Source organism: Pelophylax lessonae, assembly GCF_965119305.1.
Source record: "Pelophylax lessonae genome assembly, chromosome: 4".
NCBI classification, from domain to species: domain Eukaryota; kingdom Metazoa; phylum Chordata; class Amphibia; order Anura; family Ranidae; genus Pelophylax; species Pelophylax lessonae.
Window position 1 is genome coordinate 143454693 of NC_138771.1, and position 144179 is coordinate 143598871.

Genomic DNA, 144179 nt, shown 5'->3' on the forward strand with positions numbered 1-144179 from the left:
GCAGTGCTGGAAAATAATGGTGGCCACACAAAATATTGACACTTTGGTCCCAATTTGGACATTTTCACTTAGGGTTTTACTCACTTTTGTTGCCAGTGGTTTAGACATTAATGGCTGTGTGTTGAGGTATTTTGAGGGGACAGCAAATTTACACTGTTATACAAGCTGTACATTCACTACTTTACATTGTAGCAAAGTGTAATTTCTTCAGTGCTGTCACATGAAAAGATATAATAAAATATTTACAAAAATGTAAGGGGTGTACTCACTTTTGTGAGATACTGTATATTGAAATTTTTATTATTTTGTATATACTACTAATGGCAATGATCAGCAACTTATAATGGGACTGCGATAGTTCGGCGGTAAATCTGACACTAATTGACGCTGGGTGGGAACTGACTGACACTGCCATCACCAGTGACACAAATACAGTGATAAGTGCTAATAATATGCACTGTCACTGTACTAATGACACTGGCAGAGAAGGGGTAACGTCTAGGGCAATCAAGGAGTTAAATGTGTGCCTAATAATGTTCACTGTGTGTGCTGTTTTTTCTAAGCGGTGAGCCGGTTTTTACTTCCTGCTTTGCAGGGAGAAAAAAATGGCACATTACTGACACAAGGCTCTTTTCTGTCGTTTGCTCAGCCGATCGATGGCTTCCAGCCATAAATCATTGGCTGGGACCCGCTGATCTGTTAGTGTTGTAGCAAATGGCAGCACAGCTAGGGCGGTGGGTGCTCGCTCACGCCCACTATTCGGGGAATACAAAATCATGTACATGTACTTGATCTAGTACAGCAGTGCCACCCTGTCACAGACAGAACCTGGAAGACAGATTGAGATTGGGGAGGGGGGGGGGGGTTTACTAAAATGGTGCACACAGAATCTGGTACAGCTCTGCATACTAACCAATCAGCTTCCAGGTTTTATTGCCAAAGCTTAATTGAACAAGCTGAAGTTAGAAGCTGATTGGTTAGTATGCACAGCTGCACCAGTCTTAGTAAATCTACCCCTTGGTGTCAATGTCCCTCATCCCTGTTCAATGATGGTTGTTCTTTCAAACCCCTTGTGAACAAATCTTGAGTCCTGACCTATAGATTTCCCCTCCTATGTTGGGACATTTGTTTTTTGAGAAGTTGCCTCATTTCCCCAATGTACAGGTCTGTACACTGCATATACCAAGTTACATCGCTAGCCACCATGACATCAAGCATCGAATTGTGTAACTTGTACAGAGCAGCTATGGAGGTTGTGACATGGTATTTCAATGTAAAATCCTGCTTGTGATAAAAAATAGGCGTTCAGTAGACGGAAGTATAACCTCCTGTCTGCCTGTGGTCTGGCTCTAAACTTCAATCTAAAGAAATCCACTGTGGATTGCTTTTCACAGAAACAGAAGAGCAGGAAGTGGTCTCCTAGAATGCAAAATATTATGGTATTAGTACAAATATATTCTGATCAGCCATAACATTATGACCTCCCACCTAATATTGAGTAAGTCCCAAATTTTACAACACAGCCTTGACCCGTCTAGGCATGGACTCCATTAGAAATCCAAAATTTGAGACCGCACTCAAGGTGTATGTTGAAATCAAAAGATATCCTTTATTCTTCATAAATGAAAATAGACAGACAGTGTGCAGACAGACGTGCCAGGTTGACGCGTTTCACGACGCTGTAGGTCGCTTACTCATAACCATTATGATTTCTACAGTTCTTGGATTACGGATCTGACCTGCACCAGGTTTTGGAACACACACCTAAGCGGCTTCTTCCCCCCATTGCTTCGCTTCATTCATAGACTCCATTAGACCACTGAAGGTATGCTGTGGTATCTGGCACCAGGCCCAAGCTGTTATTAGTAGACCACTGCCTTCTCCAGCTTGCCTTCTTCCCATACTACATCCTGGTTCCATCTTTGCCCAGGTAAGTGATGCACACACACCTGGCCATCCACATGATGTAAAAGATGGTTCATCAGACCAGGCCACCTTCTTCCATTGCTTCATGGTCCAGTTATGATGCTCATGTGCCCATTGTAGGCACTTTTGGCTATCGACATGGGCTAGCATAAGCACCCTGACTGGTCTGTTGCTATGCAGCCCCACACGCAATAAACTGTGATGTGCTCTGTATTCTGAAACCTTTCCATCGGAACCAGGATCAATGAACCTTGGCTGACCATGACCCTGTCACTGTTTCACCAATTTTCCTTCCTTGGACCACTTTTGGTAGGTCCTGACCACTTCAGACCAGGAACATCCCACAAGAGTTGAAGTTTTGGAGTTGCTCTGACCCAGTTCTTACCCCAGCCATTACAATTTGGTCCTTGTCAAAGTCACTCAAATACTTACACTTGCCCATTTCTTCTGCTTTCAACACATGAACTTCAGGGACAATGTGTTCATTTGCTGCCTAATACATCCCACTAACTTTCAGATGTTATTGTGATGAGATAATCAGCGTTATTCACTTCACCTGCCTGTGTCCATAACGTAATGGCTATTTAATTATTACAATTCTAACCCAATCACTTGCAGTTTACAACGTTCAATGCTGCTGGCTCTCTCAGTGCTGCCTCCCTAAATTTCCAGTCTTCACAGATAAGAGCTGGCAGTGGACAGCTCAGTCTGGAGTAAGTTTACTAGTTTGGAGAAGGGAAGAGCAGGGGAGTGCCTTGCCACCCTAGGCTACAAGGTGGTTTGTTTCTATTGATGCACACTGGGTAGGGAGACACAACTCTAGTCCCTGCATGCAAGAAAGAAAGGAGCCACCCTAAATCAGGAAATCCAGGATAGTGGTCATGGCACCAGCTCAAACTGGAACTGAGGGTTTAATATCACTTGAAGTTGTAATGCAAACGTAAAAAAGGCCACTATGCTTACAGATTACTTGACTGTGATGCAGGTTGGAGAGTTCCATAAGCTTGAGATTTGTACTATTTTAAAGCTTCTATTTGACAATAATGGTGGACAGAAGTTGTTACAAAACAATGCTCTCCTTCCTATTTAGTATTCGTTCACAATAACAGGTTGATGGCTCCAGGATCTAGTCAAAGTGCGCCTTCCATTATTTTGTATTGAATTTCATATTAAATCACAAAGGTGGCTTTGTCTGGGATACAAAAACACAGTGGGGGCTTCAGCTACTATGAATTATTTTCACGTTCTTTTAAGAATGTTGTGCTATGGTCCTGGGGTGTGTACTGCACAGAAGATATCTATACAGCACAAAGTGAAGTCCAGTTGTGATCACAAGCAGCCAGCAGATCCCCATTATAGGTTGAGGTAATAGGCATTTTTAATGCTGCACACGCCATGGGATCCAGGGGTCTATTCACATGCGATACAATGTCACATGACCTATTTGTATAAATTGTTGCATGAGACAATTTAGGATCCAATTCAGGAATAAAAAAATGCCAAATGTGAGATAATTATCTACAAAGCCTAATTAAAATCAATTCACTGAAAAAAAAAAAAAACATGTTATTTGTCCTATGGTACAGGCGTTCATTATTTTAGGAATGTGGAAAATAGCAATCAGGGGAACTCTGCACTGGCTGGTAAGTTTCATAGTATCAAAATTCTTAGGGCTCTTTCACACAGGCTGACCGTTCAGATCCGCCTGTCCGTTTTATTGGATCTGAATGGTCCCCCCATGCATCCCTATGGGGCATCGGATGTCAGTGGAGACATGTCCGCTGACATCTGATCCGTCAAATCTGGAGGGATGGAAACCCTATTCCTCTATCCACCCTGCTTGTGTGGATGGTTAAATCCCTTTCTTTTTTGATTATTAAGCCCACAGGCTGAATAAAAAACAATCATCATTTTATGGCCAGCCTTAAGCCGACCATAGATAGATTGAATCTCAGCCAGTTCAACAGGGGCCGACCAAGAGTCAATCCATATAAAGGCAGGCTGATTGTACCCAAGTCAATTCATAGATCGACTTGGGTACAACTAGCATGTTGGATTTTTAGCATGCGACTATAGCCACTAGCAGTAATCATTGTTCCCTGCCCCCCCCCCCCCCCCCCACCAGGAGAACACAATAGCTCAGTGGGAGGAATATTTAAGTGTTGATGGGGGAATCAAGGAATTGTATTTCCTGTAACCCGTGGTTGCAGGAAAGTTGTATGATCTATAGCCTGCCTTAGTATGTCTTTATGGATCTACCCTGATGCAGTGTTATAGCCTATGAAAACGGAAAACTGAGAAAAAAAATCAACAAAAATAATGCTGAATTAAGTGCCTAACACTGCAAAATAAAAAAATAAAAACTAATTTTTAAGTAAGACATGTTTTAATTAATTAACTGTTTTTTAAAGAAATACAGCATGAGGTACTTGAAGGAAAAAATTCATGTGGTTAAGGTGGAACTTTAGTCAGAAAATGAACCCTGCTCTGCACATGCCTAGTTGCTCTCCAGTTTTTGGCACTGCCGAAAATGTAGAGGCCGATCTGCTGACAGCCTTAAGATTTACTGCTGCTCAGAGGCCCTGGGCTTCAGCAAAATTGTAGCCTTTGGTAAGAAGAAACAGGAGCAATGCTGGAGGCAATTTATAGCACACAAGAATTTTGGTAACAATTATTAATGTGGAATGTATGTAACTTGCTAAAGAACATTATATTTTATCAAGTTGGTATGGGTAAAGTTCCGCTTTACCTCTTAGTAAATTAACCCCCCGTATGTGTCTTTAAAATGCACACAGTAGCAGATCTTTCCCAGTCCAGAGCTGAAATCACCATTCTTCTTCTAGTGCCTAGTCCGTCACATCAATATATTCTTACAGATAATGGTGGCATCCTTTATAGGGAGAACTGTATGTATTGGGTATAACCGTATCAATTCCTCTGTGGGCTTCATCCAATTCTTGATTTAGATGTCAAGTGTTCCCTTTTCACACCACTGAAGAAGCTTAATCTGTTTATGTTTCTAAAATATCCCCATAAATTAATTAAAATATTCTACTGTTTTTTTTTTGCATACAATGTTTAAAGTATATCAACATAAATTGTATAAAAATGTTATATATTGCAGATTACCAGTTCTTGGTTGTGGTGACTCCATTAGATTTATTTTTTATCAGCCTCCTTTTTTTAATTTTCAACTAGTTCAAATAGTGGGACATTTTTTATCACGATCAATATTAATTTATATTAACTCAAATTTTTCTTAAAAGAGTTTATATGCCCCCTTATTTAGGTTAACTTAGGGTATATACACACAACACATCACGTGTGTTAATACATGCACATTTTTTTTGTAAGATTCCCTGCCCTGCCTTGCTGACATTGATCAATTGATCAGAAAAGTGGACTATGCCTTTAAAAACCTGACTTAGGACTTTGTTGCACTACCAAGCCTACTTTTAAAGTGTAAGTTGTACCTTGATACTGGAAGAAGCCATGGTGGGAGTTTTAACATTATATATTAACATTATATAGCCTAACCCATGGGTCCTCGACCTGTGGCCCTTCAGCGGTTGTGAAGCTACAAGTCTCATTAGACATTGAAAGGCTGTCAAACAAGCATGACTCCCAAAGCCAGAGGCATGATGGGACTTCTGGTTCCGCAAAGCTGGAGGGCCACAGGGTTAAGCACCCGTGGCCTAAGGGCTACTCCGAAGTGGTGACATCACTGATTCTTCTAGTGAACGCCCTCCAGAATCCTCGGAGCAGGTGATCTATAGAAACTTTAAGCACAGTGCTGATTTAAAGTAGTGGGATTTCTAGCGTTTGATCCTATAACGCTGCAGTTATCACTTCAGGGTGTTTCCAACAGGCTGCGAGTCTGTGGACTAAACATGACTCTGTTGTTCAAGATCACCGTTTGAGAGAGGGACAGTGCGATCGGCTCAGCCACCTGTTGGAAAGAGAGCTATCCTGTGAATAACTGCTGTGATACTTTGAATTTTCCTGACTTCTTCGGACAATTGATCAGGGTTGTGTCTATATTTTTTTCCTTCTTTTTGTACTTGTACAAAGAACAACATTGTATTTTTTTTTTTGGTGTACCCTGCAAATGAAAAGGTTTTTATTCTAAGTCTAGAATAAAAGTTAAATTAAATCCAAAAAAAAAAAATACATGCACATTGTGTTGCAAATGGTAAATTATATACCCCAAATTGGTGTATATCCCTCGCGCCTATGGTGGTCCTATTGTGAGGAGGGAGGGGGGATTGCGGTGTGGGGGGTGGGTTGGGAGTGGTGATAGCAGCTGCTATAGAATAGGTAGTAGTTGAAAGAGGAAAAACCCCAAATAGTGGGATTTATTATAGCGCTTGCTGGTACTACTCAGGGATGGGCAATTGCTTGTCTATACCCCGGATAGTGGAATTTAGGCCATGTGGAACGCACGCTGCACACTCCGGGAGCCTGGTGGAATGCAAGCCGGTAGTTACCGCTCTCCACTCACAGGCACCATCTGTAGCAGGCGCAATCTTGAACTTTTAAACTTTTTTGTACTGTGCAATAGCAATACGTAATAAAGGCTACTTTTTAATGGTACTGCACTATCTGGAGCACTTTATTTTTCCCTAAAACGGACCCTGAGGACCGAGGATATCCAGGAGAGGGATCCCATACCGCAGAGGGACTACAAGGCCCAGCAGATATCTTTTTAGGCCCAGGAGGCCATAAAGCCCTGAAGGTCTTTTTGCCATATGGTACTTAAGATTCACTAAATCTGGTGAGTGCTTACCTCCCATTAATCCATAATAATCACGCCCAAGTACCAGCAGTTGGACTACTGAAGGACCCAGCACTAAGCACCTGCACTTTATCTACATGGCACCGAAGTTTACCATTTATGCACTAAAGTCACCTATGAACTGTCAAATTTGGACATTCCTTGGCACAATTTTATTATATTTTTTGGCACTTATATGCACTTTATGACACACTAGGTTTTATTGTGTATTTTTTATCATCATTTTACTGTGGAATATATTTCTGTGTGATCTATTTTATACAATATGAATTGTGAATAACACTGTAACACAGTCACGTGCTACACACATAATTTATTTATATTTATACCACTTTGATGGCCTAAATTTCACTATCCGGGGTATAGACAAGCAATTGCCCATCCCTGAGTAGTACCAGCAAGCGCTATAATAAATCCCACTATTTGGGGTTTTTCCTATTTCAACATTGTGCTGCAGTGCGTTGCATTTTTTTGTAACGTGTTATGACATGCTGGTATGGGTTTTGCACGCTTTATTTTATTTTTTTAAGGGTGTATACTTTATTTAAAGCAGTTTTTTGAGTAGCAGTGAATTACTTTACGTGCATTCATGAGTTTGAGTGCATTTGCATTGCGCTGAAGAATAGTAGTGTCTGCTGTATTTATTTTTAGCACTGGGCAAACGCAACATCATGGTGTGAATTCCATTCATTGGGAACCATTCTTTATTATTGCCATGTGCTGGGCATGTGTTTACAAACACTCCACAAGACTTCTCGTGTATAAACCCTATGCTGTCTAAGGATGGCTGTAGGTCTTGAAATGTAAGTGCCGGTTCACATATATACGATGCGAGAACCCTGCGAATTCACTGCGGGTTCCCGCTTCGCATTCAAATCGCAGGTAGTCCACACTGCCATATGCGAATCGCTGGGGGTGTCAATACATAGTTAACGACACCCTCAGATCAGTTCGCATATCTCAGTGCGAACTGTCAATTTGCACATGAATCGGATCGCATGGGTGTGAACACCCATGCAATCCGATTCTGCTGCGGACCCAAAAAAAGGGTCCTATGCGTGTTTTGTCCGAATCCAATGCAAATTCAACCATACAATCTGTATGACTGAATTCACATCGCACAGACATCACATGTGATTTTGAGAGCAGTGCGCTCCGAATCACATGCAATGTCTTTCATCGCTATAACGTGAACCGGGACTAAAGGTGAGAGGTCACCTGACGTCTATAAATGTTCCCTTGCCCACCTGCTTGATGTTCTGCTGACCCACTAGAGGAGTCAAGAGGGATGTAACAGCTACACTATTCTCTGCCTTATGCTTTTATGTCTAATTAGTAATAGAAAGATGGCATGATTTATCAGTATGAATTCAGGGAGGTGATAGGTCTGAAACTGAACTCAGAGGGTTTGTCACTTCTGACCCTTAGCTGAAAGGGCCTTCCTTATTCAACCTTATTAAAATCAAATAAAGTGGTAAATATAAATCTTTCATACTTAAAGTGGTTGTAAACCCACTTTGTTGACATTTACCTATAGGCAAGCCTATATTAAGGCTTACCTATAGGTGCTATAAATATCTCCTAACCATGCACCGTTTAGGAGATATTTACAGTGCATGCAGCCGATGACGTCATCGGCGCATGCGCTCTGAAGGAACGGCCACCCGTGCCGTTCCTTCAGAGGCCAGTGCCGTGAACAGCGCCTCCCGCGTGCATGCGCGGAAGTGATGTAATCGCACCTCCGGCCAATCAGATGGCCGGAGGACGCGAATAAGGAAGCAGGGCGGGCAGACATGTCGGCCGCCCAGTCGCTGAGCGGGCGGCACTGTGAGGGCTTTGTTTTAAGGTATTTCATAATGAGCTGCGATGCATACTAGCTCATTATGCCTTTGTCTTTACAGGTTTTTTTTTTTCTCCTTTTTTTTTTTTTTTTAGGGTTTACTTCCTCTTTAAAGCTGCAAAAATATAATATCTAATGTTTACATTTTCAGAATCTTGCATATACCCAATTGTGACTAAATAAATGCAGGCACTTCACGTGTTAGAATAGAGTATGCAGGGATGACCAACTATCATTGGGCATAATTTAGATTATATTATGGAAGCATTTAATAAATTAGCTTTTCCTATATTCTGCTTATGTTCAGTATGTTGCAGCAGCCACTTAGGCTTGGGGCCCACTTTTAGAACCTTTGGTAACTCTAATGGTCTGTTTGCCCCGAGGTCCTGGCATTCACCCAGTGCACAAAGCAGCAGATGTACTGATATGCTTCTGTTATATTTACAGCTTGACATCTCCCTCTGGCTGTCTTGCAGTGACATAGGTCACATATGCTCTTACATTCAAACAGTATGTTGGAATCGCAGCAGGTGACAAATTTAGTAACATCAGAAGGAAGCATGTTGTGGAAGCCAAGAAATACTTTTGGAACATTACTGTCAAATCTTAAAAGATGTCAGCCAAATGATGAATATCATGTCCCTCCAGGCACTTTACAGACATGTTATGTATGGTATTCTTTGTCTTTTTAGAGAGCCAAGCATATACAGCATGTATGCTCAGCTGCTGATGAGATCTTTTCCTGGAGATTGACTCTCGTATGTGAATATTGTGCGCTTATTTGTGTGTATTATCATGATTCCATGTAATGTGCCTTTTGTACCGTATGTGAATATTATGCGCTTATTTGTGTGTATTATCATGATTCCATGTAATGTGCCTTTTGTACCGTATGTGAATATTGTGTGCTTATTTGTGTGTATTATCATGATTCCATGTAATGTGCCTTTTGTACCGTATCTGAATATTATGTGTATATTTGTGTGCATTATCATGATTCCATGTAATGTGCCTTTTGTACCGTATCTGAATATTGTGTGCTTATTTGTGTGTATTATCATGATTCCATGTAATGTGCCTTTTGTACCGTATCTGAATATTATGTGTATATTTGTGTGTATTATCATGATTCCATGTAATGTGCCTTTTGTACCGTATGTGAATATTGTGCGCTTATTTGTGTGTATTATCATGATTCCATGTAATGTGCCTTTTGTACCGTATCTGAATATTGTGTGCTTATTTGTGTGTCTTATCATGATTCCATGTAATGTGCCTTTTGTACCGTATGTGAATATTGTGTGCTTATTTGTGTGTATTATCATGATTCCATGTAATGTGCCTTTTGTACCGTATGTGAATATTGTGCACTTATTTGTGTGTATTATCATGATTCCATGTAATGTGCCTTTTGTACCACTCACTCACAAAACATTAAACACCAGAAATGCAGCTCATTTTTTATTGAATGCTGAAAGGAAAATAAATGAGCTATGACATGAAAAAGATATATCCTATTATCAAGTGCGATTGAATGTCATGCCTTTCCCCTCTGCAGCTGACAAATTCAGTCTTTGGGTTCTAGACAGTGCAGATCCTCGGGATTTCCTAACAAGAACATAGACCTTGTTTAAAAAAAACAGTCTTCCATAAAAACTGTGTTGTCTACAGCCACCTATCCGATGTTAGCTTTCTGATTTGCAATATCAGGTAAAATCTTGGGTCCTATTTATTAAAGCGGATCTTCACTGGATCTGAGCACCACAAACCAAAAACACGAATTCATTTTTAATATTTAACGCAAACTCCCCCATTCCATCCATATCTCCATGCTTTATTTTGCTGAGAAATCACTTTGAAAAACAACCCCCTACCATTTCTGGCCAAGGCCATCTTGAGTAAAGGCAAATGATATATATAGCATTTTCTTCCTGGAATTATTCTGCCCTTATGGGCCATACACACTATAAGATTTTCTGAAGACTTTTTCCTTTAGATTTACCAAAACCAGATAATATGAGGTCAAACCTAAACACTTTCAATTTGTATGCAATCTGGCAGGCCCTTGCACTACATAGAAAAGGTAAATCTGAAGGAAAAAGTCTTCAGAAAATCTTATAGTGTGTGTGGCCCTTTAGCTCAAGCATGCATGAAGGAGAGTGTGCTTAGCTGAGAAAACCCTCCTCCCCTCCTGAAGGCTCCTGGGATCTATGACATCATGTGCCTAGGCAAGAAACCAGGAGGTAACTAAAGATATATAGAAAAAATTAAAATAAGTAATATGATATACTTTCCTATCTACTTACTAATGCTAGCAGCATGGGGATTAAAAATAATCAATGTTGATTGGGAGAGTGAAGTTCCACTTTAAGATTTCAAATTGTTAATTGCTGCTTTTTTTATATTTCCCCTTCCAGAATTGACCAGAAGGTTTTCTGATAATCATGTTTCCTACTTCCGTTCATTTGTTCGGCACTTGTGGTATACACCATTACTTCTAATACAAGCCAATCACTAGTTAGATTCTATTTTGATGCTTTTTTATAGCTTTTTCCAATATGTTCTTCGCAAACAATTAAAAGCCACTTTCTAGTAGTGTGCCAGCCTATAAAACCTGATTTAGTCCCCAACCTCTTTATGAAGAGGCTTTGAAAGATCAAGTGGTATTGGTAACTGTGCATAACAACGACAGTTCTAATTTTCAGACGCTTTTTGGAAGTGAGGCCCTCTTTATTTGATGCTATGTAGATATGTATATGTTCTGCTCTGAGCATTTCACATGAGCCAACACTGCAGATACGGACTCTCTATGCAAACACTTGACCTAGGACTTTACCTCGTCAGATAAAATGTTCCTACACAAAATATCTCAGGGAGTTCATAATTATTTTACATAAAGAAAATGCTGATTCTCCCTTAACAACAAACCTATTCCATGAATGTTTTTCCATGATTTTCATGTTATGACTTTTTAGGATCTTCCGTAGCATCCACTCGAGCATCACCTGTTGATATAGTGAGGGTATAGTGTCTACATTATCTTCATGCTGTACAGTTTGAATCGTCATGCCATTAACCCCTTCACTGCAGGCTTGGCATAGAACGGTCAGTGTCAGAACAACAGTAGGAGACGACAGGTAGGTTCTGATACACAAATGGGAGGAACAAAGCAGAAAGCTGCTGATCACTAGCATGTGAGGGAGACAAGTTATCAAATGCTACGCTGATCATAACTAACGGAAGCTGGGCTCCTCCAAAAAGCTCAATATGCCCCATCTCAAATGACAACTAAAATAATGCTTTTCTTTTCAAATACACCAGCTATCACACACAACTGTAACAGCACAGAATACACTGTAATGGCAGACGCTGTTACTCTCAGCATCATTAACAAGTTTGACAGGCATGAGCAAGAAATTGATCATTTGATAAATATTCTTCTACCCTGTCATCAAGGAGAGCTGCCTCTGTCCTCTAGATTATAAAGCCACCAGAGGGCCTTTGGAAGGTTGGTTGGCCACACAAGAATGATTTTCAAGTTACATTTACGAGACAACAAGAGTTTAGCTATGGGAAGCAGAAATGACTAGGATGTACTTGCTTTTTTGAGAAAGGGATACCCGTGGAGTAGATAAAGGAGATGAGCCTCGGCCTATTGCCAAAACCAATTATCCACGTATCAGAAAATGTAGGAGGGTTAGAGTAATGAGCTGCAGTTTTGTCCAATTGTGTATGTTTAAAAAAGGCACACCTGCACATTATCAGAGAAACTGCCAGGGTGACTGCCTAAGAAGCTCTGTAGAGGTTCATATACATGCTCTCAAGGTGTGCTCTAGAAAGGAAGCCAACATCAAACTCTCTGCTGATCTGCAGCGAGGCATTCGATAAAGTGAAGTATGCAGCAAGGAATGTGGGTCATTTCAGGTGCTCTGCTGGTCTGGAGTCCAAAAGAGTTAACTCAATGCTCCCCAGTCTCTAATATATGAGCTGTCCTGTTTGGACGCTCTGCATGATCGTTTAAGGAAATTATTAACCCAACATGCTCTACTGCCTGAAGCAAGAAAGGGATTATTTTGAGAGGCACTGCAAACTTGGTCAGGAGTTAATGCAAAGTGCTAGCAAATTTACAGCAGGTGGGAGAGTAAAGTGAGAAGAAATAGAAGGGTTACAGGAGTTTCTCTGCAGTTTGCTGTAGGAAGGGGGTTAATGTGAGATGTCCTGTACCGATGAAATGATATAATTCTGTGTCTGGGGGATGTCAGGGATCATGCAGGCTCATTGCCTCTGGTGTCCTGGCTGGGTGACAATGACATTGAGACTTGTATATATATTTATACCCCAAGAATCCCACCCTTAATATCTACAACCCCTTGGTTACTCCAAGTAAATATCTTCTGTGGGGCAACTGAACTCCACGTGTTCCTGGTAGAATTCTTGGAAAGCTCGTCTAGAAAGAGAAAAAAGGAAGAGCAGTCATCACAAACTTCTCACATTCTGGTTGTGCCAATTATCAAACATCAAATAGAAGATACAGTTTTTAGTCTGGCAACTGGTATCTCTGAGAGGTTCTATGGTTGTGTAGGACTTGTAGCGCCGCTGAAAGCCAATGGATGAAAGTTTCCCCCACTGGTGTTAGGACGAGGGAGCAGGCATCTATCCACTGATTCAGAAGTGTAAAGCGTATATAATTGACATGCCACTCAAGCCAACCTGGGGCTCTAGGAATATTTGTGATGGTATGTGGTCTATGACCAAGGCCTGGTGGGGTGGGCACAATGCATCAGAGGGTGTGACCAGAGCAGAGGCCACATACCATCAGAAATATTCCTAGAGCACCGGGTCGGCTTGACCTGCATCTCACTTCTACATGCTTTACACTGCTGAGAGGTTCTACTCATAAATGTCATGCATAAAACTGTATTTCTAAAATTTGCTTTGTAGTAAATATCATTTTTTTTAAGTGTCACCTATTTATAAAGCGGCTTCATACCGCAGCCCAGTTATTATCAATGATAATATTCAAGCAAATGTATATTGTAGAAAAAATGTAATAGTTTAGACTTTTTTTTTGTCCTAAAGCTAATGGCAAGCGAGGCGCAATACGCGGCTCACCACATGGGATTGTGGCTGCCGCGTTAGGATAATAAAGTTTTTAATAAAAAAAAAAAAAAAATGTGAATATCTCTTTAAGCCGCGCGTGGCACGCATGGGTCTTTCAGGCGGGAAAAACGTGACTTCTCGTCACATAGGCGGACACGTGACCTTCTAGAACCTTCCGTCACGTGGTCAAATAGGCCTATATAAGCGGCTGCATGAGGGCTCCGGACACAGTTGGTCTAGTACGGCGTAGCAAGCTCCCCTCCCCCCCACCCGTTGTCTGCACTTTTATGTGGCTTGTCACCCTCATTATGAGGGGGGACTTCTGATTTATTTATTTATTTATTAATTTGCTTGAGTTTTTTATGACTAAGCGATAATTTTATTTGCATATTTATTTGGAGTTTGAATTTTTCAATATTTATTAGATTTTTGAATTAATAAAGTCATTTGAGTTATTTATTTATTAAATTTATTTATTGATTCACTATTTATTTATTTATTTATTTATTTATGCCAACAAAAGTGCCGCGGCCATTTAACTACCAATGAAATTATGTTGGGTCTTATTTTTAGAATAAGTGATATTTATATAATTGGTGCAGTCTACATTCCCATGTAATTTATTTTTTTTTTTTTGCAGATAAATCATGAAGAAGGATCTTTTGCTCTTCTTTTCCTCAGTCTGTATTTTTAATTATTGTTTACACTAAATTTTAATATCACTCTAGTCAATCATTTTCAAATTCAAATTAGACTGTGGAAGAATTAGGTCCATTAAAATAAATTATTTTGTTATCCTTTATAAACGGCTTCCTTTATGTGCACTGGCAGTAGCTGAATCTAATGCCAAAATTCAGTACCATCCATCAATAGTTTACTGTGTCTGCAGCAGTGGCAAATTATAATTATCACTAATTGGCTAGTGTATCCTGTCATCTGCACAAACACATGCAATCTTGTAAGCAATGGTAATGGAAAACATGGTCATTATTGTGATCCGTCCACATATTGGTAATAATGAACAGCAGTAAATTAGTAGTAAACACTCATTCTGTATTAAACTCACCCCACACATTCGGCTACACGTCGCATTGAATCCTGGGAAACAAAGACATGGCACGCAAATCGATTGAGGACAGGATGTTTTGTGATGAAGCCAAAATAGCTGTATCAGCAAATGAAAAATAGATTAAAAATATGTAAATATCACATACAAATGAACTGCAATTATCTTCATAATATTCTGCTCACTAAAAGTTAAATAAAAAAAAAAAAAAAAAACACCAGCACCTAAAAACCAAAAATTATGAACCAAAATAAAAGTAACAAAATGAGAGAAAAACTCCCCTTGAACTGTCCTTTTGTTTTGACTGTTTGCCTTTAGTTCTTTTATTTGTAAGAAGAAAAACACTGACCATGCTTTTGCCCATAGCTAACATTTGCCCAAATCTAATCTGCTAAGAGGTGCCCAGTTCCTAAAATCATGTCATTTCTTACCAGCTGTTACGTGGATGACAACCACAAAAGGAAATATTCTTCATCTGGAAGAAATGACTGCAGCGCTCATCCTGCAGAATAACAAATCAGAACGATATTATAAGACAGAGGATCTCGACAATCAGTTGTACAGTAACTCTGTTCATAGAACTGCAAGCATTGGAAATAACATCTAGTCCCTTCATTTCTAAATATTCTCTGCAATTGTTTGCATCTCTCAACTGGTTCTAAAAGTAATAAATTAGCTACATTGGGGTCAGTGCAGTAAGCATAATGTGTGTGGGATTTATATACTGCACTTTATTTACTATTTTTCCAATTAAAATATTGTTTTGAATTCAATACCAGTTTTAATGCACAAATGAGCTGAATGTACTACAATGATTTGTAAGTATAAATTGAAGATAAAAGGACGTTTTAGGCAAAAAAATACAGATATATGTGAAATAATCTTGCATTTGTTAAATAACTATGAAATGCAAAAAATGTCAGAGTGTCATCATGTTTGTATAAAACAATATAGTACTGGGTTTACTTTAGGCACTCATATAGGGAAGTGGCTCAGTCAAAAATAGCACCCTCCCATGAGCAATACAATCTGCATCTACATCTGCATTAGATGACATTCCCAGTCACTGATAATCCTGTAGTTGAGCAGTGCTGTATCTTGGCCTAGGCCAACAAGGCCCAGGCCTAGGGCAGCACTTTGCAGGGGGGCAGCAAAAAAGCTGATGGGGCTGCACTGATATGCCGCATTGATGGGCAGTAATGAGGTTGCACTGATGAGCACTGATGGGCACTGAGGAAGCTGAACTCATGGGAACTGCTATAGACTGTGGTTTACAGATTACAGGGTGGGTCATAAACAGGAAAGGTTATGGCCTTTACAGGAAGGGGTGGGTCATATTTAAATTAGGGGTGCCCAAGTTTAGTCAGGCCTAGGGCAGCACAAAACCTAAATACACCACTGTAGTTGAGTTCTATATACCCCTTGCAAAACCTCTCATTGGTTTACCATGGATGAGGGTGATACCCTGAGTGATCATCTGCTCTAATACCCCATATAGCCAAGTGTGCAATGCATATTTACTATACAATAGTATTGTAATGTTAAAGCGGAGCAAATCCCAACAATTTGACAATTTTCCCAAAGCAGTTACATTCAAGTCAAGCCATGTATGATAACTGTTACATTTTCTTCTGCTCTCAACCTAACTGTCAATCCTTCAAATGGCTGGCGTCATAACTGATCACATGTGCAGTATGGAAACTTCAGATCAAACAGAGGCTGAAATGGCAGCTTCTGTGGCTGTAAAGGATAGGGGGGTTTATTTCCACTTTAATTATTATTCTATGAACTTGAAATTTAGGCTAAAGCCAGCCATACATGGATCACAATGCAGCTAGTTCAGCAAGGACCAGTCAAATTCAATCCATATATGGATAGGGTGATTGTACAAAAATGGATCTACTGATCGACTTCTGTACAACCGCCCTATCAGATTTTTGTACTCAATTAGTGTATTCTAAAGGAGGGGGAGTCTCCCCACTGTCAGCATATTAGGAACAGCTGGAGAATTCCCCCATCCACCTCGAATGTGTGGATAGATAAATCAAGCCTTTTTTTTCCTTCAACCTGCTGGCTGAACAAAAAAAAGGATCTGGGGGCCCTAATGGAAAACAGGCTTGGCAGCGGCATGCAATGCCAAGCCGCTGCAAGCAAAGCCAATGGAATACTGGCATTTATAAAAAAGGGGATTCACTCCAGAAATAAAGAGATTATTCTCCCTCTCTACAAGACTCTGGTCCGGCCACATCTGGAGTATGCTGTCCAGTTCTGGGCACCGGTCCTCAGGAAGGATGTGCTGGAACTGGAGAGAGTCCAGAGAAGGGCAACAAAAATGATTAGGGGAATGGAGGACATCAGCTATGAGGAAAGACTACAAGCACTGAACCTATTCTCTCTGGAGAAGAGACGATTGAGGGGGGATATGATATCAATGTACAAATACTGTACTGGCGACCCTAGCATAAGGAACAAACTATTCAGAGAAAGGGAATACAATAAGACACGTGGCCACTCAATAAAACCAGAGGAAAAACGGTTTAACCCTAAAATACATAAGGGGTTCTTCACTGTTAGAGCAGTAAGGATGTGTAATTCTCTTCCACAAGCAGTCGTATCAGCAAGGAGCATCGATAGTTTCAAAAAACTATTAGATGGGCACCTTAGAGACCACAACATACAGGGGAATACAAAGTACGGTTAACAGCAAACACACACACACATCATAGGTTAAACTGGATGGACTGATGTCTTTTTTCAGCCTCACAAACTATGTAACTATGTATTATCATTGGGCTGCTTGAGCCATTTAATGTGTACCATGGTGGCCTTCCACATAGCAGCTCTTATGAAGTGTCTTGTGCTCTGGTCCATTTTTGTACACCTCAGAAAGTATGCAAATGTCAAGGATTTGGAGCAATAAGGTAATAACGTTTCTATATTTAAATATTAAAGTTGTTTCAAATGTAAAAAAAATATTTCTTACCTCTGGCCTGTCATTTCCTCTTAGGATGAGTTTTACACCACGCAGAGAAATCTCCAGTTCACAACTGGCTGGCGGTCGCAGGTGTACTGTCAGTTTCCTTGCAGTTGCAATCTGATTGTACGATAAGAAATAGCACACAGCAGTTAATCACAGTTGCTGGTATTTTAAACCTTAATTATCACTTCATACAGTGGAAGCAGGTATTAATGGATAAGTTCACCTTTATAAAAAAAAATAACAAACGCATAGGAAAAAAGTGCATTATTTTTTTTTTCACAGGAGCCTGCAGAGCATTGCACTCATGATCAGTGGATCAGGCTCCTGCAGACACGTCCTCCAGCTTTCCTGCCTGTACGTCTGTACAGGCTTTCTGTTTGAAAGCTACAGAAAGTGTTAATGGACTATGATGGAGCTCATTAGCACCCTCTCAGTCCACTGAGAACTACAAGCCATCTGCTGCGGTGGCAGACAGCATTTGTAGTTTTCTTTTTCACTGATTTCTGTGAGTTAATGACGTGGCTGTGCAGGTAGAGCCCTGCACAGCGACAATGATTTTAAAATATGACAGTGGCTGCAGGGGGCAGGTTCCCCAGCCCACTGTCACAGGGGAAGCAGTTAGTGGAAGAGGGGAGCAGGAGCTGGTATATGTTACATGTTACACTGTAAAAATGGGTGTAACATGTTCTAAAAACTAGTAAACATATCCTTTTAATCAATATTTAGCCTCTCAGTTTACTCTGTCCTAGCACCATCATGCAGTATACTTTGCTGTCATTGTTTGTAGTCTGTCCATAGACTACATTCATGTATGAATATTCGTACATGCCACAGAAATTGAGGGTTCCATAATGAAGATTAATCTTAAAAATAATAGTTTTATCCTGTTTTACAAATGAGGAGCTCATATTCATCCTATATTTAAATAGTATGTAAACCCAAAATGTCATATTCCTGATATGAGTCCCTATACTTGTATACTGACCACACTAAGCAGGAGAACACACCATGGCATGTTCTCTAGCTGGGAACTCAGCTTGCTCTCCTCCAATGATCAGACTTGTCCTCACACACCCCCCCTCGCACAGCCTTTTACTGGGAAGATTAGTGTACTGCTGTTTCTCCTCCCCCCAGAACCTGAGTACCTGATCACTTATAAAAAGAGAAAAAAGGTATGTATGTTTTTATGTATCTATACACAAATGATTTGTCTTTCATTTCTATTTTAAACTCAGCGGCTTGTTTTACAAGGTGATAGTTTACAATCACTTCAAGATTGTCTGAAAGATGCCTTCAGTATAAAAGGGTCTTACCTTCTGCATAGCTGCACATAAGATACCATTGCCTTGATGATGTGGAACCTCTACTGAACCCAAAAACTGCACATCAAACATCTGGACCCAGGGAGAGTTTCCTTTGAGAACTGCTGGGTAATTAAAAAAAGTTTATTATATAAAATAATAAGGTAAAGTCAGCACCTTACAATAATAAGACAGCAGCTTGCAAACAATGTGAATATACAAACACCAAAATAACGTATGAAATAAGCTTGCAGCGCTAAAAACGGTGATTTAAAGTAACACATTTTTTCAAAAAATGTGTATGACAATTCAGCCCATATAAAGTCTTTTAAAATAAATCCACAAATGTGCTGATATTCAGTGCCGGTATAATTAAATAGACACTCCTCCACCAGTGATCCTTCACCAAAAAAAGGGATGCACACTCACCAGACCGATATGCTGCCTTATCAGGACAGCTACTGCGTTTTAGTGTAGTATCAGGTCTTGAGCGGAGCCAGACATATGGGGGTTCACACCAGAGGATATGTCCTCCAATACTCCAACAAGGCAGGTGTATAAATCAGCAGACATAGGAGAGAACAAATCTTGTCATAGTGTAGCATTTATTTAAAACGAAAACATGACAAGCAACCTAAAAACTTGGTAAAAACATCTGATATTGATTCATACAGTGCAAGCATCTGAAGGGCACTTACATGAAAAGCCACCAGACTCACAATAGAACTGGTAAAAATCTTATGGTGTGTTGGCGCTCAGAGGTAATACCATGGGGTGGCTGCTGCAAGTGAGGTAAGTGGTGTATCTGGGGTCTGTAAACAGGATACAAGTGGGCATTACACAATTACATCATGAATAGTAGGCACAAGGAGGGGATTAAAAGTCCATGTGCTAGTCCCTAGAAGAAGGATTATGGAGGATTATCCTGGGATCCAATGGGGAATGAAGTGGTCCAGGGGAGATTCAGGGATGGATGGATGGATGGATGAGCACTCAGGGCAGCTGACCGGTGGAGTGAAGCCAACTCTGTATAGACAATTAGGAGGAAAGGAAAGCGCCTCTTGAGTGTGGTAAAAGGATTTATTACAATAAAATTAGTAGTAACTCACATAGAGGTTTGTGGATTCGCATATGCAAACGCCATGCTCCGGGGGCAGATGTAGATGGTTGCGGTTCCTGGTGGTGTCCGACAGCTCCGGAGGACTCGAGAGGCCCGCTCCTTTGTCTTCCGGGTGGTCAGCAGCGAGGAAGCTTGTGCATCGGCCAGCGGCAGCGTCTGACGTTACGGAGGTTGGTAAGGGCAGTGTGGGCAGGCTTGGGCTCACAACGTGTTTCGGAGCATGCGTCAATGTCCGTCCGGGGATGCGCACTCCTTTGTCAAGACTTGACAAGGGAGTGCGCATGCCCGGACGGACATTGACGGATGCTCCGAAACACGTTGTGAGCCCAAGCCTGCCCACACTGCCCTTACCAACCTCCATGACGTCAGACGCTGCCGCCGCCGATGCACAAGCTTTCTCGCTGCTGACCACCCGGAAGACAAAGGAGTGGGCCTCTCGAGTCCTCCGGAGCTGTCGGACACCACCAGGAACCGCAACCATCTACATCTGCCCCCGGAGCATGGCGTTTGCATATGCGAATCCACAAACCTCTATGTGAGTTACTACTAATTTTATTGTAATAAATCCTTTTACCACACTCAAGAGGCGCTTTCCTTTCCTCCTAACAATAGAACTTGTGGCTATGAACCTCTGTCATGTAGCACCACTCTACGGCCGTTTCGCGTTAATATGCCTCCTCAGGAGTAGTTCGTTAATACGCTTTGGCTGCTCCTGAGGAGGCATATTAACGCGAAACGGCCGTAGAGCAGTGCTACATGACAGAGGTCCAAAGCTACCAGTTCTATTGTTAGTCTGGTGGCTTTTCATGTAAGTGCCCTTCAGATGCTTGCACTGCATTAATCAATATCAGATGTTTTTACCAAGTTTTTAGGTTGCTTGTCATGTTTTCGTTTTAAATAAATGCTACACTATGAGAAGATTTGTTCTCTCCTATGTCTGCTGATTTATACACCTGCCTTGTTGGAGCATTGGAGGAGATATCCTCTGGTGTGAACCCCCATATGTCTGGCTCCGCTCAAGACCTGATACTACACTAAAACGCAGCAGCTGTCCTGATAAGGCAGCATATCGGTCTGGTGAGTGTGCATCCCTACTTTTGGTGAAGGATCACTGGTGGAGGAGTTTTTATTTAATTATACCGGCACTGAATATCAGCACATTTGTGGATTTATTTTAAAAGACTTTATATGGACTGAACTGTCATACATATTTTTTGAATTATTTGTCACTTTAAATCACCGTTTTTAGCGCTGCAACCTTATTGCATACATAAAAAAAGTTTATCGTTGATAATTTTCTGGCATTAAAGAAAACCCATAAAGAAAAAAAGGTTGCCTCCCTAGGAAAATGATTTTTGCATGGCTGCGTCTGGCTTCAAAATGTTCCTGATTTGCAATTTTTTGTTCCAGGTCAGTAACTCACAAAGCTCTGAATACATTGACACAGCAATGGCAACCGCCGTATTTCTCTAAATACAGATTTCCTTTAACGGTTTTAGAAAAGTTGCAACAAAAGCAGCTATGCTTAAACATTTGCCTAATAAACTAAAAATATCAATTAAAAAAAAAAAAAGAAAAAGCAATAGTATCTTAGGCAAACTTTCTACCACTAAAAGTAAAAGTAAGTATGCACAAGATACTGGCCCAAAGACAGGCAAGAGCAGCAGAGTTTGTTGTTCCCCATTTTGTGAATACAGAAAAAGGAATCCTCACATTTCTGGTTCTCATTCTCTTTCATCTGGTATTATGAGTACTATAAGATTTATGTGTTCTATGTTTGTATGGAAAATACGATTCTTGTACTCACCGTAAAATCCTTTTCTTGGAGTCCATTGAGAGACAAGGAAGTCTTTCACTTTTGGGTTATACTGCTGCCTACATGAGGAATGGACACTAGCAAACAAAAAAAAAACCTGCAGGCCAGCGCAGCATAACCTCTCCTACTTCCAGAATATCTCAGTTTTGTAGCAAGCAATACCAGGAGCCTGATTAACCACTTCAGCTCCGGAAAGCTTTACCCCCTTCATGACCAGGCTATTTTTTGCTACGTGGCGCTGCGCTACTTTAACTGACAATTGTGTGGCCATGCAACGCTGTACCCATAGAAAATGTATATCATTTTTTTACACAAATAGAGCTTTCTTTTAACTCGATAAGACAATCTCCATTCTACAGCTGGGTTTGGCAATCAAAGTTCAGGTTTATGCTCTTACTATCTTGTTTCAGAGACCATTGGCCTCTCACTCCTTGAAAAGAACCTTTATACACGGAGTCTCCCATGTAGCGCTCCCCCTCTTCATTCCTATATAACTCCATGGTTCTCTCTGCACTTTAAAAATTGTATGGGCAAGGGAACCCCTTAATATTAAAAATAAAAGAAAAAAATGTTATTTATTTTTTACATTTTTTAAATTATTATTTACATTTTGTTTTTTTTTACACTTTTGGTAGGGGGCTTGGGTGAAATATCAGGGGTTTTGAACGTACACAGGAGTGAACAGTTTCAGCACATGGGGAGAAATCAGATTTGGGCAGCACATACAGGGGGATCGGTGCGGCAAGGCAAGGGAACAATTACAGAACTATGCACTGTGTCTGTGTCTCTCCATCCAGCTGCTAAAATCCGGTGAGAGGGAGAAGGGGAGAAACCATCTGTCAGCTACTGGAGGGAGATACACAGGCACAGTGCATTATTCTGTAGTTGCTCTCCCATCTCACTGCACTGATCCCCCCGCTGTCCAGGCCTCCCTGTGTGTCTGGCTCCCCTTCCAGAGGGTCGTGGTGCTCCTCTGTCAGTGGCCCTCCTGGCATTGGATGAGGCATCAATGTCCACCTGGTAGAATTAGAGAATGTGTGAACAGAAGACCATTTGGTAGGCTTACAAATCTGGGATACATTATCTTGATGCTGAAAAGCCCAAAAAGCACTCATTAATCTAGTAGAATTTACCTTGACAGAAAAGGGTGGACTCTGATCCTTGGGACTATAAGTTTGGATGAAGGCCTGTCTGAGCCACCAAGAAATGGTGGAAGGAGAAGACAGTGACTGAAACATAAACTATCAAAGCTCAAATCATATTCAGACAATGGAGTGAAATCTTCTTGGGGTGAACTGGAGCAGGACAAAGGGACAGAAGATGTCCTGGTTGAACTGAAAGGCAGAGACTACCTTAGGTAAGAAGGAAGTCTTTGGCCTCAACATGACCTTGTCCCTATGTAAAACCAAAAAGGTTTCCTTAAAGGATAAGGCCACCAGTTCAGACACTTCTCTGTCTACGAGAAATACTACCTTGCCAGTGAGTGTAGAGAGAAGAATGCTTCTAATAGGTTTAAAACACAGTTTTTGAAGTACAAAGAGAACCATAGAGTCACATCGGAATGAAGAGTGGGAGCGCTACATGGGAGACTCCATGTACTGTATAAAGGTTCTATTTAAAGAGTGAGAGGCCATTGGTCTCTGAAACAAGATAGTAAGAACATAAGCCTGATCTTTGATAGTACTGAGAGCCAAACACAAGTCAAGACCTAGCTTGTCAGGTCATAGTCCCACATCTGCTTGGACCAGCTTGAGCAATGAGGATCACCAGTAAGCCCTCCTCAATCCTGGGAAGCAGACAAGGAAGTGATTTTAGGGGACGGAAAAGCATAGATCAGGGTGTACTGATACCACGGAGGCACCAGAACATTCAGAAGAGGATCTCTGTGCCTAGATACAAACAGGTCTAGTCTGTGATGAACCTGAAGGCCAGGAAGTCTGCTTCTGGCATCTACCTCTACCTCTAGTGCCATGGTTCCTCCATTATGACTGATGTACCCCACTTTTGTGACGGATTGGATAACTTTAAAGCAGGAAGGTCAAACACTTCCGAGATAGAGAGGGGGAGTGGTTTGGTGTGATGTGAGCGCACTAATGGCTTACCTGTGCTCCGTCACCCTGCTTGACTCTGTGTGCTGAGAGCGCGGGAGACGGGGGAGTGAGCGGAGGAGTGGCAACCCTGGAGTGAGAGCTGGCGGGGATTGGGATCCATCCCGGCCGTGTTGGCGGTGGCAGATGAAGTGGCCCTTGGGAGTGTTGTGCTGCCTAGAGGGGGAGACTGTTGTCCTCTTCAGACCTTGTCAGCCCCTGTCTCCTGTCAAGATTTAGCTGGCTTGCCTTAGCTCTCCTCGGCTTCCCCTGATGCTCCTCAGCCTTCCTTGGTCCCCCCACTCTCTGACTAACTCTGGCCACATTTGGTTACCTCAACGATCCCTTTGCGGACTCTGTGGCTCCCTGGAGATGACACCCAAGGAATGCATCTGAACCAATAATAACCCTCTATATCAAACAGATAAGTGAAAAACTGACTTCTTCCTTTTTGTTGGTTTTCTTCTTTTTTTGCCTAAAATTCCATTGCCTATACCAGGGTTTAAAGCAGCTCGGAGAGGGGGCCATAGATCTAGAAAATAGGAGGCTTGTTAGTATAGTACTTGGGAGTAAACCCGCTATAGGCATTGACAAGGAAAAAGGAAGATACAGCAGGGCTGCATGAAGCCGCAGCCAAACTGGAATGGTTTGCACACAACCCATCTCAAAACAATGTGAAAGAGTCGCAATCTAAGATATCCGTGTCACCTTCTGCAACTCTCAAGGGGTTAAGCTCAAGTGGTAAGCCCTCTAAAATGGCTTCAGCACCCTCCACATCGACTGCAGGGAGATCATCTGACCTCTTGGTTTCAGAGGCTTCAGTGGCAGAGGAGCCGTCTTTGAAAGAGGTATTAACGGCAGTAAATGGATGTAAGTCTGCCCTATGAGAAATAATGGACCAATTAAAAGGTATAAAGGAGGAAATGACTTACAAAAGGTGCGAGTCAGTGAAGTGGTAGATGCAATAAAACCCATGAAACAAGAAATTGAATCATTAACCTCCCTGGCGGTATGATTGTTTCCGATTTTAGGTGCTGAAAGTGGTACCATTATTTTGCTAGTAATCATAAATTATAATATAATAAATGACTATAAATAAGTTAAAGTATGTATGTATGTATATATATACAGTATATATACATATATATATATATATACGTATATATATATATAATATATATATATATATATATGTGCGTGTGTATATATATATATATATATATATATATATATATATATGTGTGTATGTATATATATATATATATATATATATATATATATATATATACATAAAAAGTACAGCACTACTGGACTGGACAGCACTACTTACCACTAAGAGGCTTTCCCCTCCTTGCTGTCACCATACAAACCGAATACTCCTACTGGGTTCTGATCCCTTGCGTTTGCTGTGCTCCTTGTGAGCGTTATCCCGGTGCCATTATCTGGAGGTGAATGTTGGCGCATAAGGGCCCTGGTGTCTCCCATATTTTCCGTTTCTTCCCCCAGCCAGCTGTACTCCAATGGGGGTTTGGTTTTTCCAAAAAATACTCTTTGATAAACCGGTTTGAAACCAGGCCCATAAAAAAGCCCCTTGGACGCCTTTTTCAGTGGCTATCTGGCGTGTAATAATACACATCTTGATCTGTGATACCTACGTGGACATAGTTACTGGTACCAGAGAGGAACTGTCCAGAGTGAGGACGCCCAGGATAGAGGACAAACACCATTCAGGAGAAATTAAGATCAAGCTCTCAATTATCTATTAACCGGTAAGAGGCTTATCCTCCTATTTGAGTGATCACATCCTCCCCTGAGCACTTATTCCTCATCTGGAGTTCTCATATACGCCCTTAATATTCTACTATCTGGTAAGGGGCCAGTCCTTAACATGGTGGCGGGATCATCTGCACCTTAGAGTTGTAGTGGATACTTCACCTGGATATCTTCACATCCAACTGGAAATATTGTTTTGGACTCTATGCACCTTTGCTTTTACTTTTAACCTTCATTTGAGTGTGATTTTGATATTCACATTGCTGATTTAGTAATTACACTTCTTTGTATTTTATGTTCATCACTTTACCATTCATCACATATGCAACAGTTGTGTGAATATTTGTTTATTATATTGTTGTTTTGGCTCACTTCAACCTGATTGGTTGACACTTATCAGTTTAGCGCACCTGCTTCTTTATATACATAATTTTCCCCGATTGGTTCTAAGGTTGCAGCTGTACTTGATTTATATCCTGCGCACTTTTTTCAGATATACACAACCTGGTCCTCAATGCCAAATAAATTGGTCTATCTGGGGACTGGACTGATTTGTTCCACAATGACAAAATATTGTCATTAAATGTAGAGGTCCGGAGTGATACTGGACTGCCTCGAAGAAGGTTGTCATCAGACTTAGAACTCCTATTCAAAAACCAAGAGTCAGACAAGTACAAACCTGGGAGAATTTGAAGTTTTTCCTGAAGGAGAAACACTCTGGCCTAACCTGTATCTAGTATTACACCCAGAAGTTCATTCCAGTGACTATTTCTGAAGGTTCAGGATCTATGTGAACTGTTGTAATGTCTACATTATGAGACAGAGCCTTCCCTGACTGTTCCTTTAACAGGAGGTCATATAAGTATCCCACAATGGGGATACCAGTAGAGTGTAGTAGAATTAGTACTGGGGCCAGCGCCTTGGTGAACACCCGAGATGTAGACAAGAGGCAGAATAAACTGAAAGGGCAGGGGACCCACAGCGAAGGCTGAAGATAGCATTGGTAGATGCAACAGGCTAATCCTCTAATTTCAGAGTGATTATCACTGCATTGATAAGAGCTGAAACTGTGTCTTTTAACTTCAGAATTATAGCAGTAGACTGCGACTTCTCAGAGGCAGGCTCAGCAGTCAAAGACTGGCATGATCCAGAGTAAGAGTCTTTGTGGCAATGGCTCTGAACCTGTTAAAGCCATGGGTAAATCACAGCCAGGGAAAGGCAAATAACTGGCTTGTGGCTTTTGCAGTCAAAGGCAGTAAATAAATGGGTGATTTGAATCATAAAGTCTTGCACGACAATGGTAAAAAACGGTAGCAGAGGGCAGAGAAACCGGCAACACTCGACAGAGCAAAGGAAAACTCTTAACATGGGATAGATTCTGGTATATGAATGTAACATTATTCCAGACTGCAGATTTCAGCTGCTTTAGTGGGCGTGCTGCTGCAGTCTAAGTAAGATTCTGTAGCTTGGCCTGACTGGTCTACTTACAAAACAATTTTAAGAGATGAGGGCAAGTGTGCTGAGGCAATTCCAGAGGTTGTGGTCCCGGAAAGCACTCTGTGGCTAACTTTTACCAGAAAAGAGTCTGGAAAGTGCCCTACACGGAACACAGTGCGGAGGTCACTTCCTGGCTATCCCCGTCAAGTCCAATAGAGTCCAGACAGCACTCCAAAACTCAAGCGGAGAATAGCCACACCAGATAGCTGCAAATAAAGAGTCCAGCTCTAGCAGTGATGTAGATTAGAGTCTTAAATGAAAAAAAAAAAAGAAAACAAATGTGCTAGAAAAAATAGGCTAGTCTTTTCCACAGCAGAGCTGTGTCCCTCAATGAATGAAAAAGTAATTATTTCTAAGATTAAGCATAATATAATATTGTATTTTTTAATGAAGACAAATTGGAACTGATTTACTAAAGGAGTAGGGAATTTTCAATTTGCAAAGTGACTGTTCAGTTAGCTTAGCGAATAGGGTCCAGTTGTTTATATTATTCATGCTTGGGTATTTGAACACGAATTCACCTACTGCATATTCACTTTCATTGTTTCTATTTTTCTACCAAAGGTCTTATAAAATAGTCTAAGTTTCTCTCTACAGCCAGCAGCAGGCTCTGGAAATATTTATGAATAATGGAAGCATTTATGAAAACCCTTTATTGATCAGCTTCAGGGCCAGATCTAGCCTGTCTGATGAGGGGGTGCAGTAAAAAATATCAGGGGGGCAGAGGATGGGAGGTCAGCAGGGCAATACACAGGGGGTCATCAGGGCAGAATATAGAGTCAGCAGTTTGTAGGGCAGTGTACAGAGGCCATAAGCTTGTAGGGCAGTGTACAGGGGTCCGCAGGGCAGATGATAGGGGTCAGCAGAGCAGAGGAAGGGATCCAGCAGGCTGGAGAAATATAGTGGCAATATAGTGGCAGGTTAGGGCATTATAGCGGTGGTATAATGGCAGGTTAGGGCAGTATAGTGACTGGTTAGGGTAGTATAGTGGCAGCAAGACATAATGGCAGTACAGAGCAGGCTGGGGCAGTACAGTACAGTGCCAGGTTAGGGCAGTATAGTGGCAGGTTAGGGTAGTATAGTGGCAGCAAGACCAAGCAGGAAACAGAGCCTGTGTATGTAATGGCCAAATATGGGTGCCTCTTACACACTTGTATATATATATATATATACACACACACACACACACACACAGTATCTCACAAAAGTGAGTACACCTCTCACATTTTTGTAAACATTTTATTATATCTTTTCATGTGACAACACTGAAGAAATTACACTTTGCTACAATTTAAAGTAGTGAGTGTACAGCTTGTATAACAGTGTAAATTTGCTGTCCCCTCAAAATAACTCAACACACAGCCATTAGAGTCTAAACCACTGGCAACAAAAGTGAGTACACCCCTAAGTGAAAATGTCCAAATTTGGCCCAAAGTGTCAATAGTTTGTGTGGCCACCATTATTTTCCAACACTGCCTTAATCCTCTTAGGCACGGAGTTCACCAGAGCTACAATGGTTGCCACTAAGGTCCTCTTCCACCTCTCCATGACAACATCACAGAGCTGGTAGATGTTAGAGACCTTGCGCTCTTCTATCTTCTGTATGAGGATGCCCCACAGATGCTCAATAGGTTTTAGGTCTGGAGACATGCTTGGCCTGTCCATCACCTTTACCCTCAGATTTCTAGCATGGCAGCGGTCATCTTGGAGGTGTGTTTGGGGTCGTTATCATGTTGGAATATGGCCCTCTGGCCCAGTCTCCGAAGGTAGGGGATCATGCTCTGCTTCAATATGTCACAGCACATGTTGGCATTCATGATTCCCTCAATTAACTGTAGCTCCCCAGTGTCAGCAGTACTCATGCAGCCCCCAGACCATGACACTCCCACCACCATGCTTGACTGTAGGCAAGACACGCTTGTCTTTGTACTCCTCACCTGGTTGCCGCGACACACGCTTGACACCTTCTGAGCCAAATAAGTTTATCTTGGTCTCATCAGACCACAGGACATGGTTCCAGTAATCCATGTCCTTAGTCTGCTTTTCTTCAGCAAACTGTTTGTGGGTTCTCTTGTGCATCAACTTTGGAAGAGGCTTCCTTCTGGGACGATAGCCATGCAGACGAATTTGATGCAGTGTGCAGCATATTGTCTGAGCACTGACAGGCTGACCCCACACCCCTTCAACCTCTGCAGCAATGCTGGCAGCACTCATACGTCTATTTCCCAAAGACAACCTCTGGATATGACGCTGAGCACGTGCGCTCAACTACTTTGGTTGACCATATCAAAGCCTGTTCTGAGAGGAACCTGTCCTGTTAAACCACTGTGTGGTCTTGGCCACCATGCTGCAGCTCAGTTTCAGGGTCTTGGCAATCTTCTTATAACCTAGGCCATCTTTATGTAGAGCAACAATTCTTTTTTTCAGATCCTCAGAGAGTTCTTTGCCATGAGGTGCCATGTTGAACTTCCAGTGACCAGTTTGAGAGAGTGAGAGCGATAACACCAAATTTAACACACCTGCTCCCCATTCACACCTGAGACCTTGTAACACTAACGAGTCACATGACACCAGGGAGGGAAAATGGCTAATTGGGCCCAATTTGGACAATTTCACTTAGTCCCCGTTCACACTAAGGCGACCTGTGAGGCGACCTGGTCGCCTCACAGGTCGCCGTAGGTCGCCTCCCATAGAGAAGCTGTGGACCCGTTCTAATAGGAGCGACACAAGTCGCTCCGACTTAGAAAAAGGGTCCGGAGCTTCTTTGGGGCGACCAGGAGGCGACCGCCATAGACTTCAAAGTTATGAAGTCCATGGCGGCCGCTCCGAGGTCGCGGCGCGCTGCTTGCACCGCGACCTCGGAGGTCGCGGTGCGAAGTAGCGTCGCTTGTATGTGAACGGGGCCTTAGGGGTGTAATCATTTTTGTTTCCAGCTGTTTAGACAATAATGGCTGTTTGTTGAGTTAATTTGAAGGCACAGCAAATTTACACTGTTATACATTGTTTACATTGTAGCAAAGTGTAATTTCTTCAGTGTTGTCACATAAAAAGATATAATAAAATATTTACAACAATGTGAGGGGTGTACTCACTTTTGTGAGATACTGTATATATACACACACAAACATTTATTTAATAATAACACACATGAATAAGATTATGTAAAAAGAGGTGCCCAATGTGGTTATTCAAAAGATAGGCACGCGTCCTCTGCTTCAATAAAACATTCAATTACTTTATTTTACTGAATAAAACGCGTTTCGTGGCTTTAAATGATAACTTCCTTCTACATGTGATCCACCTACGTACATGACATCACTGCACCAAACACTACACTCCACCTAGAGGACAATAAAGAGTATGTCCCAAGTGGAGCACACCATCAGCTGGTACTAGACACCAATGTTATCACCTTGATCTGAGGAAGTGACAATTTAAAGCCACAAAACACTTTTTATTTGGTGAAATAAAGTAATTAGATGTTTTACTAAAGCAGATGACTCGTGCCTATCCTTTGAATAACTACATCAGTCGCCTCTGCCAATTGAACTACCAATGGGCTTTTTTTTTTCAATGACTCTTCTTACCTATTTGTTCACCCACCTGAGAACCCCACAGAGCACCCAGGATGGGAATGCTGGAGATCGACCACACCGATCCTGCATGGAGACATGTTTTCTCTACCTGCACACTAGAAAGACCGCATGTCCCCCCTTGCTGGGTGACCACAGCCCCAACAGGTATAAGTCCATTTTGACCTTTTGTACTTTTATTGTGGAAGCATTTTTGTTTCTGAATGAATCTACTACACTATAAGGGCTCTCCCATCTCCCTCTGTTTTCTTTTTCGGTGGAGACTCGGTGGGCTATATCAGAGACCACTGGTCAGCTCCTCAGGATGCTTCGGTCCACGAGCTACAACCACACCCTAGACCCTATGAATAAGATTATGTACACTATGCAGATTTCTTTTACTTGTTAAAAAAAATTCAAAAAAGGCTACAACTCTACGTTGCTTACCAACATTCTCTTTTACAGGACAGACCACCTCATGGGCATAAAATGAAGGAAAGATCCCTCTCTCTCCTGTTCTCATGTTATAGCCATGACACCAAGAACCATCCTCACATTCCACCAATAATGGGTCATCAACATCCAGTTCAAGCTCATCTTCATGGCGAGGAATAAACCTGAATAGCAGGGACACAAAAAGCAGAAGTTAAAACTATATGACTAGTGTAAGGGCCTCTGTCGGCTGGCTTTTGTTCACTTCAAGCGGGCTTAGCATTTTTCCATAAAAGTCTGTGGGAATGCAAAACCTGCTTGAAGCATGTCAAACCCAGATCAAAAGGAGGTTAATTGCAAGTCAAATACACAGTCAATAAATTCTGAGTAATCTCAAACATGGCTCAATTTGATACCATCAACACAACCTCTTTAAATCATTGTTTTTTACTTATAGTTACCATAATTAAAACAATTAATACTCTAAAAGTAATATGTTACAGTTACTATACCAGTACCTAAGTGAGATATTTGGCTTTGGGTCTGATCTATGGAATCAGGAGACAGAAAATATACTGTTTGTATTGCCCATGGCAACAAATCAAATGCCATCCAATGTCAAATATGTAACATGCTGCTCCAATCAAGATCAGGCTCCATACTCCACCATCACATCTCAGGCGATGGCTAGTTTAAAGGGTTAGTTCACCTTTTAAGAAAAAATGAAAAGGTGAACTATCACCATACACCTTCCCCACCGCCTCCCTGGACCCGCCCCCATACTTACCTTCGTGAGTAATGAGCTGTCAATGCCGACAGAGCTGGTGCAGTGATCCCTGCTTTTCTCCCTCTTGTTTCTGCAGTGCTTCAGGGATAGATCAGAGTGAAGTTCTGCAGGAGAAGGAGAAGAGCGGGGATTTCAAATGCGCAAACCAGTGCACTGGCTGCATGGGCACTGACAGCTCATCACCCACAGTAGGGAAGTACAACCGGGGCCAGGGGGATGGGCAGGGTGTACGGTGTAAGATTTCTGAAAGGTGAACTTTAATAAAGGAAGAATATTATTTTGCATTTCAGTGTGCGCCATTCCTGTTGTTGGTAAAATGAAATCAAACTCCAGCTTCCACTCTCCAATCTTCATTAGAAGAGTTAGCTAACTTTGGTTAGACAGATAACACAGACATATTTGTCACACTTTTCACAAAACGGTCCTCTTGTATTTAGAATTTTTTTATACAGTGGATAATTGTAATGATATTACTAATTTCAAAAAGTTCATTTATAAGCCATTCTAGTTTAAGCTCCAACAAGCTCAGATGCACTGACAATGTTTGCAGAGTTTAATGAACCATACAGGTTGTGCACCTGATGTGTACATGGACACAAGTTAATAGTTTGACTGAATAATTAATTGGCTGAATGATCAGACAGAAGATGATCTTAACTTGTGGTTTACTGAACAGTTGCACGTTAGAAGCATTAATATAAAACTGTTTCAGGATGGCAAAGAGCATGCATACAATGCTAAATAATACAAAACAGATCATAAAAGCTGCACAAGCATGGATTCTTCACAGCAATATCTCTGTGGCTAAATTAGAGTAACATGTGGCTGCATAGTACAGCCTCTATAAGATTCTAGAACAACAGATAGTCTAGCTGTGGATCACTACTTCAGTAGAATAGTTCAGAAACACAAACATCTACTTCTGATTATCCTCATAAACGGCGTTCCTCTCAGTAAAGTTCAGGATAGCTCCAGTAATACAGGTGAATAGTTGGAGGGATTCAAGGACAAAGGGCGAACACAATGGAACTGACACACTCTGGTAGCAATTGGGGAAGGGCTTTCAAAAGCAGCTGGGTCTTTCTGGAGAAGCTAGAGGCCTTCCTGGCTGCCTGCAGGCTCGTTCTGACAGTGGAGAGCTGCTCACTTGGCCGCAAATCACTTGCCAAACTACCTTTAGGTGTGGTCTTTATGAGTTGTTGAGGGCTAAGGAATTTGTCATCCCTGTGAGTGTCTCGGAACCCAAGTAGTTGTAGGACATGAAATTAAAGAGACTAGTGCCTGCATCTGAGCTTGGTAAGTAACAGTCCATTGTACTCTACCCGTTTTGAAGTTGCTGTCCCCTGGTATCTTTGCAGACCATTCAAATTCATCCTGCACAAAGTGTACAGGAGGTCTCCAGAAGTTAGGTATCTATGAGCGCCTAGGAGGTTGAGTCTTGGTTACATTCAGCAGGACAAGAGGTAACATGCCTCTGGCTTCACATGCCTCAGTGGATGGTAGTTCTACACAAGGGGAGCTTAGACCTGAGCTAGGTGACTATTGGGTTGTGTAATATCTTTTTCCAAAGGCAATTTTCCTTTCTGGTGTGCACCTATACATTGGACTCACACTCTGTTTCCAGGTTGATGGTTAAAGTCTGATGCTTTCAACTTTCCATGATCCACCCATTACCAGTCTTCAACAAATTGTTGGACTTCAGAAAGGTGTTGTTTCTACACCGAAATCCAGGAGGTTGGAGTGTGTTAAAAGTTCTTCAGTGGACACTGTGTCCCATAGGTTTGTGCGGAGTACAGCCAAACATAACATGGTAGGTTGAGTGGCCTGTCAAGGAATGTGCTGCATAGTTGTACTTCCAGATAACAATGCTAATTAACGGTCCTATTCCTTATTTCTCATGAGCTTATATGGTGAAATTGAACCTCTCACATGTCGCATTGACTTGTGGTTGGTACGGAGTAGTGTGTGGTTTCCTAATGCTTAGTGAGTGGCATCATTCTTCACTTTCAAAACAGGGTCTCTGAACAGAATGCATCTTCTGCGCACAGCCATAAGGATGACAAAAGTGCTTCTACACCATCTGGGTGGCCATCTTAGTGGTCTGGTCGGGAGTACTGCCACCACAAACTTGGCAAAGTGATCCAGCATAACTAGAATGTGAAGGTATCCGTCTTCTGACTTGTCGAGAGAAAGAATGTCAATGGTCATTACTTCCAGTGGGCCATGTGTGTGCCATGTCAGAAGTGGAATTTGGGTCTCAGTATCCTCTGACAATGAACAGATCACACAGTGTAAACAGGTTTTTTTCCCAACAACTGAAACAGACCCACACACTGTAAACATTTTGTGAATACCTCAGTGTCTGGTTTCTCGTCTAGCTGTTCGAAGATGCAACAATAGAATGCTACCCATCCACACCTCAAACTTGGCTCCTGCCATGTACTCAGCAAAGTGTTGTATGATTGCCCATGCCAAAGCTAAGAGCTCCAGCCTGAAGGAGCTGATGTTTGTAGTTTCCTTTTTATTTTTATTACATTTAGGTTTTTACTGGCATAGGTGATGATCTTCTACTGGCTGCCTTGTGCTTATGAGAGGCCCTGAATACTGTTGTCAGTTCTTAGCAAGTAGCAAGCAAGCATGGGAGCCAACATTACCTGCTGCCTAAAAAAGCCAAAGACCTCCTGTTGTATTAGGCCTTATTGCTCATTTTACTCCAACAACCTTGTTGGGAGCAGATCAACAGGGGCACAGATCTATGAGGGCAATCTAACGGGTGCAGCGTATAGACATGGGGGCAACATATCTATAGGGGCACTCTGATGGGGGCAGCTTATCTATGGGGGCACTCTCATGGGGGCAACAGATCTATGGGGGAAGCTCATCCATGGGGACACTCTGAAGGGGGCAGCTTATCCATGGGGGCACTCTGATGGGAGCAAGAGATCTATGATGGCAGCAAATCTATGAGGACACTCTGATAGGGGCAGCTTATCTATGGGGCACTCTGATTGGGGCAACAGATCTATGGTGGCACTCTGATGGGGGCTGCCTATTAATAGGGCACTCTGGTGGGGGCAGCTTTTTAATGGGGGCACTCTATATGTTAAATTATAGTATGGCATATAACCAAAATCAACAAAGTATGAATATCAAATATTAATATAATATTGATATTTATAGTGTGGTTTCCTTTGCCTGCTATATTTTCTCCGCTGTGAGTGTTTCAGGTCAGTACAACTATGAAGCTATATACCATTGTGATATTTGATGTACAAATGTAAAATTGTGATTATAATGTATCTTTTTTCATACTTCTTTAGTGCAGCATCTATCTGGTCTTTGCAGTGCCCTGATGAAGCTATAATTGCGAAACTCGTTGGCTTACCAGGGACCATCAGACTGCACATACATCGAGATCCGTTGTTGTGGTATATTGTAACCATCACAAGTGCATAGCGATTACGGATCCATGTATTTTAACATATATGTTTGTCATTGTGTTATGTTATTATTTTTGTCTTTTTAAATACTAAAATAAAGTTGTATATGTTTTTTTATATAGTGGTGTTGTGACTGCATCGTTTCAACCATACACATGCATATATAGTCCAGCTTTTTTGGACCTCCCTTGGTCTCTGATTTTTTGGCATATTGATATTTATACTTTGTTGATTTTGGTTATATGGATTTTTGATTCATAATTATTGGTTCCAATTTAGGACTTTCATGTATATATTGAATCTTCTCACATTTATTTTGGGCTGAAATATTTTTTACATTTGGGGACCTTGTTATTTAAATGCGTATTCTATATTATTATACATCTGCATTTTGTTTTTGAGGCAGGGTCAGGAGAGTGGCAAGGGGCAGGATGGGGATAAGGGCGGAGTCAAAGGGGGCCCCATTAGGTAGGCTGTACAGGGCCCGGTGATTTCTAACAGCACCTCTACCAAAACTATAGCAACCACACAGTCTCCTTCAGGTGCACGCTGCTCTATTGAATTATTGCCGATCCTCCATATTCCCAGCGGCTGTCAAACATATTCCGCTGTTGCGGTTGGCTCTCTGCTCTTCTCTCTTTCTTACAACACACAGGCACAAGGTGAGGAGTCATAGCCAAGTGGATTACATCCAGTTGTGTCCATACAGAAGCTTTGGAGGTGGATTTTCACAGAACTTGTGTGATGAGCTTGGTGTTATTCTGGGAGCATGTGAGTGCATTTATGTGTCATTTTATCTTTGATCAATAAAGAAGTCCATTGCACTGGGGCATGCGCTTCCCTGGTTTGTGGTTTTTGATGAGATGCTTATGATATCCTGCCAGCCCCAGAAAGTCATGGTCGTTGGGGGCCTCCTTACTGTATTAATATTACTTTTTCAGGATTGGGAGTACGTCTTATCTAGAGGTGATATTGTCCTAAGAACTCAATCTCACATTTAAATAGATGACTTGGGTTTAAGCTCATTCTAGTATAGCCAGGCCAACACAGCATTTAAGTGTGTAAGAGGGTTTTTTAAATGTGGAAGAAAACAACACTACATCATCTAGATAGATCAGGATAATATCCAGGTTTATGTCCCCAACTCAGAGTTTAATTGTCTTCTGAAATGTGGAAGGCATGTCGTTCAGCCCAAAAGGGGATCTTTTTGAACTGGCACAACCGCCACTGAGTTGGAAAAAGTATCACCCCCTCAAAAAAAATAACGTGTAAACTCAATCAGATGTAGCTAATCACCTTCTCAATGGCACACAAAGCCATTAGACTTTCAAATGTGATCAGCTGTGGTCATTTTGATTAGCTCAGCATGAAAAGAGCTTTCCTGGAGCATTTCAGTCCCTAGTTTTGCAACTGAAGCAAACAATCAACTATGGGTGGCAAGGCACTGTCAAAAGATCTCCAGGATAAAGTTTTGGATAGGCACAAGTCAGGAGATGGATACCAAAAAATTTCAAATGTTTTATCAACACCTAGAAGCACAGTGAAGTCTATTATTAAGAAGTGGGAGGGATTTGGTACAAAACAGACCCTCCCTGGATCAGGATGTCACTCCAAACTGGATGAAGGAGCTAAGAGGAGAGGCTACCACTGGTCAGAGAGGCTACCAAGAGACCTCTAATTTCAGGCTGCAAAGCAACAAAATGTGAATATTTTAAAGGGGGGTGGGAGTGATTCTTTTCTATACCCACTGTACACTGCCTTTTCTCTGCCCACTGTTCAATGCCTAAACAAGTGCAGCTTAGTGTACATTCTGGCACAGATCTTGTGTGCTGGTATGACTGAACACCTATGCATGCGCAGAAGAGACATCATCGTGTGCGGGCCAATGAAGAAGGCCACAGCCTAGCACCTTGAAGAAGTCGGGTAGAAGATGCTGGACACTGAACCATTAAAGCAAAGGTAAGTATCATGGACTTTAGTTCCACTTTAACAATTAGGTGGTAAGGAAACTAAAGGCTCATGTTAATGATAAGGTATTAAATGTTCATTGAGTGGATGGATAAATATTAGAGGGTGCTTTAGTGCAGGGGATACTAGTAGTTAGTAAAAAACTGAGCAGTTACAGTATTCACTGCACTGGAAGCATCTTGCTAAGAAACTTCCAGTACCAGACTACCAGTACTTAAAACCAAAAAAAAAAGTCATAAAAATGTGGACCTGCAGATTACCTCATAAATTATACATGTTTTCAAAGCGTATTTAAAAGAGATGTATGTTTTTTTTTCTTTTTTTTTTTTAAGGATCATACTTACCTAGGTGGATGCAGCATCAGTCCCATGCTGCATCTGTCCCCCAGCTCCTCAAACACTGAGAACCGAGCAATCTAACACTGCAGATCGCTCGGTTCTCACAGCTCCCTGAGCAGAAAGCTGCTGAATGTCTCTCGCTGAGAGGCTGAGGCGGGTGAACCGGCTCTGTAACGTCGGCTGACAGCAGGCTTCAGCCCCCTGTTTGCTGAGAACAGATCACAGGAGTGCAGAACAAACTGCACTCCTGTGACCCACAGGGGAAGTATAGACAAACAAGCTTTGGCTTTACTTCTCCTTTAAACCCAAGAACCAAAAACGAATATATTGCAGCCTACCAGTTCTTACTTGTGGTGACTGCATTTGTTTACATTTTTTACCCTTTTTTTTACTTTACGTTCATCTGGGGATCCTATCCTTTCCTAGGGGGGGCAATACTTACAAACTGTACTGTATGTATTGAGGAGCAGCATTGTCACCCTGGCAGACAAAGTATATTAGGATTACTGAACACCTACCCTTTTCCTCTTCTCCATAACAGAGGAGAATGTTTTTTTTAGGTCTCAGAGAAAGTTAGTAACAATGTAGCTGATCAGATTGCAGCAGGGGTAGAAAACACAGGAAGTTATCAGCTGGCAAGGTTTTTGGTAGGGTCAACAGATATTATTTTATCAATCAGATGTTAAAAAAAAAACACTTTAATGGTGCTTTTAACAGAATAAATTAGACCAAACAAGAGAGGTTAATGGCAGATTCAGTTTCCTCTGCCCACAGTGCATCACTATCCAAGAAAAATTCCTTTGATACAGCTATGGCATTGTAAGACAATTAGGCATAGCTCTGAAAAGAGACATATCCGCACTGCAGTTAGAATATAAAGCCCGTACACACGTACCGATTGTTGGCAGAAAATGTTTGGCCGATTTTCGGCTTGTTAGTATGATGCTTTCGACAGCCGACAGCGCACTTTCGGCCGAACAGAATCTGTCGTGCAAGCATTAAAATTTTTGTATGCCGACACCAGAATGGCCGATTGTTCGCCACTCAGTACAGAATTCGGCCGACAGACAGCAGATTTGCAAGACTGGGCATGCTCAGAAAAGAAAAAACACAGGGAAAGTTAACCATCACATGACATCACTTCTGCAGTCGGCAGACAAAATTCATGTGCAGTCTTTTGCACTTTTCAGCGGACACGACAGCCCGGGGACAAAAGACGGCCGATCGGTCGGCCGACGATCGGTACGTGTGTACGGGGCTTTACTACCAGAATCAGTGGACACACAGAGGAGGAGTTACCTGTAGGTACCACACAGTGCTGACCCATATTTTTATTTGGAACAGTGTAGGAATGAGACATGTTCACAAAAAAAAAAAACACCCAGCTCATCATGCCCTATAGTTTGATTGAAATGTTAGCAGGACCTTCCGTCCTTCCCCGACTTCTTCTTTCTCTTCTTTTTTCTTTCTCTCTTTCCTCCTTCTTCTTTCGAGTCTTCTCTTCAGTTGTCTGCTTATGCATAATAGTTCTTACAACCTACTGGACCACTGAGCGTGGTTCTGGTGAAGATGGTTACAGTGACTACATATCTTCGTTAGTATACCATATACTTCTTTACATGAATACTCGTTTCCAACAAGCTGCATAACCTTGTATCTTCCATCAATACGTTTCGGTGTTCAGGTTATAATTCATCACCCAGCTCAGTTTGGAATATTGAGCTTTCTCCAGCATGGACTCAGAACTTTCATCAGTACGACACACTGTATTAGGAATTCATGCAACATTCTTTTTGTGTCCCCCTGTTGGGAACCCTTTCTTATACTTTGTTTGATGTACCCATCTCATTGCTGCACTAATGTGTCAATTATTTTGTTTGCAATAAAATTATTTTGTAAAAGAAATGTTAGCAGGACCAAAATTGAAATAACAAAGCATTAGGCAGTTGTTTCCTTGTACGACCAAACTTCCACTAAAAGTAAGATTGTCTCACCTGAAAACAGCTCGGTGTGTCTGTTCTCGCTCTTCTCCATTTAATACACATGAGAATAGTCCAAATGATTCAGTGCCTATGGAAAACACCCAAAAAAACATGGTTTGGGAAATAGAAACCTGTAAGGCCAAGTTCACAGACAGATTAAAAGAAATGTTATTTCTTGCCTCCTTTTACATTGACCCAAACATTATGAGATTCATGAGGAATGATAGACAGGAAGACATCTGCCTAACCTCAGGCCCATTCTTGTGCCTCTAACACTCGTCAGTGCTGCACATGTGCAGTGTAATACTTTATTTTCTCCATAAAAGTCAATGGTTGGAAGCATGTGTTATTACTTACAACGAAACCCAATGTAGCCCAGTCACTGCAAGTAATGCTAAAAGTGGGCAAATCCCTTTCTGGAATCAGGCATTACCATCCTTGCTGCAGTGATGTCTTTATAATAATCCTGTAGCAGTTTTAGGTTTACATAATAAATGCCGGTATTACCCACTTAAGGACTGGAAGGTTTTACCCCCTTAATGACCAGGCCATTTTTTGCGATACGACACTGCGTTAATTTAATGGACAATTTTGCGGTCGTGTGATGTGTTACCCCAATAAAATTGATGTCCTTTTTTCCACAAAAATAGAGCTTTATTTTGGTGGTATTTGATCACCTCTGAAGTATTTATTTTTTGCACTATAACAAAAAAAGGGCATCAATTCTGGAAAAAATAAAATATAGATTTTTTACTTTCTGCTATAAATCATATCCAATAAAAAAATTTAAAAAATCAACTTTTTTCATCATTTAAGGCCAATATGTACTCTGTCATATATTTTTGGTAAAAAAAAATCCCAATAAGTATATATTGATTGGTTTGCACAAACGTTATCGCGTCTACAAACTAGGGGATAGATTTATGTCATTTTTATTTATTTTATTCTTTTTTTACTAGTAATGGCGGCAATCAGCGATTTTTAGCGGGACTGCAACATTGAGGCGGACTGACACTTTTGAGGGGACCAGTGTAATTACTACAGTAATCAGTGCTAAAAATATGCACTGTTAGTATACTAATGACACTGGCAGGGAAATGGTTAACACCAGGGGCGATCAAAGGGTTAAGTGTGCTCCTAGTGAGTGCTTTCTAACTGTGTGGGGGATGTACTCAACAGATGAACACAGAGACCTGTGTTCCTAAATAGTAGGAACACAGGATCTTTGTGTTCATCTGTGACAGAATGACGGTCTGCCTTGTTTACATAGCCAGAGCGCTGTTTTGTCTCCATGGGTAGACCCGCCGGACCCGCTGATTGGCTCCCCCACTAGCCAATCAGTACGAGTGCGCGCCCCCACTGTCTTTTACACGAAGCGACGTACAGGTACATAGTTTTGCGTAATAGAGCTGACCTGCCACAGTAAAACTATGACGGCTGGTCGTCAAATAGTTAAGTAGTTGTATTTAAGTAGTAAACAAATTATGTTATGCAGGAGAGTGATCAAAAAAAAAAAATGAAAGTGCCCCCCATCCTCGCATGCATAAGTGAATGCATACATAGGTCACATCCGCATATGTAAACAATGTTCGAACCACACATGTGAGGTATCGCCGCAACGTTCGAGCGAGAGCAATAATTCTAGCACAAGACCTCCTCTGTAACTCTAAACTGGTAACCTGTAAAAAGTTGTAAAGTGTAGCCTATAAAAATATTTGAGTACCAAAGTTTGACACCATTTCATGAGTGTGTGCAATTTTATAGCGTGACATGTTAAGTATCTATTTCCTCAGCGTAACATCATCTTTCAAATTATACAAAAAAATTGAGCTAACTTTTAAAAAAACACGTTTGAAAAATTGCTGTGCAAATACCGTGTGACATAAAAAATTGCAATGACCGCCATTTTATTCTTTAGGGTCTCTGCTAAAATATATATATATATATATATATATATATATATATATATATATATATATAATGTTTGGAGGTTCTGAGTAATTTTCTATCAAAAAAATGATGACTTTTACATGTAAGAGAGGAATGCTGGAATTTGCCCGATATGGAAGCGGCTAAAGTAGAACTATAGGCAAAACTTTTTTTTTTTTCGTTTTGGATACAGTAAGGGAGGGTAATAACAGTAAGGGAGGGTAATAAACCCTGTCAGATTTATTTTTGCCATCTGTGTCCCATTGCGGAGATTTCCCTTCACTTTCTGTCCCATAACCAAACAGGAAGTGAGAGGAAATCCCTGCAAATTAAGGGAATACCTTGGGAACCCCCAGGTCACCAGAACTAGTGTCCCCATTAGATTTCCCCTCTAGTATTTTTCTGGGGACAACCCAAAATTTGAGATTTTCTTTTACTTTCACATTTAATGATAATGGTAAACAGGACAAATAGAGAGGGTGAATCTCCTTAACGGGGTCACAGACAGCAATAAAAACTGACAGATGCTCTAATCCACCTCCACTCCACTCCATCCAAAAGAAAAAAAAAATGTTGCCTTTAGGTATAATTTAAGTTACATGTGATAGGCTTCAATAACTTATATCATCCCAGAAAATTACTGTAACATCAAAATCTTCTACAACCTAACTTTTGAATCTTGGAAGAAAGAGGTGGGGGCTTGGCAAGTATAGGTTGACAGGACTTAAAGGAGATCTATCATTATAATTGTTTTGTTACAGTTCCGCTCCCTAAGGGACAAAGTTCTTTGCCCCTCGTTACTGTCACCTATAGGTATGAGGCCTGATCAACATAGGACAATGTACTACATGCACTTTGTCCCACAGGAGACAGAACTGTAACATAAATGTAAAATTGTAGATCTTCTTTAGACTGCACAAAAGGCAAGGTCAAAACCAACCTCCGGACAAACTTTTTTTAGATTTGGATTGTGCTGGCAAGGTTTAGAACCCTTTTCAGGTTTTATTTTTGCAGTGCAGACTTGTTAAATTTTTACTGACTTCTGCATCCTCACATTACTTTTCACAGGATGTCATAAAAACAGGAAGTTCAGGAACCCCCACATCCAATGAGAGCACAGACAACTATAAAACTTGACAGAGGTTATAACATTTCCACATCTGGTTAAAAACTGCTATAGCAGAAGGCTGGCTTTAACCGCTTGTCGACTGCGCACAGTATATTTACTGCGGCAGTCAGCCCCGGCCAGGCAGAGTGACGTAGGTCTACGTCGCTCGCCTGTCACCGGGTTTTGAGCCAATAGCGGGCGAGCGCGCACCCACTGAGGCGCGTGCCCGCCTCGGCTCGTTCACGGAGGAGTGCGGGCGGAGTGACCCGATGTCCGCCGGTCACACTACGATCGTCGGTAGAGCAGGAGAAAGGCGGAGCGGCTTATGTAAACAAGCCGCCTGTCATTCTCCCCTGTGTAAAAATGGAGATCAGACGGTTCTACTATGTAGAACCGTTGATCTCTGTTTTTACACTAGTAGCCATGTCCCACTACAGTTAGAATCACGCCCCTAGGACACACTTAACCCCTCCCTGTCCAATACAGTTAACCCCTTCCCTGCCAGTGTCATTTTTACAGTAACAGTGCATATGTATAGCACTGATTACTGCAGTAATGTCACTGGTACCCCCAAAAGTGTCAAAAATGTCAGTCAAGGGTCTGATCTGTCCGCCGCAATGTCGCAGTACCGCAAAAAAAAATCGCAGATTGCCGCCATTACTCGTTAAAAAAAAAACACCAAAAATGACAAAAATCTTTCCCTTTGTTAGTAAACGCGATAACTTTTGCGCAAACCAATCAAAATACGCTTTTTGCGATTTTTTTTACCAAACATATGTAGCATAAAACAAATTGGCTGAAAATGTTAAAAAATTTTGATTTTTACATTTTTTTGGGGGGAATTTCATATAAAAAAAAGTGAAAAATATTGTTATTTTTGCAAAATTTACGCTCTTTTTTTGTTTATAGCGCATGATCAAAAAATCGCACAGGTGATCAAATACCACCAAAAGAAAGCTCTGTTTGTGGGAAAAAAAGGACGTGAAATTTGTTTAGGTACAGCGTCGCATGACCGCGCAATTGTCCGTTAAAGTCACGCAGTAAAAAATCGCAAAAAACCCCCTGGTCAGGAAGGGGGTAAAATCTTCCGGGGCTTAAGTGGTTAATATTGCCAAGCCATAACATAAACCTTTTTAACTGAAAATTTAAAGTCTGATTGTATTTCCTCAGCACTACGCGTCGCTTTAATAAAGTAGCAAAAGTGTCCTAATTTGATTTGACTAAAGAAAACCAAAGTTAGAAATTTGCAAGTATGGGTCACTTCACTGTGCGCAAAGTCACTTAATTTTGCTTCATTAGCTCAATAAATCTGCAAGACATATAAACAGCACAATGTAGACAGGGCTGGTTGGGGGGATATGGAGTTAATTAGGAAGACCGCATCCCGAAACATAGAAACAAAGAGGGAAAACCCCCAATGGGACTTTTAGGTCTTAAATAGTAGTTCAAATGCTAATAGAAGCAATGAGGTGATAATCTTTGTGTAAAAACTTGAATTTTATGTTACAAAGGTATAAAAGAGGAAAATGGGGAATACAAAAGATGACATAAATATACAAGACAACATGTGGGTGGCTAGCCCTAAAATTACCTCATCATATAAGTGCATAGCTACAAAAGCAAGGAAACATATGATAACAATGAATACACCCTATGGGTGTATTCATTATTGGGTGTATTCATTATTATCATATGTTTCCTTGCTTTTGTACCTATGCACTTACATGATGAGGTCATTTTAGGGCTAGCCACCCACATGTTGTCTTGTATATTTATGTCATCTTTTTTATTCCCCATTTTCCTCTTTTATACCTTTGTAAAATAAAATTCAAGTTTTTACATAAAGATTATCACCTCATTGTTTCTATTAGCATTTGAACTAATATTTAAGACCTAAAAAGTCCCATTGGGGGTTTTCCCTCTTTGTATAAACAGCACAATGACCAGTGGACCACCACAGCAGTACTACTGGATGTTTCTGCTGGGAACTGGTAGCCTGCTTCTGGTGGTTTATGCGTAGCTCTACAGTAAAACTGAAGGAAATAAAGTGTGAAGGATAGAAAGTACTTTAGTTGGGCAGCAGTATTTTTTCTATGTAAAAAAAAAAAAAAAAAAAAACTTACTTGATGACCGTGATGTGCTGTTTACAAAGACATTGAGGAACTTCTTGGAAAAAGGCATGTTGGGCTCTGGTGATGAGTCTTCAGATGAAGACTCGTGTTCTTGAACTTCAACTTCATCTCCAAATTCATCTTCCTCCAAATCACAATTATCGCAAGCTCTCAGGAGGTCACTACCATCACTTAATATTGAAGTACATCTCTGAAGGCTAACCAGTTCCAGCTGAGTGTGCTCATCCACCACCAGTGTGTATTTCATTGAATCATAAGCCAAAGAGTCATCCAGAAGCCGTGGTTCAGCTGTATGGTTCTCCATAAAAGATTCTTCCTCCACACAATTCTGGTAGGGAGAACCCTTCAGGCTTCTGTAGTAAGGAATGTCTTCATCATCTTCAACAGAATATTCTAGGTTAAAGCCACGGTTAGTTTTAGCTGTTGAAATGTCCATTGTTTGCTGATTTTGGTCCAGTTCTTGACAGAGATCATCACAAAGATCATTATCTTCCAGAATTCCAGAATCCAAGTCACGGTCAATATCCCAGCCATCCCTTTGTTCCTGTAAAATTTCTTCTGTCCTAGACCAAGGTTTCTTTTCAATTTGATGCCCTGGAGATTGAGAACGACATTTAGCTGTAAGAGATAATCCTTCCAGATGGAGGGGAAGTCCTTCAAAGATTGGAGTAACTGTGTCACGTGAATCATGTAGGACATACAAACCAGGACCACTTTCTTCTCTATCATGATGGCTTAGGGAGTGTTGCAGTGTCTCCATATCCACCAGCTCTATGCTCTGTTGCTCTTCGGCCACTTCTTTAGGGGAATCATTGGGGGTGGAAAGGTCAGCATCTATCTCTTGCCCAACAGTCTCATGATCTAACTCAGAGGCAGGAGAAAGAGTATCACAGGATGGGCTTGTCTGCCTCTGAAGGCATTCATCTGGGCAGGTTATAGGATATGACCCTTCAGAAATCATCTTATTAACCAGGTTACTAAGCAGCCAAGGGGAATCTGAATCTTCACTCAGATCAGCTTCAGATTCAGAATCTGAGTCATACTCACTGTTTACTTCTGTCTCTGGCATTAACTTGGGACCAACTGGTAAGTAAAAGGATCTTCGAATACTTTCCAAGCTACGTTCTTTATTTTCATCAGCTTCCACCTGGCCCAAACTTTCTTCATTTATGTGCCATGTACTGTATTTTTCTTCAGGCTCCATCATTATAGGACCTCTCTCATCTTCCTTGTCAAGTAAAATAGAGTCTTTTAGACTTTGAAGGCCTACCTCTCCCACGGGATCTGGTTCTGGATCAGAAGTTGGGGAACTAGCCTCTTCGATGGAGTTGGTGAGGTGAGAGGACCGTCCACTGCTTGACTCACTAGTCAAATCAAGCTCTGTTTCTGATATTGATGAGATCATGTTGCCCACAAGCCTTCCACCTTCACAAGCAAAAGCTGCTTCTATTTCACCTTCTATATCTGAATCAGAGCCAGGAGAGCTTAGATCCTGGATGCTGTGTCCAGCTGGCATAAATCGATTTCTACTGGTAAGATCTGCCTCAATACCAGGATCTGAAGATGGAGATGTAGTTTCATTGGAGGAATTGGATGGATGACCCCTTGTGCTCTCTCTCTGATCAGGACTCAGATCCTCCACATTCTCTTGGGGTGGTGTAGATACCCTAAACTCAGGACCCGAATGCCATGAGTCAACATGGCTGGAATGGTGATTGATTTCAGGTGCTAACCTAGACACATCAATGTCTTCTTCCCTTTCCAGCTCTGTTTCATTGTTGTCACTGTCAGCCTCTTTGTGAGAGTCAACATCGCACTGAGTAACCTGTGTATGGGACACCAGTTCTGTAGATTTAAGAAGATGTATGAATATATACTTTTATAGAGAAACACTACATATACAATGAGATATGAAAAATAGGTAAAGAATTTGTGGAAATGACAAGCATGCAGACTGCAGTTTTTTCAAATAGCTAGAGATATGTCAAAGCAAGAGAAGATATGGTATTAGGGAAGAGATGTATCATCACAGAAAGAGGGAATATGATCAATCCATCTGAAGATGACTGAAAGATTCCACTCTATAATAAAGGTGCAGTAAAACAACACAAATGAAGAACACCAAGAAAATAGCAATAGATACACATGCAAAGAGTCTAACGATCTCACCGGTCTCATTTCTCTCAGGATCTGCCCAGCTGTCACTCTGAGAAATGAATCCACCGTTGTTGTTAAGTGTGTCCTGAGATTCAGAGAATAGAATATCTCAATCCAATACACTGCATACTGTACCTATCACATTCATATATTTAGATATACAAATTTATAAACTAATACAGAGCTTCTAAATGTCTTTGTATAGGCATTTTAATTCAAATTGTTTCCTTACAACTTCCTGCTCATTTGACAATGAATCAGTCGTATGTTGATGCTGATTCTCATTGTCCAATACAGAGACAAATTAGGGAATTGGGGCTCTAGGAAAGATAGCAGCTTTGGCACCCCACTCTTCATTCCAAAGAAGCCACCTCATATGCATTGTCTCTACTGGCAAGGATGGTCTCATCCAGTGGCGTAGAGAGTGTGTGTGTGTGTGTGTGGGGGGGGGGCAGCTGGTGCCTTAGGGTGGCAGGAGGGAGAGGGTCAGGATAAAATCCAAATTCCCAGCCACTTGCTGGGGATTTAGATTTTTAAAATACCTGTCCCCCCAGCAGACACACTAAAACTTCCACACTGCACCCAGTAGGAAAGAGGGCAAAGCCTGGAGGTTTTAGTTTACCTGCTGTTTAGCTGCTGTCACCAAGAAAACAGGGAGAATGGATTCAAGCATGCAGAGAAGGACGGAGCGGTGGGTCGATCCCAATCCCTAGTGTGTGCAGGCAGTGAGCACCACGCTGTGCAGGGGGGTCAGGCTGGGGGTGCAGGAGGAGGTCAGGGTGGAGGAGGCTCCCTGCTACTGGAGATCCTGCTGGAGTTATTCTCCTGCCTGTACAACGGGACACAGCTAACCTTCCTGTCCCTGGTGCTGCAAGACCGGTGACCGGTTAGATGTGGAGGGATTGCGTGTGATGGGGAGGGGGGTATCTGGGGGGGGTAATCGGAGTGAAGGGATCTGGTGGGGTATCTGGAGGTGTGATCAGAGTGGAGGAATCTGGGGGGATCTGGAGGTGTGATCAGACTTGAGGAATGGGGTGGAGAAACTGGGGGGGGGGGGGTGTGATAAGAGTGGAGGGATCTGGTGGGGTATCTGGAGGATTGTTCAGAGTGGAGGGATGGGGTGGGGGAACTGGGGGGAAGGTGTGATAAGAGTGGAGGGATCTGGTGGGGTATCTGGAGGTGTGACCAGGGTTGTGGGAAAAGGCCCTTGTCCCCATCAACATGGGGACAAGGTGCCTTGGTGTGGCTGCCCCACTCGCTTGTTTACCCCCCTCTTTCCTGCCAGCCACGCTGCATGCTTAAATAAGGGTCTGGTATAGATTTTTTTTTTTGGGGGGGGGAACCTCGCTCCTTTTTTTCATTTAATTTTGGCGTGGAGTTCCCCTTAAAATCCATACCAGACCCAAAGATTGGGGGGACCCCCACACCATTTTTTTCGCATTTTTGCATTTCCGGCAATGCTTTTTTTTTTTTTCATTCAGCTGTCAGCGGCGAAGCTCGCTGACAGCTGATGACTTACCTGTTGTTAAGGATGCTGTGGCCAGCTTCCCAGCCCACGCGTTAACACCTAGCTATTCGTAGTGTCCATATTGGGCCAATATGGGCTTAGAATGCACTGTGCAGTGCTAAGTACATTGTGGGGCGCTCAGCAGGTGAACATCCCATTGAGCGCCCCACAAATTCAGGTTTTCGCTGTTCAGGGCTGAACTGATGTTCGACCCGAACCGTTCGCCCATCACTACTGACAACCCACGTTTCGCCACTATTCTCATCAGACACCACCTGCATACAAGTGCATCCTCTTTTGTGAAGTGACAGGCAGGTGCACACCCCATAGCTAGTGTCCTTGTTTATTATGTTTATTACAGACGCAAGTAGGTTGTAGCTGGGCACAAGCCTCCAGCCTAGATTGCATTGTGAATGATCTGGCTCTGTTCCAGTCGGCAAGCTAGAGGTAAAGAAATGACCTAGGAGGCTGCAAAGTTGAATCAGGAAGTAGGGTTGTCGCCCGCCAGACTGCGCAGAATAGCAGTGGTGTGTGAGAGTGTGTCAATCTTTGACTTACTTAATAAGGCAATACCACTGCTTGGTAGTAAGGCTTCTGTACTAGGTAAATTTAATGCCTTTTATCATCATCCAAAAATTGAAAAGGGATGTCAAACCCTGCCCAAAGCCATCAGTTCATTCTGCAATTTCTTAATATCTACTGAAAGGGAAAGCAGCATCCTAGAAAATCATATTTCTTACATCTGACTTAGATTTAAAACAATTCAGAGTTATTATTATTATTATTTATTTTGCTAATAAAGTAGATTAATCTTTCATATCAGATTTCAGCAGAGTTTTTACCTACCGACAAATCATTTGTAGTCATAAAATTATTAGTGCCAATAAAGGAAAAATATAGTTAATAATCTCAGAATATAAATTACCTCTCTTCCATGTATCTTTGTTAAGGGAATGCCTCTGCTTTTATAGCTATTGGTCCTAAAGTCATTATAAGTATAATTTTGGTTTCTAGCCTAGGTATTATGTAAGCTTTGTGAACATATTTTGCAATTCATACTTCAATTTCTACGAAATCTGCAATATCTTATAGAATGCATAAATGCCTAATTTTTATGCAATTTCTCAGGTAATATACATAAGCTTATATTACCTAAATTAATTTAAAAGTATCTGTTTTCATCAATATGTTGACAATATGCAGTTGTATCTGTCTGTATCATCTGATGTCTGCAGGTCCATTATCTCCTTGTTTCACTGCATAGATGACATTAACGTGTGACGGTCACAAAATCTTTCAGCTAAACAAGGAAATGGTTTGTGTTCTTGGAAAGAATGATAAAATGGTTTATTCAGACTCCTTAAACACGTATGACTATTTTAGGAAGCTACTAATCAGGAGTCATTTTTCACATTGGCAATAGATCATATTAGTAATATTGGAATAATGGATGGTCTGTGATATTCCTTCTACTGCTTTTAGATTGCACTACTGTACTGTTAATTTATGTGGACTAAATTAAAACTTACAAGTTCAGAATGGTCCTACTGCTATCATTCTACAAGGAATGGTATAGATGTAATAAAAATGTATTATTTAATTAATTAATAAAAAGAATAATTAATTATTAATTTAAACATTTCCTTAATTACTTTACTGGTCAGCTGTTTAGGAATGCATTATTTATTTTGCATGGTCTCATTCCTTTTCTCTCTCTGAGTGAAATGGTTGTTAGACATGTGACTGACAATAATATCAGTGAATATTGCTGAAACTCTAACATAAGTAGCAAACTGTTGCAACTATAACCAAAAGCTCTGCAATGCTCTTAATATTTGCAAATATTTTTTGGGGTAAGGGACAACAAGGCTTTTTTGGTGGTTTCTACATGTTTGAAAGCCAAAGGGTAAAAAAAAAAAAAAAAAAAACAGGTTGACCAGGATGCTAAAGAAGAATTCCAATTATGTAATTTTTTTACATAGTTACATTGTCTAGCTTGGAAATTGGCCATTTGGTGTGAGCACCATTCAGAGATCACTTTGAGTTTTCTCAATGAATGCAAAGTAGTCTCTGATGGGATAAGGTGGAGAGGTGAGGAAGTGACGTCATGCTCTCCACCTTGTCCAATCAGATAGTGCTTTGCAGTCTCTGAATGGCGCCCTTGTCCAGACCCCCTGTGTTCAGAAATCAGCTGGGCAGCCACTTAGCATTGGACCCAGAAGCTATTTGAGATCACTGCAGTAGCAGTGTCTACTACAGTAATTTCCAGCTTCTATGGTATTTGCATAATTACAATGGTTCAAGCTGGATGATTGTAATTATGTAACAATTTCCGTACCTAGAATTCTTCTTAAAAAGGAGCTCCAGTCTCCTGTGTAAAAATTGCATAAACTGTAACTGCTAACTTTTAATAAACAGCCACTTACCTGTCCCATGTTCCAGCGGTGTGCTCACCCCAGCCATTTTCATCTCCTGTTATCTGTCCCCGGCGCTGACATATTAACTGTGGGCACCCAGCTGTGACAGCTTGCGGCTTTACAGCTGGGTGCCCAATGCGCATGCCCGAGCCGTGCTGTGCATTGTGAATGGTTCTGTCGCCTTCTGGGACCTGTCACATGTCCCAGAAGACTGCCGGGAGGGAGGAGAACTTCTGCTTTCGATCGCCTAGGTCAGGGGTCCTCAAACTATGGCCCTCCAGTTGTTCAGGAACTACAATTCCCATCATGCCTAGTCATGTCTGTAAATGTCAGAGTTTTACAATGCCTCATGGGATGTGTAGTTCTGTGACAGCTGGAGGGCCGTAGTTTGAGGACTCCTGGCCTAGGTGAAATCCAAATCAGGTAGCTGCTTCCTACCGCTCCCCAAAAGTGCCCTCTCTTTACCAGGAGTGGGGGAGGAAGCCGAAAAGTGGAACTTCCCTTTTTGGGTGGGGCTCCGCTTTAAATATAGATCAAATGTTTAAATTTTATTTAAATATTTGTTGCACTTATACCGAAACAAAAACAAGAACAATATTGAGCAAAGCATGGTCAAACTGTTTACAAGTGAAGTAAAGAAATAAAGTAAAAGTAAAAGAAAAGAAAAAAATGGGCTAAAGAGAGAGGGGGGGGAGTTTGTTATTTTGGGCTATTATGGTTACGGGTTATTAAGTAAATAAATAAATAAATGAATAAAGTAGCATTTAAATGTGAGGATTTTCTTTTTGAAAGTTGAGGAAGTGAACAAGATGGAAGACATGAGGCTTACTCCAAAACATGGATTCATTGGAATATGTTCACATTCTCAGAAGAAGGTAAAGCTCTCTTTGCATCCTGCACTCACTGAGATACTGTCTACTGCCACCCCTCCTTCAGGGTTTTCCATCCCTTTTCTAGCAGCTTTTCCTTTTCTCCCTTCTCCTAACACCCCTCTCTCCTTTTTTTCATCTCATATCATCCCTTTCCCTAATAATAACTTTCCTTCCTTCCCCTTCTCCGCGCTCAACCCCCCTCAGCCTTGCTCCTGCCTTATAACTGCCCCCGCCCTCCCTATTCCCTCAGAAAACTGCTGTATCCTTTTCATGTGATCACACTCCTCTCACAGTATCATGTTGATATTATATATTTATGGAAATGATGAACTTGTGAATGTTATGTAATCTTTGATGCAGTTATATGTTCCAACATTTTATGAAACATTGATTGACATTATCATGTGTTAAAAATTCTAATATTTGAATCAAAATAAATCCTATCAATTTTAGATGTATAATTTCTTTAAAACACTTTATTGTTACTTCTAAAGTCCCACCAATACAAGGGGTTTTTTTCTCTAAAACCAGTTTGGGATTATGGTAACCCACTACCTCTAGGCTTTCTACATACTTTGTATGCCTAGGCACTCCTGTGCCATCAGTCCATATATGTATATCTGTAGCATTAGAAGATGTGCTGACTGGAGTGATATTTGGTGATGTCACTATTGTGTTGCTCACTGTTACCTTTTCTGAAAACTCTGACACAAGGAAGCAAAACCCTGCTTTTACCAAGATGGCCGCCTCCACACAGAAACACAGTGTAAAACAAGATGTGCTAAGTTGGAGAACACTATACTGGTGAAGAGTCCTTCTCCTTCTCCCTGACTTTTTTGGGAGGGGGGGCACAGCTTTTAGAGATTACCTTTCTTTTACACATTAACCACTTGCCTTCTGTGCACTTAAACACCCTTCCCATCCAGGCCAATTTTCAGCTTTCAGCGCTCTCACACTTTGAATGACAATTGCGCGGTCATGCTACACTGTACCCATATGAAATTTTTATCATTTTTTTCACACAAACAGAGCTTTCTTTTGGTGGTATTTAATCATCTCTGGGTTTTTGATTTTTTACAAAAAAAAAGAAAAAAGACAGAAAATTTTGAAAAAAAAAAAAAGTTTTTCTTATTTTCTGCGAGGAAATTTTGAAAATAAATTTTTCTCCCTCACTGATGTGCGCTGATGAGGCGGCACTGATGGGCACTGATAGGCTGCACTTATGGGCACTGATAGGCTGCACTTATGGGCACTGATGAGGTGGCACTTATGGGCACTGATGAGGTGGCACTTATGGGCACTGATGAGGAGGTACTAATATGCCGCACTGATGAGCACTGATAGGCGGCATTGATAGGCGGCACTGATAGGCGGCACTGATAGGCAGCACTGCTGGGCACTGAGAGGTGGCACTGCTGGGCACTGAGAGGCGGCACTGCTGGGCACTGAGAGGTGGCACTGATGGGCGGCACTGATGGGCACTGATAGGCGGCACTGATGGGCACTGGCGGATGGCATTGATGGACACTGACGGGTGGCACTGATGAGCACTGATGGGCGGCACTGATGAGCACTGATGGGCAGCACCATCAGTGCCCACACTCAGTGCCCATAGTGCTGCCAGTCAGTGCTCATCAGTGCCTAGAAGAGCAGGCACTGATGGGCACTGACTGGCAGCACTATGGGCACTGATTGTGGGCATTGATGGGGGCACTGATGGCGGGCACTGATGGGGGGGCAATGTGTGTGTTTTTTTTACCTTCAGTAATCAGGGCACTGGTGATCAGTGCCCTGATTACATTTGTCTGTGTCCCCAGCGGCTGTTGGCTCCCCCTCCTTCCTCACACTGCAGTGTCTGTGTGAGGAAGGAGTGCCGGCGATGAGAGATGATCTCATATGTTTACATATGAGATCATCTCTCATTGGACGGCTTGATCACGTGGTGAATGGCCGCTGTGATTGGCCATTCACCACGATCTGTGATCGGCCGTGTCCAAGGGACACGGCCGACACAGATTCTCCCCGATGCGCGCTCGCGGGAGCGCGCGGGGGGGCGTGTCACTGGAGGCCGTTTAAAAACGGCCTCCCGAAAATTCGAGTCCGCGCTGCAGCCGTATATAGGCTGTAGCGCGGATGGGAGGGGGTTAACATTTAAAATATAAAAAAAAGAGAGAAAACTACTTTATGAGCAGGTGAAAGGACTTACCTTTGTTCTGCTTATAGGTAGTGACGAGTCAAATGCTCAGGGTTTGGATTCAGGGAACATTCACAAACGTAAAGGTTTTGGTGAAAAATTTGAACCCCTTTAAAGTCAATGTTAGAAAACAGTACTAGCCATTTCTAGGCTAATAGACAAGGGATTGTGAATTTAAACAGGGGAACTGGAAACTGAGCTGAGGAACATGTTCCAAAGCACAATATTTTATTAAAATTTAGTTTGATGGGAAGCAGCAATTTTAATAATGCATAAAGGATAAATAAAAATGCAAACTTCCTTTAAATAACATGCCAGAGGAATCCCCTTACCTGTCTATGAAGTGGCACATCTGTACAATGTATGATGCATACAACCTTTAGGCTGGGTTCACACCTGAAACGGATGTGACTGACAGCAGGGGTCTGGTGCGTCCCTGTTCTCAGTTTCAGGGATGAATCATGGCCAAATTTTTGCCTGAATTCGGGCCTGAAACAGAGCCAAAGGCGCACAGGACCCCTGTGCAATCCACTTTGCAGCCGCCCTCGAGATGTGTGAACCGGCTCCATTAAAAGCCAGTCACAATCTCCTGTCATGTGAATTGGGGGGAAACCCGCATCCAATTCGCATAAGTGTAAACCCAGCCTTAAAGTAAAATTTACATTTACAAAGAAAAAAAACGGCTGTTTTATTCTGTTTGTAAATATGGAACCTCACGCAAAAAGGAAAAAATTGACATATGGTTCCCTCTATAAAATACAAAGCGGGTCCTTATTCAAGCATGGAGCTTGGCTGGCTAGAAAAGTGGGAAAGGAGGTAGACAATTGTGCGCCCTTCCCATCCTGAACCATACTGAGCCAAATGCACTCAGCACAGGGAGGGTCCCTTGTCAGGGGCATCCTTCTAGTAGAGCACTTTGTCCTCATTTTGATGAGGACAAGGTCCCTTTCCCACAATCCTGGCCTGGGGGTTGTGGGGAGCTTATTGGAATTCCAAAGCTGCCTTTAAAAATGAATACCCTATACTTGTCAATGACATCCCCGGGGATACCTCACCCCATTGTTTACATTCTGCATCTGGGAACAGGAGCAGTCATTTGTGGCAAGAAGACATCAGGAGTGGCGTTGTACATCATGCTTGACAAGGATCTGCATTTCTGAACGCTGTGATTGACAATGGATTTAAATTGTGGGATATAGGGGTGTTTAAATTTTTGGGTGTTTTATTTTAATTAAAGGACTTGTCAAAAAGCGTTTGTCTTATTTTCCATTTACATTTTTTTCTGTGAATGAATGTGTAGGGGTACTCATTACTTATTCACGTAGTAAGAGTTACAAAGGAATGTTCAAGTAGCAATGGGTATGTAGGAATCACAGACTGAGAGCTGAATTGACTGGGCAGGTACAAATCATTGGTTGTTAGGATGCTACCGGCTCCCTTACAACCAAATGACCTGAGCAGGAAGCTATCATATTTAGCAGTGGTAGTAATACCGCTGAAAGATGTTTCACTTCCTGCTGCAACCAGAAGTTCAGCCTACGTAAAAGTGCTACAACAAAATACTCTGTAACAATATTGTTACACTGCATTTATAAATGCAGAGAAAAACAGCAGTAACACAGTTCAATCACACAGCAGCCACTTTAGCGCTCCTGTAACACAGACTGGAATCTTGCTGTCAAAGTCACTACTGGAACCCAATGGTTACACTTGCCAGAGTGGGTACAGCAAGGGTAATGCATGGAGCATTCTAGGTATACCCCAGCTACTTTACAAGAAAGGATTTCTTTACTGAAATATGTGAACATGTTACAATAACAGGATCAACACCCCAGTTTTAAAGGGCTGTCCTTAATGCCCATGGTCTTAAATAAGTCTGTGTATTTATATTACTGCTATTATTGCTACCAGTCTTATATGCTGCTGCTAAATTATTTCTGCTACTTTGCTATAGCAAACTTTAAGTAGTATTGTAAGATTATATATTCTAAATAGCACTACCTATTTTTATCAGGTCATCTTGTGAAACTAAATCTCAACTGCAGTCAAAACCTTTTGTCTTTATTTTTAACTAAAGTGGGAAAGTGTTTGATCCTGCTGCCAGGTTTGTTTTTCTATGTACCCATTTGGAGATTTCTCCTCATTTCCTTGACCAGTGACTTCCAACGCAATGCTTTGAGCTGAACTTCCTCTTTTCATCTCTGAGTGCATTATAGTCCTTCGGAGAATCCACCAGGGGAATGACAGTGTCACTGGCTCCATACTGGATTCTCCATAAGAGCAGGTTTTTAAGGAATACCACTTCAAATGTAAATAATGACACGGTGATCTCATGCTGTTAACATTAAGTGATATGAATAAAATTGACTATAGTTAAAAAATGGTAACTGCTAGTATAACATTAATTGAGCTGAAATGACATCTTTTGGGAACAGAACTTCACCAATAGTCACCATATGGAGGAATGGTTTATTTTTTTAAAGAGAGAAAACATCTTTATCTACCTGACTCCATTATACTAAAACAGGCCTGTACAGCATGGATTCGTTTTAGAACAGTCATTATTTATAAGAAATGTTTTAAATAAATCAACTCCCTTGAATATATTAATTCCCTAATATCGCAGAGGCAATTAACCAGCTTGTCCCTTTTAGTGGAAAAACTGGAAGACCCTTTTTGTAGATGAGCCATTCTGAAACGTGGAAATGTCTTTTTTTTTTTTTTTTAGATCCCTGCTAATCTGCTGGTTGATTCTTACTTAAATGGCTTGAAGCACTTGTATTGGCTTCTTTTTGTTAAGCATAAAGCCAAAATTGTTTCTGCGACAGCCAGTTTTTGCACCAAGAAAATACCAGCAACGAAACCCTGGGAATTTAAAAGTGCTAGAACTCTGTTAATTTGCTTTTATTTAGAACCAGTATTATGAAAAACAGACTAAACATACACTAGAATTGCAATCCCAAAATAAATCTGGATACTATACAGGATTTACAGTTCATATGTAGTGTCAATATGCAGTATATTATAATCCTAACATCTAAATGTAAAGACACTGCTAACCATATCCATATGTCTTCCTGGCTTTATTATAACCTTTTGATCCTATACATCACATATTTGTAACCTCACCTGGGTTCTAGGGGCACTAAGTCTCAGAGTGCATGGCCTGTTTTTCAGTAAATCTTCAGGTGGAAGAGGTGAAGGACTTGGTGAAGGAGGCGACTCATCTTGTTTGATGTCTTCTTGAGGCTGGTGTTCCTCCTCTTCTTCCTCTTCCTCTTCATCTTCTTCCTCATCAATCATTTCAAATTCCTGGAAATCCTCCTGAAAGGTGCAGATAGCACGGGAGGGATCGCATCTTCCAAATCCAAGTCCTTCCTATAAGGAGAAAAATGGTTGCAGTAACGGCATTCACCTTTTAAGCTGAATAAACCAAAGAAGAATAGTAGCAATTCAAAAATGAAAAGGGAACTTTTGCAAAATGCTCATAGCTAATTAGACTCTGATTAAATGGATGCTTTAACATTGTAAACCAAAACATATTTAACATAAAGCAGTTAAAGTGTTTATAAACCCTAGATCTGATTATTCTTCAGTATGTTTAGCATACCGTTTTATACCGTTTTCTTAAGCAAATTATTTTTGTGAATCAATTGCTAGCTTTCTTTACTGGGGATCCTGCCAGTAAGAGCATTGTCTGTTTCAAGCTGACAACACTAAGTCAGTGCCTTACATCACTGTCGGCATTCTGTGCAACTTCCTTCTGTTGGCCATTGGGCTGGCTATTTGATAGATCAGATAGGCAACCCATCAGCCAACTGAAGCAGCTTGCATGGCAAGCTTATCTTTGTCAGCTTGCAACTGGAAGTGTTGTTACTGGTTTGATCTTTTGCAACAGATTCACAAAAATGATTTAGTTTTATTAAACTGCATACAGTAATACATGATGCCAACCATACTAAAATAGAGTTAGGGTTTACACACACAAACTCCGTACTCATTTTTACAATTCTTTAACAACATTCAGAAGATATTGTAAGCCACACTGTATTAATCAACAAAAGAATGCCCACAAAGGTATGTAGGGGAGTATAAGTTCTAGGGAGAACAGAGTAGCTGACATTATTACCACTTTATCAAGACATACCTGTCATTCCCCATGCTTAGCCTTAAAATGTATATTTACTTATACATTTATGACAAACTGCCAACCATCTTGGGATTACTGTGTTCCATGGAAAGTAACACACAAATGAATAGTAATTTCCAATCAGAAAGCTCAAACATAAGTGTATCGGTCCCAGTGAGGAAGCTTGTGTATAGGTCCAGATGATAAACAAGACAAAGCATCATGGCCCAAATATGGCAACAATTCCTATAAGGAAAAGTTGAATGTGGGGTAGTTATGGCTTAGATATGCATGCTGTTACTATAAATGTTTTGATATTTAAAAAATCAGACTTTTCTCTAGAATGATATAATCTTACAGCAGTGTTGTACCCCATTTACTATAATACAAGGATAATACTCAATGTGTTATGTATATAATTTAAAACCCGTGGAAATTTAAAAAGAAATCTCACATTTTCATTTGTTTTATTGAATGCTCCTTTGAATACCGCTTGCCCATAAATATACTTTGTAAAAGAAAACTTAATAGTTACTAATTGCAATTGTATTTACCATACCTCGGAGAACTGTGGCATACACCACAATTTTCCATTCCTAAAAATCAAAAAATCTTCCCAGAGGAAAATAGTTGTGGGGCAATCACTTAACAGCCAGTACTGTTCCTGGAAATGAAGGACAATTATCAAGTATGCAAATGTGTTCCTGGAGATAGTGCTTCTAAGGAGTCTTTGACATGAATCACCCAAAATTCTGGCTGCACTCACTTTAATGGTTTTATTTTAGACCAACCCCTTGCTAACAGTATTCTCTTTGGTTGCCAGTACTATCAGTCAGAAAAATATGCCAGTTGGGATTCCTCCAGTTTTTTGGTAGAAGACATCTAGAATCTTTTCTATAACCTTGCTACATCCTATTGTATGCTATCCTCCCTAATCTATATATACAGTATTTAAAGCTGATGAAATTCCCTCTTCACTGGGGATTCTGCCAGTGTTTCCTTTGAATGCTCAGTGTGAGTCCTGATCTGAGCTATTGGCCTCAAACAGCTGGTCCCAATACACGAAGATTCACAGCCCTGACAGGTTGCCCACAGGGCTGGTGGATTTCAGACCATTCACAATGTGTATTATAAAAAGAGATTAAATGTAGTAGGAAATCACATGCTTGACATGTTGGGGCCCCAGCACATACACATGCTGTTCATTTATCAGTGTCAAGACCATGGCAGAGGTTTTCTTTTTTTCAGTAAAAGTAGTATATCCACATCCTTAACCTCCCTGGCGGTATGATTCTGTCAGGAATAACATACCAAAAGCGGTACAATTCTTTTCATGGAAATTTGACATTATGTATTATAGGCCTACAATTCTTAGTAATTACTGACTTAAATCTGACCAAAACAAGACTCTAGTAGACATCCCAGATGTGATAAATTTAAAACACAAACGCATGAATTATAATCGAATCAATAATATAATTTTATTATATAATATATAATATATATAATAAAATTATATTATTGATTAGATTATAATTCATGCGTTATATATTATATATATATATATGTGTGTATATATATATGTGTGTCTATATATATATATATATATATATATATATATATATAATATATATATAACGCATGAATTATGATCGAATCAATAATATAATTTTATATATATATATATATGTGTATATAGGTATTTATATATATATATGTGTGTGTGTGTGTGCGCATATATATATATATATATATATATATATATATATATACCTATATACACATATATATATATATATAAATATATGCATATATATATATATATATATATACATATATATATATGCATATATATATATATGCATATATATATATATATATATATATATATGCATATAATATATATATATATGCATATATATATATATATATATATATATGCATATATATATATATATATATATGCATATATATATGCATATAATATATATAATATAAAATGTGTACTGTGTTTGTGTTTTGTGCAACTTTTTTTTTTGAATTTCCCTCCCTAGTTCCGCTCCCATGCAGCATTGCTGCTGCAGGGAACGGAACTAGGAAGTGATCACACCGACGGAGACCGACGGAGAGGGACGGGGATCTCGGCTGGCGGTCACAGCAATGAGAGATCATCGCTGGATCGCCAGGAGAAGGTAAGAGAACACCGCTGCGCTATCTGCACATCCACCCCGAGCGTGGTTACCGCTCCTGATATGAAAAATCAACCCCGAGTCACGCTCGGGATTACCGCCAGGGAGGTTAAGACTAGTACACACGATGGGAAAATCAGAAGCAAAATACTGCTTTTGGAGCGATTGTATGATAATCTGATCCTTAGTACACAGCTTTCAAGAGTTGATCATGACAGTTCATGCAAAATTATCCGAAGGGACAAACACGAACATTTTTCTTGTACAAAATAAGATTGTACGATTTTTGTTAAATCAGTACAGTATCTGTCCAAAAATAAATTGGAAGACCAAGACCAGGCATGCTCGGAAAATGTACATTTTCTGCCAGTAACCACTCCTATTCATTGCCACTTCTACCCCTATAGTTCAAGTCAACATTGTACAATATATACAGTATTTGTTGGTAACTTAACTCACGGGATTCATTACATTATCTAGTACCTTTTCCCTCGGATTTTCTATCAGCTCATCTACATTCTCCCCAGTACTCACATTTGAGTGTCTTCTTCCTTTCCCAGTCAGCCCCTACTTTATCTTCTCCACCCCCCCCCCCCATATTCCATGGTCAGGGCCTCTCTTCCACCCAATCCCCCCCCCCCCCCATGATGAACAAGTTCCCCTCTTCAATGCCCCACTAGTCCACAAATAGTTACTTCTCTTCCTAGATTTACTCCCTCTGGTCTATCAGCTATCGATATACCTCACCTTTCTTCCCTCATGGTCCATAATTGGATCCTGCATGTGTTTGGATAGAAGGAAATGTATGTGTGAATGTGCATATGAAAGTATAAAAGAATGTCAGCTGCACTCCACTTAGCTCTTGCAGTATTTTTAATAATCAATAAATTGACTGTGTACAGCGATATCTCCACCCAAAAACCAGCCTTCCTTGAAACGTTTCACAACTCCTGGCTTGCTCACAAGGATAGGAGTGGCAAAACATGTCAGGAAAGGCTGATTTTTAATGGAGATATCACTGTATGCAGTAAATTTTTTGATTATTAGAAAATACTAAAGCTAAGTGGAGTGCGGCTGACATTCTTTTATGTTCTCAATGGAGAGTGGAGACGGACTACTATGGCTGGCACCTGGCTTGTCCATGTACAAGAGAGGCCAGTTATGGGTCTGTGTGCTTCTATGCACATGAAAGGTTTGGGGTTGGTCATAGTTTAGTAATGATAAGCATCATTATTCTTTTCAAAGGTTTCCAATTTGAATTATCATTTTAACACTCATGACTTAAAAACCCAAAAGTGATCAGATATTTCAATCAGTGTCCATTTATTTGTCACTTATGCTCAGCTGCTCTGGTGATTATTGCGATCTTCTGTTTCTCTGGTAGTCTTCTTCTGGAGGTCTCCTTAAGCTGGCCATACACTGTAAGATTTCTCTCATTCAGCCTCATGTGCTGAACAAGAGAAATCTATCAATTCCTGTTTGGATTGGATGGAGGAATCCCCCCTGACAGCTATTGTATTCTGGTTGGCACCTGCAGCTTTCAGAATACCTGAACACTGACTGCAAATCTGATTGGATGCAGCCACTACTCAGTTGCCAATTTTTCGGCCTGGCTTCTTCATTTTTCTGATCAAAGGATGTCAGGCGGGAGAATGCCAACAGGGTCACCCATGGATTGAATTTTGATGAACCTCCTGAAATTCAATCCGTGTATAGCCAGCATTAGTATGATACATGCTGTGGCTAATTTTGCAATTTTTGTACTGCATATGTGCTACATTAGAAAATGATGCATAATCTACTGTATTAGGTAGAAATAAAGGCAAAACCTTTTTTTCATTTTGGATAGAGTTAGGATGAGTTATAATTCCTGTCATTTTTTTTCTTTATTTTTCAGTTTTTGGCATTTGTGTACCATTGGGGAGATTTCCCTTCACTTTCTGCCACTTAACCAAACTAGGAAGTAAGAGGAAATCCCTGCAACTTAAAGGAATGCCATAGGGACCTCCCCCAGATCACCATGTCCTCATTGGAAGATGTCTCCTTTTACTTTTCTGGCAACAACCCAAGATTTAGAATTTTCTTTACTTTCACTTCCAAGTATAATGGTAACAGGACAAATAGATAGGGTGCATCTCCCTAACAGGGACACAGACAGCAATAACCTAATAGGTGTGAATAAATTCTTTATTGAAAGGAATTTTCAATAATTTTCATTGTGCAAGGAATTGTCTGAAACAGTTTGCACCAGTTAAATTATACTGTGTTAAGCTTTAGTTGACAAATCTCCATTAAACCAATTCTATGTAGTCATATGGTGGTTCTCCATCAATCACGACATTTAACCATTAGCACTCAGAACTACTTAGTAACCACTGAATAAAACCCTTCAACTGGAATTATCAGAGAAATGCCATCTGCTGATGGTAGTTGATGTGCTGATGAAAGCAGAAGAAGACTGTGGGTAAAGCAGTTAAAAAAATGAGAAGTGCAGCAATCAGCAAAGAGATTTAAAGGACCAGTAAAGTATTACAGAGCGAGTGATGACATTTACAAACATATATGAATGGCTGCCTATGTAAGAGATGACAACATCTACTGAGTGTGAGGTCTGATCACAGCAAGGAATGATACCGCATACAACATTATGAACTTTGCATGCAAAGTATGGGGATTTTCTCGCAAGCACATTGGATAATCTTTTCAACTCATCCCATACCTAGTGTCAGATTTGCCATGTCACATCTGACACAAGGTATGCATCTACCGCAACTATTATTTCAACCATTCCTATCACCTTAAAAAATGCATTTTGAGCAGTCATTTCACTTGCTCTGTGTAATTAAGTCAATCAAAGGTAAAATATCCATAAAAACTGTTAGATATAGTATTTGGCAATAACATTACAGCCGTGGCCAAAAGTTTTGAGAATGACACAATTCATTTTCACAAAGTCTACTGCCTCACTTTTTATTGTAACAATTAGCATGTACTCCAGAATGCTATGAAGAGTGATCAGATGAATTGCATTTAATTGTAAAGTCCCTCTTTCCCATGAAAATGAACTTAATCCCATAAAAAAACATTTCCACTGCATTTGTGAAGAAGGTTTTAGGGCGCCCAACAAAGTCCAGCAAGCGCTAGTACTGTCTCCTACAGTTGATTCAGCTGCAGGATTGAGGTACCACCAGTGCAGAGCTTGCTCAGGAATGGCAGCAGGCAGGTGTGGATGCATCTGCACGAACAGTGAGGTGAAGACTTTTGGAGGATGGTTTGTTGTCAAGAAGGGCAGCAAAGAAGTCACTTCTCCCCAGGAAAAACATCAGGGACAGACATTCTGCAAAAGGGACAGGGATTGGACTGCTGAGGACTGGGGTAAAGTAATTTTCTCTGATAAATGCACTTTCGGATTGTTTAGGGCATCCATACAAAAGCTTGTGCGTAGAAGAAAAGGTGAGTGCTACAGTCAGTCCTGTTTCATGCCAACATTAAAGCATTCTGAGACCATTCATGCGTGGGGTTGCTTCTCGGCCAAGGGAGTGGGCTTACTCACAATTTACTCACCCACAATAACTTTGTGGCTTGGGGAAAAAAAACATCAAAATGTTGGGTCCATGGCCAGGAAACTCCCTAGACCTTAATCCCATTAAGAACCTGTGGTAAATCTTCAAAAAGAGGATGAAAAAAAAAATCCTACTAATTCTGACCAACTCCAAGCATTCATTATGCAAGAAAGGGATGCCATCAGTCAGGATGTGGCCCAGAAGTTGATTGACAGCATGCCAAGGTAAATTGCAGAGGTATTAAAAAAAGAAGAGTCAACACTGCAAATATTGACTCTTTGCATAAACTTAATAAAAAGCCTTTGACACTTATGAAATGCTTGTAATTATACTTAAGTATACCAAAGTAACATCCGACAAAAAGATCTAAAAACACTGAAGCAGCAGATTTTGTTAAAATAATATTTGTGTCATTCTCCAAACTTTTTCCCATGGCTGTACATCTTTAGCTATTTATGAATAGCATATACCTGATGAAACTAAAGCCTCGTACACACGCACAGATTGTTGGCCAACCGATCGGCCGTCTTTTGTCCAGTGTTGTTTGTTGGTTGAAATGTGCTCTAGACTTGCACTGGACTTTTGTTGGCCAACAAAAACCAACTTCAGAAGAGATGTCATGTGATGGTTGACTTTCAGTGTGTTTTTTCTTCTCTGAGCATTCCCAGTCTTGCTCATCTGATTTTTGTCTGCCGAAATCTGTACTGACTGAGGAACAATCGGCTGTTCTTTGTTGGCCAACAAAAATTTTATATCATGCACACCAGATTTTTTTTCGGCCGAAAATTCGCAGTTGGTTGTCGGAAGCATCATACTAACAAGCCTACAATCGGCAGTTGGGACGTTGGCCGACAATTTACGGCCAACAATCTGTGCGTGTGTACGGGGCTTTAGTGGGAAACAGAATAGAAAGGTAAAAGTTGAAATCTGGACAAAGTGATTTTTTAAAAGAAAATAACCAATAAAGAAGTCTGTAACGTGTGGCTACTACTGCATTACGGAACACTTTTACTTTCATTCAGCTCAGCACAGAAAGCTCTGAACAGATTCAGCTGTAATGCACATTGGGTACCTACTCAGTATCTCTTTCATTCAGAAAATTCTGTATCTTGCATTCTTTTCACAGAATAAATAGCGTTCTGTGATTGGGGGAGATGAGATCATGGCATTCGTCTGGACCTCCTTCATTCACAGAACACATTGTATTCTGGGAAAAGAATGCTAAATATTTTCTGAATGAAAGAGATGCCAAACAAGCAACCCACTATGATTTGTGTATACAGCCGTGTCTGTAATTTTCAGTACTGTACTGTACAAGCTGAATGAAAGTAAACATTTTCTCTAACACATTGGCAGCCACACAGGAGACATCACTAGTGGTAATTTATTGTTACAGTGGAAATGTCCTTTTTGGCCATTTGGTATTAAGTGTACGTAAATCCTAACAATTACCTTCTCTTATTTTCTTTCTTTTGATCTATTAGAAAAATTGATAAAAGTGTTTCAAATACCGGTTGATCCTGCCTAAAATCTAGTTACATAGACTGAATGAAAATGACCTTAAAGTAAATACCTTTACACCAAGTTCACAGCATGGACTACTTCTGTATTTATACATTTTGATCATATATCCCCCCTTATCTCCTCTTGTCAAGAGCGAATAAATTCAGTATAGCTAATTGTTTCTTATAGTTGAGCTCCTTCATGCCTCTTATCAGTTTGGTTTCCCATCTATTCACTTTCTCCAGTTGCCCATGTGAGCTAATATCTGTCTGCCTCTGCCGATGGTTATCAGTCAGTATTGCTGCTAGTTCTCTCTGCAAACTACAGAACATTCCCTCTGCTCTATAATATAGGAAGAGAGAGTTCTGTAGTCCTAAAACACTTCCTGTTCTAAAGTGACAAGGCTGGTGCCTTATAAATACAGTGGGGAAAGTGAACATTGTCACCCTAGGACAGGGAATGTGTTTCTAGCAAGATTGCTAGGTTAAAATATAGGCAAAAGAAGTCTGAAAAAGGAAAATAATACAGCCAGCACAAGGACTGCTGAATGGCAATATATTAAAGCCCGGTTGAACCTTCTGTACCTATTAAGGTAATGCAGTCGGGCATATGAAATAATAATTATGTCTTCTTTTAGTTTTTTCTATGCTATGTCCTGCAGAAAGGGTTACAACACTGGCAGTTCATTGGAGATTTGGATCAATGCTCTCAGAAAAAAAGCAGCAGTCGGGTCTACAGTGATCCAACATGCTCCCCACTGCTCCAATCAACAGCACTGATGTTGGACATAACCAATGTAAATAAAAAAGTATTATTGTTGCTAACTGCCAGCATGTTCATAATAATCTTTTTCCACTGAGAAATTATCAACTGTGTGCTTAAATGATGCCCAATGTGAACAAATTGCAATTGGCTTATAATGAAGAATTCTTCAATTGTGGGGTAAATGATGACTAGACATTTAAGACCTTAATTCTGCAGTTATTTGTGTATTGTCACTTTCCTGACATTCAATCTATTTTTTTTTTCATATATATATTGAGATGTCGGCTGCAAAAGTTAACTTCACATTTTCTATCATAGCATTTCAAATCCTTTAATCACTGCTTGTGATAAGCTGATTAAAGTAATCTGCTCAAGCAAAAAATTGATTCTGATATTCTGAAGAAAAGAACTTGAAGCTAATTAATTTAAAAGTGCACTAGCTGAGCCGGATAAACTAGGACTACAGTAATTACTTGTAGCTTCGAACATCTGATAACTGCATGTAAGTATGTAGATGACCTTGACAATTAGTAATTGTATATAGCCGAAAATAACACTGAAATGTAGGAAACATCTGAGGACAAGTCAATGGAAATCCCCCTATCCATAGCTAGGAGTTCATTAGTAGTATACAGTAGAATACAGTTGTTGACTATACACACTGACAGTTTTTTAATGAGTCGGCAACAATGCTTTTTTTTATGATAATAAAAATTGAAACCGTTTCCAAAAACATGTTCTGAGTTTAGTCTGATATCTCTCAATATCAGGATGTCACTAAATATTGAAGTTTGAGGTGCACTTCACTTTATAGTTCTGACTTGGATAAAGGGGAAGGCCACCAAAAAAATTGAATTTTTGACTTTACTCCATTACTCAGTGATTCAGGCCTATTCAATCAGGGGTCAGGTTCCTCCTTTCCCTGTCAAGGCGCACTCTACTAGGGCGCTTAGTGCCTCCTGGGCCTTCCGTCATCAAGCGTCAGTGACACAGGTTTTCAAGGAGGCCACCTGGTCATCGGTGCACATTTTTACAAAGTTTTATAAAGTAGATGTGTTGGCATCTGTGGATGCTTCCTTTGGCTGCAAGGTTTTGCAGGCTGCTGTTGAGAGGACCTGATCCTCTTTGAGGGTGTATTGTTTTCTTCAGGTGGGCTCCAGTTGTTTTGGTTGAGCCCCTGTTGCCTGGTTGGCTAATGTTTAGCCTTGGGAATTTTTTGCTGTTTCCCACCCCTCATGTTTAACACTGCTTTGGGACGTCCCAATGGTCAAGAATGACAGGAGCTGTGTCCGTCAATGAACGAAAGAGAAAATGGGATTTTTGACTTACCCTAAAATCCATTTCCCTGATGTTCATTGTGATGGTCACAGCACCCACCCCTCAGTTGAGGTATAATTCTCCTGACACTGCTTATAACAAAACTGAATGACTATAGCAGGGAGAGGGAGTATACCCCCTGGGACTGCCCATGGGTGTAGCCAGAAGTTTTTTCTGCCTATTTTCCCACTCCTGTAGAGGGCAGTATAACCCAATGGCCAAGAATGACAGGAGCTGTGTCCGTCAATGAATGAAAGAGAAAAAAGTATTCTTGTTTTGTTTTTTAATTGGGGTGGGGCAAGGCAGAGTTTGATCATCCATTACATCTTTTTGCTTCCCAAGGACTACCACCAGTATATCCCCTCTGGCATTGTTGAACATCCAAAAGATGGGTGGTAGATGATGCAGCCACTGTATTTCCTGCCAACCCCTCCTCAATGAATTTTCTATAGGAATGAATGGAGAATTCTATTAAGTAGGTGACTTTAGAAGACTGACAAAATTAGAAACTCTGCTTTGGCCATTCACAGCTGTGGGTGAAAGAGATTGTCCTGCCTGTTTTTCTGGACCCGCTGACTGGCTCCTGCTGTGTCCAATCACAGCAGGAGAGGGTCACCGGTGGTGGACATGCGCTCTCCAAACTAGGAAGTAGCAGAAGACGTACAAGTACATGATTGTGCCTGTAGGAGCCACCTCTCCGCAGTAAATGTACATGGGGCGGTCGGCAAGAGGTTAAATGCTGTGTTTTTCTACCGCTTTTAGGCTGTCAGCAGATCAGCCTCTAGTGCAGGGGTAGTCAAACTATGGCCCGCGGGCCGCAACCGGCCCGCCAGGGTACTGCACCCAGCCCGCTAGCCGAGATGGCTGGATCATTCATGTTGCTTGCTGGGCATGGCGGCAGCCATGGCTATCGCGGCACCGCGATCCTCCAAGACTCCATCGACATAGGGCTGACTGCCTGTCACTCACTGTGCAAGTGTGCAGGCCTCACACAGGACAGTGCTTTCAGCCAATGAAGTGCTGAGTGCCTCAACGTGATGTCATTTGTCCCCACCTACAAGAGAACAGAGGCGCCCACAGTCCCTGGCTGTCCCACACGGTGTGGTTTTGGAGAAGAGAAGGTAAGACAAGAGAAGAGATAGGGACGGGTGGACCAGTGTATAATTAGGAATCAGAATATCATTTATATCAGCAGTAAATATATAAGCAGAAGTATTAGAGTATTATATATTATAATTATTATTATTATATGACAATATTATATGTCAGCAGGAAAATATAATACATACAAAAGCAGCATTCTTGTGTGATCCCCAATATTATATATCAGTAAAGTGATATATAATATATTGTCTATATATATATATATATATATATATATATATATATATATATACTGCGCTATATAAATCCTTCATAATAATAATAATAATTTTGGGGATCACACAAGACTGAGATGCTTTTGTATATACAAATAAAATATGTGCATTGGAATTCGTTCATATTTTTTTCAAACTATACTCCAGCTCCCAACAGTCTGAGGGACAGTGAACTGGCCCCCTGTTTAAAAAGTTTGAGGACCCCTGCTCTAGTGGCTCTGATTTTTGGCCAAAATGCCGAAAAAAGAGAGCAACTGAGCATGTGCAGAGCAGGGTAAGACAGTGTATTACTGGATTTTAACCAGCATAGGCATGTATTGTTAATGTTGCAAAAAGAGGCAGCCTGAACTGATCTAGCAGAACTTAATTTTCTGAGAAAAGTTTCACTTTAAGAACTATTTTATATGCAATTTAAAGGGGTTGTAAAGTCAGAATGTTTTTTTTATGTTAATGCATTCTATGTATTAAGATAAAAAAAAACCTTCTGTGTGCAGAAGCCCCCCCCACCAAAACTTACCTGAGGTGAGGTCTCTCCTTGTCTGGCGATGTCCACGAGTGTCTCAGCCATCCGAGATTCTCCTTCCTGAATGGCAGAGACACAGCAGTGGCGCCATTGGCTCAATCAGGAGAGAGGGGGGTCAGGGCTGGGTCAGGGCTCCTCGTATGAAAGGACAAAGGGAGTGGTGACTCGGCTCGGGTGCCCCCATAGCAAGCTGCTTGGGGGAACTCAACAAGAGGGAGGAGCCAGGAGAGCAGAAGAGGGACCCGAGAAAAGGAGGATCCGGGCTGCTCTGTGCAAAACCAACCGCACAGAGGAGGTATGTATAACATGTTTAGTATTTTTGTAGGAAAAAAAAACGAGACTTTACAATCACTTTAAATAGTAACAATAGACACATTTTAAGTCCTAATTGGTCTAATATGAACATATATATATATATATATATATATACATATATATATATATATATATATATATATATATATATGTATATTAGTGATCGACCAATATCGTTTTTATATTGCCAACACCGATATTTTGGTCATCAGATATGTCGGCTATGGACTCCGGTACTGGGGTGATGCCTCTAGCTGCAGGCATCACTCCAGTACAGCACTTTCCCGAAATATCGGTGATATCGGCAACCTCAAGGGCCGATTCCGATATATCGGGGAAAGTGCATATCGGCCCCCGATATATCAGCATTGCCGATAATCGGTCGATCCCTAATATATATATATATAAAAATATATAGAGGTACTGTATATATTATATACACAGTATATATAATGTATATAGCCAGTAAATAAACATATATATATATATATATACTTACAAAATATTATGTTATTTTAGAAGCTAGTTCCCCCTTTGAGGATAGCTGCCTAACAAATAAAGACTCAGACATGAGGCTCTGTTCATTTATGTTCATTTACTTCCAAAGGAAGCCACAGACACATTTCGATAGATGCGTGTTCAGTCTATTGTCTGACAGGAAGCATATGCCTGTCATTATACACAAAGGAGGCAAAGTACTGCATAACAGACTGAACACAGGCATCAATGGTCCCAACGCTGTCACTTCCATTTCTAATCTGACACCTAGTCTATAAAAGGATAGAGCACAATACATGATAATAAAAAAATAAAAATAATAAATAAATAATGCAAAAAAAAAATAAAAAATAAAACTCGGCTTGAGTTAAAGATGTTTAAGAGGAATAATTTACAACATTTAATTTTGCAAAGTGTGATTACTTAATACATTAATGTTAATACTGTCACTGAGTAATTTCTTCATAATGCTCCATTATTACCTTGTCACAGTGATCTGAGTCATAGTTCAGTCCAATTCCACAGTCATCTGTAATTTCTGACAAATCTTCGTCATCAAATTCTTCCAAACTGATGTCTTGTGATGGCCTAATGTAAAAAACAGTGACAGCATGAAGAACCACAAACTAAAGTAAAATGGAAGTGGTGGATACAAGTACAAATGCACTTTGTACAAAATACTGTTGTTGCGGCACCAAACAGCGCTCTACTTACTACGTGTAAAAATACCCCCGATATATTGGTGTTTTATATTAAAAACTGGTGAAATGTGTAACTCATTTTTTTTAATTTGACCAATATTAGTCAGAAGGAAAATCACAATGGATCAGAAGGAAAATCACAATGGACAAGGAATAGCTATTTTTTTTATAATGAATACTTTCTGCATTTCTAAGTATTTGATAAAGAGTGATTAATCAACGCTGACCAATGAAAAACTAATACCCCAATTAATAGCTAAAAAGCCAGATAAGGGGACCAATGGCTGCCAACATAAAAGTGCATTCACCTAACACCATAAACAATTCAAAATTATATATAAATTATGCAGCGCCAAAGGATAAATAAATAAATAAATTCAATATACACAAAATGTGTCAATTAACAAAAATATAAATATCTGTAAATGATTAAATACATATAAAAATGTATCTCAATCAAAGTGCAAGTGCTCTTAATGTGATAAAAAAATTCCAGGTGATAAAAACTATATCGGTGAATAAAACAATAGTTATAATAAATGTTGTCACAATAGATGCTCGTGCAAATATAAGTCACGCATATGCATACACTAGTGTGAATTAGAAATAAGTGCACAAAATTTGCAGAGTCTTTCTTTTATTACTTTACTTGGGAATGGATAAAATAAATTGATACATATAAGAACAGAAATATCACGTCAAAGAAACGTACGCTAGAACATGTATGGAAGTAAGAATTAACAGCTACTGTAAATAACTTCAAATGTGGTATTACTATCAAAATAAATAAATTGTAAAATAATATAATCAACCATGGAAACAAGTAACTAAACAGGGTAATCCTTGAGCTGGTCATACCTGGCTCAGTTTTTTTTCGTTCAGCCAGCTAGCTAAACAAAAAAAGTTGAACCAATTTCCCCATCCACACATTTGAGGGCGATGCGTAAATCTTCTCCCCTCTTATTGTACTCTGATTGCGGAACTCCCCCGCTGTCAGAATACATTGATCAGCACAGCAATTTGCTGAATGTGCTGATGAAGCGAAAATATACCAACAAGCCGTTTGCAAAAAGCAGATCGATAGATCGACTTCCCATGAATGGGAATGGCTATCTATATACCAGTCCTGCTGAACCAGCCAAATTTCCATCCATGTATGACCAGCTTTATTCTCAAAGTATTATCATAATAATAATAAACAAGAAAGTTGATTAAAAAGCACCTAATGTAATAAAAGTCACTCACTTACCAAACACATTTTACTAAAATAGGAATTTCTACCAGTTCTCCATTAAAAGTAATAGATCACCATAAAGGCAGGAATTTGTGTTTGAGGAATGTTAAAGTGTTACTAAACCCAGAACCCTGCATTCACTATATCTGGCCTCCCGAACATGGAAATGCAATTATTAGTAATTAATAGTAAACTGCTAAATATCTTTTTTCATCAGCAGTATATAGCAGTCTTGTGACTTCTATCAATGTCTGGTTAGACCATGTAGGAGGAGTTTTCATTCTACTCTGCAGCAAAGCAGGGGCAAGTTATCATACGGGGGGACTTCAATTATCCCAACATTGACTGGGAAGAGGGGACTGCACACTCACTAAAGGCCCGTCTATTCATGACAAGTCATTTAATTTCATCACAAGATAGCAAGGCAAGAGGTGAACATAAGAATGCTAAACTTCAGAAGGGCAAACTTTCCTCAACTATGATCAATATTAGAAAAAATAAATTGGGACCAAACCCTAGGAACACTGACCACGGAGGAAAAATGGTAATGCTTTAGGAACATATTAAACAAAAGTATCTCACAGTGCATTCCCAAAGGAAACAAATTTAGAAGAGCCAAGGTCAAACCAGGATGGCTAAACCGTAATGTAAAAATGCTTATTAGAGAAAAAAATTGGCCTTAAAGAAATATAAATCAGAGGGGACATTATCAGCTTTCCACCAATAAAAGGAATCTAATAAGAAATGTAAAAGCAAAATCAAGAAGACTAAAATTGACTTCGAGAGACAAATAGCGGAGGAAAGTAAAAAGAACTCTATAAAATTCTTTAAATATAATAAAGCGGTTGTATCCCCTGTGTAAAAGCAAACAAACAAAAAAAAAACCCTGCAGGACAATGGCATAATGTGCTAGTATGCATGTTCCCTTGGCATCTATTTCGGGTTCGGCAGCTCCGGCACTGTGAGTAGCCGGAGCCACGATGACGTCACTCCCGCGCGGGAGTTCACTTTCCGGCAAGGAGCTCTGAAGATTCGGCAAGATATGCCGGACCTTCAGAGTGCATGCGCCGCTGGTGTCAGTGGCTGCATGCATGGTGTCAGCGGCTGCATGCAGGATGAATATCTCCTAAACCGTGCAGGTTTAGGAGATATTAATTTTACCTCCAGGTAAGCCTTATTATAGGCTTACCTGTAGGTAAAAATTAAAAAGTGGAGTATACTACCGCTTTAATAGCAAAAAAGCGAGGTCAGAGCACATTGCACACATAATTAACAATGATGGGAGGATGGTTACAGAGGACACAGAGAAGGCAACTGTACTAAATGCTTTCTTCTCAGTTTCTACACAGGAAAAGGAGGGGTATACTGGCCATGACTGTATTGGTAGCAGCACATCATAGGACTTGCTGCAGTGGCTAACAGAGGGTGAAATCAAGGAAAGGCTTGATAACATTAACACAAATAAATCACCAGGACCGGATGGCGTGCACCCAAGGGTACTCAAAGAACTCAGTAAGGTTATATCTAGACCGCTGTTCCTGATCTTTGCAGATAGTATTTTGACAGGAACTGTACCAGGTGACTGGAAGAAAGCCAATGTGATACCAATATTAAAAAAAGGGCAGAGGAATATCCCGGGAAACTACAGGCCGGTCAGCCTGACGTCAATAGTATGTAAATTACTGGAAGGGAAGATAAGGAACTATATTAAAGAATTTGCTAAAGACATCAGTATCATCAGTAGTATTCAGCACGGGTTTACAAAAGGACGTACTTGTCAAACCAATCTATTAACATTTTACGAGAAGGTGAGCTGTGAGCTAGAGAGGGGGAGACCTGTGGATGTGGTGTATCTGGATTTTGCTAAGGCATTAGATACAGTTCCCCACAAACGCTTAATCTACAAACTAAGGTCTTCAGGCATCGACCACAAAGGTTTGTTCTTGGATAAAAAAACTGGTTAAAGGGGCGTGTCCAAAGGGTGGTGATAAATAACGCGTACTCAGACTGGTCTGGAGGGGTAAGTGGGGTCCCCCAAGGCTCAGTCCTGGGACCAAGTTTGTTCAATTTATTCATAAATAACATTGAGGGCAGGATCATTAGCGCAATCTCAGTTTTTGCGGATGACACAAAAATAGGCAGGGCAATCACACATAAAGATATAGAAATCTTACAGAATGACCTGAACAAAATAACAGAGTGGGCAACTACATGGCAAATGATGTTTAATGTGGAGAAATGTAAAGTATTGCACTTGGGAACTAAACGCAAAATACGCTTTAGGGGGGGAACCTCTGGGGGAATCAAGAATGGAGAAAGATCTGGGAGTCTAAGATAGACTAAGCAATAGCATGCAATGTCAAGCTGCAGCTGCCAAAGCTGGCAGAATATTGGCATGCATAAGGAAGAGGATTTATTCCAGAGATAAATCTATAATCCTACCACTTTATAAAACCATGGTCGGGCCACATCTGGAGTTCTCTGTCCAGTTCTGGTCACCAATCCTCAGAAAGAATGTGTTGGAACTGGAGCGAGTCCAGAGAAGGGCAACTAAATTGATTAGGGGATTGGAGGGTCTTAATTGTGAAGAGCGTTTGTAAGAGCTTGATTTATTCTCCCTGGAGCAGAAACGCCTGAGAGGGGACATGATAGCAAATTAACAAATACCTCTATGGTGATCTCAGCATAGGAAAAAAAACGATTTAGTCTCAAGGAATATAAGAGGACACGTGGCCACACAATGAGATTAGAGGAGAGGCGGTTTAACCTTAAGCTACGTGAGGGTTTTTTTTACTGTAAGGGCAATAAGATTGTGGAACTCTCTTCCACAAATGGTGGTAACTCCGGGGAATATAGCTACTTTTAAAAGACTCTTGGACGTGCATCCCAAAGATCACAACATTCAGGGTTATGGGAAATGCATACGCTCACACACATCTACACAGGTTGAACTGGATGGACTGTTGTCTTTATTCAACCTCAACTACTATGTAACTATGTAACTGTCCTATGAGGCTGAAGGACCCCTGACCCTCTGTCTGGGCAGTGCTGATTGGCCCTGTGCTGATTACATGCACTCTACTAAGAAAAAAAAAAAACTAGTGAAACTCACCAAACTGAGCATCTGCAGGGTGACCCCAAAGGCTCTGTCTTACCAGGATATGGATTGGGGACAGTGGAACAAGGGGAGGATCAGAGAAAACAGGATCAAACAGCCTTTCTACACAATGCGCAGGATTAACCCCTTAGGTTTCACATAGAGTATAACAAGGATGCTTTACTATATATACTGTACACAGGGCTCAAAATTTAAAGTCCTGAGCTACTAGCCAGGCCTTAAGGTTTACTCGCCACCAGTTGCCCCACCCAACTCCTACCCTGCCCCGCCCCTAATTCTGCCCCTAAACACGCCCTCATAAATTATCTCATAAAATTACACTGTTAAATGTTTTTGCATTAATGCAGAAGTTACAAAAATAAATATTAATAACAACGTTTTCAGTGCCCATCAGTGCAGCCTAATCAGTGCCCATCAAGGGTCTGGAACCCCCAAATCACCCTCCTAGTACCCCCCCCCCCCAAATTTCACCTCCTAGAACAAATCCTACCCGTCAAATCCTCCCCCCATCAAAATTCTCCCCCTAGCACAAAAAACCCCCATTATTCCTACTGGCACAACCCCCCCCCCCAAATACCCCTTTTTAACAGCCCCAAGACTTCCTGTTCTGGCACAAATCCATCCCCCCACCCCATTCCAATAATCTCTATAAGGACGATCCCCAAATCCACACTCCTGGCACAAATCCCCCCCCCCCAGCACGAATCACTCCTCCTAGCACCCTCCCCCCCAATTCCCCTGCTAGAAGAAATCTTATATTGTCACCTCTCAAATTCCCCATCCCAGCACAACCCCCCTCCCCCCCCCATATCGATCCCACTTAGAAGTAATCATCTTCTCCCCACCCCTCCTAGTACAAATACTTTTTGGGGGATTGTCCCTGGGGGGGGGGTTGGAATAAGAGAATTTGTAGCATGAGGGGTGGGGAGAAGATGTTTACTTCTAGGTCGGATCAATATGGGAGGGGGGGGGTTGTGCTAAGAGGGGGGGGGACTGTGCTGAGATGGAGGGGTTGTGCTAGGAGGGGGGGATTGTGCTGAGATGGGGGGGTTGTGCTAGGAGGGGGGGGGGGGACTGTGCTGAGATGGGGGGATTGTGCTGAGATGGGGGGGTTGTGCTAGGAGGGGGGGGGGCTGTGCTGAGATGGGGGGTTGTGCTAGGAGGGGGGGGTTGTGCTAGGAGGGGGAGGGACTGTGCTGAGATGGGGGGTTGTGCTAGGAGGGGGGGGGGTTGTGCTGAGATGGGGGGTTGTGCTAGGAGGGGGGGGACTGTGCTGAGATAAGGGGGTTTTGCTAGGAGGGGGGATTGTGCTGAGATGGGGGGGTTGTGCTAGGAGGGGAGGATTGTGCTGAGATGAGGGGGTTGTGCTAGGAGGGGTGGATTGTACTGAGATGGGGGGTTGTGCTAGGAGGGAGGGGGGGATTGTGCTGAGATGGGAATTTGGGAGGTGACAGGATAAGATTTGTACCCCAGTGTAGTTCTCCCTTTCCTCCAGCATGCAGACCTCAGATACAGCGCGGCACATGGCTCTGTGATCCTCCTCTTCATATGTCAGAGCGGAGGAGGAGCGGAGGAGAAGCCTATTCCTATTCCTAAAGCTTTGCACGGACAGCTGGCGGGAGAGATGCGGCTGCAGAAGCAGAAGTGGAAGAATATTGCGGCTCAGGAATGACACTGGATGTCAGATGGGACTATACAGAGTTTGTTACCCGCCCCCTTTCCACATTGCTTGCTTTGACTCGGAGGACAGGGGATAACAAACTCTGTATAGTCCGGATCTGACATCCAGTGTCCTTCCTGAGCCGCAATCTTCTTCCCCTTCTGCAGCCGCATCTCTCCCGCCAGCTGTCCATGCAAAGCTTTAGGAATTAATTGTCTTCTCCTCCGCTCCACCTTCACTCTGACTCTTTAAGGGGAGAAGAAGTCCCGATCTGATGTCTGCTATACTGACAGGAGTGTGAAGCCCGGCGAGAAGAGAGAGAGAGCTCATCCCGCTCTCTCCTGTCACTAGTCACAGAAACACTCCTGGCAGCGCCCCCTCCACCTCCCATGACACAGACGCCCAGGGCAGCCATCCATCCATCCCACCCTCCCTTGTACCGGCTCTGGGTGAGATGATCAGCTTGACCCCCTCCATCAGTACTGCTGGCCGGATAATGTCGGAGCGGCGGATCATCCCGCTCAGCTTTAATTGTAATTGCCGGGCGCTCGCCGACATACACAGTCCCGTCTCCTAGCCCGGCTTCTTTAATAGACGTCACACGTCCTGGTTGGCCAGGTGTTCTGTCTATCAAAGAAGCCGGGCTAGGAGACGGGACTGTGTATGTCGGCGAGTGCCCGGCAATTACAATTAAAGCTGAGCGGGATGATCCGCCGCTCCGACATTATCCAATCCTTCGGCCGGCTTTCCTCTCTTCCCCTGACAGTAGCTCGCCCTACATAATTTTCCACTCGCAAAATGCAAGTAGGCGAGTGGAAAATTTGAGGGCTGCTGTACAGACTAATTGTACTGTTGTGGGTTTAGTAACACTTTAACAATAAATGTGTTCATTGCAGAAGCATCCCGGTTCCAAACACTAATCTGACCTTTATTAATAACTGGTGGCATTAATAAAAGTGGTGGAAAATTGTGGAAGTCCAGTTCCTCACTGTCCATAAAACCATGGATCTGCAGGATATGAAACTTGTGAAGTTTCTTCAAGAATATGGATTCCAAATTCCATCCCACTTAGTTTTACTGGATGGATTTTCGATTTCAATATTTTTGTTAAGGTTGTATGGACAAAGGGAGAGTATACAACTCGTACACAAAAAATAGTATCAAAATAGAGATAAGATACAAGGTCCCACAGCGCAGGTGGGTGATATCAATATATCAATGATAGGCATAACCAGCAAAACAATGTATCTTCATCTCAGCTTCAATAAATAATGCTGGATGGATTTTACCATTAAAGACAACTCTTTGGTTTACTACCACCTAACACCCCCCCACACACCTTTCCCCCCCAATAATGCCTAACTGATACTCATAACTGTCCCTTTAGCCCTTTGATCAGTCAGATTCAGAATACTTTATTAATCCCAAGGAAAATTATTCAACTTCCCCCTATTTCTTTTTTCTCACCCTATACCCTGCCCTAACCTTACCTCCACATCACCCCTAGTATCCTCCCTACTCATTTTACACCTTACTGGTGGGAAGTTTGGCTCCCCCTGTCTAGCTAGTCCCCTAGTATCGCCGCTTGTGTCCCTTCCCACCCACCCTAACCCTGCCCCCAGTATCTACCAGAAAACAACAAGAGAAGGGCGCACCGACCTTGTGCATTACCACTTAAAAGTTTATTAAAATCAAAGAAGGGTAGCGTACAATATACTCACAAACGTAGCATATGAACAAGCATATAGGAAATGGGCACCGCTCGCTTCCAGGACACTTCTCTACTGCTGGATAGCGTGATGGCGTCCTCAAAACCTGATGTGGCTTACGCGTTTCGAGGGAGGACCCTCCTCCCCAGAGCCAAAATCGCCACTGGCTATCCAGCAGTAGAGAAGTGTCCTGGAAGCGAGCGGTGCCCATTTCCTATATGCTTGTTCATATGCTACGTTTGTGAGTATATTGTACGCTACCCTTCTTTGATTTTAATAAACTTTTAAGTGGTAATGCACAAGGTCGGTGCGTCCTTCTCTTGTTGTTTTCTTGTAGTGCCTTTTGGATACCCTTGGTCCTGAGGGGGGCAGCAAGACCACTTCTTTTGTGTCATAAAACCGCCTAGAAGATTCACCTTCCCGCATACCACTTGAGCGCAGGAGAGATATTGTTGTTTTTTGGGAACCCAGTATCTACCAGTCTTACTTTACTTATTTCTTGGCGCCCTCTTATTGCTTACACCTTACTGCATCATGCAATAACTTGATATTTCTCCATGTCATTGAACTATTATTTCCATAGTGGTGGAAGGAAAAATAAATTGGGATTTAAAATGAGTCCCAATATTTCAGAACTTTAAAATTTCCACTTTCTTTTTTAGAAAACCTTGCAGTAGAATTTTACAAATATGAAAGCATCAGACGTTGCAAGATTTCAAAATGGTGACAATTGCTTGTGTGCTTTTTTTTTTTGCTTCACTGCATAACATTTTATCTATTGACCATGGAAAGAATGTATTGTTGCATATGTCAATACAGGAAAAAGGCAAGCTATTATAGAACCACTCTGGAGAAAAACACACCAAACAGACAGAGCTAAAGAAGAAAAGACATCCAATTACCAATCAGACATGAAAAACAAATGCACGTAGTAAAGCGAGAGATTAGTCTTTGCAGACAGAACACTTTGATCTCAGACAAGAAGCAGCAGCCACAAAACAGAGGATATTTACAGGTACAAGAAGAAAAAAGGTGTGAATTCATACTGTCTGATGTTTTTATGATGTGCAAACTAAAACATCCCGATCATTTTGCATCATTATCTGTCGCACATAGCCTGCACTAGGCTTGTCACTGAAAACATATTTTAATTCCCTACCGAGATTCATCATTGAGCTGCAAGGAGGAGACAGAACATGAAAGCATCTGAGACCTGGCAAACACAGTGTGTGCTAGAGCAGCAGAAAACAATGTACACACCACATACTCTTCTATATGATTTCCAAACGCCCCGATGTACAATCATAAATAATATACTTCATCAGTTTTATTGCAGCAATATTTTACATAAACCCTTTGAACATTCAGTTGTCCTAAAAATCTAAAGGAAATAATATTGTCTTTTTTGGGCAAAATGTTTATTTTGCTTTGTTTTTGGGTAAATTTAGCTACTTTTAGTCTCTGAATGCTTTTTGGACCTCTTTCCTTTTAGAATCAGCAGAAGAGCTACAAATGTGATTTAATAAGCCTTTTAATTAACCACTTTCCTACAGTGCACTTTCACCCCCTTCCTGCCCAGGCCAATTTTCACCTTTCAGCGCTCTCACACTTTGAATGACAATTGCGCGGTCATGCTACACTGTACCCATATGACATTTTTAGCATTTTGTCCACACAAATAGAGCTTTCTTTTGGTGGTATTTAATCACCTCTGGGTTTTTTATTTCTTACAAAAAAAAATGAAAAAGTCAGAAAATTTTGAAATTTTTCTTATTTTCTGTGAGTAAAAAATAAAATTTTATTTAAAATAAATACATTTTTCTCCTTCACTGATGTGCGCTGATGAGGCAGCACTGATAGGCTGCACTGATGGGCACTGATGAGGTGGCACTTATGGGCACTGATGAGGTGGCACTTATGGGCACTGATGAGGTGGCACTTATGGGCACTGATGAAGAGGTACTAATATGCCGCACTGATGAGCAATGATAGGCTGCACTGATGGGCACTGATGAGGTGGCACTTATGGGCACTGATGAGGTGGCACTTATGGGCACTGATGAGGTGGCACTTATGGGCACTGATGAAGAGGTACTAATATGCCGCACTGATGAGCAATGATAGGCGGCACTGATGGGCACTGAGAGGTGGCACTGACAGGTGGCACTGAGTGGCGGCACTGATGGACACTGACGGGTGGCACTGATGAGCACTGATGGGCGGCACTGATGATCAGCACCATCAGTGCCCACACTCAGTGCCCATAGTGCTGCCAGTCAGTGCTCATCAGTGCCTATATGAGCAGGCACTGATGGGCACTGACTGGCAGCACTATGGGCACTGATTGTGGGCACTGATGGGGGGCACTGATGGCGGGCAGTTATAGCAGTTTATTTCCCTCTTGTGTAATCAGGGCACTGGTTTTTAGTGCCCTGATTACATTTCTCTGTGTTCCCTATGAGGAGGAGCCGCTGATCGGCTCTCCTCGGCTCACACACTGGCAGTGTGAGCCGAGGAGAGCCAAATAACGGCACTTCCTCATTTACATGTGACCGGCTGTGATTGGACACAGCCGATCACATGGGTAAAGAGTCATGTCATTGACTCTTTACCGAGATCGGGATCGCGCCGTGTCCTAGCAACACAGCGCGGTCACGATCGCCGCTCCGAGAGAGGCTGTTCTGGTGCGCCATCATATGACGGCGCCCCAGGATAATAGGTACACCGCTCCGCCGTCATTTGACGGCGGGCGAGTAGTAAGCGGTTAAACATAAAAATCAACTGCAGCCGGGGATGTATTTAAAGCTCAAATTTCTCACCCTATTAAGCTCTTCTGAGCAGGGCCCTCTTTATCCTCTTGTATTTAATTGTATTGTAACTGTATTGTCTCCCTTTTGTATTGTAAAGCGCTGCCTAAACTGTTGGCGCTATATAAATCCTGTATAATAATAATAATAATACACAACACAAGCTAATTGTACAACCACCAGCAACTACACTATATTACGAAAAGTATTGGGACGCATGCCTTTACATGCACATGAACTTTAATGACATCCCAGTCTTAGTTCGTAGGGTTCATTTATGAGTTGGCCACCCTTTGCAGCTATAACAGCTTCAGCTCTTCTGGGAAGGCTTTCCACAAGGTTTAGGAGTGTGTCTATGGGAATGTTTGACCTTTCTTCCAGAAGCCCATTTGTGAGATAAGGCAATGATGTTGGACAAGAAGACCTGGCTCGCAGTCTCTGCTCTAATTCATCCGAAATGTGTTCTATCGGGTTGAGGTCAGGACACTGTGCAGGCCAGTCAAGTTCCTCCTCCCCAAACTTGCTCATCCATATCTTTATGGACCTTGCTTTGTGCACTGGTCCAAATCAATTGCTGGAGAGGGGATTATGGTGTAGGGTTGTATTTCAGGGGTTGGGCTTGGCCCCTTAGTTTCAGTGAAGGGAACTTTTAAGACATCAGCATACCAAGACATTTTGGACAATTTCATGCTCCCAACTTTGTTGGAACAGTTTGGGGATGGCCCTTCCTGTTCCAACATGACAGCGCACCAGTGCAAAAAGCAAGGTCCATAAAGACATGGATGAGCGAGTTTGGGTTGGAGGAACTTGACTGGCCTACACAGAGTCCCAAACTCAACCCGATAGAACACCTTTGGGATGAATTAGAACGGAGACTGCAAGCCAGGCCTTCTCTCCAACATCAGTGCCTGACCTCAAAAATACGCTTCAGGAAGAATGGTCAAACATTCCCATAGACACACTCCTAAACATTGTGGGCAGCCTTCCCAGAGGGGTTGAAGCTGGTATAGCTGCAAAGGGCAGGCCAACTCAATATTGAACCTTACGGACTAAGACTCGGATGCCATTAAAGTTCATGTGCATGTAAAGGCAGGTGTCCCAATACTTTTGGTAATATATGTATGTAGTGCAATGGACTGCCTGGCTGGATACAGATTGAGTGGATAAGTACACTCTTATATTACATAGTTTGGATAAATCTATAGATTGCACAATCAGATTGTAACATGCATGGTGAGATTATGTTGAGTGCTCAGGGAAATCAGAAGGGGCAACTGCTATCTAGACCACTCATCATATTAGTAAAGGACAGCCTTTCTTTTTTTTTCTCTGCCAACCAAGCATGTTTATTCGGATAAGGTGAGAACTGTTTTAGCCAGTTTGGAGAAGTCGGCACTTAATATCCACGCTAAGTCTGTCTATATTGTAGGTGTTATCTATCAGCTTTTCCCGTATTCTTCTTAATTTGACAAATGCAAATTAGATGGGTACGAAGGGTGGCCCACCATGGCTTTTAGTTCCAGAGTCTGGAAGAGAAAGAAGCGAGAAAGCTCCCAAGAGCAGATGCCCAGTTACAATAGTGAGATGAACATGCCCAGGAGAGGTAATCCTTCCAGCATTAGGGGCCATTGGTATACTCAGAGCCCGGACAAGGGGTGGGCAAGAGGAGAAGCCACCCAGGGCACAGCAGTAGGGGGGGGGGGGCCTTCACTGCACACAAGCTCCAGATCAGTGGCTACTAAACAGAGCCAGGCTGCAGCATCATGTCTTTTCTGACAGCTATTGCTGTCACACTGTGCTCCAACATGCCGACTCTCCACTCCATCTGCCCACAGCTGACACAAAAACACACTGTGCAAGTGCAACTACCTTCTAGCAATGAGAAAGCTGGTACTAGGTTTACTGCACTAGAAGCAAGCCAGTAGATTTCCCACAATTTTAGCATACTAGCTGTCACATCTTATTTAGAAAGCCAAATCATATACAGTATCTCACAAAAGTGAGTACACCCCTCACATTTTTGTAAATACAGTAAAACCTTGGATTGCGAGCATAATTCGTTCCGGAATCATGCTTGTAATCCAAAGCACTCTTATATCAAAGCGAATTTCCCCATAAGAAATGATGGAAACTCAGATGATCCGTTCCACAACCATTATTCATAAGTCCTTCAGTTTATAGTCCATATAAAAAGATTATAGCAATGTGATTGGTTGTGTAACCATAAAATGTCCATCCACAAATAGCCGCTTCCACAAGGGGATTGGAATCAAAATCCAGCAGGAGCTACAGGGTATCAAAGAGAAGAGAGGCGCCTCTAAGTGTAGCAATATGGTTCCATTTAATGAAGGTACAACATTTAGCAACTCACATGGTTGATGAATAAAACAGGCACATCTAAGTATGCAGGCATCTGGGGTAAAGCTGTCCACATAGACCAGGGGTAATTAATTAGAATTCAAGGAGGTCCGGTCGCTAAAATTTTCTTTGGGCCGAGGTCCGAATCTGAAGTCTGTGCTATGACTCAGAAAGATGGGCAAAACAAAACGTGTCCATCAGCGTTTCTCTTAACATAAAATATGCCCATTTGAGTGCCCCTTAACATAAAATGTGTCCATCAGCGTGACCCTTAGCATAAAATTTGCCCATCAGCGTGACCCTTAACATAAAATAAGGGGCACGCTGATGGGCACATTTTATGTTAGGGGGCACTCTGATGGGCACATTTTATGTTAGGGGGCACGCTGATGGGCACATTTTATGTTAGGGTGCATGCTGATGGGCACATTTTGTAAGGGGGCACACTGATGGGCAAAACAAAACGTGTCCATTAGTGTTGCTCTTAACATAAAATATGCCCATTAGAGTGCCCCTTAACATAAAATGTGCCCATCAGAGTGCCCCCTAGCATAAAATTTGCCCATCGGCGTGACCCTTAGCATAAAATTTGCCCATCAGCGTGCCCCCTAGCATAAAATGTGCCCATCGGCGTGACCCTTAGCATAAAATTTGCCCATCAGCATGCCCCCAGCATAAAATGTGCCCATCGGCGTGACCCTTAGCATAAAATTTGCCCATCAGCGTGCCCCTTAACATAAAATATGCCCATCAGCGTGACCCTTAACATAAAATAAGGGGAACGCTGATTGTCACATTTTATGTTAGGGGGCACTTTGATGGGCACATTTTATGTTAGGGGGCATTCTGATGGGCACATTTTATGTTAGAGGGCACTTTGATGGGCACATTTTATGTTAGGGGGCACTTTGATGGGCACATTTTATGTTAGGGGGCATTCTAATGGGACCATTTTATGTTAAGGGGCACGCTGATGGGCAAAACAAAACGTGTCTATCAGTGTTGCTCTTAACATTAAATATGCCCATTAGAGTGTCCCTTAACATAAAATATGCCCATTAGAGTGCCCTTTAACATAAAATATGCCCATTAGAGTGCCCCTTAACATAAAATGTGCCCATCAGCGTGACCCTTAACATAAAATAAGGCGCAAGCTGATGGGTACATTTTATCTTAGGGGGCACTCTAATAGGCATATTTTATTTTATGGGGCACTCTAATGGACACAAATGTGTGCCCCTTAACAAAATATGCCCATCAGTCTGTATTTTATAAAACTGTGCCCCACATACCTTTGGGAGCGAAAAATGTGGGAGCCAGGAGCAGCGAACATCAGGGGGGCAGGGCGTGCATGTGATGTCCCGCGGCTAGGCTGAGTGTGAGAGTCAGGAGCCGCAGTTAGGAGCAGGGGGGCGGGGCACGCACGTGACGTCACGCCCCAACTCGCGGCTGGCTGGGAGGGAGCCGAAGAAAGAAGCAGGGGGCGGGGCGCACACACGGAATGTCACTGGTTGCTGGGACACCCGCGGTCCCAGCAAACCAATGATTACTTACGGTGGCGGCCTGACGGGTCCGGGCGGAAGCCTCGTGCGGGCCGCTCCTGGACCGCGGGCCGCCATTTAGTGACGGCTGACATAGACCATCTTCTGCACCTCCGGCTGCTAGTCTGTAATCCTGACCGGGAAGACCACCCTTGAGTAAAGCGATCTGAAAGCGAGGGGCAGCATGGAAGGGATGACGTAGATGGCGGTGCGGAGGATGGTCCTATGTGGACAGCTTTACCCCGAATGCCTGCATACTTAGATGTGCCTGTTCCAATCATCAACCATGTGAGTTGCTAAATGTTGTACCTTCATTAAATGTAACCATATTGCTACACTTAGAGGCGCCTCTCTTCTCTTTTATACTCAGCTGTGACTTGAGGCTACTTGTATATCAAGACATCGCTTGTATATCAAGTCAAAATTTATTTGAAAATTTTGCTTGTCTTGCAAAGCGCTCTTAAACCAAGTTACTCTCAAACCAAGGTTTTACTGCATTTTATTATACCTTTACATGTGACAACACTTAAAAAATTAAACTTTCCTACAATGTAAATAGTGAGTGTACAGCTTGTGTACCAGTGTACATTTGCTGTCCCCTCAAAATAACTCAACACACAGCCATTAATGTCTAAACCGCTGGCAACAAAAGTGAGTACACCCCTAAGCCAAAATATCCAAATTGGCCCCAAAGTGTCACAATTTTGTGTGGCCTACATTGTTTTCCAGCACTGCCTTAACCCTCTTGGGCATGGAGTTCTCCAGAGCTTCCCAGGTTGCCACTGGAGTCCTCTTCAACTCCTCCATAATGACATCACGTAGCTGGTGGATGTTAGAGACCTTGCGCTCCTCCACCTTCCGTTTGAGGATGCCCCACAGATGCTCAATATGGTTTAAGTCTGGAGATATGCTTGGCCAGTTCATCACCTTTACCCTCAGCTTCTTTAGCAAGGCAGTGGTTGTCTTGGAGTTCTTTAGCAAGGCAGTGGTTGTCTTGGAGGTGTGTTTGGGGTCGTTATCATGTTGGAATACTGCCCTGTGGCCCAGTCCCTGAAGGGAGGGGGATCATGCTCTGCTTCAGTATGTCACAGTACATGTTGGCATTCATGGTTCCCTCAAGGAGCTGTAGCTCCCCAGTGTAGCCCCAGACCATGACACTCCCACCACCATGCTTGACTGTAGGCAAGACACACTTGTCTTTGTACTCCTCACCTGGTCACCGCCACACATGCTTGACACCATCTGAAACAAATAAATTTATCTCGTCAGACCACAGGACATGGTTCCAGCAATCCATGTCCTTAATCTGATTGTCTTCAGCAAACTGTTTGCAGGCTTTCTTGTGCATCATCTTTAGAAGAGGCTTCCTTCTGTGATGACAGCCATGCAGACCAGTTAGATGCAGTGTGTGGCGTATGGTCTGAGCACTGACAGGCTAACCCCCCACCCTTTCAACCTCTGCAGCAATGCTGGCAGTACTCAAACATCTGTTTACCAAAGACAACCTCTGGATATGACGCTAATCATGTGCACTCAACTTCTTTGGTCCACCATGGCGAGGCCTGTTTTGAGTGGAACCTGTCCTGTTAAACCCCTGTATGGTCTTGGCCAACGTTCTACATGCTCAGTTTCAGGGTCTTGGCAATCCTTTTATAGCCTAGGCCATAAATTTGTGGAGCAACAATTCTTTTTTTCAGATCTTTAGAGAGTTCTTTGCAGTGAGATGCCATGTTGAACTTACAGTGACCAGTATGAGAGAGTGAGAGTGATAACACCAAATTTAACACACCTGCTCCCCATTCACACCTGAGACCTTGCGACACTAACGAGTCACATGACACCGGGGAGGGAAAATTACTAATTGGGCCCAATTTGGACTTTTTTTTTTTTACTTAGGGGTGTACTCATTTTTGTTGCCAGCGGTTTAGACATTAATGGATGTGTGTTGAGTTATTTTGAGGGGACAGCAAATTTACACTGTTATACAAGCTGTACACTCACTACTTTACATCGTAGCAAAGTGTCATTTTTTCAGTGTTGTCACATGAAAAGATAATAACATATTTACAAAAATGTGAGGAGTGTACTCACTTTTGTGAGATACTGTATATGGTATTGAAAGCCAAGGAGCTAGCCAGGGCATGCTGGGACTTGCAGTTTTACAGTAATTGAAGATCTAGTAGTTTCTTATCCTTGGTAATTTATTCTTTTTAAATTTGGAACTTCTAAAAATAACCATCAGTCAGACATTATTTCATTTCAGTATATACTTACGGTAACCTGGTGATATTGGCAACATTCTGTCATTTGTCCTTTGACTCAGTTTTGAACTGTCATAATTTAGACTTTTACTAAAAGGTATCTGACAACATCATACATTCATACCTATTAAATGGCACCTTTGGTAACATTGCCAGGATTCTTACAATGGCACCACGGGAAACTTTGGTATGTATCAGTCTTCTGTTACAATTTACTGGTCTAGCCTAATTATTTCTGATGTGCGTCTGTGTGGGGATCCAAATAGATGGATGTTTAGGGTATCATTAATGCCTGGGCTGGTTTTAATGTGTCGGAGTATTTGTGTTACTAGGCTTCTGATAAATATATTCTGCTTGGGTTGTGCCTGTGATGACTCATCTATGAACTCATCTATGAACACACTGGAATGACTACCCTATTTTACTAATAGAAATCAATGAGTCTCATTATAATTATTCAAGACAAAAGCAGTAAGCCAGTCATGTCAGCCTTTGCCCGGCTGGCTATATTTCACTAGTTGGACATCAATGAGAACCTATGGATTCAACCAAACACCATCCATTAACAACTTTAACACACTAGACAAATGAAGTTTAAAGAAAAAAAATCACCCTTGTAGTGGAGCTCCCCGCACTGCAACAGTTAAAGTTTTTTTTGCATTAAAGTAGATGTAAACCCCATTCATGAAATGTGACCTGGGCACATCTCTCTGTAGTGTTTACTTATCTTTCTTCAAAGCCATAAGTCCTGTAGCTTTCTCCTGCTCTGTTCTTCTGACAAGTTCTCCATCAACTAACATAAAACCAGAATGCATTTTATGTCGGGGGGTGCTATAAATAGATTAGCAGAGAGCTGGTCTATTCACAGCACAGCTCATGTTTTTGCCCTATGTGGAGAGGGGGTGTGTCCCTTTCCTGCAACCAGCTGTCTCACAGTGTATGGCAAGAATCCACACCCACAGGTGAATCAGGAGGAGAACATTCTAACAGGATGTGCACTTTCTAAACAATATAGAAAGCTGAAGACAGAACATATAAAAGTAAAACTTTGTAGGGAGAGTTGTTTCATCTCTGTGTATCATCGGAGGCTGTTCATTTCACTGGGTATATGTGAGGGTTAACATCCACTTTAGGATAAAAAAACCTTCCAGTTGCTGTTCCCCCTCCCTAAACCCTTACCAAAGTCCTGTATCGATACAGTGCTGTGCCTAGCTCTCTCATCCATCTGCATTCACAAGCTTGGCTGATCTTGTTAAGTGGGAACACGTATCTGAGCTACGGTGTGCGTGTCTATGGATGGACACAGCCTGGCTGAGGAGCAAGTGTGCACATCTATCCCCATAGCAAGTGAGTTGCTATGAAGGCAGACACTAAAGAGCAGGGACCAAGAAAGCCGCCGAGGGACCCCAGAAGAGGAGGTTTCGGGGCCACGCAAAGCAGGAAAGTATATGTTTCTCGTTTTTAGAAAAGAAAAAGAACCTTTAGAACTGCTTTAAATGTTCATTTACTCAAGAGACAGAGGTTTAAGGAGAAAATACTTACATTACTCCTCGCTCCACCAGGCTCCCTCCAGTTTCCTGCAGCTCCTCTCTAAAAGAGAGGTTTGGGTTTATAAAAAAATAAACATGTATACTCACCTAGATGGATGCAGCATCAGTCCCCTGCCGTCTCTGTGCTGAGAACTGAGCAATCAAACATTGATGATCACTTAGCTCCCCGTTACACTCTGAGTAGAGTACCGGTGACTGTCAGTCACTGCTGTCTTCTCCATCCCCCCCAACGCTTACTGTGAAGGGGAGCACTGGGTGGATCCCGACTGTAAAATCTGAGAAATTGGTCAAACTGCACTCCTGTGGTCCATAGGAGAACTTGGGCCTAAAAAGCTTTAACCATACATCTCTATTAGGCTGCGAATGTCTCCAGTCAGACTCAAGCCCCATAAACATAAAATACAGGGTTAATGTCCTGGGCTGGAGATTCAGGTGGAGGAGGAGGGCACTGGAGTGAGGAGACGGGTAAGTAATACAGTCTGTTCTGCAATTCCCCTAGACATAACGAGCACTGGATTTTTTATTTTAAAGCTGGGCTTTAAGATAGAAACCATTTTGCATTCTCTTCCTTTGATAATAAAACCACAAACAGATTGATTTCCCTTCCTTGCGATAGGTTAATAATTAATTAACTGTTTATAAAGCATGCTAAATTCACAAAGACTTTTGTTGTTTTGGTGATACTGCATCTTACATCACTCATATATCTAACAAGGCTCAACTCACAAAGGTGCACAACACTTTTTAATTCAGCCTACGTAAACAGCAGGGATGAGCTTGGAGAAAGTTTGGATCCTAGTCCAAACGTAACCGAGCTAGCCCGCCAGGAATTTGTCACTGTACTGGCCAACCATAAGCAGCCAAGGCATTTCCTGCCCCACAGCCACAAGTAAACATGCCCCTTATATACGTACAGCTGCAGGGGAATGCCCTAGCCATAGATGATAAACAACTTCCCGGCGGCCTTGCTTCGGTGCGTTTAGACTTGGATCCGAACACACCAGAACATATTTCAAGTAAACAGTGGTGTTTGAAAGCTTAACACCAGCCTTGTTTACAGTCTTGCATAGTTGTACAGGCTTATATCTCTGATTTCACTGCACAATGTAAGCAGAAGTTGCCACAAGTCTCATTTCCTAGCTGGAGAACAGCTAGCACCATCTCGCCCCTTGCTCCCCAGTTAAACTATACCTGACCCACCCATTTCATTAACTGAATTTCAGTTCTTCCAATCATAGATACTAAGCATCACATGTGAGCTGTACCTGTTCCCTGTTCCCAGGAAGAAGCCCTCCCTCCAACCAAGTTATGCCTGCATTGCACTGAGTAGAGATGGGAAGGCGTGGAAAAAAATGAAAGACTGGGGAATAAATAGTTTTTTTTCATTATTATTAAAGCCCCTTTTTTTGCCAGAAAGATTGTTTTCTGGAAAATTGGACAAAAAAAGGAATGTGGCATATGTTTTTTTACAATGAGAAATAATATATGTGTCAGGGTATTCAAACGAAGTAACATAAAGCCCTTTATTAAAGAGTTATGGCACTTTATGTATAGTCTTAAATTATTGTAATTTCTCTCAGCTTAAGACAAACAAATCTGAAATACAATTGTACAATTGCATTGAACTTCTCACTGCAGTTCCTAAACAAGAGAAATATGCAAAACTAAACTCGTTTAGTTTGCCTACCGTTGGGCAAAATGTACCTCCTACAGTTGGGTGATTGTTGGATACAGTAGATGATAGTTTCTGTCCTCTCAAGCTGTCATGCACAAGCCTCTATTATGCCGGGGTCACCGCTCTTCTCTTTCTTTATTAACACACAGACACGGGGAGAGGAGCCTTTTGTTGAGTAGATTACATCTAGTGGCATCCATACAGAGGTTTTGAAGGTGGATTCTCACAGTTGTGTAATAAGCTTGATGTCATTACGAGAGCATTATGTGTTATGTTATCTTTGCTTAATAAAGAAGTTTGTTGCACTACTGAAAATACGCTTCCCTAGTCTTGTTTTTTTGTTCAGATTATCCACAGTCCTTCTGTTGGTAATTCAAGGGATGGCTGCAAAGTCCCTGATATAATGAAGGGATAAATGGTAACTGGTCAGTAAAAAATTTAAAAATAACGTTATTTGTGTGATTAAAAAGTGGCTAAAACAACGGGCATTGGCCTCACGGAAAATGATGATCCTGAGTGTTATTTAAAATTTTCAATATGGTGTTCAAAATAAAAACATTCTAAATTCTGAACCATTTAATTTCATAGTGGTCCATGACAGGTTACATAATTACTTAAAGTGGAAGTAAAACCTTGTATCATTTTCAGGCAAGGAAACTACCATCTGTTTAATCCTCAACTGCCATGATGATGCACGTCATCAGTTATGACACCAGCCATTGGATGGTTTGACAGTATGGTTGAGAGCACAACCAAGACAACAGCTACATTCCCGGTAGAGATCGACAGATTATCGGCAATGCAATATCGAGGGCCGATATGCACTTTCCCCCAATATATCGGAATCGGCCCCCGGCGGTTACCGATATTGCCGTGATGTCGTCGCGTATGTAGCGCCACGCGCCTCCGCACACTGGGACAGCTTCTGCCTTCTTAGGCCGCCTCCCTCAGCCTCATCTGGAGTCGGGACAGTGAGTGTACGACTGTACATACTCCAGTACATTACAGTCACAGTGCACAGTGTTAACACAGCTGCCGCTGCCACATACATACCCCAACCCACAGCTGCCCGGTGCCAGCCACCCACACACCCACAGGCCTGTACCAGCCAGCCAGCCACAGGCCCTGCTTGCCTGTATCAGCTAGCCATTCACAGGCCCTGGGCCTGTACCAGCCAGCCACCCACCACAGGGTGCCAGCCAGCCACCCACCAAAGGGTGCAAGCCAGCCACCCACCAAGGGTACCAGTCAGACATCAAAGGGTGCCAGCCAGCCAGCCACCCACGATACCACAGGGTGCCAGCCAGCCAGCCACCCACCAAAGGGTGCCAGTCAGCCAGCCACCCAGCAAAGGGTGCCAGCCACAAACCACAGGGTGCCAGCCAGCCAGCCACCCACCAAAGGGTGCCATCCAGCCACCCACCACAGGGTGCCAGTCAGCCACCCACCAAAGGGTGCCAGCCAGCCATCCACCACACCACAGGGTGCGAGCCACCCACCACAGGGTGCCAGCCAGCCACCCACCAAAGGGTGCCAGCCACTCATCACCACAAGGTGCCAGCCAACCAGTTTTTTTTAAATGCTATATGCCTATTGTCAATTTCATTAGTGTCTTTTAATTTTCAATTAAGATGGATGCAGATAGAAAGCAGCAGCAGTGTGCAACACAAGCACAAACAATGTAAGCATGGAATCAATAACTGCAAAAAACAAAAATATGTCAAATCTTTGGGCCCATCTAAGAGTTCATCATGTTGAATTGTATCATGCAGCACAGAAAAAACAAAATGAATCACTAGGTGAAACATCACTATCCCAGGCAACAATAACAGATATGTTTCAGAAAAAAAAAACAGGTGGCTAAAATCAGATGGAAGATCCCAACTGCTGGACAGAGTAATCACAGAGATGATGGTCACTGATAACCAGCCATTTACAATGGTGCCTGACTCTGGATTTAAGTGGTTGATGTCCATACTTGAGCCAAGGTACACATTGAAGAGCACCAAGTTTTATCGAACTGAAATGCTGGGAAAGATTCACCAAAAGGTCATTGAGAAAGTAAAGGCTATGCTGAAACCAGAGAATGCTGGCAACTCACTCTCATTCACGAAATACAGAATCACTAATGAGTCTTACATGCCACTTCATTGACAGCAGATGGACAAGAAGGCTTTGGTGTTGAATACAAAAGTAATGCAAGGATCTCACACTGGGGAGTACATTGGAGAAAGGTTTCTAGGCATGCTAGAAGAATGGGGAATCACCAAAGACCGAGTGATGCTTGTGCTTCGAGACAGCAGAGCGAACATGGTGAAAGGAATGAGACTTGCTGAAGTGTCAGACCTCAGTTGCATGACACACACCCTCCAACTTGTGGTAAATGATGGTCTGTCAAACCAGAGAGCTTTGCTTGACATAATTAGCATGCTGAAGAGGTGTGCAGGCTATTTCCACCATTCAATCCTTGCCAAGCAGCGACTGAGGTGCATTCAGGAAGACCTTGGCCTACCCAAAACAAACTTGATTAACGCTGTTCCAACATGAAGGAACTCAACGCTTTACATGCTGCAAAGAATGCTGGAGCAGAAGCAAGCTCTTACCATATATTCAGGTGAATATGGAGGATATTGTTGTCCTACTGCTGATCAGTGGGACATTGTAGCCAATGTCATTAAGACCCTCCTCCCCATAGAGGAAGTGACACTATAGGTGAGTCATTATGACTCATCTGTGTCATCTGTCATCCCTGTGTGAAAGTGCTGAAGATGCTTCTTCAACAGAATGAAGGACCCAACACACGTGGCATTAAAACATGTAGGCAGGCCATGAGGAACAGCCTCGCCAAACGTTTTGAGAAGCATGAAGAGAATAAAAATGTTGTGCTTGCATGTCTTTTGGATCCTCGTTACAAGAACCATCCTTTCTCTTCTGATGATGTATTGGAAAAAGGCAAAACAATGGCTGACAGAAGATATTCAATAGGAGGTGCAGGAGGTTCCTGCCGAAAATAAAAATCAAGAAGAGCAGGTTTCTAATGTGGAAGAGCAGGATGCAGGAGAAAAATGTCCAAACAGACAACGGACAGAGGAGAAACTTCATTGTGGTCAAATAGATGCCATGTTAAGTTTTATTGGGGCCTCATGCAGAGGATTCTTCCGAGTCTGTAATAATGAGCCTGGATGATGAACTTCATCTCTATTTGAAGGAACCGGTAATTGACAGAAGTGGTGATCCTCTTCAGTGGTGAAAGAAAATGAGGCACGCTACAAAAGACTTGCTTCTCATGCTAGAAGATACCTTTCTGCTCCTCCTTCCTCAATACCAAGTGAGCGTGTTTTTAGTGAAGTGGCAGCAATTTATGAAAAAAAAGAAGCAGTTTAACTGGTAAACATGCTGAAATGTTATGCTTTCTGCACAAAAATATTGTTCTATTTAACTGGGAGTATTGAAAGTGTAGTAGTATAGTGCTAGTGTCCACTCCACTCCAATCCATTCCACTGTCTACATTATTTTCTAGCAGTTTTGCACTGACTGCGCTGCAGTCAGTGCAAAACTGCTAGAAAAAAAGCTAGACAGTGGATTGGAGTCAGTGGACTACTGCTGCAGTAGTGTGCCACTCAGTGTACTATTGCAGCAGTAGTCCGCTGACTCCCCGTCTAGCTTTTTTTCTAGCAGTTTTGCACTGACTGCAGTTAGTGAATTAAAATCATTGCAGTGAGTGCACTACTGCAGCAGTAGTCCACTGACTCCTCCAATCCACTGTCTAGCTGTTTGTTGTCTTCTAGCTTTTTTCTAGCAGTTTAATTTGCACTGACTGCAGTAGTGATTTAAAATCATTGCAGTGAGTGCACTACTGCAGCATGGAATGAAACGATGAGGACTATAATAAAAAAGTGCAAGTAGCTTTTCCTTCCAGAGTTCTCATTCTAAAAACACTCTTTCTGCTGTTTCTGGATCATGAAAAAGTTTTTCTTCACCAGCAGCATCTTCAAGTAAGGAAGTGTTGCAAATCTCTGCCTCACAAAAATACACAATCCCTTCATTATAGAGAAGATCAGAACATTGATCAAGCTCTTGCAAGAGCAATTTATGCTTTTGTATCATCATTGTCAATAACTGAAAATATTGGCATATTGGCAGGAAGCTTTTAAATTATTATAAGGAAAAGGAGGGTGGTTACCCATTCTTATGTATAGTTCAAATGTTCTTAGTAGATACAATCCTTGTTATTCCATTTGTAATAAAAAATAACATTTTTTAAGTTTATTTTTATTTACCGAACAACCTGTACTTCAAGCATAGAACTTTTATAACAAAACGACTTTCACTTCGTAAAACTACTCCATACTGAAATTTTCTTTCCATTTTTTCGAAAATTTCAATTTTTTTCTGGAAATTTTTTTTTTTTCTCATGGCTTCAAAATTTCAGGAATAGTTACATCTCTAGCACAGAGAAGCACAAAGATCCGGTGAGGGCACTAAAATATCATGAAAACAGAAGTTTTATTAAAAAATTAGCGGCCTGTCTGTAGAGTATTAGAAATTCTACCAGGAAAATCTGGCCCTGTATTGCAAAAGACCTTCTTGCATCATAGCTATGTTAGATGTGGTTGTCGTAGTCCCCAAACTGGGTAGGAATTTGGAAAAACCTTCCACCTACCATCCAATGTAACTTTTGAACATGGATGCCAAGATTGTAACAAAGGTTTTGGTGACCTTTCTTAAATGAATCATTGGATGTCTAATATACTGTATAAGGATCGGACAGGCTTCATGTCTGGCAAGGAGACTAATATTAACCTTTGTTGCCTCTTTAACTATCTAGGTACAAAATGCCCTTATTCTGGTTCCATTTAGTCACTGAGAAGGACTTCGACTCACTCGAAAGGTGATACTTGAAGGCAGCTCTGAGCAATATTGGTTCTCGGCCTAAACTCCTGTCCTAAGTAAAACTCCAAAATTCTAATCCCAGAGCTTGGGTTTGAACTAATGATACACACTCATCCCCTTTCCCGTTGGGTAGGGGGACAGGACAGGAGACCCATCTTTTGGGTCTCTTTGCCCTTGCCTTGGAACCTCCGGCCACCATTTTCAGGGAATCTGATGATACTGTGGGAAAATGACTTGATATCATAGAGGACAAAGTTTCTCTCTATGCTCTGCTTTACCTCAGTGATTCTACAATCCAAACAGCTCTCTCCTTGTCTACACTTTTGGGGAGGATCTCTGAAATAACCATAACTGTGAGTGTGAGGAGAGAGCAGCAGAAGGGAAGGTTGTCCTCTACACAGCGCTCCGCTCCGAGCCTAATAATATGATATAAATCAGAGGATCCAGGACCACCCAGACACGGACGGCTGGGACCCCGCTGGACACTCACCTTACAAGCCTTATTGACCCACTTGCCGTAAGACATTGGGGTCAACAGCATCTGGTGAGTTTGCATTGCCTATCCTATTCACACAGGAGCACTGTTTGTTTGTTGGTTTGAAACACCGTCACTGAAGCTAGAACATTCACCTTGGAATTATATTTTTTTTTTTTGGACTATATGGACACTATATTTATTCACTTAACAATATTTTTTGGATAATTGTTCTTTTAATACCAGTATACATATATTAATTTTTTAAGGTTTTAAGATTTTTATAAGGTTACTATTGGTATTAGACACCATATGATTTGAGCAACTATTTATTCATTTATTTATATGTGTGTATATTTATTTATTAATTGATTGCAAAGTCACAATAAGCACAGTTTTTGCACTTTGTTTGGGCAACCAAAACACACGGGAAAGGTGTATAGGTGTTACAAATATATTTTTTCACCTACAGGATATGTGCTGTGGGTAATATACATTATATTACTCAGGTTTGCCCACAGCAGCAATCCCACAACTATACTCTGACCACATAGAGTGTTACTACCAATACACTTATTTAATTTTACTTTCATCTCCACAAATATTTTCTTACTATAGAGGATTGTGGAAGTGACAGATGGTGGAAACTCCTTGAGAAAAAAGTGTATTTTGACCCATTTTTATTAAAAAAAAAAAAAAAAAGGGTCAAAAATATTTGGTGAGTTCCCGTATGGTTGAATGTGTTCTCAAGGAGATGGGATATGGATACCACATTCGGAGAAACGGCGAGTGGTGTGAAGCACAATATAAAGGATTGAAATCGGCAGGGGAGTTATCAGCAGTGGACTGTTTTCACTGTGGTACAGCACAGAGCACATTAAAGGGATTGATGTAAAACGCCAGTAGCATATTTTTATTATGTGTGGAGCACTGATTTATTATATGCTGAGCTCTTCAGAATATTTAAGCACTGGTCACTTTAAAGTTTGCTAAAATTTACATTGTTTTTATGTAAATAGCGGTATTTTAAAACTGATCTCCGGAATAAGCAATGTTGTCTGAATACAATTTTCATGTGTATTATACCTTGAATCTTGGTGTGCTTTCTGCAGTAATCCAGTTTGAAACATTTTCCTCTGTGCAGGAGCTTCCTGTAATATAGACCAGTCACTGCTGCTCGCTCTCCTTGTGCAGGGTGACTGGTCTTGTCTCCGCCCCCTTCTGTTTTCTTCTGAAGGCAGCTTCTAGTGGATGCAGCCTGATTGCCCCTCCCACAGCTCTACTCAGACTATGTACAGGACATTGATGATGTCACTGCTACTTTTACAAGGAAATATCAGGGTTTACGAAGGGAATAGACACACACAAAGAAGATTTATATTCTCTGTGTCTACAGGCGGTCCCCGGGTCACTACGTGTTGTTTTCTTTCTTTTTTTATTTTTTATTCTTTATTTAAAGTTTTTTAAGATGACATAAAAAAATTGTCAACAATTTTAAAATGCAAGACACCGAAAGGAACAGAAACATATATGAACATTAGTTAGGACAAATAACATGGATCTCACAAGAAATGAGAGCACCATTCCTTCTTCATATACATACAACTGAACTGTGTGTTGTTTTCAATGGCCAGGACCCTCGATAGGCGGTGCACAACCAACCCTTTTGCACCAGCCCTGAGCCCCATTGGGTCAGCAGGGGGGCTCAGTTGTGCTTGTAAGCAGGATGAGTCCCTAAAAGTGTACTGGAGCTCAGGATCTTCCATGTAGCTGTTACAGATTTCCACACATCTGCCTAACTTGCTGGCTGTTTATGCCTCTACAGTGACAGTGAAGTTCATCTATGGGCAGAAGGAGGGAGTAGTGTGCTCTGATTGGTCAGAAGCATGGTCTGTCAGACCCATGCTGGCCCTGCCCCTACCTCTCACCCAGCTGGCAATCTCTTAGTAAAAAGAGAGTGTCCAAGCCAAGCAGAGTGGAACAGATTGGTAATGGATGAGATTTCGTTGCCCTGTGCTGCTGGGGTCAACACTTGTCCACCCACAGATTGGCTTACCTGGGGTTAAGATGCATTGGAGTCACCTCATGTTGTCTGATGAGAGTGTGACAATGCCGGTTGTATGCGATTCGGGGAGATTCATTGCACCCAAATGCACTTTACAAAGAGTTGTGCACTGCAGCACACACGAATGTGCAGGGAAATGCACGTGTATGCACTATTTTTTTGGCAGTGCAGCACTATGTACATTCATCACAAGTTACATTGGGGGGTCATTCACAATGTATAGCACTGTTTTTGCACCAACACTTGATGCCACATTAACCACTTCAATACCGGGCACTTTCACCCCCTTCCTGCCCAGGCCAATTTTCCCCTTTTAGCGCTGTTGCATTTTGAATGACAATTGCGCGGTCATGCAACACTGTACCTACACCAAATTTATGTCATTTTTCCCCCACAAATAGAGCTTTCTTTTGGTGGTATTTGATCACCTCTGGGTTTTTTCCTAGGGGGTGGCACTGATAGGAGGCACTGATAGGCACTGATATGTGGCACTGATAAGTAGCACTGATATGCAGCATTGGTGGGCACTGATAGGCGGCACTGCTGGGCACTGATAGGCGGCATTGATGGGCATTGATAGGTGGCACTGATAGGCACTAATGGGCAATGATAGGCGGCACTGCTAGGCGGCACTGATTGGCACTGACGGGCGGCACTGATGGGCACGAATGGGCACTAATAGGCGGCACTGGTGGGCAATAATGGGCACTGGTGGGCGACACTGATAGATGGCAATGATGGGCACTGGTGGGCAGCACTGATAGGGAGGGCACTGGCGGGCAGCACTGATGGGGAGGGCAATGGGGGGCTCCCTGAGCCCTGATTGCTATCCCTGGTGGCCATAGTGGGCATCCCTGGGGTCATGGGTTGGCATCCCTGGTGGTTCTAGTGGCACCCCCCCGAGGGTCTGCACTGGTAATCAATGATCTGATTACCAGTGCCGACCCCCCCCCCCCCCCTGTCAGGGGAGCCGCCGATCGGCGCTCCTTTACTATTGCCTGTCAGGCACGAATTAAGGAAAGCCGATCAACGGCTGTTCCTGTTTACTATGTGACCAGCCGTGATTGGACACGGCTGGTCACATGGTAAAGAGCCTACGTCAGTAGGCTCTTTACCGAGATCAGAGATGCAGGGAGTCAGACTGACTCCTCGCATCACCGATCGCTGCTCTGTCCGGTCAAGATAATACAACCACAATCCCGCCGTCAATTTGCTATAGGGCAGGCGGGATGTGGTTAAAGTGCCCTGTCAAGTAAGCTGTACAGGGCCCTGTGATTTCCAAAAGGTGGAGCCTTGTCAATGGGTCTTGTTAAAATATTAATTTAAAAGCACATTCAAAAGATTACTGCACAGCTCATAACTCCTTAAAGTAACTTAATATTGTGGATGGTGAAAAGTGTGGGTTTCAATAGGTGTCTACTGAGGAAAGCAGGAAAAGTGAGAACATAACTGTGAGGTGAAATGGTGATGACTTTGGCAAGAGGTAAGATGGCATGACTACAGAAAATTGGTGGCATCAAGGAACTGGCCATCACTACAGGAGCTGAGAGGGAGGGAGCCTGTGTAAGGCTCCTTTCACACGGCCGCTCCGTGTGTCCGCAAATCATCCAATCCGTTTGCGGATGATTTGCGGACATAATGTAAGTGAATGGCACTGCGGGTGTCAGCGGAATACCATCCGCTGACACCCGATTTTCCTCCTGTCAGTTCTGTTCCGTTTTTACGAACGGAACAGAACCCCATTTTTCCTTCCGTGTAAAAAACGGAAAGGAAGGAAAATCGGATGTCAGCGGTGTCATCCGCTGACATCCGCAGTGCCATATACTTACATTATGTCCGCATATCATCCACAAACGGATAGGATGATATGCGGGCAAACGGAGCGGATGACAGAAATGTCATCCGCTCCGTGGAAAAAAAAAAAAAAAAGTCCTGCAGCGGACCTTTCACACGGAGCGGCCGTGTGAAAGGAGCCTAACTTAAAGTATTACTAAACCCAGGACCCTGCATTCACTATATCTGGTCTCCCAAATTACACAGAACATGGAAATGCAATTATTTTAGTAAGTATAAACTGCTATGGTAAATACTTTTTCTCATCAGCAGTATATAACAGTCCTGTGACTTCTATCAGTGTCTGGGTAAGGCTTGTGGAAGGAGTTTTAATTTTCCTCTAAATGTCCTATGAGGCTGCAGGACCCCTGACCATCTGTTTCTGGACAGTGCTGATTGGCCCTGTGCTGATCACATGCACTCTCCCAAGGAAAAAAAACTTTCTAGCAAAACACCAAACTGAGCATGTGCAGCTTGTCCCCAAGGCTCTGTTCTATCATGAGATGGTTTGGAGACAGTGGAAGAAGGGGAGAATCAGAGAAGTCAGGATCAAACAGCCTTTTTACACAATGCAGAAGGTAAACCTTGGGCTCCACACTGAGTATAACAAGCATGCTTTACTGCAAATACAGATTGATTTTACTGTTGTGGGTTCAGAAACACTTTGCTTTCTTTTCTGTTACATCTCCACTCGACTAAATGAGTATCCTACTCTGAAGATGGGGCGCCCACATGTCGATTTTTTGTCCAGAGTTCAGTTTAAAATTTTAATTTCATGCAGAAAAATAATTAGTAACCACCAAGGGATAAAATATGAATTGGAGTGAAAAGAACTCACATATTTTAGCAAACTGAGCGATGTATTTGAAGTTGTACATATCAGTAAATATCAGCTCTTTTCTTTTTACCTGTTATCTTTTTCTGGGCTGAGCTTGACTTTTAGAGTGATGTATATAACCTCAGCTAACTATATCTCTAGATCTATTCATCATTTTGACATGTTGTTTTTACTGCAGTTTGCTCATGCATTGTTTCTATGATACACTCAGTTGTAGTTTCCCAAGTATGAGAAAAGTTTACTTTAAAAGGAGTTGTAAAGTCAGGAAGGTTTTTTATCCTAATGCATTCTATGCATTAAGATAAAAAGCCTTCTGTGTGTAGCAGTCCCCGTGAAGCACCCCCTAATACTTAACTGTGCCCCCTCTCTGTCCAGCAATGTCCATGAGTCCCTCGGCCGTCCTGGGACTCTCCTTCCTGATTGGCTGAGATACAGCCATGGCGCCACTGGCTCCCGCGACAATCAAAGTCAGTGAGCCAATCAGGAGAGAAAGGGGGTGGGGCCGAACGGCAGCTCCGTGTCTGAATGGACACAAGGAGCTGCAGCTTAGCTTGGGTGCCCCCATAGCAATTTGCTTGCTGTGGGGGCACTCAATAGGAGGGACCCAAGAAGAGGAGGATCCGAGCTGCTCTGTGCAAAAACAACTGCACAGAGGAAGTAAGTATGACATGTTTGTTATTTTAAAAAAAAAAGGAGACCAATCACTTTAAGATCAAGTAAGGAAAGCAAAAGCCTTGTGTTGGAAACACAAAGCTCAGGATTACCATTTCTTACAGGGAAAAAATACCAAACTAGGCCAAAAATAGGTCTTGTCCTTGTGTGCTGCTATAAGAAAAGTACATGAGCTGAATATTTTATTTATGTATTACTAACAGCGATCTGTAAAAAAAAAAAAAAAAAAAGAAAATTATTGACCAAACAATAAAAAGAAGAGCGGCAATCAGGGAAAATGGCCTGATGGATAGAGTAAAAAAACATGGCTAGAGTCACAACCAGAGGCTTGCTATCATTAAATCAGTAAAAGTACCCTAAAATAATGTCATATACATGTCATGAAAAAGTATAACAAGCAAATCAGGTTCTGTTTGTATTAGGAGTGCCCTAAAAACTAGGCCTGAATTGCCAGACACTTCAGTTCCTGTGGTTCACCTCTAGTTTGACAAGTGAAATGATATCCAAAGAGGACATTATTGATAGCTTTGTTCCATTCTGCCTAGGAGGGCAGTAAATGAATCTTTCCATTTTTATGTCAGCATTTTCCTACCATGTTCTAGCATTGTGGATATCTGCCTAAGTTCACTCAAACAGCAATCAAGCAGCCTTTTGGAGACAACAGATGCTTAAACTTAGAACATGAAATATAGCCCTGATTTCCAGTATTGATGTGAGAATATGATCTTTGTGGCCTCTGATATTTGAAACATATGCAGTAGCAGGATCACAATGTTTAACGGGAGAGTAAAGCGCCCTTTAAAGTGCACAAGACAGTTGGTTGTCTCTGGAACTGACGGTGTAGGCTAGTCATGTATCTGTTGCTTTGTCACTCCTAGATACCTCAGCTACATATTAGCAAGGTTTTGTACTGTTTGGCAGAATGCATCATTAGTAAAGTCTACTGTATGATATGATCACATAACACAGGCGTGTCCAACCTGCGGCCCAAGGGCCGTTGCGACCCAAGACGACTATGAATGCGGGCCAACACAAAATGGTAGACTTATTTAAAGCGGAGTTCCACCCAAAAGTGGAACTTCCGCCTTAGGTATTCTAACCCCCTGACATGCCACATTTGGCATGTCATTTTTTTTGGGGGGGGGGGGCGGGTACCTAGTTTTGACAGATACCCGCTCCCACTTCCGCTGGGAGCGCTGCGGCGCCCTGAACGGAAGTTCTCCTCTCCCCCTCCCTCCCTGCAATCTTCTGGGACATGTCAGAGGTCCCAGAAGATTGCCGGCCAATCAAGACGCGCAGCGCGACTCGCGCATGCGCAGTGGGTACCCGACTGTGAAGCCGCAAACTGTCACAGCCGGGTGCCCACAGCAGTGATGCCGGCGCCGAGGGAGAGGATCAAGGCTTCCGCATCGCTGGACCGTTGGACAGGTGAGTGAAATGGCTGGAACTCCGCTTTAAAGATGTTAATTTTTAGGAAATTTTTTGTAAAAGTGTGTTTAAAATTAGTGAACACATGCGGCTAAGAAAAATATTTACTGAACTTTTAGAAGTTTTATCTTCCCAAACATAATTATCCCACTCTTCACAATCACGCAGCACCTATATTTGTGAGCAGCTATTTTCAAGGATGAAGCATACAAAGGGCAAAATTAGAACCAAAACATTTGATGAGCACCTTGAGAATTCATGTAGAATTGCTAATACATCCATCTAACCATATAATGATGCATTTGTTTATCAAAAACAGTGTCAAATATCGCACTCGTTTTATGTTGACCTTTTTTACTTTTATAACAAAAAAATATTACAAAAAAATGAAGTTTTATTACTCAGATACGTACATTATCTATATCAGTGATCGTTAACTTGTGATCTGCCCTACTTTTTCTGCTCATCAGCTATCCTTTTATTAAGGCTACATTCACACCTGAGCGTAGCGTTTTTCGCGCGTTTTTTACCGCGATTTTACCGCGATTTTTGCGGCGTTTTTTACCGCGATTTTACCGCGATTTTTACCGCGATTTTTGTGCAGGCGTTTTTAGATTCAATAGAGATCAATGGAAAACGCCTGTAATCTGCCCAAAAAGAAGCTCATGTACTTTTTTGAGCGTTGGGCGTTTTGTATACAGCTTCAAAACGCTCAGATGTGAACAGGGGCCATTGAAATGAATAGGATTTGTCTTGTTGGGCGTTTTGAGAGCTGATCCTAGAGCAGAAAAACGCCCCAAAAACGCCCCAAAACGCCTACATGTGAACGGAGCCTAAGTGTATTTTATGTGTGGCCCAAGACAATTCCTCTTCTTCCAATGTGGCCCAGGAAGGTCGAATGGTTGGACACCCCTGACATAATAGAATAAATGGTCTCAGACAGGTCAGTGTTTATTATATCTAAATTCCATAGACGAGAGGTTGAAAAATACAGAAAGATTAGCCAATGGCTTCATATCATATTGTGGGATGGAAAAGAATTCAGAAAGGTACACATTTAATAAACAGATACATATTCTGAATTGTGATTTCTTTTTTCTGAGAAGGGGTGCAAAGCACAAATAGGGTTAAGTTTCCTAAACACAGCAACCCCAAAACATAGAGCATGGTTGCGGCTTTCCATGTTTGAACAAGATTCAAAGTGGTCAATGTATTTTGGGGCTTAGAGTATCTGAACAACAAAATATCAAGGGAACACCAGTCTCATGTAAAACTTGATGCATAGATCGATTTGCTTCTATTTTTTTTTTTTATTTCTGGATATCCAGGTCCTTGACTTGAGAAGTGACGCTTTAAATGCTTACAACCATATGGCTTTTTTGAGTATATTTGTATTCTTTCATTATTAGATTATTACTTATTAACCACTTTACCACTAGAGGATTTTGCTGTCTTATGTCTGGGCCACTTTTTGCGATTCGGCACTGTGCGAATTTAACTGACAATTGCGCGGTCATGCAACGTCGTACCCAAACGAAATGTACGTCCTTTTTTTCCCACAAACAGAGCTTTCTTTTGGTGGTATTTGATCACCTGTGCGATTTTTACTTTTTGCGCTATAAACAAAAAAAAAAAGCGTTTATTTTGAAAAAATAACAATATTTTTAACATTTTTTTTTATATGAAATTCCCCCCCAAAAAAATGTAAAAATCTAATTTTTTTAAATTTTTGGCCAATTTGTTTTATGCTACCTATGTTTGGTAAAAAAAATCACAATAAGCGTATTTTGATTGGTTTGCGCAAAAGTTATTGCGTTTACTAACAAAGGGAAAGATTTCTGTCATTTTTGGTGGTTTTTTTTTTTAACGCGTAATGGCGGCGATCTGCGATTTTTTTTGCGGGACTGCGACATTGCGGCGGACAGATCAGACCCTTGACTGACATTTTTGACACTTTTGGGGGTACCAGTGACATTACTGCAGTAATCAGTGCTATATATATGCACTGTTAGTGTAAAAATGACACTGGCAGGGAAGGGGTTAATTTTATTGGAGAGGGAGGGGTTAATGTATGCCTGGTGCTTACTTACGTGTGAGGGGGGAGGGGATTGTGTGACACAGGGACAGATCGAGAGTTCAACTATGATGAACCCTGCAATCTGACCCTGCCTGTCACTTAGGAGATCCGTCCGCTTGTGTTTACACAAGCAGGCGGATCTCCACACTCGATTCCCCGACGATCGGGGAAAAGCAGCGGCGATCGCCGCTGCTCCTCCCCTGGCCCGACTCCCGCTGTGACTGAATACAGCGGGAGCGAGCCTCCGGCGGTGCGCGCGTGCGCGCCTCCGAGAAAGGGGAGTGTCTGGCGACGTAAGTCTACGTCGCCAGACGATAACGAGCCACTTTGCCGCAGTAGGCTCAACGTGAGCAGACGGCAAGTGGTTAATATATTATTTTTCAATTATTAGTTAATAAATGCTGTTTAGGGTAGTGAGCATTCAGTTAAGCGAGGCTGTTGCATCCTTCCTGTTATATTGTTGCTTGGAACTAAAGATTTACCCAACTAGAAGATTGTAGCATAGCCTGAAGTATTTATTGACACGGTACTGAAGATTCAAGCCATCAAGTCCTTTTGTCTCAGGATTGTCTGTCTTTTACACCACTTTGTCGTGTTTCCACTTGTTTGGTTCAGAGTATCTGAATCGAGGGAAATGCACTTGTTTATAGGGGAGTGCAATATGTATGTGCAGTACACAGTAACCAATAAACATTCATATGGAAATATTATGTCAATTTTTTTTTTTTTTTATATTTAGTGGTTCATTTAAAGTGCAAAAATAGAAATAGAAACCACCCATTTGAACATGATGTAAAGGACAAACCAATATTAACGCTTTGTGTGGCTCCACTCATGGGGAGTTCATCTTCCCTGCGTTTAATGGAATGCCCTTATTGCATCACTCAGAGGATTGTGCATTGTCTAAATCCCCCAGGCCTACTTTACTGAGTAGATGGAGCCTGAAAGGCCATCAGTCTTGTGTGACAGTAGAGGACCATTGTCATTGAGTACAATACGAAGACAAAAACAATCACGCTGTCTATACAGCAAATGTAATTAAGTCCGATGATACGCATGCCTTACAGTAGAGAGACAGATTCTCCACCCGCTTTTCAATTTCCTATTTTAGAAACAGATAGAATAATAGATAGCCAAATCCATAATCCGCTTTCTCACATCAATAGACTGTATTCCACATGGAGAACCCATCAATAGTGGTGCAGCAAGCAATTCTGCAGAGATGTGACTTATACTTATAAGTTAATAAATAATGCACATTGAAATTACATTGGATTTACCCCTGGAAGCACAAATGTTATGTAAAGAATTTAACGAAACTGCCCTGGCCTGGGTTCGTCCAGTATGCTTCTCTCGTTTTAACCAAAGTTCTAAACTACCTAGAGGATATGACTATTTTTCCACATTGGAGCTAGGGGACTTCATTTGGCTTTCCATTTCCTAATACCACTGAACCATGGAAAATTGACACCGTGGAGCTGAGAACAAAGACATAAGTTAAAATCTCACTACTCATATTCCATAGTCCAAACAGATTAAATTTCCTGTATTAAGAACGAAAGAGATCTAGTTACATACAAATAATGGAGGGAAAACTATATGGAAGATTAACAGATAGTATTTACCTCAGACTCTACTCTCAAGCAAATCCCCCATCTTCTACGTGGTATACTGTACACCAAGTAGTGTCCACAGTGACCATCCTAGAGTAGGGTCAAAGATGTGCTTTATGTTGTACTGGATTACACAGAAGGACACTGGAATTCAAACGTATCACATTTAATTTATTAAATAAGGAAACAAATATTGTTACACACAAATGAATGAGGGGAGAAATAGCTACTAATATATTTTCCAGTTCAAGAAAATCCTGTATATACCAAGCAGTACCATAAAGCAATATCTGCTTTATGGTTCACCTATGCTGGGGAAGCAGGGTTAGGGTGTCCAACACAACAGACTCAACAAACTGCTTCGCAAGGCCAGTGATGTTGTTGGATTGGAACTGGAGTCTTTAACAACAGTGTTCGAGAGGAGAATGTTGTTCAAGGTACGTTCAATCTTGGATATCTCATCCCACCCAATCCACAATGCACTGGTCAGTCTGTGGAGTACCATCAGTGATAGATTGTTAGAACCACGATGCAGCACAAAGCGACAAAGGAAATCATTTTTGCCTGTGGCCATCAAGTTATTTAATTCTTCTCTGTGAGGGCTGGAGGTGAAGATTTAATTATTTGCATTTGGTAGTTTAATTTATTTTGTTAATTGAATCTGTGTTATTTATTCTATGTTGTATTTGAATTGTATGGATGGTTTTATTTGTAGTGTAGTTTTAATTTGTTTTATTTGGTGCTAATGGCTGTTATTGGTAATTTTGTTGTGTCCTTGTATTTTGTTCTGGTCATTGTTGTGATCTTGTGTTGTCCTGTTAAGTGTGTCTGTGTCCCAACAATTTCCCCAATATCCCTTTGGGATTAATAAAGTGTTCTGAATCTGTACCTACTAAGCATAAAGTGTCCCCATCATTAGAGGTCCCTCCATTGATGTCCCCCACATTAGAGGTCCCACATCAGTGTCCCCATCATTAGAGGTCCCTCCATCAGTGTCCCTCTCAGTAAAAGTTCCTACATCAGTGTCCCTCTCATTAAAGGTCCCTCTATCAGTGTCCCCATTATTAGAGGTCCCTCCATCAGTGTCCCCATCATTAGAGATCCCCCATCAGTGTCCCCATCATTAGAGGTCCCCCATGTGGAATTCTCTTACTGAGGACTGGATGGGAGGCTGGGAGCCAGGACACAGTAGCTGGGCCTCTGTGTGCGGGATTTAGCAGGTGGCATTTGATGAGCTCAGGATATACACAGTCCAACAGCCAGGTCTGGAGGAGGAAGTTTGGTTAACTTCCCCTCCACTGTATGCTGGGGTGGACCTACCACATGGTTGGTTGCTAGACAACAGGCAGCCCTAGCAACCAAGCACTAATACTGGCAGCGGAGGGCTGGAGGTGGGACTGCAGCAGCAGAGCCACAGAAGAATCATTAACAACACTGCTCCTGATGCCCGGGCCCCCTACATGTGGTTGTCCTTCCCTGATGGCGGCCCTGTCACTCCTCTGGCAGGGGTCACCTGGGTGCCATCTACACCCCCTGCACCCCCATAGCAATGCCACTGGCAGCAAGATGGGATCTGTCTCTGCCGGGATCTTAATACAGATTGTAAACCTAGGAGACTGGGAGCAGTGCCGATCTGTTATGTTATTAATGTTGCTGTAATGCTTCAAAAATGATTGCCCCTCCCCACAGTTTGCACCTAAAACTAAGTTGCACCAAAAAGAAGGCAGAATGCGGACATTACTGAAAAATGTAAGTTGATTGTTAGACTTAGTCCATCCTCTCTACCATAGTTCAGATGAAATATAATATCAAAATGGGGGAGATTTAATACGTGCTATTAATAGATTTATGTTCCTAAGTGCAAAACATAATCAGTAATAATTCACTCTATCAAAAAGAATAATGTTTGTCAGGAAGCAGAGAATTAGCAATGTATGTATATGCAACATCAGACTTTTTACACTTGCCTCTGAACTGACTCTATTCACTAGAGGGTTCTTTCTCCTCTTAGAACTTATAAATAATATATGACTCTACAGAGCAATACTGCAGAGGGACATGTACAATCTTGGGTACTCTGCCACAAAATATACATATACATGGACCTAAAGTGTGAGAAGTGGTTCTGCAAAGAAAAGCCTACCTATAACTATTCCTAAAAATGTTTCCTCCCATCTCCTCCTACCTCTCCTGTAAAACAAAAATCTGTGTACTTACCTATTTTAAATTGACTGTAGTCTGGTCATGTGATCCCACAGCTCTGACTCCCTTGCGTCAGTGAGCAGCTGCTGCAGGGGAGTGGAGGGAGCATCAACAATGGCTGGGCCATGAGAGCTTATGGGTGAGGTCAGGCTCATGGAGTTCACAGTAGTTGTCAAGTGCTACCTTACACAGGGGAGCTGGAGCTGCTGACTCACATGACCGGATTAAAGTAAGTATGCAGCTTTTTTTTTTTTTTATACAAGGTGGGAAGGATAGTATGAAGAGGGAGGAATAGTTTTTAAGAGTAGTTATAGTTAGTAGTAGTGATGCACATAAATTTCTGCCTTCGAAAATTATCGACTAAAAATAGGGTTTTCAGCACCGTGATGGAAGAAACAAAAATGCCTATTATAGCTGCTGAAAATGCCCGCCGTTTTGCTGTGATTTTGACGCAATTTTACCTTGCTTTTGGTGTGTTTTTCATAGGCCATATGACTCAAAAAATGCATTAAAAATGCAACACCGGTGCATTTATGATGCATTCTTGCTACTTTTATAATGGGGAGGTTTTTGGTGCGATTTGCCAAATATGCACCAAAAATGCAGTAAGCAGGATTTTTAACACTGCTTCAAAAGGTGCTAATAATGGCCAATAATAAATTCATATTCAATTAAATTCATGATATTAATTAAAAAGTCTAATATATTCCAATTATTAATAAAAATATATATATTTTTTAAAACCGTCAATTTAGTTTTTTCGGGGCATCCTGAATTTTCGGTTTCAGCACTGAAATTTTCATTTCTGTGCACCACTAATAGGCTTTTCTTTAATTCCTCCTCCTTCTGTATCTTAAGCCTAATAGCTAAATTTCTTCTTTGTGAGATTATCTTATTAACCCACCGGTCATTAAGGAGGCAACTCTTCCATGCAGAAGCAAAGCCTTCTTCTCTACCAAGATGACTGACTCCATACAGGGACATAGGGGTCGTTTTACTAAAGGCTAAAAGGCTGCTCATTTTGTAAGGGAATTTTCCCTTAGCTTAGTAATTGAGGCAAAGCTTTGCTGACCTCTATCATCCAATTATGTGCAAGAAACACTACTTTTTTTTTCATGACATTCACTAGGCTAAGGGAAAATTCCCTTGTGAAGTCAACAGCTTATGTGTCTTTAGTAAACCAACCCCAGTGAAGAACAAGGCATGGCACAGTACAGTAATAGGAAAAAAGGATCAGCTGATGGAAGAGGCAATGCTAGGAGCTATTCTATGGCCCTCTGCTTCAAAAGGTCAAGCTCTCTTATACATTTCCGAATGTTGGCATGTAGAAAAACTGACCCATTACGATTAGTACCTGGCTTCCCTACAGAAAATCTCTCCATGATAAGTAATTTCTTTACCAAAAATGCTGTTGGATGGAAAACAACATGGCACGTACATGAATATAGCAATACGCATGGCATACCAATGAAATAATTGGATGGTAAAAATAAAGACATAATGCACCCACACGGGGGTGGATAAGAACATTCCGAGACAAATTAACATATACAGCTTTTAAAAAAAGAAGAACGTAGGGAGGACCTGATCAACAGAAAAATAAGGCAGATGTGTAATGTAGAAAAATCTACAGCAATGCCCATTGTGGTCAACCAAAGGAGGTAGACAAGAAACAGTCATAACAGGCCCAGCGGGCAGATGACAAACGGGTATTGTAAAAAAAGGGAAGGGGGCCAGCGGCTCAAAGTTGGAAGGGGGAAAAATTGTGACCCTCAAGGGAAGGGAAAGTGGAGAAGGGACCCCTAGAGCCAAGAGAGAAAGGATGGGGGAGAGGAGGAACCTTGCCGCAGGTGATAATAACCTTTGTTCCCGAAAGCAAGGACTAAATAGGGGGACTACAATCATAAGCTCTCGGATCTCGCCATGATAAATAATTAACCCAATAACAGACTGATAAGAATAACATCATCTTTTCCCTTAGTACCCTCAACGTCTACAATCACAGTTACCAACTCATTCCTTTAATGACTGAAATACATGAGGCACACAGGTTATGTCGCTGATCCAAGTATGCCACTGACCAAATCCAGTAAGAAGCAGAACCTGCATTGTTTAATTATGTGAATAATTGGGGATACGTTGGCAACCCTGTCCATAACCCCCTTAAACTAATAATGGCTGAAAAGTCTTCCCCCAGGTAATAGGCGCCTCCTGTCCAAAATGTTTCCACTAATACAAACTTTTTCATACACATCCAAAAACACAATCAGACACAATTCTGAAAGTGCTTAACACAGAACCATCAATGGAGTGTCGTTGCAATGTCCCCAGTTTGTACAAAACACTGTCCTGCTACTGTTTGCACCAGTCAAAGCACATGACCAGTAGATCTTACATACAGAAGGATGATCATTTATATACAGTATCTCACAAAAGTGAGTACACCCCTCATATTTTTATAATTATTGTATTATACCTTTTCATGTGACAACACTGAAGAAATGACACTTTGCTATAATGTAAAGTAATGAGTGTACAGCTTGTATTACAATGTAAATTAGTAAGTGTACAGCTTGTATAACTGTAAATTTGCTGTCCCCTCAAAATAACTCAACACACAGCCATTAATGTCTACACCACTGGCAACAAAAGTGAGTACACCCCTAAGTGAAAATGTCCAAAATAAGTCCAAAGTGTCAATATATTGTGAGATACTGTACATGCAACAATTTATTTTTTAAATCATATTTACAGTTTAGTCTTTATTTTCCTATATTTCCTCACTGCGATCACACAAAATGGTCAACTGATGAACACTACATTTTAAAATACATACATATCTTGCCACATTTCTACCACTGAATGAATGAATGAATGAACATTCCTAATATATATTTATATGTTTACAGTATGAGGGAGGTTTACTAAAACTGGTGCACACAGAATCTGGTGCAATTCTGCATAGAAACCACTCAGTTTCTAGGTTTTATCAAAATTGAATTGAACAAGCCAAAGTTAGAAGCTAATTGGTTACTATTCACATCTGCACCAGATTCTGTGTGCACCAGTTTCAGTAAGTCTCCCCCATGTCTTTAAGACACAAATGAAGTCAGAAGGCCTAATAATCTGATATGTATAATGTAGATTGGGGGTCTCCAAACTACGGCCCTCCATTTGTTCAGAAACTACAATTCCCATCATGCCTAATCATGTCTGTGAATGTCAGTTTTACAATGCTTCATGGGACGTGTAGTTGGGGGGACATAGTTTGGAAATCCCTGGTGTAGATAATGGAAAAGAAATTTACTTTAGGACTATGATTTTTATGTAATTTTCACTAATATAGTTTTAGTCATGATAATTCCTTTCATTACAGTAATTCTTGGGTTTAGACCTAAAGCGGAACTAAACCCTACTATCCTTTTCAGCCAAGGAAGCTGCCTTCTTAGCCTCTGTTTTGATTTTCAACTGCCACAATGCTACACCTGTGAACAGTTATGACAACGTCCATATGATGGTTTGACAGTTTGGTTGGCTGCTCAAGCAAATGTGACAGTTAGCATTCCCCGCATGTCGGGAATGTAACTGTTTTTTGAAACTGGTAAATTGATGGGTTTAGTTTCACTTTAAAGCAGAACTCTACCCATAGCATCTTAATAAAAAAAAACATTTCTTTAGCATGGAACATACATTCCACATTAATAATTATGCTACCAAAATAAGTGTGTACTGTAAATTGCCACCAGCATTGTTCCTGTTTCTTCCTGCCGGAGGCTGCCATTTTGCTGAAGCTCAGAGCCCCCGAACAGCATAAAGCGGAACTAAACCCATCGATTTAATGGTTTCAATAAACAGTTATATTCCTGAAATTCCAGGATTGCTAACTGTCACATTTGCTTGTGTCTTCAACCAAACTGTCAAACCATCAAATGGCTGGTGTCCTAATTGATCACATGTGCAGCACCATGCAGATCAAACAGAAGCAGCTTCCTTGGCTGTAAAGGTAGGAGGGTTTAATCTGCTTTAAGTGTGTCAGCAGATCGGCCTCTATAAATTCAACAGTGCCTAAAAATGGAGAGCAATTGAGCATGTGCAGAGCAGGGTGAGACAATGTATTATTGGATTTTAAACATTATAGGCACCTAATTTTAAATGTTTTACATAGCTAAACCTACAAACGGGGCCAGCCTGAAGTGATCTAGCAGGACTTATTTTCTAAATAAAGTTCAGCTCTAAGCTGGTCATAGATGGATTAGAATTCATCCGAACAGCAGTGACAGGATGAATTTTGATCCATCTACAGCTGTTCTTGTTGAAGAAAACTCAATTTAAGGACTGACTACAAATATTTGCTTCATCAGCGCTGCAGCCAATAGGCCAATAGGTTGCTGTCAGAATACAACAGGGCAGCGGGGAGGATTCCCTCACCCACTTCAAATGTGTGGATGGGGGAATTGTGTTTTTTTATTCTTTTTTGGGCTGGCTGGGTGATCAAAAAAAAAAAAAAAAGATCCATCTATGACCAGCTTTAGCATTCTGGGGTTAGGTTTAGGGGGAGGGTTTGAAGGTCGAGGCTAGACTTACAGATAGGTTTATATTAAATATAACATTATAGGCTACAGGTTAACTGTTAGGTTGAATTTTTCAGGGAGGTTTAGGGATTTTGCTATGCTAAAGATTAGGTTTAGAGGGTTAGTTCATGATTAAGGGTCAGTTTGAAATATACAGTTAAAGTGGAAGTAAACCCAACAATTTCATAGTTTCAAAAAACTGTTAAATTCCCAGCATACCGGAAACGCTAACTGTCACATTGGATGTGCTCTCAACCAAACTGTCAAACCATCCAATGGCTGAGTCATAACTGGTCACATGTGGAGCATAATGGCAGTTGAAGATTAAACAGAGGCCAAGATGGCTGAAAACGATAGGAGGGTTTATTTCCACGTTAAGGATTAAAGCGGAGTTCCACCCAAAAGTGGAACTTCCGCTTTAGGGAGTCCTGACCCCCCCGACATGCCACATTTGGCATGTCATTTTTTGGGGGGGGGGAGCGGGTACCTAGTTTTGACAGGTACCCGCTCCCACTTCCGCTCGGAGCGCCGCGGCGCCCTGAGCGGAAGTTCTCCTCTCCCCCTCCCTCCCTGCAATCTTCTGGGACACGTCAGAGGTCCCAGAAGATTGCCGGCCAATCACGGCGCGCAGCGCGACTCGCGCATGCGCAGTGGGTACCCGGCTGTGAAGCCGCAAACTGTAACAGCCGGGTGCCCACAGCAGTGATGCCGGCGCCGAGGGAGAGGATCGAGGCTTCCGGCGGCCGCATCGCTGGACCGTTGGACAGGTGAGTAAATGGCTGGAACTCCGCTTTAAGTTAAAGCTGAACTGTGGGATAGGTAAAATGGTTTTCCCTACTACACCTGGTATGTACTTTATAACTCTTGTTCTCTGCAGATCTATTGACACATGATTCAAGCAAGTCCTTGGGCATGTAGCACTTCTGTCACCAGACAACAAAGCGGTTCTTACATCGACATACAAGGTCAAAATATGCATGGAGTGTGCAGGGGACTGGTCACTTGGAAAAAAGAAAGACTAGCAATTGTGACTTGTCTGCATTTTCTGATTATATACTGAACAAAATTATAAATGCAACACTTGTTTTTGATACCATTTTTCATGAGCTGATCTCAAAGATCTAAGAAAACTGGGATTCATCTGTGAAGAGAACACATCTCCAAAGTGCCAGACGCCATCGAATGGGAGCATATGCCCACTCAAGTTGGTTACGAAAACAAACTGAAATTAGGTGGAGACCCCGGTGAGGAGGACGAGCATGCAGATGAGCTTCCCTGAGACGGTTACTGACAGTTTGTGCAGAAATTCTTTGGTTATGCAAACCCATTGTTGCAGCAGCTGTCCGGGTGGCTGGTCTCAGACGATCTTGGAGGTGAAGATGCTGGATGTGGAGGTCCTGTGCTGGTGTGGTTACACGTGGTCTGCGGTTGTGAGGCCGGTTGGATGTAATGCCAAATTCTCTGAAACGCCTTTGGAGATGGCTTATGGTAGAGAAATTAACATTCAATTCACGGGCAACAGCTCTGGTGGACATTCCTGCAGTCAGCATGCCAATTGCACGCTCCCTCAAAACTTGCAACATCTGTGGCATTGTGCTGTGTGATAAAACTGCACATTTCAGAGTGGCCTTTTATTGTGGTCAGCCTAAGGCACACCTGTGCAATAATCATGCTGTCTAATCAGCATCTTGATATGCCACACCTGTGAGGTGGATGGATTATCTCAGCAAAGTAGAAGTGCTCACTAAGGGCTCTTTCACACGGGCGACCCGATCAGATCCGCCTGTCAGTTTTTTAGGTGGATCTGATCGGATCCTCCATGCAGCTCTATGGGGCAGCGGGTGTCAGCGGAGACACCTCCGCTGACACCCGCTGCCATCCGCATCCGATCCTGAGCTTGAAATCTGGACGGATGGAAACCCTATTTTTCCATCCGTTCAGTAATCGGAGCGGATCGGATCTGATGAGAGCGGACAAGCGGTCCGCTCTCATCCGATCCCCCATAGAGGGCAGCGGGGGCTGAGACACCTCCCTCTCCGCTCTGCAAGCGGAGACGGAGCTGTCATCCGCCCGGCTCAGCGGGGATCGCAGATCGATCCCCGCTGAGCAACACGGATCCGCCTACGGAGCGGACCGTGTGAAAGAGCCATAACACAGATTTACACAGATTTGTGAACAATATTTGAGAGAAATAGGCCTTTTGTGTACATAGAAAAAGTCTTAGATCATTTAGCTCAGCTCATGAAAAATGGGGGCAAAAACAAAAGTGTTGCGTTTATAATTTTGTTCAGTGTGTAATGGTATTACCCGCTAATAGGCATTAGATATCCTCTCTTTTTTTCTGTGCTCAGAATTCAGCTTTTAGGTTAATAGTACATTTTCTATAATACATTTGGAATTAAATTTTTTATTATAATTTGGGGAGGGGGGCAATTTAATTGGTGCTAAAAATTCTCACAACCTAAAATACTGTGGCCTAATAACCAAACATAATGAACCATCAAATCTACTTTCTGTTAAAACAATTTAAAGTCGATAACTGGACCTGGTCTGGATAAATCTGTGCTGTGCCAACCCAAGCTCAACAACTTGATTCGATCACTTCTTAGAGACCTACATTTTATCACACAGAGTATTTGATTGTGCAAAATAATTGTGTTGCAATGTTTACAAGGTTTAGTTGGCTGCATCGTTGGTGCTCCACCACTAATAGTAACACTGGGCCTTTCATCATCCATTCCGCCCCTGCATAGATGATATAATACATGCCAGTATAGACTGTATATTGTACAATGTGGTTACATTAAATTTTCCTGATGGAACATTGTGGGTATATGTACGGTTGGCTATAAATGCAGCTTTTTTTTTTCTCTTCCTATAATCCAAGCACTGTACATTGGTGCTGCAATGCTGTATAATCCTTGGATATTGCTGTTAATGGTGTGCTTATGTTTACCATACAAAATAACTTAGCTACAGTATTATTATGGGATGCACTAGAAAGAAGTTTTTGTTGACAATAATAAAAAAACAAAACCTTATGTTATTCAATCCACCAAAAAAACAAATTCTGCCTGAGATGACAACATACATTTAAACACAACGAGGCCCTTCCTAACCTACAGCTACATGTCTCATCGCTTACTATTCATGCCCATTAAAGTGGTTGTTGTGTATATAATTATTCTATACAAATATCTCTTGGCACAACATGACCTACATAGCACTGTGATCAGTACACAAAAAGCACACTATGCCGTGTTATATGCTGAATTTATTATGCACATAGATATTGGGAGATCTTCTAGGACAGTTCCCATCTCACAGCACTGCAGGTATCCATGATTGTCACTTTCTCAGAAAACCAACGTTTTATACAGTTTACCGGGTAGATAGTAAGACAGATAGAAGATAAAGGCAATGAAATGGATATTTTTGTACAATATACATATTGATGCTGGCAAGATATAGAAAATGCTTCTAAATAGATGGCTAGCTGAGAGATCTCCATATTTCCCTGTATGAGGTAGGTAATCCTTTATATACAGCCCTGATGGAATAGCATACGGGAAATCTGTATGTGAGGCATTGTCTAATGTAATAGAGCTCTGCTCATCACAGGGCAGGAGCCATGTCTGCTTATGGAAGCTTGATGCAATATGGCTGCAACTGTTTATATTTCATCCTACTATGTCAGTCTATCATTTCTCCTGTTATGCCGATTGTTTTTTAGCATCAGACAGGACAGTATACATACAGCAGCTATTCTCAACCAGGGTTCTGGGGAATATTAGGGTTCCTCAAGAGGTTGTTAGGGGGTTTCTTGACCTGTGGGCTGAGTGATCTCCCATCTCATGGTTCCTGCATAGTTCCAGGGCCCACGTCACTTGGAAGAGTCAGCAGCATGATACTAATGGTTTGTGTGAGATTGGGGAGTTGTTCTTCCCACTGGCCACCAATGTAAGGGGGGCATTCTTCCCACTGGTCACCAATGTAAGGGGACATTCTTCCCACTGGTCACCAATGTAAGGGGACATTCTTCCCACTGGTCACCAATGTAAGGGGACATTCTTCCCACTGGTCACCAATGTAAGGGGACATTTTTCCCACTGGTCACCAATGTAAGGGGACATTCTTCCCACTGACCACCAAAGTAAGGATGGCATTCTTCCTACTGACCACCAATGTACGGTGGGCATTCTTCCCACTGGCCACCAATGTAAGGAGCACTCTTCCTACTGACCACCAATGTAAGGAGCACTCTTCCTACTGACCACCAATGTAGGGGGGGGGGCATTCTTCACACAGGCCACCAATGTAAGAAGGGCATTCTTCCTACAGACCACCAATGTAAGGTGGGCATTCTTTCCACTGGCCACCAATGTAAGGAGCACTTTTCCTACTGACCACCAATGTAAGGTGGGCATTCTTCACACAGGCCACCAATGTAAGGAGCACTTATCCTACTGACCATCAATGTAGGGGGGCCATTCTTCCCACAGGCCACCTATGTAAGGAGGACATTCTTCTCACTGCCCACCAATGTAAGGAGGGCATTCTTTCTACTGTTCCCCAAGTAAAGAGGGCATTTTTCCCACTTGCCACCATTGTAAAGAGGACATTCTTCCCACTGACCATCCATTTAAGGAACATTCTTCCCACTGGCCACCAATGTAAGGAGGGCATTCTCCACACTGGCCACCAATGTAAGGAGCATTCTTTCTACTGATCACTAATGTAAGGAGGGCATTCTTCCTACTTACCACCAATGTAAGGGGGGCATTCTTCCTACTAAGCACCAATGTAAGGGGGCATTCTAGCTACTGACCACCAATGTAAGGAGGGCATCCTTCCCACTGTCACCAATGTAAGGGGCATTTTTCTGCCCAACCCTATAAGGGTTTCTACCTAAGGCCACTGATGTAAGGCTGGGGGACATTCTCCTCACTGGCCACCTCTACAATGAGGACATTGTTCTTAAGGCCACCAACGTAAGGAGGGCATCCTTCCCTGTGGTCACTCCTACAAGAAGGGCCACCAATGTAAGTGGGGGGGGGGGGCATTCTTCCTACTGACCACCACTACAAGGGTAGCATGTTTTCTAAGGAGACCAATGTAAGCTAGGTGTGGGGGGGGGGGGGGGCATTCTTCCCGCTGGCCTATAATGTTAAGGGTCACTCTTCCCACCAACAAAGTAAGGGGATACGTTCTTCCAACCTGTCACCCCTATAAGGGGGGCATTGTACTTAAGGCCACTGGTGCAGGGGGGGCGTTCTCACTGACCGCTAATGTAAGTATGTGTGTGTGCGGGGGGGGGGGTGGCATTCTTCCCACCAATGTAAGGGGGGGCATTCTTCCCACCAATGTAAGGGGGGGGGTATTGATTTATTGGAGAGTGTGGTACACCTGGTGTAGATGATGTTCTTGCACCCCCCTCCCCCTCCTGTCAGTGATATGACGATGTTCAGTAGTCTGCTTGATGTGCCCCCCCCCCCCCCCCATCCCCATCTCTCACCTGCAGCTCGGGGGGGAGAGGGAGTGGAAGGTGGAGAGAGAAAACATCTCAGCTCGATCCGCCATCTTCAGCCGGAGAGGTGATGAGACACACCCCGGTGTAGGGAGGACAGGATGGGGTCACCCCCCCGGTACACAGATAGAAGGAGGGCGATGTACGGAGCGGGGACAGCGGATTGCAGACACTCAGATCCGTGCGATCTCCATGGACATTCTCCCCTCCTCCTGTTCCGGGCGATCAGTCGGTACGATGTCCCCCCGGTCCTCCTCCTCGGATGCGGCTCTGATGCAGTCACATCCAGGAGAGACTGCACAAGCTGGGAGCCAATACACAGGGCGGGGGAGGGGGGAGCAGGGAGGGGCTATGGATGGAGGAAGGACTGCTGGTAGTGCAGGCAACGGTACACTCTTCTTTTCATCCACTACAATGGAGAGCGGGCGGGGATGGAGCGAGGAAGGGAGGGAGCTGTCCATCCGATGGTGCTGAAATGGCGCTGCCGGGAGGCCAGCCTATGTACGGATCCTGCGCCACCACATGACGTCATCACCCTGATTATTAATCCCCATCACCAGTAATCACATCCCAGGATTGTTCCGCTTCTTAGATTAAAACACAGCGATGTAGGTCATGGAGCATCTGTCCTCTGCCAGACCTCTATTCTATATCAGCCATTACATTATCACCACACACCTAAGATTCAGGAGCTCCCCCCTTTTAGGCCCCTTTTACACTTATGCAACCTGTTCTGCGACTTAGGACTACATAGTCGCATGACAAGTTGTGCTCCATGATTTCCAATGAGTACTCTTCATATATGTGCGACTTCAAGTCACAATGACTTCAAAGTATGCACTACTTTGGGCTGATTTTAATGCGTTTTGAGGTCCATAGACAATGCTTCAAGTCCAGTAAAAATCGCACGACTTTTAGGTGGCCTAAGTGTTAAAGGGGCCTTATGTGACCTAAAAGTCGTACAATTTTATTTGCTGCAATTTTGACTGGACTTAAAGCAATGCCTATGTCTACGGACCTCAAAACTAGGGATGCACCAATCCGATATTCGGATCGGATATCGGCCCTGAAACGGGCAAAATAGCTGGATCGGGGGATCGGTAAAATTAACAGATCCACGGGCCGATCCGGTTTTGCTCTTTATAGCTTGTGAGGGAGCAGAGAACAGCTGTCAAAGAAAAAAAAAAAGAGCCTCCTGCAAATGCCTTTCAACTCTCCCAGTTAAAGAGGTTGTAAACCCATACAAAATGTTTTTGTTTTTTTTCAACCTGAAAGAGAAACACATAATGAGCTAGTATGCATCGCATACTAGCTCATTATGAAATACTTACCTTAGAACGAGCCCCCGCCGTGCCGCCCACTTACCTGTATGATGGGCGACATGTTCAGTTGCCCGTCTTCCGGGATCGCGGCATCCAGGCATTTGATTGGCTGGAGCCGCGGTGACGTCACTCCCGCGCACGCGCGCAGGAGCCGATGGTCACGGCACGGGGCTCTGAAGGAAAGGCACCAGCGGCCGTTCCTTTAGAGCGCATGCGCCAGTGATGTCACTGGCTGCATGTAAGGTAAATATCTCCTAAACTGTACACGTTTAGGAGATATTTACAGTACCTATAGGTAAGCCTTATTAACCACTTTACCACCGGAGGATTTTCCTGCTAAAAGACCAGGGGTTATTTTGCGATTTTTTACTGCGTGACTTTAACGGACAATCGCGCGGTCATGCGACGCTGTACCTAAACGAATTTCACGTCCTTTTTTTCCCACAAACAGAGCTTTCTTTTGGTGGTATTTGATCACCTGTGCGATTTTTTGATCACGCGCTATAAACAAAAAAAGAGCGTAATTTTTGCAAAAACAACAATATTTTTCACTTTTTTTTATATGAAATTCCCCCAAAAAAAAATGTAAAAATCAAAATTTTTTAAAATTTTCGGCCAATTTGTTTTACGCTACCTATGTTTGGTAAAAAAAATCGCAAAAAGCGTATTTTGATTGGTTTGCGCAAAAGTTATCGCGTTTACTAACAAAGGGAAAGATTTTTGTCATTTTTGGTGTTTTTTTTTTTAACGAGTAATGGCGGCGATCTGCGATTTTTTTTGCGGTACTGCGACATTGCGGCGGACAGATCGGACCCTTGACTGACATTTTTGACACTTTTGGGGGTACCAGTGACATTACTGCAGTAATCAGTGCTATATATATGCACTGTTACTGCAAAAATGACACTGGCAGGGAAGGGGTTAACAGTATTGGACAGGGAGGGGTTAAGTGTGTCCTAGGGGCGTGATTCTAACTGTGCAGGGACAGGTCTGCTAGTGTAAAAACAAAGATCAACAGTTCTACATAGTAGAACTGTTTGATCTTCACTTTTACACAGGGAGAACTGACAGGTGGCTTGTTTACACAAGCCGCTCTGTCTTTCTCCCGCTGTAGCGGCGATCGTAGTGTGACCGGCGGACATCGGGTCCGCCAGTCACACTCCCGCACTCCTCCGTGAACGAGCCGAGGCGGGCGCGCGCCTCAGCGGGCGCGCGCCCGCCCGCTATTGGCTCTGGAAGGAGTGACAGGCGAGCGACTTAGACCTACGTCACTCTGCCTGGCCGGGGCCGACTGCCGCAGTAAATATACTGTGCGCAGTCGGCAAGCGGTTAAAGGCTTACCTATAGGTACAAGTTGCAGAGGAGGGTTTACTTCCTCTTTAAAGCGGAGTTCCACCCAAAAGTGGAACTTCCGCTTTAGGGAGTCCTGACCCCCCGACATGCCACATTTGGCATGTAATTTTTTGGGGGGGGGAGCGGGTACCTAGTTTTGACAGGTACCCGCTCCCACTTCCGCTCGGAGCGCCGCGGCGCCCTGAGCGGAAGTTCTCCTCTCCCCCTCCCTCCCTGCAATCTTCTGGGACACATCAGAGGTCCCAGAAGATTGCCGGCCAATCACGGCGTGCAGCGCGACTCGCGCATGCGCAGTGGGTACCCGGCTGTGAAGCCGCAAACTGTAACAGCCGGGTGCCCACAGCAGTGATGCCGGCGCCGAGGGAGAGGATCGAGGCTTCCGGCGGCCGCATCGCTGGACCGTTGGACAGGTGAGTAAATGGCTGGAACTCCGCTTTAAGTAAACAATGATTACAATGTATCTTTTCGTTCCGTCTGCCGTTGGAGGGAAGGTTAACCTCCTAAAGACCAAACCCATGACATTTTAGATTTTGAATGCACAATTGTTATAAGGTATCTGCCGATACCGATCCGGAAGTATTATTTTGTTATAAGCTCACAAAACAGTACTTCCGGATCGGACTCGGGATCGGCGATTTCACAAAGCAAAAGATCGGGATCGGGACCAAAAAAGTCGGATCGGTGCATCCCTACTCAAAACACTTTAAAATCAGCCCAAAGTAGTGCAGGGACTACTTTGAAGTCATACAGATATGAACGGTACGCATTGGAAATCATAGAGCACGACTTGTCATGCGACTTTTCAGTCCCAAGTTGCAGGACAAGTCACACAAGTGTAAAAGGGACCTAAACTGCCAAAACAGCCCTGAGCCACCGCATCCTGGACCCCACCAGACCTCCTGTAAGTTGTGTGGTGGGGCCTCCATGGATCAGACTTCCCTTCCCAGCACAGATGCTCCATGATTTGAGACCTGGACAATTTGGAGGCTGGGTCAACACCTTAAAGTGGTCGTTTTCCTCAACCCAGTCTTGAACCATTTTTGGGCTTGATTCACACCTATGCATGCTACTTTTGAGCGTTTCCGCATGTGCCGTTTGCTGTGAGTTCCGCGTTTCTGATTTTTTTTTCTTTTTATTTGGCCAATTTGTTGGGCAGATTAAATAATGCAAAATGTGTCAAAAATGCATCAAAAATGTATAAAAACACAGGATTTGCATTTTAATGCATGCCCATTGAAGTATATTACATGCAAAACGCTGCATTTTTGCGGGGAAAAAGGTCCCTGGCCCTTTCCAAAAACGCAGAGGCACAAAAATGCATTTGTGAACGTGTTCCAAAGGAACTCATGTTAAAAAAAATTAAATGAGTTCCTGCAAAAAGCATGAAAAAAACACATTCATGTGAATGGAGCCTTACAGTGTGGCAGGGAGCATTATGCTGCTGAAAAAGGCCACTGCCATCAGGGAATACCATTTACATGAAGGGCTGTACTTGGTCAGCATAAGCCTTATGCACACAGGACATTTATTTTAACTCTCCTAGAAGTCAGCAGCATTTTGGCAGAAAAAAAATTCCTGACGCTTGTAACATTTTTACAAGCTTTTACAGGAAGCAAGCTCTTGGGTGTTAATTTATTTCATTGGTCAGGATAAAAAATGTATTCTGGCCATTGAAATGAATAAATGCTCAAGCACTAATTGTTTTACGCACGTTTAGGCACATTTAGCAGCTTCTAGTAGCATCAATCGTTATTCTACCCAAGCTCTGCTGCTCCTGGATGCACTGGCAGTGGGGTTTTTTTTACTGCCACCAGTGGCGGCCGGTCCATTGGGGGAGCAGGGGTGCCGCCCCCCCCCCTCATCCATGCATTCAGATCCCTAATCTACATGCAGGGCGCCGGACGCAAGGATTCCAATGGGGGATTTTCTTTTTTGAAGCACGTGATTAGAGCCAGAGGCTCTAATAGGCTTCAAAAAAGGGTTGGCTCGGGGCGCAAAGCACTGCGCCCTGAGCCCACCCAGTTGTGTGACAATAGCGAATGAATATTCGCTATTGTCACATGGATTCTCCTCCTGGCCAATCAGGAAGCGGGTCCTGAGACCTGTTTCCCAATTGGCTGAAAGGAGAAGCCATCCTATTGGTGAAGGAGGAGACGCAGGGGAAGCACGACCAACGAAGGGGGACACGGAGACTGAGGGGGAAGCCCCTGCCGTTGCCCCCTCCACATGTCAGTCCAGAGGCAGCACAGGGTGAGTGAGCCCGGTGACCTGGGGGGGGGGGGTATGGTGTGCGGGCTGGTGTGGTCTGTAGTCAGGTCCGTCTGACGCCCCCCCCCCGACACATAGGCTAAAGCTGGATACACACTATACAATTTTCTATAGATTTTTTCCTTTAGATTTAACAAAACCATATAATATGAGCTCAAACCTAAACACTTTCAATTTCAGGCTCCATTCACACCTGTGCATATCATTTTTAGGAAGTTTTTTGCAGGTGTTTTTGCAGGTGTTTGAAGCTCATTTTTTGAGCTTCAGGTTGCAAAATGCTCATATATGAACAGGGGCCCTTGAAATGAATAGGATTTTGCTTGTTGGGCATTTTTAGAGTTCAGAGATGAGCATTTACAAGTTGAAAAAATGCTCATGTGTGAACAGGGCCTTAGAGGCAGGAGAAAAGAAAAATATTTAGAATTGTGCAAATTTCATATATGTAATAAAGTGCCGTACATGCAAAACAAAAATTGTAAACATTCCTAGCATGTGTAAATCTCATACATTTAATAAAGGTGCATTGCCTGCTAATCAAAACAAACATACATCTATACTGTACATATAACTATACAAATACTTATTTGTGATAAAACAATGAGAAATAAATGTGTGATTTTTTCCACAAATAACCATGTATATATGTATCCACTGTGAAAAAATGAAAATAGAAAAAAATATATATGTATACTCAAAATAAAAATATGTTATTCAGTGTCCTATGTCCATGTTTTAAATGTGCTCCTTAGATAAATCTTTTCCTCTGTGGTAAACAATTTATATAAATATATATAAATATATATATATATATATATATATATATATATATATGGTCTTTTCTACCGATAAGTGCTCTGAGATTGCTGGTATTTGTAGTGTTCCTATCCCACTAATAGTATTATACCACTCCCACCTCACAAGATGGACCCGATATACTGTATATCAGGTCAACCACACTTTTCCCCTTTGTCATAGGGCAACTGTTTGCTTTCCTCCTGTAGGTGTTAGGATATTTAATCCGTTGCCATCCTGGGCCATCTTAACATGTTCTCACGTTTACGACCCAAAAGAGAGTAACACTCAGTGCTCACTGCTTATTTGGCTTTATTTTTGATAAAAGTTCAAAAATGCACTCACGTAATAAATGATAAAAAAATTGCCTGCATATTTCCTAATGGATGCAGCCTCTGTGAATCTCCAACAAAATGGCGCTCTGTTCACTTCCAGTTGCAGGGTGACGTCACCAGCTATCTCTTCCCTATGCGTTATGTCACTATACCACATCACTTTATCAGGGGATCCTGAATAAAGACACTAGTCCATCCAGTTCAATCTGTGTGGGTGTGTGTTCATATCAAAAACCATACCGGGGCGGCACAGTGGTGTAGTGGTTAGCACTTTCACCTAGCAGCAAGAGGGTCGCTGGTTCGAATCCCATCTATGACACTACCTGCCTGGAGTTTGCATGTTCTCCCTGTGCCTGCGTGGGTTTCCTCTGGGTACTCTGGTTTCCTCCCACACTCCAAAGACATGCTGGTAGGTTAATTGGATCCTGTATAAAATTGGCCCTACTGTGTATGTATGTATGTGAGTTAGGGACCATAGATTGTAAGCTCCTTGAGGGCAGGGACTGATGTGAATGTGCAATGTATATGTAAAGCGCTGCGTATATTGACAGCGCTATATAAGTACCTGAAATAATAATAATATCCCATACCCCTGTATATTGCGTTCACTAAGATACCCGTCCAAGAGTTTAAAACTATTAATACTTCCTGCTGACACCACCAATTGTGGAAGTAAATTCCACATCCTTGCAGCCCTGACACTAAAAAATGCCCTACACAGTTTAAGGTTAAACGGCTTCATCTCCAATGTCAATGAGTAACCCCATGTCCTCTTACACTCCCTGAGACTGAATCGTTTATTCCCTATGCTAGAAACACCATTGAGCGATTTGTATATCGTTATAATTTCGCCTCTCAAGCATCTCTTCTCCAGAGAGAATACGTTTGTAGTCGTTCCTCGTAACTCAGGTCCTCCAGTTCGTTGCCCTTCTCAGGATATTCTCCAATTCCCGCAACTCCCTCCTGAGGATTGGTGACCAAAATCTGGACAGAATACTCCAGATGTGGCCAAACCAGAGTTTTATAAAGTGGCAGGGTTATAGTTTATCTCTGGAGTAAATTCCCTTTTTTATGCATAATAATATTCTGTTAGCTTTGCTTGCTGCAGCTTGGCATTGCATGACATTGCTGAGTCTGTAATCTACTCGGCCCCCAGATCTTTCTCCATCCTGGATTCCCCCAGAAGTACCCCCCCCCTGGCGAGCAACCTGCATTCAAGTATTCAATATGTCAAAGTAACATCCACATGAATGGAAGGACCTAAGGTTTCCCAGCAGAACATTGCCCAAAGCATCACACTGCTTCCACTGAGCTCTGCAGTGTAACTTTAGCCCTCCGCTCCTTTTTTTTCTGAATGCTCAGACAAGCTGTTTAAATTCTGGACTTTGAACAGCTGTAGAGAAGACTGCATATAAACAGGTACAACACATGGAGGATTTGTATCATCTCTGTGTATCACCTAAAGCCAGTCACTTCACTGTGTATAAGTAACGGTTTACAACCACTTTAACGCATTCTCTGCTCAGCTTCCCCTGCCCCAGCTACACTTATATTTACCTGAGCTTGATCTCAACCCAGCGCTGTGCCTTTGAGCAGCAGATCTCTCCTCTCTCCCTCCTCACTGCACAATGAGGCAGGAGCTGTTGGCTCCCACTGCTGTCAATCACAGCCAGTGAGTAGAAAGAGGCAGCAGAGCCAAGTGGGTTGCTATGGTGGGCACTCAGCAGGGGGGAGGAGCCAGGAACGAAGGCAAAGGATCCGAGAAAATGCATTGAACAGAGTAGGTAAGTACAACATGTTTGTTGTTTTAAAAAATAAGAAATAAAGCAAAAAATAACCGCGCTTGGTCACACTGTAAGAATGAAAGGCAGCCAGTACAAAGGTAGGATCAGACCACAAATATATTATAACGATAAAGGTACAGCGCCACAAAAACAAATGAATGCAGGAGAACAATTAAAAAAAGAAAAAAAACAAGCATCTGTGTAATTATAGGTCCACTCAAGGTCAGTCCATAAGTCCCACAGAATAGGATGATTCACTAAGACTAGATGAATGCAGAAGATTAAGGAGAATCCAGCACAAAGAACAGGATCAAATCCAAAAAGGATGCATCACCATGTGCACAGAAGATATCCGCTTACCAGATCGCTTGACCATCGGTTAGGAATGGTCAAACAGGCGTGTGTAGGATGATAGCTCAGGATTGTTTACACTCCACCAGACTCCGGTAGCAATCAGATTCTTATAAGCAAGTGGCGCCTCCAAACCTCCCAATGCTAATCAGCTTGACCAGCCATATTACCTCCAAAAACAAAGGGAGACTCCAATGGCATAGTATAACATTTTATTTGTTAAAACAGTAATACAAGGGCAACTCACATATCAGCCGATTGAACAAGCATAAAGTACGAGATAGCCGCGGGATGGGCGTGTCTACGTGCGGGCGTGGCTGACGCGTTTCGTCGTCACAAGGACATTGTCAAAGGCGTGGTCCGCACCCGTATACACGCTCTAAATAGCATCATCCCCGGAAGCTGCGTCACGGAGGAGTCAGTGGAAGTACCTCCTTACAAACCACCAGCGGGAAGCTTGCGGCACGGACAGGACTCCGGAAACACCTCCGGAGATGGAACCAACAACGGGATATCTCGGATCTGTCCCTATTAGTCACTTCATGGATCACATTATCAAGCTCAGCCTCAGGGTAACCCTTGTCAATAAACCTCCCTCTCAAGACCTGGGCCTGCTGGAAATAGTCCCCAAGATGGGTACAATTCCTCCTTACCCTAATAAACTGACTTTTCGGGACGGACCTCAGCCAAGAGCTGAGGCTGAGCTTGATAATGTGATCCATAAAGTGGCTAATAGGGACAGATCCGAGATGTTGTCTGATGCTCAAAAAACTAAGGCATCTGATACAGGTTTTGGAGTGTCTTTTGTCACCTCTTACAGCAATACAGGGATATTAGGAATATCCTTTTCTAGGCATTGGAAGGTGCTTAAAAAAATGACAGGGTTCTGGCACCTGTCGTGGGGGATAAGCCCACGGTGGTTTATCGTGAGGCTCCCCCCCTACGGCTACGGGTAGCACCTAACATCGTTGACCGGCCGGTAAAGTCTTCCTTTTTCCCTGAAACTAAAGGTTTTTTTCCTTGTAAAAAGTGTGTGGTGTGTAGGGCAGATTCCGTTAAGGACAGGGATGTTCGTTCCCTTCAGTCACGGACCACACACAAGACCTATACCATTGACTCCTTCATTACATGTTCATCAAAGAATGTTGTTTACCTTTTAGAATGCCCATGTGGCTTTCAGTATATGTTGGACGAACCATTAGGACCATGCAGTTGAGAGTCAACGAGCACCTGGGTAACATACGGAGTGGCTTTCCAAAACATAGTGTTTCTAGACACTATTTGGAATGCCACAACAGGAAAGCCACTAGGACATCTATTATAGGTATTGATGGGTACACTGCTCATTGGAGGGGCAGCAATGTGAGGCGTGAGATCTCCAAAAAAGAGACTCAAGTGTACGCTACATGGATTCAATGTGGACTGGGACGTCAACTGCTTCATTAGCAATAGTTGACTGGTCTATTGCTGTACGTGTTGACTTCCCACTCCATAAACCTAGGATTTGGGTTCAGTAGAGTCAGGGCATCTTTTCTCTTTCTTTTTTAATAATTCTTTTTTAAAGGTTTCATTTCCATCTAGCTTCTCATTATTATGGAGGAGTTTAGATAAGTTAGGGTTTTATGTTTTCACGCATTGATGTGCGTGGCTATGGACTATTTGGTGTGGGTGTGAGCCCATGAGTTATGGAACGGGTAACTGAGTCCCTAGTTTCACACAATTAATATCGGGGGGATATCTACCTGTTAATCTCACCTTCTGTATATTGCCACATATGTGGGCCCATATTGTTCATGCCATAATGCCTAATATGCCATTCTAGTGAAGGATGACTCACAGGCCCCTTATTGATTCATTTATCTTTTTATCCTTTATGACTGATGATGGAGAATGTTTCTTCAAAACATTTTTTTTGTTTTCAGGATTTAAGATTAGGGCTTGAAGGAGCATGTAAATGCTTGATGATGTTTAATTATATGTCAGTTAATATGTGCAAATTTACATGGCTTTGAATAGAACATGTTGTGTACGTTTTTAAGATACATAATAATTTTAGTCACTGGCTTTTTAATATCTGAAATATATTTTGGCCAGATGATTTAGGTTTTTTCAGTTTTTCATATGTTTGTATTTAATATATTATCATTTTTGTAATTTATTATGACCGCATGATATGGATCACAAGCTTCATGTTGCTGTTTTTCCTTATATCCCGTTGTTGGCTCCGTCTCCGAGGTGTTTCCAGAGTCCTGTCCGTGCCGCATATCGTGGAACGCAAGCTTCCCGCTGGTGGTTTGTAAGGAGGTACTTCCGCTGACTCCTCCGTGACACAGCTTACGGGGATGATGCTATTTAGAGCGTGTATACGGGTGCGGGCCATAACTTTGACAACGTCCTTGTGATGACGAAACGTGTCAGCCACGCCCACACATAGACACGCCCATCCCGTGGCTATCTCGTACTTCATGCTTGTTCAATCGGCTGATATGTGAGTTGCCCTTGTATTACTGTTTTAACAAATAAAATGTTATACTATGCCATTGGAGTCTCCCTTCATTTTTGGAGGTAATATGGCTGGTCAAGCTGATTAGCATTGGGAGGTTTGGAGGCGCCACTTGCTTATAAGAATCTGATTGCTCCTGGAGTCTGGTGGAGTGTAAAAAATCCTGAGCTATCATCCTACACATGCCTGTTTGACCATTCCTAACCGATGGTCATACGATCTGGTAAGCAGATATCTTCTTCTGTGCACGTGGCGATGCATCCTTTTTGGATTTGATCCTGTTCTTGGTGCTGGATTCTTCTTAATCTTCTGCATTCATCTGGTCTTAGTGAATCATCCTATTCTGTGCTACTTATGGACTGACCTTGAGTGGACCTATATTTACACAGATGCTTGTTTTTTTTCTTTTAAAAAATAAGGTTGCGCAAAAAGATACAGCAAGCACATGCATATATAAAGTTCACAGTTAACTGTGTAGAATCATCCTATGGTCTATTATAGCTACAGTGCTGTCCAGGGCTCTGAAGCTGCCAGTTGGTACCTTGTGAGTGTGGACATTGCCCCTAGCGGAGAGAAGGATCACAGACTTATCATCCCAGGTAAGGCGTGGAGTAAAAACTGGATTTTTGTAAGAACTTATTGTAAAATCCTTTTCTCTGAAGTTCATCGACAGATGCAGCTCCATCTAGTCAGAGACTTTAGGGTTATGCTCCTCCTATCATGAATAGGCACTAGGCAGCAAAAAAGCTTAACCACTATAGGGATGTCCCAAAGTAGTATATTCATTAGGGGTGGGAAGACAACGCAAACGGAAATGTAACTCCCCAAAGGCTAAACTTAGCCAACCAGGTAACATGGAGCTCAACCAGGAACAACTGGAGCTCACCCTGAAAACACAATACACCCTCAAAGAGAAACAAAAAAGACCAAAAAAACAGTTCTCTTTCAAACAGCAGCCTGTAAAACCTTACGGCCAAAGCATCCAAAGACTCCAACATATCTACTTTGTAGAATTTTGTAAACGTATGCACAGATGACCAAGTTGCCGCCTTGCAAGCTTGCAGCACCGACGCCTGATGGCGAAAAGCCCAAGAGGCACTCAGCACTCTCGTAGAATGCGCATTCACCAGGAAAGGAGGAACCTGACTCTTCAGTGAATAAGCCTGAACAACCGTCTGTCTGATCCATCTGGATATGGTCACCGCAGACGCAGCCAATCCTTTACGAGATCCTTTAGTGAGGATAAAAATAAAGTCTGATTTTCTAAAAGACTTAGTGGTCTCCAGATAGACCCCGATTGACCGAACCACATCCAAAGAGTGCAACCCAAATTCCTTAGAATCTTTGGGCTTAGGGCAACAGAGTGAAGGCAACACAATGTCTTCATTCAGATGCAAATCAGAAACAACCTTAGGAAGAAACTACTGATTAGGTTGAAGTACCACTTTATCCCTGTGTATCACCAGATTAGGTGAGGGACAGGACAACACCGCCAATTCAGACACTCTGCGGGCAGAAGTGTTCGCCACCAAGAAGGCAACCTTCTGGGACAACGAAAGCAGAGAAATCTCCCGAATATTCTCAAAAGGAGGCTTTTGAAGACCAGATAATGCCAGATTGAGGTCCCACGAACGTAGCGGGAACATACTCGGAGGAGCCATATGGTGCACTCCCTGTATAAAGGTACGAACAAAAGCATGCAAAGCGAGCATTGGAAATATATAGCCAAAGCCAACACTTGGCCTTTGATAGTGCCCAAAGCCAACCGCTGTTCAACTCCTTTCTGTAGAAAAGCCAAGACCCTAGCTATCAAAAACAAGCGAGGGTGCACCTTCAAACTGGTACAACCACTCCTTGCGAAAGCAAATCGTCCACTGCAAGTCCCTTAACCAGACTGGGAATAGTTGAAGATTGGACGGGAAGAACCTGTCCAACGGGCGAGACCAGAATTCGATCTTATACCCAGATCGCATCAGTTTGTGAACCCATTTGTCCTGAATCACGGAGGTCTGGTGTTCCAGAAAGAAACAAAGCTGTCCCCCCACCCCAGAATCGGGTGAGGGCGCCCCTTCATGCAGACGAGGACTTGTCTGCAGGTCCAGATTGGATACTTTTTCCTTTCCCCGACCACGGCTTCTCCCCCAGAAGACCTGAATGATTTACCTTTTTCTTGCAACCCGAAGGCACGAAAAAGACGTTTATGAGCATTAAAGGACGTGGCACCCTGTCCTTAGAGGATTGGGGAAGATGAGTGCTCTTTGATCAACTCGTCCAGAGAGGATCCAAACAGCCTCTCCCCTAAAAAGGGAAGATCAGTGAAGGCCTTTTTAGAAGCCTGGTAAGCCAACCAGCTTTTCAGCCACACCATGGGCCTAATAGCAATCCCCACTGCCGACGCCCTGGCTACCAACGGGACTGAATCCAGGGACATATCATACATGAACACCAGGGCTTGAGCCAACTGGTCCAGTAGTTCCAACACCGCAGGGGGGTTCCGTTTAGCTTCAAAGTTAGTTTTAAGTAACTTCACCCATTCCGTAGCAGTCTGCGCTACCAAAACATTCACAAAGGTAGTCTTTAATATGTGACCTGCTACCACGTGTAATTGGCGGGACAAGGATTATACCCGTCTATCCATGGGGTCCGCAAAAGTTGGAGACTCTTCCACCGGTACCAGAGTCGCATTATTCAACCTGGACACCGGGGGATCCACTTTTGGTGTTACAGTCCACCTAATGGACACTGCCTTTGCAAAGGGGCAACGGCGTGAAAAACGCTTAGGCACCACTAAAAATGTGCTTAATGTGCCGCCATTGTTCATACACAATAGTATGAAACAATTCTGGGCAAGGGAACACCTTGCCCGATTGACGGGATTTGCGGGAGCCAAAAGACACCTGCGTACCCAGCGCTGTGGGTTCATCAGCCAATTTTAAAGTTTCCCGCACTGAAACTATCAGAGCTTCCACCTAAGCGCGTTACTGCGCGGTGGCTGATGAGGACAGGTCCACTTCACCGTCAGAATGCGACGACATCGACCCCTCAGGGTGGTCTGCGTCTGCGGCGGCTATGTCTATCTCAGAGTCAGAAGACCCTGCAGATAGAGGTGAGGGCAGAGGGCATTTGTGGCTGGCAGGAATAGCAATGACAAAATCTACCTTAGCCAGAAATTGCAGCTTTTTTTGCAAAATTTGATATCTGAGACTGAGAACCCAAAGGCCTTGCAATCGCTCCCAGGGGTCTGCAGGTGAAATATTATCCTGGGACTCCATGTGACACTTTTAAAATAATTGGGCAGTGTCTCTTTAAGACTGCCAAAAACACGCTATGAGTGCGGGGTCATAATCCCTGGTTATTATAATAGCAGAGTGAATAAAGAAAAACCAACACGGAACCCAGGAAAACGTTACCAGACCACAGAGGAGACTTCCAGCACGATCTGTGCAAAAACAAAACTGACACTGACTGTACAGGAAGAGGAAGAGAAAACTCAGCCTCTATATTTTAAAAACCATGCCGCAAGCCTGTCCAGCCTATGAACCTCAGGAAAATGGCCGCTCATGCATTCTCAATGGGCAATTATAGAAAATGGCTGTCCATATAATCTAATGGGAATATAAAAATCATGATCCACAGCAAAATGGCAGCCCCCACGGCACGCCATGTGGTCTCCAGGACCCTCAAAAGGGGTCCAGAACAATAGGCATTGGAGGGTCCCTGACCAATGGCCCACACTGGACAAGTCTCCCCTCTCAAATATACGCCACAACGGCCACATTGTTACTGCCCCCCCAGGTAAAAACCTGCTAGGGGTAGAGGAATGCCGAGGGGTAGACAGGACTAGTCCTCTGAGATACCAGGGGAACGGAGGGAGCCCCTAAGGTCCGATCATTCCAGGGAAGGGCCCACGTCTGCCAGGGGTTTTTGGGCGGACAATTTACTCACAATACCACAGTACCAGGTGGGCGCCATTTCGAAACAGATCACCTCCCACCCGGGATGGGGGTGCTGTCAGCCAAGGGAAGCTGAGACTCAAGGCGTTCCAGGTCGTGTGCATCCCAGCGAGATAGTTCACTCATAGGCTCGCTCGTCCCCATCCGTCAGGGCACTGTCGTAGCGAGGCCTAGTTCTGGACTATAACCTGCTCACGCTCGCTGGTCAGGCTGGGAGACCTTAAGGATCTAGATTATCCATTGTGAAACCTCAGCCAGCTGTTGCTTGTAGTTCCTCTGGATCTTGGTCCTCAGGAATTAACTAGTGAAAATAAAAAATCACAAACTATCAAACTTTCCTATAATAGCGAAGACCGAAGTCCCAGCAGGAAGCTAGGTCTTATTCCTTAAACTAGGCAGAAACAAACTGTTTGATGATAGCAGGGTGTGTGGGGTTATGCCTGCAGGGATAGCCCCCAGAGGTGTGGTTAAGTTTTTTTCCTGCCTAGTGCCTATTCCTGATAGGAGGCTATTCCTAATAGGAGGAGCATAACTCTACAGTCTCTGACTAGATGGAGCTGCGTCTGTCGATGAACGATAGAGAAACATGGAGTACACTATTCTTATGACCCGTACACATGATCAGAAAATCATATTAAAAATGCTGCTTTCAAATCGATCCTACGATAATCTGATCATTAGTACACAGCTTTCGAGAGCCGATCGCAATTCATGCGAAATTATCAAATGGGACAAGCACAAAACTTTTTCTCGTACGATTTCTGTTTAACCACTTTAAGACCCGAAGATTTGACCCCCTTCCTGACCAGGCCCTATTTCGCAATTCGGCACTGAATTACTTTAATGGACAATTGCACGTGCGACGCTGTAACAAAATAAAACTGATGTCCTTTTTTTCCCCACAAATAGAGCTTTCTTCTGATGGTATTTGATCACCTGTGCGATTTTTAATTTTTGCGCTATAAAAAAAAAAGCGACAAATATGAAAAAAACACAATTTTTCACATTCTGCTATATAACATTCCCCCAAAAAAAAAAAATTTAAAATCAAAATTTTTTAACATTTTAGGCCAATTTGTTTTCTGCTACAGATTTTTGGTAAAAAAAAAATCGCAATAAGCGTATTTTGGTTGGTTTGCGCAAAAGTTATCGCGTTTACTAACTACGGTAAAGGTTTCGCCAGTGACAGCAATTTTCCCGGGAGGGGAGGTGGTGGTGTATTTGGGTGTCTTTTCCTATTGAATGATCCACTGTTCTGTGTGTGTGAGGAGCTCCCCTCCTCTCTGATTTCCTGCCCTCACATCTCCCCTCCCCCACACCAATCTCCAACCCGACATTTATCGTTCAATCCCCCCCATACACTACAATTCCCTCCCTCCCCTCCATACAATACAATCCCCTCCCTCCCCCATACACTACAATCCCCTCCCTCATACACTACAATCCCCTCCCTCCCCCATACACTACAATCCCCTCCCTCCCCCATACACTACAATCCCCTCCCCCCATACACTAAAATCCCTTCTACCCCCAACACTACAATCCCCTCCCTCCCCCATACACTACAATCCCCTCCCCCATACACTACAATCCCCTCCCCTCCATACAATACAATCCCCTCCCTCCCCCATACACTACAATCTCCTCCCTCCCCCATACACTACAATCCCCTCCCTCCCTCCCTCATACACTACAATCCCCTCCCCCCATACACTACAATCCCCTCTACCCCCCATACACTACAATCCCCTCCCTCCCCCATACACTACAATCCCCTCCCTCCCCCCACACTACAATCCCCTCCCTCCCCCACACTACAATCCTCTCCCTCCCTTCCCCATACACTACAATCCCCTCCCCATACACTACAATCCCTTCCCTCCCCCTCACGCTTCAATCCCCTCTCTCCCCCATACACTGTAGAACCCCTCCCCCAGACACTATAATCTCCCCCCCCATACACTACAATCCCCTCCGTCCCCCCATACACTACAATCCCCTCCCCCCCATACACTACAATCCTCTCCCTCCCCCCACACTACAATCCCCTCCCTCCCCGATACACTACAATCCCCTCCCTTCCCCAACACACTACAATCCCCTCCCCAAAGGGACCGTGACCTAACCGCGAGGTGACCAGGTTTAACATTGGAGTCTATGGCGGGGGTGGCCCCAATTTTTTATCAGCTGTAGGGGGAGCGTCTTGGCCACCTGTGGTACAATTTTGGGGTCTCCACTACCATTGGTTCGCCCTTGACAGCAATTTTCCCGGGAGGGGAGGTGGATTTGGGGGTCTTTTCCTATTGAATGATCCACTGTTCTGTGTGTGTGTGAGGAGCTCCCCTCCCCCTCCTCTCTGATTTCCCGCCCTCTCATCTCCCCTCCCCCACACCAATCTCCAACCCGACATTTATCGTTCAATCCCCCCATACACTACAATCCCCTCCCCTCCATACATTACAATCCCCTCCCTCCCCCATACACTACAACCCCCCCCCATACACTACAATCCCCTCTCCCCCCCCCCACACAACAATCCCCTCCCTCCCCCATACACTACAATCCCCTCTCTCCCCATACACTATAATCCCCCCCCCCATACAGTACAATCCGCTCCCCCCATACACTACAATTCCCTCTTTCCCCCCCCCTCATACACTACAATCCCCTCCCTCCCCCCCACACTACAATCCCCTCCCTTCCCCATACACTACAATCCCCTCCCTTCCCCAACACACTACAATCCCCTCCCTCCCCCATACACTGTAGAACCCATCCCCCCATGCGCTGTAGAACCCCTCCCCCATACACTATAATCTCCCCCCCCCATACACTACAATCCCCTCCCTCCCCCCCATACACTACAATCCCCTCCCTCCCCCATACATTACAATCCCCCCCATACACTACAGTCCCCTCTCTCCCCCCCCCCCACACTACAATCCCCTCCCTCCCCATACACTATAATCCCCCCCATACACTACAATCCTCTCCCCCCCTCATACACTACAATCCCCTCCCTCCCCCCAACACTACAATCCCCTCCCTACCCCATACACTACAATCCCCTCCCTTCCCCATACACTACAATCCCATCCCCATACACTACAATCCCCTCCCTTCCCCAACACACTACAATCCCCTCCTTCCCCCCACCCACGCTTCAATCCCCTCCCTCCCCCATACACTGTAGAACCCCTCCCCCATACACTATAATCTCCCCCCCATACACTACAATCCCCTCTGTCCGCCCATACACTACAATCCCCTCCCTCCCCCATACACTACAATCCCCTCCCTCCCCCATACACTACAATCCCCCCCTTCCCCATACACTACAATCCCCTCCCTTTCCCAACACACTACAATCTCCTCCCCCCCCCATATATATATAGCTCCTTCTGTTCTAAGTATACTAAATAATCTATACATATAAAGTACAAGTGTCTCTGCGTCCAGTCCCTGTGTGCGTGGGATTGCGCTACTGCGCATGTGCCCCACGGACAGCCATTGGGACTTGGAGCGTAGAGACTTCGGGCAGCCGGGCAAAACTGTTGGAAGCGGTTGGTGTGCGCGGGCGCGCGCTCGCGTGGACTTACTGCTAAGTCTGTTTTTACAAATGTTTGACCACATATGTTCTAGCGCCCGTTAATTTAACGGGCTTAATGTCTAGTTTAATATAAATTTGTATCAGTTATCACAGCAAAATAGAATCCATTTCACATAATATATGTTGGGAACTTAAATGAAGCACATTTTTTTTTAAGTGCTGCAATTATTTTTGGATTTATCATTTAGGTGTATTGTATATCTATTGCATGCAGCTTTTTGTTTTATTTATAGTGTTGACTGATTGCATTTTGTTCACAAGAAAAGGGGCATACAATCACTGTAACATGTCAGTGGTCATAAGGTTACGGCTGATCGGTGTATATAGCACTGACAATTTATGCAGTGCTTTTCATATACTATACATGAACATCAGTCCCTGCCCTCAGGGAGCTTACAATCTATAGTCCCTACCTCACATCCTAGGGCCAATTTAGAGAGAAGCCAGTTCACTTGTTTTTGGAGTGTGGAAGGAAACCGGAGTACGTTGAAGAAATCCATGCAGGGGTAGAACATGCAAACTCCATGCAGGTAGAATAAATGTAGACGGTAATACCACTCCACGTACCCACGTCCTCTAGGCATGTAAAAAATTCCCATTGCACATGTTTTAGGAAATGGCAAGATGTAATTACATGATGTACCAATTGCCAGCTGGAAACTAATACCATAAGCCAAATATATATTGTTAGGACCCAACCGGGCGTGTTAAGCCCCACCCACAACTAGACCATAGATGTTTAAAATACTGTCTGAACAATTATTCGGGTAATCAAGTCACAATAGTAAAGGGCAACATTTAAGGGCCACGCAGGACCCCTTCATCAGGCATGCGATGACAAATGTTTGACAAAGAAGTCCTGTGTGGCCCCAAAATGTTGCATTTTACCATTGTGACATAATCACCTGAATAAATGTTTGGATGGTATTTTAAAGATCGGTTGTCTGCTGACGATATACAGTATACTTTCACTCTTATCCTCTAGTCTAGGCAGTCCAAAAAACGGATTGGGTGCTTGCCTACGAGCACATCCTCACTCAATCCACCAAGTATCAAAAAAATGATGGAGCACATACTAATGATGGCACTGGAGCAAAGCAACGTTATTGCAGGTCCAATGAATTGTCAAACTTTCCAACCTGAAGCCTCTCCACACTAATACATTTCACCAAAACAGGCTTAATCGCTTGCGGACAATATAACTTACATATACGGAGGCAAGGCAGCTCTAGTACGTGATCCTGCACTTACAGGTCTGGGGCACGCACACACGTCGCCAGCAACACACTCCTACTGTGATTAGACCCACCAATCCTTCGGGACACAAGCAGAACAGCAATCTGCCGATGTAAACAAGGCAGATTGACGTTCTATCAGTAGAGAAGGTATTGATCCTATGAAGAAATGGGCTCAGGCATGTTCAGGATCCCAGTCCCAACCCACCTAAACGATCATGCTAGGAAGCCAACACTGCACACCGCTAATTACAGGCAGTGAGACATATACCAGTCTGCAGCTGCACAGAACGGGAAATGCCTCAATGCCCGTGATTAGCGGTGTGCAGTGTCGGTATCCTGGCGGGAATGGGCAGGTGGGTTGAGGCTTGGATCCCAAACATGCCTGAGCCCATCTCTAATCCTGTGTTCCTGCAAAGCAGGAACATTAATCAATGCCTTTCCCTAGTAAATGCACCTTCTTCACAGTAACCAAGCACTGGCTAGGCATAAAGCTAACCCTTGATTTCTCCTGATATTAACCCCTTCCCAGCTGGTATCATTAGTACAGTGACAGCGCATATTTTTAGCACTGATCATTGTATTAGTGTCACTGGTTCCCAAAAAAAGTGTTAGTGTCCGATTTCTTTGCAGCAATAAGTCGCTGCCATTACTAGTAAAAAATAATAAAAATATTCCATAAATAAACCCCAGATGCTATAACTTTTGCGCAAACCAATCAATATACACTTATTAGGAATTTTTTTTACCAAAAATATGTAGCAGGATACATATTGGCCTAAAGTGATGAAGACATATTGATTTTTTTTAAATCCCTTATTGGATGCATTTTACAGCAGAAAGTAAAAAATAATTGGATTTTTGTATTACTGTAAATAATTTTTTCTGAAGTTCATTGATGGACACAGTCTCTGTTCTTCATAACCGTAGGGTTATACTGCCCCCTAGGACACTAGGCAGGAAAAAAGTTCTGGCTACGCCTATGGGCAGTTTCAGGGGGTATTTTCTTTCTTTCTGCTATAGGATGTCAGTTTTGTAACAAAGCAATGTCAGAAAACAATATCAACCCAACTCAAAATAAAGGGGCGGGTACTGCGTCCGTCAATGAACTGCAGAGAAAAAGGATTTTACGGTAAGACAAAAATCCAATTTTCTCTATCGTTCATTGATGGACGCAGTCTCTGTTCTTCATAAAGCAGTACCATAAATCATGAGGGGTGGGAACAGCAGAAAATAATTCCCCAAGGCTGAACCACAGCCAACCAGGCAACACAGGACTCATCAGAACAACAAGATGAAACCCACCTGAAAACAACATTAAACACCCTCAAGGGAGACTAAAACACCCTTAAATGGCAGCCTGCAAAACTGCAGCCAAAGGAGACATCTGCAGATGCCAACAAACTGATTGCCCAAACTACATCCAAAGTTTGCAGTGCAAATTCCTTAGGATGCTTAGGACACAAGGAGAGTAACACAATGTCCTCATTCAAATGGAAACTGCAAACCACCTTCGGAAGGAAGGACGGATCCGGAAAAAGCACCACTTTATCCCTGTGAACCACCATATAGGAAGAACGACCGGACAACACCGCCAGTTCCGACATCCTGCGTGCAGAAGTAAAAGCCACCAAGAAGGCCACCTTCGGAGCTAAGGTAAGCAGGGGAATCTCCCAAATATTTTCAAAATGAGGTTTCTGGAGAACCGACAGCACCAAATTAAGATCCCAAGGTTTCACCGGAGGTGCCAAGTGTCGCACCCCTTGGATAAAGCTACGCACCAGGGAATGGGAGGCTAATAGCCTTTGGATGAAAATTGCCAAGGCCGAAACTTGACCCTTGATAGTACTCAAGGGCAATTTTTGATCAACTTCCCGTTGAAGGAAAGCCAAGATCCGAGCAACCGAGTAAGAGCGAGGGGGAACCCCAAGAGACTCACACCACGCAATATACGACTTCCACGTACGATGATAGATCTTTCTAGAAGTCGCCTTTCTCGCTTTAAGCAGAGTGGGAATCATTGCAGCAGACAATCCCCTGTCCTTCAGCACCTGGCTTTCTTTCAACAGCAAAGCTGTCAAAGCCAGCGACTGTAAAGCAGGATGGAAGATTGGTCCTTGAGACAGCAGATCTTCCCTGAGAGAAAGTCTCCAAGGAACGTCTGTGACTAGCCTGACCAAGTTGGCGTACCAAGCTCAGCGAGGCCAGTCCAGAGCCACAAGGATGACCGAAATCCCTTCCTCCTCGATCTTGCAAAGAAGTTTTAGAAGCAACTTGAGTGGAGGAAAGACATACATCAGCTAATATTGACCCCCACGGAGCCACAAGCGCATCTGTGGCGGCTGCTAGAGGGTCCCAAGAGCGGGCCACAAACCTCTGCACTTTCCTGTTGATCCGAGATGCCAACAGACCTATGTCTGGAGTGCCCTAACGAAGGTACAGCTTCTGGAATACCTCTGGATGGAGAGACCATTCCACTAGAGCCAAGGTCTGCAGACTGAGGTAATCCGCCTGTCAATTTTCCACTCTTGGAATGTGAAGGGCGGACAGAGCCGGAGCAAAGCGTTCCGTCCACGGAAGGATGCCTGCCACCTCCAAGGCCGCAAGGACACTTCTGGGGCCCCCTTGGTGATTGATATAAGCCACAGCCGTGCCACTGTCCGATTGAATGCGCACTGGACAGCCCTGAAGGTACTCCGTCCAGTGGACTAGGCAAAGCCTGATCGCTCTCAACTCCAGAAAAGTGCTCTGTAACCTGGATTCTTCCAGGGACGAAACTCCTTGAGCAGAAAGCGTGCCGAGAACACCTCCCCACCTGGACAGACTGGCATCCGTGGTGATCACTGTCCAAGATCTGGGGAGGAAGGATTTTCCTTGTTTGAGCGTCAGGGGCCGAAGCTACCATAACAGGGACCCCCTGGTCATCTGGCTCAGCTGGATCCGGTTGCCCAGGGAACTTGGATCTTTGTTCCATTTGAGAAGGATTTCTTTCTTGAGTATTCTTGTGTGAAATTGAGCAAAAGGTACTGCCTCAAAGGACAACACCATCAGTCCCAGAACTCTCATACAAGTCCGAAGGGACGACCATTTGCTGGACAGCAATAACTGAATCGCAGTCTGGAGTTTTTGAAGTTTGTCTGGAGGAAGAATCACCCTGGCTCCAAAGTCCAACCCAGGTAATCCAGTCTCATGGAAGAAACCAGGGACGACTTCTGAAGGTTCAGAATCCACCCAAACACCTCCAGAGTTTGCGTGGTTACCTATAAGTTTGTCACCAGCGCAGTGGGAGACTCTGCACAGAGAAGCAGATCATCCAGGTAACCCCAGGACCGATATCCCCCTCTGGCGTAACAACGTCAGGACTGGAGCCAACACTTTTGTAAAGATCAGAGGAGCCGAGGCGGGACCAAAGGTTAATGGCACAAACTAATAATGATCCTCTCCCATGGCAAAACGCAGAAACAGTTGATGTCTTGGACATATTGGGATGTGAAGGTAGGCATCTTTGATGTCTATGGAGGCCAGGAAATCCCCCTGATGTAGGGAAGCCACCACTGTGCGAATGGATTCCATCTTGAATTTCTGAACTTGCACAAAGCAATTCGGTGTCTTTAGGTCCAGGATTGGACGCACCTTGCCTTCCTTCCTGGGGACCGTAAACAGGTTTGAGTAAAAGCCCTGAAAAGGTTCCGAAGACGGAACCGGAACTATTACTCCTTGTTGTAACAGGTCCTGTACCGTCCCAAAGAGAGCCCATAAGCGATCCAGGGAAAGCCACATATTGGAAGGGAAGGATGAAAACTCAAACTTGTAACCGGACCGAATGACCTCGTGAACCCACTTGTCTTGTATCCAGGATTTTTTTGCTTTTATGGTATTCACATTTATTCCGCTTGATATGTTATGTATTTAAGTAGCAGCATTGTATATTATACATATATTTATTTTTTGTAATAATCCTCACTAAGCGCTTGGGATTGCTTGCTTGGGTTATCGCGTTTGTGTGTAAGCATTTTCTATATATTGTATCTGGGATAGCCGCAGGTCCAGAAACCAGCAAAGACGCCCCCCCCCCACCCCCCACCCCAGATACGGGTGAGGGCACACCTTCAGGCCAAAGGGGTCTTAGCCGCAGGTCTGTAGAAACCCGACTTCTGTTTTCCAGACCAGGGTTGCTTGGAGCACCCCTGAAAGACTTAGATCCCTCATCAATTGACCGAGGGACGAAAAAACTTTTTATGTGCTGAAAAGGAGGGAACCCGTCTATGACGAGGGTCCTTACCCTTGTTAGCCTGTGGGAGAAAAGGTACTCTTACCCCCTTAAGACCTTTGATAATGTCATCAAGGGTAGCCCAAAACAGGCGATCACCTTGAAAAAGGTAGATCAGACAAGGCCTTCTTTGAGGTCAGATCCGCAGAACAGCATTTTAACCAAAGTATACGCTGGATGACCACGGCCAAAACTGACAGTCGGGCCAATAGTGGAGTCACAGTCAGCGAGGCATCGCAAAGAAATTGCAGGCCCTGGATCATCTGGTCCGTCAGCTCCGCAAAGGCAAAGGAAAGTTGTACCCCCTCCAGGTCACAGCGTAGTAACTTAGCCCATTCAGTCAAAGTTTGTGACACAAGGGCAATAGTAAATATCAGTCTTAGCGCGGACCCCGCCAGGGAGTACATATTGCGGGCCACATATTCCGCCTTCCTATCCAACAGCTCCTTAAAGGACTGGGAATACTCCACTGGAATCATGGTAGCTTTATTCAGTCTGGAGACCGGGATTCCACCGCAGGTGGTACGGTCGACTTTTTAATAAGAGACTCTTCAAAGGGGTAGCGCCTAGCAATCCACTTAGGGACCCCAGGGGGACGGTTTGGGGTGGTCCTACTCTTTTTTTACCATATTGTCAAAATACGCGGGAAAGGGAAAAACCTTTGCCGCTCTGGATGGCTTGTGAGTGCCAAAAGTCACCTCCGCTGCAGTCACAGCTGCGTCCTCCATTTTTAGGGTCTCACGCACAGAAACCAGTGTGTCCACTAGAGCCTTTCCTTGCACGGTGGCGGAGGGAGAAGTGTCATCCTCACTATCAGAGGAGACAGGGCGCGAGGTAGTAGACCCGGCAGGAAGACCCACATCTGTGGTGGCTGAATTGGAATCAGACACATCAGAAAAGGCAGGGGTAGGTGGGGGGGCGTTTTTTAGCACTTTGCCCCTTAAAGGCCACCTCCGCCCGGGACAAAAAGGATTCCAAGACCGCTGACAGTGCATCTATGAATGGCTGGGATCCGCAGGGCCCTGCAGCCTCCGAGAGAGGGTCAGGTGGGGAAACATGTTCCACAGAATCCATTAGGGGAACTCCGCAGAAAAATGTGAAAAAAAAACACTTTAAAAAAAAGTGTAGAGAAATTTTTTCGGGACACACATAAAATACATACTATAGTTAAGGTATATAAGTAATAAAACGTCGCAGCTCCCCACCCACGCTGGGCTTCGCATGGCCCTACCCTTCCCTGTGAGGCAGCCTCTGCCTACAGTTAGTTTGAAGCTGCTG

At 42.7% G+C, this 144179-nt stretch overlaps 1 protein-coding gene across 1 annotated transcript; it reads right to left on the minus strand.

Moving 5' to 3' along the window:
• Positions 1–11134: 11134 nt before the first annotated feature.
• On the minus strand, positions 11135–119256 carry MAPK8IP2 (mitogen-activated protein kinase 8 interacting protein 2). The gene is made up of 12 exons (XM_082255280.1): positions 119114–119256; positions 70800–70905; positions 57266–57514; positions 47159–47231; positions 44981–46834; positions 39833–39908; positions 31321–31490; positions 19021–19130; positions 17711–17821; positions 15159–15229; positions 14728–14826; positions 11135–13008 (listed from the first exon to the last, which is right to left on the minus strand). The coding sequence occupies exons 1-12, from the start codon at positions 119176–119178 to the stop codon at positions 12936–12938; spliced, it is 3057 nt and encodes a 1018-aa protein (XP_082111406.1). The 5' UTR covers positions 119179–119256; the 3' UTR covers positions 11135–12935.
• Positions 119257–144179: the final 24923 nt, after the last annotated feature.

What these genes read in the sequence shown, in the direction of transcription:
- MAPK8IP2 (XM_082255280.1), bottom strand. Translation starts at nt 119,178, where the DNA reads ATGGCGGATCGAGCTGAGATGTTTTCTCTCTCCACCTTCCACTCCCTC. An exon ending in TATGTGCAGCTATGCAGAAG is followed by an intron (nt 17,822 to 19,020) that starts GTAAGACCCTTT and finishes TCGTACAATCAG; the next exon opens with ATTGCAACTGCAAGGAAACT. An exon ending in TGTCATCCACGTAACAGCTG is followed by an intron (nt 14,827 to 15,158) that starts GTAAGAAATGAC and finishes TTGCTGATACAG; the next exon opens with CTATTTTGGCTTCATCACAA.